Source organism: Phoenix dactylifera, chromosome 9 (genome assembly GCF_051530095.1).
Source record: "Phoenix dactylifera cultivar Ajwa chromosome 9, Ajwa_hap1_PhDact_Kaust_v1.1, whole genome shotgun sequence".
In the NCBI taxonomy this organism is placed as follows: Eukaryota; Viridiplantae; Streptophyta; class Magnoliopsida; order Arecales; family Arecaceae; genus Phoenix; species Phoenix dactylifera.
This window is the reverse complement of record NC_143198.1, coordinates 32,519,416-32,644,349: the sequence shown is the minus strand read 5'-3', so window position 1 is coordinate 32,644,349 and position 124,934 is coordinate 32,519,416. Positions and strand designations below refer to the sequence as shown.

At 38.9% G+C, this 124,934-nt stretch overlaps 10 protein-coding genes and 5 long non-coding RNA genes across 39 annotated transcripts; 10 read left to right on the top strand and 5 right to left on the bottom strand.

Annotated features, from left to right (window-relative positions):
• Positions 1-3,872: 3,872 nt before the first annotated feature.
• On the bottom strand, positions 3,873-6,045 carry LOC103721610 (AP2-like ethylene-responsive transcription factor At1g79700). Its single transcript, XM_088705263.2, has 8 exons — positions 5,822-6,045; positions 5,530-5,612; positions 5,318-5,415; positions 5,047-5,120; positions 4,896-4,946; positions 4,724-4,800; positions 4,517-4,639; positions 3,873-4,447 (listed from the first exon to the last, which is right to left on the bottom strand). Exons 1-8 carry the CDS (start codon positions 6,043-6,045, stop codon positions 4,026-4,028), a joined length of 1,152 nt encoding a protein of 383 aa, XP_088561389.1. The 3' UTR covers positions 3,873-4,025.
• Positions 6,046-10,199: 4,154 nt separating this feature from the next.
• LOC148699538 (uncharacterized) lies at positions 10,200-12,742 on the top strand. The gene is made up of 2 exons (XR_016396573.1): positions 10,200-11,421; positions 12,346-12,742. It is a non-coding gene; the product is annotated as an uncharacterized LOC148699538 (long non-coding RNA).
• A 2,752-nt stretch (positions 12,743-15,494) lies between these two features.
• Positions 15,495-21,620, top strand: LOC103720442 (V-type proton ATPase subunit d2-like). Its single transcript, XM_008810138.5, has 10 exons — positions 15,495-15,856; positions 16,626-16,746; positions 16,879-16,986; positions 17,072-17,174; positions 17,342-17,422; positions 17,516-17,601; positions 17,828-17,887; positions 17,981-18,029; positions 19,044-19,178; positions 21,251-21,620. The coding sequence occupies exons 1-10, from the start codon at positions 15,676-15,678 to the stop codon at positions 21,380-21,382; spliced, it is 1,056 nt and encodes a 351-aa protein (XP_008808360.1). The 5' UTR covers positions 15,495-15,675; the 3' UTR covers positions 21,383-21,620.
• A 217-nt stretch (positions 21,621-21,837) lies between these two features.
• LOC148702583 (uncharacterized) lies at positions 21,838-22,445 on the top strand. Its single transcript, XR_015969136.2, has 2 exons — positions 21,838-22,038; positions 22,189-22,445. It is a non-coding gene; the product is annotated as an uncharacterized LOC148702583 (long non-coding RNA).
• Positions 22,446-30,648: 8,203 nt separating this feature from the next.
• Positions 30,649-34,435, top strand: LOC103720411 (plant cysteine oxidase 2-like). The gene is made up of 5 exons (XM_008810103.6): positions 30,649-31,419; positions 32,659-32,777; positions 32,861-33,020; positions 33,118-33,324; positions 33,994-34,435. Exons 1-5 carry the CDS (start codon positions 31,164-31,166, stop codon positions 34,116-34,118), a joined length of 867 nt encoding a protein of 288 aa, XP_008808325.3. The 5' UTR covers positions 30,649-31,163; the 3' UTR covers positions 34,119-34,435.
• A 1,311-nt stretch (positions 34,436-35,746) lies between these two features.
• Positions 35,747-39,136, bottom strand: LOC103720422 (uncharacterized). Of its 2 annotated transcripts, none has more exons than XR_606166.6 (2): positions 39,005-39,136; positions 35,747-36,649 (listed from the first exon to the last, which is right to left on the bottom strand). It is a non-coding gene; the product is annotated as an uncharacterized LOC103720422 (long non-coding RNA). The 2 variants fall into 2 exon arrangements; XR_015969135.2 differs by having other exon boundaries at positions 39,024-39,129.
• A 2,849-nt stretch (positions 39,137-41,985) lies between these two features.
• Positions 41,986-46,705, top strand: LOC103720433 (WRKY transcription factor 72A). 3 transcript variants are annotated; one of them, XM_088705099.2, is made up of 6 exons: positions 41,986-42,155; positions 42,690-42,773; positions 43,515-43,607; positions 43,852-44,352; positions 44,918-45,031; positions 45,747-46,703. In XM_088705099.2, exons 1-6 carry the CDS (start codon positions 42,066-42,068, stop codon positions 46,392-46,394), a joined length of 1,530 nt encoding a protein of 509 aa, XP_088561225.2. In that variant the 5' UTR covers positions 41,986-42,065; the 3' UTR covers positions 46,395-46,703. The 3 variants fall into 3 exon arrangements, with proteins under 3 accessions (XP_088561225.2, XP_088561226.2, XP_088561227.2); XM_088705100.2 differs by lacking the exon at positions 43,515-43,607 and having other exon boundaries at positions 45,747-46,704; XM_088705101.2 differs by lacking the exons at positions 42,690-42,773; positions 43,515-43,607 and having other exon boundaries at positions 45,747-46,705.
• A 1,320-nt stretch (positions 46,706-48,025) lies between these two features.
• LOC103721589 (histone deacetylase 1-like) lies at positions 48,026-60,292 on the top strand. Of its 8 annotated transcripts, none has more exons than XM_088705098.2 (12): positions 48,027-48,259; positions 49,387-49,447; positions 49,816-49,855; positions 49,986-50,277; positions 52,068-52,269; positions 52,340-54,307; positions 55,901-56,341; positions 56,958-57,188; positions 57,710-57,801; positions 57,881-57,950; positions 59,762-59,836; positions 59,921-60,292. In XM_088705098.2, exons 6-12 carry the CDS (start codon positions 53,774-53,776, stop codon positions 59,996-59,998), a joined length of 1,521 nt encoding a protein of 506 aa, XP_088561224.1. In that variant the 5' UTR covers positions 48,027-48,259; positions 49,387-49,447; positions 49,816-49,855; positions 49,986-50,277; positions 52,068-52,269; positions 52,340-53,773; the 3' UTR covers positions 59,999-60,292. The 8 variants fall into 8 exon arrangements, 5 of the variants coding, with proteins under 5 accessions (XP_088561224.1, XP_088561223.1, XP_088561221.1 ...); XM_088705097.2 differs by having other exon boundaries at positions 49,307-49,447; XR_015969133.2 differs by having other exon boundaries at positions 48,026-48,259; positions 49,307-49,447; positions 49,816-50,277; positions 57,884-57,950.
• Positions 60,293-70,905: 10,613 nt separating this feature from the next.
• LOC103721580 (uncharacterized) lies at positions 70,906-79,512 on the top strand. 5 transcript variants are annotated; one of them, XM_088705092.2, is made up of 5 exons: positions 70,906-71,205; positions 71,351-71,488; positions 71,783-74,382; positions 78,808-78,894; positions 78,976-79,512. In XM_088705092.2, exons 1-3 carry the CDS (start codon positions 70,913-70,915, stop codon positions 71,979-71,981), a joined length of 630 nt encoding a protein of 209 aa, XP_088561218.2. In that variant the 5' UTR covers positions 70,906-70,912; the 3' UTR covers positions 71,982-74,382; positions 78,808-78,894; positions 78,976-79,512. The 5 variants fall into 5 exon arrangements, with proteins under 5 accessions (XP_088561218.2, XP_088561219.2, XP_088561220.2 ...); XM_088705093.2 differs by having other exon boundaries at positions 78,803-78,894; XM_088705094.2 differs by lacking the exon at positions 78,808-78,894.
• A 190-nt stretch (positions 79,513-79,702) lies between these two features.
• On the bottom strand, positions 79,703-84,849 carry LOC103720387 (uncharacterized). 2 transcript variants are annotated; one of them, XM_008810070.6, is made up of 2 exons: positions 84,485-84,849; positions 79,703-80,680 (listed from the first exon to the last, which is right to left on the bottom strand). In XM_008810070.6, exons 1-2 carry the CDS (start codon positions 84,666-84,668, stop codon positions 79,965-79,967), a joined length of 900 nt encoding a protein of 299 aa, XP_008808292.4. In that variant the 5' UTR covers positions 84,669-84,849; the 3' UTR covers positions 79,703-79,964. The 2 variants fall into 2 exon arrangements, with proteins under 2 accessions (XP_008808292.4, XP_008808295.4); XM_008810073.6 differs by having other exon boundaries at positions 79,703-80,656; positions 84,485-84,846.
• An 878-nt stretch (positions 84,850-85,727) lies between these two features.
• LOC149752939 (uncharacterized) lies at positions 85,728-91,421 on the top strand. Of its 3 annotated transcripts, none has more exons than XR_016396572.1 (4): positions 85,728-86,321; positions 86,526-86,657; positions 86,900-90,842; positions 90,925-91,421. It is a non-coding gene; the product is annotated as an uncharacterized LOC149752939 (long non-coding RNA). The 3 variants fall into 3 exon arrangements; XR_016396571.1 differs by having other exon boundaries at positions 85,749-86,321; positions 86,900-86,957; positions 87,067-91,421; XR_016396570.1 differs by having other exon boundaries at positions 86,043-86,321; positions 86,900-91,421.
• Positions 90,169-91,137, bottom strand: LOC120112317 (putative WRKY transcription factor 51). The gene is made up of 3 exons (XM_039131268.3): positions 90,872-91,137; positions 90,618-90,761; positions 90,169-90,343 (listed from the first exon to the last, which is right to left on the bottom strand). The coding sequence occupies exons 1-3, from the start codon at positions 91,135-91,137 to the stop codon at positions 90,169-90,171; spliced, it is 585 nt and encodes a 194-aa protein (XP_038987196.1).
• A 6,089-nt stretch (positions 91,422-97,510) lies between the features above and the next one.
• LOC103720375 (myosin-17-like) lies at positions 97,511-115,578 on the top strand. 7 transcript variants are annotated; one of them, XM_088705090.2, is made up of 40 exons: positions 97,511-97,652; positions 97,775-98,001; positions 100,451-100,579; positions 103,457-103,600; positions 103,693-103,838; positions 103,919-104,075; positions 104,206-104,264; positions 104,455-104,614; positions 104,712-104,861; positions 104,954-105,090; positions 105,205-105,351; positions 105,475-105,576; positions 105,684-105,741; positions 105,825-105,926; positions 107,504-107,541; positions 108,127-108,253; positions 108,342-108,512; positions 108,848-108,979; positions 109,092-109,201; positions 109,319-109,379; positions 109,840-110,017; positions 110,232-110,437; positions 110,730-110,849; positions 110,946-111,044; positions 111,202-111,423; positions 111,768-111,907; positions 112,104-112,221; positions 112,313-112,363; positions 112,462-112,542; positions 112,678-112,812; positions 113,039-113,191; positions 113,319-113,525; positions 113,666-113,806; positions 113,883-113,953; positions 114,069-114,168; positions 114,283-114,339; positions 114,433-114,489; positions 114,578-114,658; positions 114,795-114,877; positions 114,973-115,578. In XM_088705090.2, exons 2-40 carry the CDS (start codon positions 97,999-98,001, stop codon positions 115,094-115,096), a joined length of 4,557 nt encoding a protein of 1,518 aa, XP_088561216.2. In that variant the 5' UTR covers positions 97,511-97,652; positions 97,775-97,998; the 3' UTR covers positions 115,097-115,578. The 7 variants fall into 7 exon arrangements, with proteins under 7 accessions (XP_088561216.2, XP_008808271.3, XP_089781751.1 ...); XM_008810049.6 differs by having other exon boundaries at positions 112,642-112,812; XM_089925625.1 differs by having other exon boundaries at positions 97,514-97,652; positions 97,766-98,001; positions 112,642-112,812.
• A 1,034-nt stretch (positions 115,579-116,612) lies between these two features.
• Positions 116,613-121,097, top strand: LOC148702582 (uncharacterized). Its single transcript, XR_015969131.2, has 5 exons — positions 116,613-117,003; positions 117,092-117,237; positions 117,341-117,463; positions 119,597-120,240; positions 120,314-121,097. It is a non-coding gene; the product is annotated as an uncharacterized LOC148702582 (long non-coding RNA).
• A 1,151-nt stretch (positions 121,098-122,248) lies between these two features.
• Positions 122,249-124,686, bottom strand: LOC103721559 (uncharacterized). Of its 2 annotated transcripts, none has more exons than XM_088705087.2 (2): positions 122,833-124,686; positions 122,249-122,391 (listed from the first exon to the last, which is right to left on the bottom strand). In XM_088705087.2, the coding sequence occupies exons 1-2, from the start codon at positions 124,554-124,556 to the stop codon at positions 122,382-122,384; spliced, it is 1,734 nt and encodes a 577-aa protein (XP_088561213.2). In that variant the 5' UTR covers positions 124,557-124,686; the 3' UTR covers positions 122,249-122,381. The 2 variants fall into 2 exon arrangements, with proteins under 2 accessions (XP_088561213.2, XP_088561212.2); XM_088705086.2 differs by lacking the exon at positions 122,249-122,391 and adding an exon at positions 122,574-122,712.
• Positions 124,687-124,934: the final 248 nt, after the last annotated feature.

Here is a 124,934-nt window from a genome sequence, read left to right as displayed (position 1 = left end):
CGCCAGAATCCAAATTAAAGCCTAAACCACCTCCATGCCACGGTCAGCAACTTGTCCCATGCCATCCATATCTAAAGATCCCATCATTGGAAGAACATAATTGATCATTGCACCGTTGATAAGCATTTGTAAAAAAATATAAAAATATATAAATAAATCTATCTCATCCTACCATCTTAAGTTTTTAGGATAAATGATGATTTCAATATAATATCAGAGCAGAAGTCCTAAGTTTAAACTATGTCTCTGCACTTTTTAATCCTATTATTAAAAATTTCACATGTTGGGCTCACCCATTAAAGAAAAGTCTAGTCCACATCTAAAGAGAAGTGTAAGAAAATATAAAAATATATAAATAAATCTAGCTCATCCTATCAGCTTAAATTTTTAGGATAAATAGTGATTTCAACAGCATTGGATTGTTGTTTTGAACCCTGGTTGCTGGAGAGGGAGGGGAACCAACTGAGAGTGAGAGGAAGGTTGGAGGTCGGCAAGGAGGGGACAGTGGAAGGAGACGTGCGAGAGGTTGTGCCCGGCGGCACGGCAGTCCTCAGGTGGACAATTGGATAAGATCAATTTTTTTTCTATGTTTTATATTCTGAAGTCTGATCGCACACTGGCGTTTAAGCACTGAAGCAAAATTAAGTATTTTGTTGTGTTTTTAATGTTTTAATGGTCCCACATATTGGTCCTCATGCTTGGTGCCCTTTCAAGTGCTTGATTGCATATGTTATTGCAATGGACAGCACGCTATTTAGCATCTTTATCCGCCTATGAAGAAGAGTCATATGGAACAAGTCTTTGATGCTTGACATTATGCTTTGAGGGCATCATATTTGAAGTCTATTGTCTCTACAGCGTCCAATCTACTGTCTATTAAAAGCATTCAGAGTTTTCTTTTATTCTATGATTACAACTTCTTATATGATAACGATGGTGTTCACATCGTTTCCATACTGCAAGTTAGATAGCATGATTAGTTTGACTATCTACAAGTTCATTGTAGCTACGCCATCAAATCCACTGTGTATGTTTGGATACAAGAAAAATTAATTGAAAAATTTGCTTTTCTTGACAAAACTAATTTTTATTTATTTGGTTTATTAAAAAACTTATAAATTTGAAAAATCTATAATTTGTTTTCTGTATGTTTTTTATTTTCATGGAAGTCATAGTTTTTATTTTATTTTTTAATGATTTTCCTTGCAACTCAACATACTCGAGGAGAATGACTTATTCTTGCAATTTTGTATTATGACTCTTTATTGAGTTTGATATTCATGTCATCTCTTAACAATTATTGTGTTTTAGCAAGCCAGATATTTTGATTAACTTGACTCACCAAATTTGCAGAATACACCTTCGCATATGATAAAATAATTTATCTTTGTCCGGCAGAGGAAACCTAGAAAAAATTGCGTTCCAGTAACTTTACCAATTACACGATTTAGCATCCCCGTGAATGATTATTTTCCTAAACAAAATTTAAAAATATAAATTATTATCAAAATTCATTAAATTATTAATATTTTAGGAGTCTTTGTTTTTTATTGTTAAAAAGCAGCAAATGGCTCTTTGATGTCAATTATGTAATACTGAAGAGCTAGAGTTTTTGAATCGCGCAGGGGCTCGAGCGATGCAAGCAATTTCGCATTCCTTTAAATAGGATGCGTTAACGTAGAAATTCGCAACAGGAGAACAATGAGGGTGAAGACTGAAGGGAAAGAAGCGAAATAAAGATTGTTATATTTACTGCTTTGGTAAACATCCACAATTTGACATAATGGTGAATGAAATTTCTCATAAAACTATTTAAATGTCCCATTGCAAATGATCCACTTGCTTGTTGTGTGATAGGGCCATGGTGTATCCAACAAGATTGGTATTTTCTCTAACTATTATAAGAGTGCTGTTTATTTCAGAAAGATCTTGGACAAATAGATATACTGCTCTACTTGTGTAAAGCCGGTCCTAGCTTTTTCTAGTACCTTGCACCAAAGTGAGATTCTATAAATTACCAGTTCAAACTTCCTTTTATTCTCTCTTTTTGCTTGACAAAAAAGGATACATGATTTAGTTTCCCTGCACCGAGACCATGATTCGGTTGGACCACCATTAGGAAGCTGGTTTAGCTTCGGCTCCCAAAATTAGGGTTTCATTGTTTATCTTAAAGGAGGGGGTCAAACACCTAAGCGGCAGGATCCAATGTAGAAAAAAAACACTGGAGAAAATGCCCATGGCCAGAGAGATTAATAAGTTAGCTTTCAATAACTTTAACCAAAAGAAAAATATCTCCTACCCTGGAAGATATTGCAGAGAGAACCAATGCATACGATCAGACATATCAAAGCAACCAGAACAGGTCCTCTGCCAAGCTAGAATCCATTTAACGGTAGATTAGTTTTTGACATTGGAGGATAATCAGAGCCTATCATGCCTAAGAGATGTTCGCAAACTTGGGGCAGTTTAGTTTTGTTTTGTGAATGGAAAACTGCATATAGTTGTAATTTGAAAGGACTGCAGACTGATAAAAGGAAGCTCTCTCCTTGGTTCCCCACATTATCCTTTAGCAGAGAACTCAGTTCTTCCTGTCGGTGGCGAGATCAATATACATGTATTGGCATGGAGGAGCATTGTTATAAAAGAGATAAAGAAAATTCTTTCAATCAACACAAAAGTTTTACCATACATTTTTTCTTTTTAGTTGCTCAATGTTTGCAAGCTCCGGTTCACTAAATTAGTAAATCAGATTGGAAATATATTTTGAACCATGCAAGCAAAAGAAACCATGTAAGAAGATTAAGAGACACAAGCCACAAGATAAACAAATATGTGCACTAGCTACAAGAGAACATCCCTTGATAACGTACATTTGCTTGCTTGAGAAATTGTCTCGAACCATACATTTAATGTACTATTAAGCTTCATCATCATCATTGTCATAGTTCCAATAGCCACAAACCTATGATCATCGGTTACCCTACCGCAGCCTGGGCACTACAAAGCTGCAAGTGTGTCACAACTAACCTGCATTCTTCTTGAGAAAGAGAACATATGATAAAGAAATAGTTGCATTTCCTAGGCTGGATCTACACCTTTTTGCTTCATAATTTTTTAGTTTAATATGTAGTCAGTCCTGAAAGGCAGCATATCACTTTCTATATAAACAATGGACGTAGTATCTTCCCCTGTTCTTGCACAGATTTTGCCATCATCAAGTAAGACAGTTTACAAGAATTTAAAAGAAAAACACCATTCTCACTCTATCCAAGCTCTTTTGCCCTCTCTGCCAGCATTGACCTTCATTCAATCCATTTTTTCTTTTGTCCTCTCTGTCACTTTACTTACCACCATTTCCATAGTAAAAAATAATTAGTGCCTAATTTTCAAAGAAACAGTGCCCAACAACACCAGTTGAAACCAAGATCATCCATCATATTAGAATTGGCAGATATGCCAGACAGTCTATTCAATTTTCTTCAGATTGGATACTAAATTAAGAAGGTCCCCAGTTGCCCAACATGGTACTTATATATGTTTGGGAAATAGTCTTCTATATAATGGAAAAGATCAACTTATAGGTGCAGAAGAAATGATCAACGGTCTCATTTGTATTATGGAACAAAACACAACCGCCAAGATTCTTGCCCAATTTTTTTCCGAGGTTGTCTCTAATATTAAGTTTCTTTTTCCAACACAACCAAAGAAAGCATTTGATTTCAATCATTCAAATGACACATTATTGTTGATTTTCACCTCAGATTCATTGGCACTGTGACACCGATCATTAGATATCATGCGAGCATAGAATTTGGATGCAGGAGACATTCTTAAAGTATTCCAGTATTTTTATTCGTATCATTTATTAGCACAAAGAAAGGAACTTCGGGCCCAGAAACTGGAAATCGAGAGACAACTATACATCACACAAGAGAGAATCACCTCATATGATTTTGAGATCTCTCTCGCTGTCGTTTCCACTGTCGCCCTCTCGCCCTTCTCTCCCTCAAGGTCTTCCCTTCGGGCTACTGCAACGAGGCCATGTTCGCAACCCCATCCCATATTGCTTGCTCACTCCGCTCATAGTAGGAAATGCTCTCCTGCAGCTCAATTCCTTGCTTGTTGTCGCCGTTTGGAGAGTAACCATATGATGCATCTGCGATTCCTTCGTAAAAAACCCCATGATACTCACTGTCAGCTCCTGGCCGTATTTGTCTCTGATCCTTTATGTCCTCCCCCTCAATCTCCACGTTGGGTGCATTAGAATTCTTCTCCACAAGTTGCCTAAACATTGAGGACTTAAATAGGAGGCTTAATGCAGTTGGGGAGGACTTGCTACTTGAGCTGCTACCAGGAAACTCATGAGGTACGAGCTCTTGCTTACATGGTGAGATCATATCCTCTAAGACGAAGGGGCTGCGGTGCGAGAGTAGTGTTCCAGATTCAGCTGTTGAAAAGAGGTTGGCGAGGGGTTGTTCTGCATAAGCTTCACGCCTGACGTGGTGCACTTGGGTACCATTGGTGGCCCCTGGCCTTAGCCATCGGATGTATGTACTCAAGTCAAAATTGGTTACAGCGTTGATCCCTCTGTACTCAATTGCAGCGATATCATATGCATGAGCTGCCTCCTCTTGAGTACCTGCAACAATTATAGCATGTTTATATGTTTTCATTTGGAGGTAAGAGGTGGCAACTGACAAGTATATGAGAGTTTAGTGCTTACTGTAAGTGCCAAGATAGAGGTATTTGTTTCCAAAAACCCTTCCTATCCTTGCTTCCCACCTTCCATTGTGATGGTGCCTGCGGTTTATGCAATTCATATGATCTTTAATATTCCTTATTAATGAGTTTCAGCGTGCAAAAGAGTTAAATATATTCTGTTTAAGAATTTATACTTTGCAACTCCACGGTACTTGGATACGCCTCTTGAGAAACCACTACTCTTCCTGTTATCAAACCAAATTACACAAGATTAAGGAGCCAAGTTCCGACCATTGAAGGGCTTTGAAGTTTTTAGAGCGCACAAAGAGAGCAGGATCTTAGTACCTCCTTAATGAGGCTAGATACTCTTCTTTAGTTGCGTTCTGCATTATTTGTATCTCTTTTTCGTAGTCAGAAACCTGAAATTATTGTCCCATTGATTGCAAGTTAAAATCGGAAGTATCCACAAATGTACAATTAATAGATGAGGATGCATTAATTCAGTCATTCATCACGAAACAAGAATATTTCTACTTTTTTATAAGCATAAAAAACTACGCAAGCAAAAGACAAGTAGGAAAATAACAACTGGATTAGATTTTCTTTTGAATTATACCGGGAAGTTTGTAAAGGTGGTAGGTCCCCAATACTTGAGTGCAGCAAGATCGTAAGCTCTTGCCGCTGCTTCTTCCTCGTCATAAGCTCCAAGGTAAACTGTTTGAATTGAAACAAACAAAAAAAAAATCAAATCAATGATTTTAGTGCAAACAAGGCTTGCTAAACAAACAAGGTAGAAGATGCAAGAAGTGAAATACAAAATAATCTGACCTTGCTTTCCCTTCTTCCTCTGTGTGACATTCCAAGACGCTTTGTCCCACAAATGAGCTTCAAAACGGCCTGTCCATCGATGCCTGCATGATCCATTGCTATTAATTAACTGCCAAGAATGTTGTGGAATGAAAATATGCAAATGAATTATTAAACACGAATTTATTTTGCTATAAACCTTGAAATTGGTGTCACAATGTTAGCTCTGGATATATGTCATTACTCTGATGCCTCTCAGCTATAGTCTTTAATTTTAATTGCTGAAAGCTTATTATTTGACTATCACCCATACCTGCTCACTCCACGAAACCTGGAACTTCTTTTGGTAGTGTTGCTGGTAGCAGACTGATCAATGATCTCCCCATTGCTATAGGTTGCAGTCGCCAGAAACGCAGGCTCTCGTCTCCTTCTCTTGACGAACTTGACCGTCTCGCTGCCGTCCTGTGGACCGGTTGCCATGCCTAGTAGTCGCCTTCCATTGCTATTGACCTCACTCTTCACCAACTTCGCATCCATGCCTTCCTTCCTTCCTACCTCCTTGAGGTGGTGCAAGATGAATGAGGAGAAGGCAAGGTCTCAAGCTTTGGAATCTTTACCAGGACTAATCACAAATGCATGTGTTATATATTGGGTCCTACGCCTCATGATTTCGTTCCATTGTGTGACTAATAAGACGAAGGCAGACGGTGATTTCAGGACCATTTCATGCCAAACCCCTTTGTCCTAACTTTGCCTGCCAGACCAAGCCCATCCCAATGATATCATTTTATCCTCGAGTAAGGTCGAAACTGAATGAAACCTCTTCGATCTGTACATTTTGGTTGGCCATAAATCTCCACGTCCATTTGTCCGTGAGCGGTTGGCCATCCACAAGAAGAGAAACTAGTGGCATAACTCGCGAGACCCTGTGGACTTCTGACATCAAATTACTAGGGTCTAATTCCTAATTTGTATCTAATGCCAAAGTCTGATAACAGTTTCATGTGCCTAAGTTTAGAAGATAGGGTGGAGAAGGGCAAGCAGAGACAAGACAAATCTACTGGCCTATAGGAGAAGACGACAGCCAGCTGAGTCCAAGCCAAACCTGGCCATCACGGCAGCAAAAGACAGAAGGTAGAAAGAGCTGAGAAACCCGAGCTATGGGCTATATAAATCTTGTCTTGTGGGATAGAGATGGAGTTGCGCTTGGTCAAGCCCAGGTATATGCAATGACGAGAGCGTTTCCTTGGCCAACTCGCCCATCTAACTCTTGCCGGAGATTTGCCTTGTAGTTGGTTTAGGATTCGTTGTGCGGTTTAGAAATGGCCCTCTCACTCTCTCAGGGGTGGGTCATTTCTTCACGCAAGTAGCGTTATGTAAAGATCTGAATTTGGGCCTGTTACTGGGCCCAAAGAACTGAAGTCGGCAATGGATGCCGACTTCAGTTAGCTCTTCGTGGTCTCCCCACGAAGACCACGCCGGCCGAACGGCCAGCGGGATCTCCGCCCCACCCCCCTCTTCCCTCTTCCCTCTCCCTCTCCCTCTCTCTCTCCCTCTTTCTCTCCTCTGAGAGCCTCATCCGAGCCCCATCCCTTTCCCATCCCTTCCTCTTCGTTTTCCCTCTTTGTCAAAGGATCGCCGGAGCCGTAGGCGTCGCCGGAGCCGCCATCGCCGCCGGAGAACCCACTCGTCGACGGCCGGAGGTGAGAAAGACTACCCATTTACTGTTTTATGGATTTAAGAGGGGAAAGAATAAGGTTATGTTAATCAATTTCATGCCCTGTTTCGGAAAGACATTTTTTTTAGATCGGCCGGCCGACGGTGGCCGGCCGGGGTCAATCCGGCCGAAATGGGTTCGGCCGGAGGTGGGCGAACAGGGGGCCGGGCTTCCAGCCCCGGTTTCCCTCTCTTTCCTCCCTTTTCTTCCTCTCTCTCTCTCCTTCTTCTCTTTTTCTTCCCGTTCGGTGCCGCCTGTGAAGGTGGGGTAGCCGACGGCGGCTGGCTGAGCGCCGCCGTCGAGGGCCACAGTCGGCCGCCGAGGGCCGACCGGAACCACCAGCCACTTCCTTCTTCTTCTTCTTCTTCTTCTTCTTCTTCTTCTTCTTCTCTTTCTTCTTCTTCCGCCTGGGTGTTTCTCCTTGCATCGAATTCCGTGCCTAAATTGTGAACCGGACTTGGACCGGGTTCAAACTGTGAACCGGTTTCATCTATGCCGTAAATAGGGTTTGATCCGAGTTTGAGTGAATAGGTTTTGGTTAGGGTCTGAACCTGAGTCAGGAATTTGGGTTAGCCTGATGTGAGTATAATCTGGTTCGCCAAGATTTGATCTAATCTGGTCTGGTCAGACCTAGTTTGGGTTGGGCTAGGGACCTGTTTTTGGGCTGAGTTGGGTCTGATTGGATTTGTGGGCTGGTTTGGTTTAGGCCCGAGATCTGATTTGGACCTGTAATCTGGTTTGGTTCATTTGGGCCTAATCTGTGTTGGGCCACAATTGGTTTGGGTCTAAAGAATTCTGATTTTTGGGATCTAGTTTACTTATTCTTGGATCTATGAACTTAGGAGTTTAGGGGATTGGAATTAGTTTAAATTATGTTTCTTAATTAATTAAATAATTAATATTTATGTTTAATCAGGGGTTCGTGATATCTGTGGCAGGGATTTTTAAGCGAGCCCAGGTAGGTAACCTTACTCAAAGTATGATTTACATGTATTATGCATATGTATATGATTATTTCCAGCATATTGATATGTTTTATATTCTTGGCATCATTATTATTTAGAAGCATGTTTTTGACTGGAAATCGATCATCTGAAAATCTATTATGTAGATATTGGTTTTGAAAACTTATGTTTATATTAAGTTTGATTGTTGGAAATTGTGGATGTGATTTTGGAGACCGCGTGACTATTGTCTAGGATTCCCGCCAATGGGGTGGAAACGTTGGCCCTGTCGACTTGTATGAGGAGCTAGTTCCGGCACTATGGGGTGTTTTGGCTCTGCGGAGAATGCTCTGAGGAGCAGAGATTGGGGCACCCTGGGGTGCAGCACTGCGGTGCAGGGCTCCATTTGGAGCAGAGTGTTGACACTTCGGTGTGACCATGCCACTGGGTGATGTGGCCGTAGTCATGCGGTAGATATGTGGATTATGTTATGCGTGATATGATAGACTAAGATGGTATATATATATATATATATATTACTTGAGTATCGGATTGGTTTGCGGATCATCATATTTATTTGTGCACATGACCTGTAGTTATATTGCATATGCTTTAATACATGTTATCGTGACTTTATGCATGTTGTTACCTACTGAGCTGTTGTAGCTCATACCTGTTTTTTTACATAATTGCAGGAGATGATTGATAGGGGATTCGGGAGGAGAGGACTTATGACATTGGACATAGATAGATTTAGATTCATTTTGTCATAAGTAATTGATCTTGTAAATAAATGTTACCAACTTTATTTGAGACATTTGAAATTGAATTATTGATTTGATTATCATAAATGATAGATTTTTAGTATTGATATTGTGATCTGATGTTGTGACTTGAGTGTCTGATTATTCAGCCTTGCACGCCCGTGCGGTCCGCCGTGCGGGTGTGCGGCGTCTGGCGCGTCCCGGGCCTAGGTTCGGGTTCGGGGCGTGACAGATTTATTGGTATCAGAGCTTAAGGTTAAGGTATCCTAGGGTTTATGTTCAGGTGAGTATCAGTGGAGAATTATGATAGAAAAACTATCAGAGATTTGGTTTATAATCACTTGAGATTGTAACAAGAATGATATTATAATCTAAGGTTTAAGACCACTAGGGACTGTGGCCTTAGTGGCATTAAAGTTTGAGGTTTAAGCTTATTGGAAAATGTGACCAGTTGGAATCTGAGCATATGTTTAAGATCACTAGGGATCGTGACAGAAATATATCATAGCTTAAGGTTATGATCATTTGGGACATGATAATTAAATTCAGTGCTTAAGGTGTGAGATCACTGGGCATTGTGATAAAATGTATGCATCGGATTTGGTTTTCGATGAGTGTGGAAGGAAAGTATAAATTGTCTTTGATCATGATAAGAGAGGGTAGACCTAAGGCATGTATAGGAAGGTTAGCCTTGGCATATTAGTTATATCATGTTTAGATGTTGTGTAAGTGATCTGAAAGTTCAAACATGATTTGGGTGCAGATGTAATACTTTTGGTTTTGTTGGTAATTATTAGAGTGGAGTTTGTGCATGGATCTATTATAGCATTGGAGTGAGCTAAGAACGATTTTTCATAATATTAAAGCAAATTGTTCTTCGAGGTTAAATCTGTATATGAAATTATATTTGGTATTGACATGTTTGGATATTTTAAATAGATGTATTTCTATTGGTGGGTTAAATTTTTAGGGCTAGTAAGCAAATTGGTGGAGAATTCTAATTACTTGAATTTGTATATTCGGATTGGGCTCCTGAATTTTCTTATAATTGTTGGAGACTATTGGATGTGTTAATTTGAACTCAAGTCTCGGTTTATGATCTAACTAGAAATTTTTGTCATTGTAAAATACAAAATTGAGTAGAAATTTCGATTTTGAGATGCTTATGTGAGTTATTATGTGTAGCATTGATCATAGACATTAAGAATTTTGGTGAAAAAGAATTTGGAGGTTGATAGGGTTAATTCCTACTCATAGTGATATTGGCTCAATGACCTCTAATCCATTGAATTTGAAGAAAATCTTTTTCGAAAAAAAAGGATCAACGTAGATTGTCTAATCGAATTGCGGAGGAAATCCAAGGTTAATTTATTTTAAATTAAACCTAGATATTTTGGATTCTAAAATGGTTGTGAAGATCATGTAGTGACCTTAAACATGATTAATGGCTTGAGTGCTAGTTATGGTTAGTATACTCTACATAAATTGTGGACAGAGAGATCTGGAGGTTCTACTCAACTAAAGTTTTGAAATTTGGATTTTCTTACTCCTAGTGCAAAGCGGTATATCGGTCATAAATCATTTAAAGGCTTTAGAGTATTTAATGAATTAAATCAGAGTGTGCAGCGGAAGTGTGGTGGTTTGATTTATTTTGAAATTGGTTAAGGACATTAATATTTGATGTAAAAGGCATTATGATGAAATACTTGAGTTAGTTTCAGGAGAATGTTGTTGATTCGATGGATCTCTTATTTGTTGGAATGATGTAGGAGAAAGAAAAGAAAAAAAAAATGATTATAGAATATTAAGAGGATTTGATACTAAAGATTTCTCCTATTTCTATTAAGCCAATTATGATCTCTATGTAGAATCAAGAGAAATTAATTTCTTTGGGATATAATTATGGCATTTTAATCCAAGGTTGGGAGTTTGGAATTCTTTTGAAGGAGATCAAAAGAACTTACTACGTGTGGTAAATAGGAAGGATCAAGTTTTGAGGAGGCGCACGATTCCTTATGTAAAGGTGCAGTGGAGCAATCACAGTAAGAGAGAAGCTACTTGGGAGCTGGAGGAGGAGATGAGAGAGAAGTTTCCTGCTTTGTTCTCGGATTGAGGTATGTTTTAATTTCGAGGACGAAATTTTTTTTTAGTTGGTTAGAGTGTAAAGATCTGAATTTGGGCCTGTTACTGGGCCCAAAGAACTGAAGTCGGCAATGGATGCCGACTTCAGTTAGCTCTTCGTGGTCTCCCCACGAAGACCACGCCGGCCGAACGGCCAGCGGGATCTCCGCCCCACCCCCCTCTTCCCTCTTCCCTCTCCCTCTCCCTCTCTCTCTCCCTCTTTCTCTCCTCTGAGAGCCTCATCCGAGCCCCATCCCTTTCCCATCCCTTCCTCTTCGTTTTCCCTCTTTGTCAAAGGATCGCCGGAGCCGTAGGCGTCGCCGGAGCCGCCATCGCCGCCGGAGAACCCACTCGTCGACGGCCGGAGGTGAGAAAGACTACCCATTTACTGTTTTATGGATTTAAGAGGGGAAAGAATAAGGTTATGTTAATCAATTTCATGCCCTGTTTCGGAAAGACATTTTTTTTAGATCGGCCGGCCGACGGTGGCCGGCCGGGGTCAATCCGGCCGAAATGGGTTCGGCCGGAGGTGGGCGAACAGGGGGCCGGGCTTCCAGCCCCGGTTTCCCTCTCTTTCCTCCCTTTTCTTCCTCTCTCTCTCTCCTTCTTCTCTTTTTCTTCCCGTTCGGTGCCGCCTGTGAAGGTGGGGTAGCCGACGGCGGCTGGCCGAGCGCCGCCGTCGAGGGCCACAGTCGGCCGCCGAGGGCCGACCGGAACCACCAGCCACTTCCTTCTTCTTCTTCTTCTTCTTCTTCTTCTTCTTCTCTTTCTTCTTCTTCCGCCTGGGTGTTTCTCCTTGCATCGAATTCCGTGCCTAAATTGTGAACCGGACTTGGACCGGGTTCAAACTGTGAACCGGTTTCATCTATGCCGTAAATAGGGTTTGATCCGAGTTTGAGTGAATAGGTTTTGGTTAGGGTCTGAACCTGAGTCAGGAATTTGGGTTAGCCTGATGTGAGTATAATCTGGTTCGCCAAGATTTGATCTAATCTGGTCTGGTCAGACCTGGTTTGGGTTGGGCTAGGGACCTGTTTTTGGGCTGAGTTGGGTCTGATTGGATTTGTGGGCTGGTTTGGTTTAGGCCCGAGATCTGATTTGGACCTGTAATCTGGTTTGGTTCATTTGGGCCTAATCTGTGTTGGGCCACAATTGGTTTGGGTCTAAAGAATTCTGATTTTTGGGATCTAGTTTACTTATTCTTGGATCTATGAACTTAGGAGTTTAGGGGATTGGAATTAGTTTAAATTATGTTTCTTAATTAATTAAATAATTAATATTTATGTTTAATCAGGGGTTCGTGATATCTGTGGCAGGGATTTTTAAGCGAGCCCAGGTAGGTAACCTTACTCAAAGTATGATTTACATGTATTATGCATATGTGTATGATTATTTCCAGCATATTGATATGTTTTATATTCTTGGCATCATTATTATTTAGAAGCATGTTTTTGACTGGAAATCGATCATCTGAAAATCTATTATGTAGATATTGGTTTTGAAAACTTATGTTTATATTAAGTTTGATTGTTGGAAATTGTGGATGTGATTTTGGAGACCGCGTGACTATTGTCTAGGATTCCCGCCAATGGGGTGGAAACGTTGGCCCTGTCGACTTGTATGAGGAGCTAGTTCCGGCACTATGGGGTGTTTTGGCTCTGCGGAGCATGCTCTGAGGAGCAGAGATTGGGGCACCCTGGGGTGCAGCACTGCGGTGCAGGGCTCCATTTGAAGCAGAGTGTTGACACTTCGGTGTGACCATGCCACTGGGTGATGTGGCCGTAGTCATGCGGTAGATATGTGGATTATGTTATGCGTGATATGATAGACTAAGATGGTATATATATATATATTACTTGAGTATCGGATTGGTTTGCGGATCATCATATTTATTTGTGCACATGACCTGTAGTTATATTGCATATGCTTTAATACATGTTATCGTGACTTTATGCATGTTGTTACCTACTGAGCTGTTGTAGCTCATACCTGTTTTTTTACATAATTGCAGGAGATGATTGATAGGGGATTCGGGAGGAGAGGACTTATGACATTGGACATAGATAGATTTAGATTCATTTTGTCATAAGTAATTGATCTTGTAAATAAATGTTACCAACTTTATTTGAGACATTTGAAATTGAATTATTGATTTGATTATCATAAATGATAGATTTTTAGTATTGATATTGTGATCTGATGTTGTGACTTGAGTGTCTGATTATTCAGCCTTGCACGCCCGTGCGGTCCGCCGTGCGGGTGTGCGGCGTCTGGCGCGTCCCGGGCCTAGGTTCGGGTTCGGGGCGTGACACGTTATTTCCGTAGGTCGTTGTTTCCAATGGATTTCATCCAGGGTGACATGCTTGGAACTTGGAAGAGAAACGCACTGCCCCTTTTCCTCTAAGATATTCACATACATCTCCCTTAAAAAATGTCTTCAGACTTCTTTTACCAAATCACTGTTTTGATCCCAGTCAATGTACTGCTCCAGCTTTGATCCATCTGCACCGCTTTGTCATATGGCCAAAAGGCTAAATGTGAACGCCTTCCTACTGTTATGAGCCACCCACTCCACCATCTTGTGATGATGTCCAATTGACATTGCTGTGGACATGTTGTTTGTCTACTTTCACATTTTTCTTCTCGTTTTATTTCCTTGGTCTTTGCAAAATGTGTGTCTGTGCGTGTGTTGATGATCCATAGGAAGTTGAATACAGTAACAGTAAAAGATTCTTGAGTTATTCCCAATTTTTCTGTTGGGTAAGTAATTATCTGTACTGTTCTCTAGATGTGAATTAATCCACAAACTTCCAATTATTCTTAGTTATCCATGGATTGCAATTTATTCATGAATTATCCCTCGGGTAATTATATAATATGGATACTGTTGATGTGTTGCAAACTAATGTTATTGTATTTCTAACAACATATCAAATAGCAGAAAAGAATACTTGCGCATGCAATCATATAATGGAAATGAGCATTAATGCGTCAAAAGGATTAGAGTAAAATATCTAAATTAGTTGTCCTGGGATATCTCGAATTCATCTTCAGCAACCTTCTTGCTGTGTACTCACCCAACCCACAATTTCTATGAATTTCGGTAGCTGAGAGCAGTGATTGTGATGACCTGTGCATGCGTGTGCTTAGTTCCACACCAATTATGTACTAGACAGATTTTAGGCACTTATATAAGATCAAAAAATCTAAATAATACTTTCAACTAGTTTTTTTTAGATAAGATTCCGGCAACCATTCTCACATACAGATTTATAACCTTTTGGCTCTTGCCACACCGAAGAAAAACCTGTGAAGTGCATCATCCAAATAGTGGTGCTCGGAGTACATTCCAATCAAAGGGCCAAACATGGGTAAATTATCATTGCTATCACAATATCCAAACTTAATAACTAAAGCATGCTGCTTCCCTTCATCCAATCCTTTTGTCATCAAAAGTGAAGTCATGGCAACCTCACTCAAACTCTATTCCCATTTCCAAAGCCTCAAGAAACAAACCCACGGCCTTATCTTCATGCCCATTCCTGAGGTACCAACGAATGACCAAGTTAAAAGCCATATATACAAAATTTTGAATAGATTTAACCAGTGTCAGAGACAAGAATTATTCTACTATAAATCCTGATGGTAGGGCTGTCATCATATTTCTCAAAAAATATCTATATGACATACTCTTTAATTTTTTTTGAGAATTGTGATAATATTTTTTTAAAAATAAAAGTAGCTAAAATATAGCAATATATATATTTTTTGTTAATGACAACATTCATATATATAAAGTCATTATAAAATTGGTTTGCTACAAAGGCAAAGTTATTATATACGTTTTGTTTTCGTTTTTAACAAGCATGACATAAACATTTTCATTGGCCGGTTCGCCATCACATACTAAATTGCAAAATATATGACTTTAAAATAAGATAAACCCTAAAAACCTGACCATCCTAAAAGAGTTCTCCCACACTATTGATATGCCACACGTCATAAGAGGATTGATATATTTATAGAACATACATTTTTAATACATGATGAACAATTGTGAATGCCCGATGTATATTTTTTTGAATATTTGATATATATTTGTTTATACTATCATCCAAATTTTTTTAGAAAACTCATATATATATATATATATATATATATATCATTTTGGAAGAAAATAATTTTTTTTTTTTTGGCAAAATCAATAATTAATGGATGTTTTATGGAAAATCCGCGACGCATTATTCAAATATCGGGCTGGGTTGATGTGGGCTGGCGGGCTCCCAACGCCAACCCCAAGCCCAAACTAATATATGTTCGCAGCCGAAAGTAGGATCGGAGCTCACCCAAAAAACCTATGAATTGAGCCCAACTGGCTTAAAATATTTGCCCAACCCAATGAGGACACCTGCTAATATATGAACCATTTCTTAATTTTTAGCTGCGGATTTCCGTTCCGTCTATCGAATACGCCCTCTGGATTTCTAGGGTCCGCGTTCCTTATCTTCGCTTTCTTCTTCAGCTCTCTCTCGATCTTTCGAATTCTTCGATCTCGCGCCAGATCCGAGAGCTTGGTGCTTGAATCTAGTCTCCTCCCTTTCCCTGGGACGATATCAACGCGAAGATGTATGGATTCGAAGCCCTAACGTTCAACATCCATGGGGGGTACCTGGAGGCGATCGTCCGGGGCCACAGGTCTGGCCTGCTCACCGCCGCCGACTACAACAATCTCTGCCAGTGCGAAACCCTAGACGACATCAAGATGCACCTCTCCGCCACCGAGTATGGCCCCTACCTCCAGAACGGTTAGCCAGATCCCTCTCCCTGTCCTCCGGTTCAAATTGGCTTCCATTTATCCCCGCAAGAAATTTTGTTTTTTTATTTTTGCCTGCCTGTATTGCAATGATCATTTTTATTTTTAAAACAGTAGTCATTGAGGAAAGATTTCCTGAAAGCATGATGTGATGTCCATATTGGAATATTACAGTTGAAGAAGAATACGAAGGTTTATATTTCATTGAGATCAACAAGACTGATGTTCTCATGTGGAAAATTGAGAACAGAATTCTAAATATCCACGAAGTTGACCTTTTTATCGATGAATTGTTGGGGACTGGCCAGGAGAATTTAATAGCTTCAGCCAAATGGGTTTTATAGGTGTTTCAATTTGGGTTCTTTTGTTTGCAATTTGTTTTGCAGTTCCACATGGAACCACTGCGCACGTTACCGAGCAACATGCCTACATAGTGGCCGTGCATTGCCATCGTGTTAGTTCAAAAAGGATTTTTAGCAATTATAGACATAAGACATTATTTTTTTTGCTGCTGTAAAAGGCGCGAGCTCTCATCTGAAAAACAAAATAATGGAACAGCATAGTGATTCAGTCAGATTGCAGTAAAAATGGTCTTCTTGATGGTTCTAGTTCATCAATTGCCTTAATAATGGTAGCTATATAAAGCGTTGTGCATCTTAAGTATGTGCCTATTGATTTTTTTTGTGCAATTTACACATTCTTGTTTTTATTTTGGTATTGTAACTTGATTGTTTGAGACGAAGCCTTTTCGCTTCTTGCAGAGCCTTCTCCTTTACATACGACTACAATTGTGGAGAAATGCACTCTGAAACTGGTTGATGAATACAAACATATGTTATGCCAAGCCACGGAGCCGTTGTCAACTTTTTTGGAGTATATAACGTAGGTACTATGTTCTGCAATTTTTTCTTGATATTTTTTTTAAAAAAAAATTCTCAATCCTCAGAATTCCACCTTGCAAGGTAGAATTTTTGGCTTGTAATGAAAATCGCATTCTTCTATTGTTGCTTGCAGGTATGGTCACATGATTGATAATGTTGTCCTTATTGTCACTGGTACATTGCATGAGAGAGATGTTCAGGAATTATTAGAAAAATGCCATCCTTTGGGTATGTTTGACAGGTATTTATTTGCAGTACTGCTGAGTCTTGCTTTCATTGGTTCTACCATCTATGATGGTATCTCAGCTCTTGCTTTTCTTCGACAGCATTGCAACCCTTGCTGTTGCACAAAACATGCGTGAGCTATACAGATTAGTTCTTGTTGATACACCATTGGCTCCATACTTCTCAGAGTGCATCACATCTGAGGTACCAATTTGGTGGCCAAATTCTAAGTTATGTTATGCACGAGATAATCAATGGATTTCTTGAAAAAAAGTTTTAGTTAATGTAATACAGAAGTTGCAAAAATTGATGGTTTCACTAATACACCAACTTCAGTATTATAATTATATCTGATTTGCAACTTCTGGCAGGACTTGGATGACATGAATATTGAAATTATGAGGAACACGCTCTACAAAGCTTACCTCGAGGATTTTTATAAATTCTGTCAGGTAAATAATTATCAGCTCCCTATTTCATAATCTGTTTGTCTCAAGCTTTTATACATGTCGATTGCTTTTTTGTCTGATAATGCTATAAAATAGAAACTGGGTGGAGCAACTGCTGAGATAATGTCTGATCTCCTTGCTTTTGAAGCTGATAGAAGGGCTATCAATATCACCATAAACAGGTGGGTCTTGCAAAACAATGCATCTATTTCAAGGAGTTGTATACCTTTTTTGGCATGCTGTATTATTAATGTATATTCTTTCCTTGTACATTACCAACTTGGCAGTCCGTAATTTTCTGCATATGTTATTCCAAATGTTTTTCGCATTACTCTTAATCTGGTTTAAAAGTATCTCATAATTTCGTCATACTATTTATATTGCTAATGTACTTTTCCTGCTGCACAGTATTGGCACCGAGTTGACTAGAGATGATCGACGGAAGCTTTATTCCAATTTTGGCTTGTTGTGAGTTTTTATCGACTTTATTTTATCACTGGGCTAGGTCTAGATGATGCTTAACCACTTTTGCTTGATAGATAACTACTTTGTGCTTTGTAGGTATCCCTATGGTCATGAAGAACTTGCTGCATGTGAGGACATTGACCAGGTAAGATTCTGTGATAGACTTCCGATTAGAATCTGTAAGGTGGTCGCTTCAATTTTATGCGTATTGCATCCTTCATATTCTGAAGAAATTGTTCTTTTTTTACCTATTTAGTATTCTTGATGAGTTTGCTTATCTCCAAAATGCTGCTGCTCGTAACTGGTTACCTTAAAAACTTTTCTTAGAACCGTGTATTTACTTTATACTCTACATTGCATTACAAATTAGTTAAAGATGAATAATGGTGAGAATGCAGTTGGCATTCCCTCCATGTGTGCATCTTCTGCAGTGTGTGCATCACCAAATTGGAAATCACAGCAGTTTCATAATGTTGTTGAAACCAAGAAACAGGCAGACGCTTTCCAACTTTTACGTTGACAATTGGATGTTTGTATGTATCTTCTGCAGTGTGTATGCCACCACTTTTTCCAAGTAAAAGAAGTTTTCTCTAGGCCAAGCGCTTCCCCCTTCAGTGATAGGATTGTATGGTATTCCACGGGAGATGATGTCCTGGTGCACATGATGTGTGATGGGCACATATTAAGATCTGGCTTCCTTTGTCCCCTCTGCTATCTTGAGCAGCAGTCAGAGCAATGGAATTGGCCAATACCTGGCCTTTTTTTGTTATCCTTTTCTCTTTTCAAGTTTGCTATCTGTTTTCGGTATCATGGTTTGTTTTTGCATGCCCCGACCCATTTTAACAAAAGACATTTTGGATTAGCATTCGATGATACAGGGACTTACAAGTAGTATGCTATTAAGTATTAACTTTTGTGCTATTCAGTTTCGACTAACAAGATTGTTAATATGCAACCACCATGTTTTAACCAACAGTAATGACCTTATCAACTCTATTTTTTATCTTTAAATTCTTCACTATGCTTTCTTTCCGGCATACAGTAATTTGGATTATTCCTTTTGTTCTGCAAGGTCTATAAAAGGGTGATATGTAAGGTCTATAAAAGGGCGATATGTATGCCATGGCCATGTCCCATCTTATGTGCGTAATTTTTGCAGGTTCGTGCTGTTATGGAGAAATATCCTCCATATCAAACAATTTTTGTAAGGCTGTCTTATGGCGAAAGCCAGATGCTCGACAAGGCATTCTATGAAGAGGAGGTAAAAAGGCTCTGCCTGGCTTTTGAGCAGCAGGTATTCTCTTCAGAGAATGCAATGATAATTTTGTGTCTTCATATGTTGAAGCTCTTAGAAATACTTGGGCTATTGCATATTTCGGATTTCCTGTAATAGACTTACTCATGTCAGGTTTGCTTCTAGAATTGGCAGGGCTGTACTTTGTGCACGAAGATTACTTTGCAGTTTTGAGCTGCCTTTGTTCGGCATTTTTATGGAATCATAGCTGCATTGTTGTGCTGTTCTCCTAAATTACATAACTTACCTTGATGTATATCTGCTTTATGATCATAGTTGTAGTCATTTTCAACTAGGGTTGTAGATGGATCAGATTTGGGTTGGATCCATGCAGTATCTGCATCTAACTCTGTAAGAAAAATCGAGTTCAGATTTGGGCTTGGATCCATCAAAATAAGTAAGCTCCGAACATATGTCCAAACTCGATTAATAATTAGATTCAATTTTTTTAAAGGTTCAATTTAGTACATGATTTTAATGGGCAAACTAGCCAAGGATTAACAATTTTCAAAATTAAAAGGACTCTTATCGCAATAGTATGTGGCAGGTTGCAATGTAAAAGGAGCATGGTATGGAAAATGAATGGTTGATTTTGAAAAAATGTAATGAATTTTGAGGCAGATTTAAATTTCTATTTATATTTGGTTTGATTGTAACATTATCAAAATCTAAATATTGGTTAGGATTTTGGAACTAAAATAGCATTGTGGCAGGTTGCAATGTAAAAGGAGCATGGTATGGAAAATGAATGGTTGATTTTGAAAAAATGTAATGAATTTTGAGGCAGATTTAAATTTCTATTTATATTTGGTTTGATTGTAACATTATCAAAATCTAAATATTGGTTAGGATTTTGGAACTAAAATAGCATCGGGTGAGAGTAGCGGAGAGTATGCATGAGGAAAAGGTGTAAATCCAAGTACGAAGAAAAGGAATTAACATGTAGCTAGTTTTCTTTATATTCCTATATTTACATATACTATATATATTGTTTGTTTTCCAGTATTTGGGTTACAGGTTTTTGGATTCAAATATAGCTAAATCTGTGTTCAATCCAATAAGAAATCAGATCCTATATATGGAATCCGAATTCAATTTGATAAGGCTATCTTAGGATCCATACCTGATTATTATAACCTAGGGTTAAGCACTAACCTTTTATATGGCAACTTGTTAAGACTTCATGGTGATTTATGTTGCCTTATCTGCATTCCATGCTCTTCTGCACAAATCTAGTTCTCTAACATTATTAAGGCTATTATTGGTGGTGCATAACCATGCCATGGCAATGTATTCCACTTTTTATACGATTGGCAAATTTCTAAGATGTTTGGATTCTTCCAAGGGTTGAGATGAAAACTGACCCCAGAACAAATATTTGAATGTTTTAGAGTCAGTTTGGTCTTTTGGGCCAGTGCCCTTTTAGTTATCATATTTTTTAAGATATGTTTTTGGGCTGCCACTAGTAGTTCCAAAGGGGTTTGAGAGTCTGCTTTCAGGATGTGTGCATACGTTAATTTGAGTTTGTATAGAAAGTACCTCATAGTATCTTAGTAGATTATAATAAGAGAATGGAGCTTAGTACCCAGACTCGTCTACTTAGGATAAAACATCCACTTCGCAATTTTCCTGGAATTTCAAACCTGCAACCGCTTCCTAAGCACTTCCTTGCAAAGAGTATCTGTAAATATCTACTTTCCTGTACCTGCACCCTCTCCCAATTTTGGCAACTAAAGTGGTAGAACAATCTTACGGATGGCAGTGGGCTACTTAGCATCTTGGGAAACTGTTGCTATTAACTTGGGTAGTCCTGTCAGATCAGTTCCTTTTGAAAGCAACCATTTCGAGGATTTATCCTCCATGTCCCCTGTCGGTAGTCTATTGATCTGATTTTAGTGGCTTGCATGTAATCTATACAAACTCTACTAAATTCTTATGATTGCAGGGACTCTGCCCATGCTATTATGTAAAAAATTCTCATGGTCAATATATGTTTCTAAACTTTAAGCCGTACTTCTTAAGCTACTCCAGCAGGGCCATACACTTTTTAACTTTTTTTGATGGTGGTGCAGTTCCATTATGCTGTGTTCTTCGCATACATGAGACTGAGGGAGCAGGAGATAAGGAACCTGATGTGGATCTCTGAATGTGTGGCACAGAATCAGAAGTCCCGGATTCATGACAGTGTGGTCTTCACTTTCTGAGTACTCCTAGTTCAGATCGAACTTTCAAGATAAATCAGAAGACACAACCCTTCATTTTATATTTTGGCTGTAAATATTTTCTCTTAGACTGTTGATTGTTGCAAAGAAGGGATCATATATCATTTATCATGGCATGGCCAAAATAATATGTAAACCATTTTGTTTAGGGGGAAAATGCCATACTTGTAAGCAGCTTTGTAATGGCTCAGGGATTATTTAATATGTGGGTTTTGTTTAATCATCGTGTTGCTAATATTGATCCAATATCAGGGTTCTCGGAGTGGATTTGCAAATGGTTCTTTATTTGAAAAATAATATTGATTACTGCTTCTGTGTACCTTATGTTGTAATGTATTCGTCATTGATGGCTAACAAGCAAACTTGGAGATGAACATGGAAATGCCTCTTTGGTCAAGAAGGTACTGATTGTCCACATTGTAAATTGTTTTTAGCAGGCTTCTTCATCCTTCCTACAGCGGAGTTTTCATTCAGCCATTTCTGAGATAACATGCTATGACAAGATGACCTCAGGATTATCATGGCCCTGTGCTTTTTCAGATCCATTCGAGAAAGAACTCTTGAAAATGAACTCAGCCAAAAAAAGACTCAGATCATTCAATACGACAGTACGAACATGATATCAGGACAAACTCATGGTAATATCTCTTGTATCAAAGATAAATAGATGCTGTCACTTTTTTTTATCGCATTGGAAAGGACTATATTGTATATCAAAGTATCTAACCTTATCAATGGGAGAAAGAGTTAATATTTATTCTTTTTTCTTTTGATATCCAATTTTTTAGGGGCCATGAAGACACTTGGACAAGCATCTTCCGTCATCCTTATGTAAGAATGGTTGCACCAAGTCCAAATGATATCGCTTAGTTCTTTTTTTTTGTCTGCCTTATCCTTAAGAGAGACCGCAAATGTTCTAGGAGCTTGGCTTAAGTTTATCATTTTCTTCTTGTGTTATTTCTGATCATAATGCCTTGTCTATAAATTGCCAAACTCTCCTTTTCAACAGTGTCAGAACAAAATATCTTACTTCCAGACCCCTTTGCTAAACTAAATGTAGCAGTTTGTCACATGAGCATGATGATTTGGATGTTAAAAGCTATGCAAGTTTAAATTGATGCTGCGTCATATTTAGCGTTTATTAGTTGCCAGTTTTCCCAATCATGAGTTTCCTTAACCCATACTTAATTGATTTTTTTAAGAAAAAAATATGTTTTTTGACCTCCTCAACTTTGCTTGCCTTTAAAAGTTTTTAGTTGGATCATTCAGATTATTTAAGTGACTCAGCGTCATCCTTCTTGACCCGATCAATAAAAAATTAAAAATCGTGGTATACGATCATCAGTCGATAATTTAAAAATATTTTAGGATTAATGTATTTTTGGTATCATTTAACTAAAATGAAACCAAAAATATGGGGACGTGGAGACAGTCACAGCATGAGCTAATGCATGATGCATGCATTCTTTTTCTTTTCTTCTAGAAATACTAACAAGTTAGTTTGTTACGGCATTATCTATCTCTATCAAATTGCTATTCAAATTGAGGTAACAACCACATCATAGACTCAATACAGCTGTTTGCTGAAGGTGTGAGGACCTGTGCGAGCATGTGTTTAGTCCTATATTGATTATTCGCTAGATAGATCTTGGGTACTTATATAAAATTAAGTGATCCAAATAATATCTTTCGGCTAGCTTTTTTAGGTGAGATAGTCACTTGTGATAAATGGTATCAGAGCGGATCCGGACCATAACTTATATAGATTAGGAGACACTGCAGCACGGATTTATTGAGGCTGATCACAGACCAATCATGGTGCTTGCAATTAGATTTGAATTCTTAGATTGACGAGGACGTCAAGACTTAAATGGGGCTGGATAGATCTTAGGTACTATCAAAAAAATCTAAATAATACCTTCCGGCTAGTTTTTTTGGATGAGATACTGGATCGTGATAGGGCCAGATCGCAAGCAGAATATTGTATATGATGCCCTGGTATTGATTTTTTTTTTTTTTCTGTAGTTCCCTGGCATCTTTGTCATTTGACAGAATGCTATAATGGTGTTGGATACTGGATGGGCGAAGGGTCATCCTGGATTAGTTAAAATAATTTAAAGTACTAGGCTAAAATTTTGAAAGACAGAATGTTTTCGAGTGCAACTCCAACAAAATTGAGAGGTCAAAAGATAAATTTCCCTCCCTGAAATTAAAATAAAGATGGAGCCAAGTTAAAATTTCTTTCCAATTCTTAGCAGACATGGCTCCGCCTCATGGCAATTTTAAGACAACACCGGAAAATATTCAGAAATCCCAATTACTAGCCTGCTAAAGAAACGTCTGACTTGCACTTAAATTCTACTCCAATCAAAGGCAGAGGGGGTTTAAGAGAATTTTGTGGAGGGCTACCGCCCATAATCTGCATGCTTCGTTGCTGCATCTTACAAAAGAACGATTAATCTTTTTTTACGATATCAACCATTGAATTGTACTCTGCACAGATATCAAAACACTTTGAACTTGCTCATCTAGATCTTGAAGTAGTCGTTGCATGATCCAACGGTGGATTTACAGGAAAGTGGGTGAATCCTTGTTTCGCACGAAAGACACAATCCTTGCCCTCATCTACAGGGCCCCCTCTTACCTTTAAAGTGATAATAAAAGAACGAACGAAGGAGAGAACCCGTCTATTCGTCAGAAACCCATGTTCCTTCGTCTTTCCAATCCAATGGTGTTCTTCTTCTTCTGATTCGGGGGGCATTCTAGGCTGGCGACCACAGAAACAGAAAGAAAGAAAACCTAACAGTTGATCTGCTCCTGGACCTGGTAAGTGGGGCTGATGCAAGCAGCTGCAGCTTTGTTTACCGTACGTCAATCTAAAGAAAAGAAACAAAACAAAACAAAGAGTCGAAATTAACTCCTTTTTTATCTTGTTACAAACCACTAGCCCGATTGCCCGAAGAATATTCTATCATATTTAACAATATTAAACATTTCAGAGTAGCCACTTGATAGTTATAAATTCAGATACACCCGTTTAGCCAACCAATATAAATTGACGTGCGCGCCTTTTGGAATGGTGCACGCCATAATATGGGCCAAGAAGTACTTCTTGCATGTGAAACTTAAGACCATCTTGTTCTCTTTGATTACTCACCCACCATCAATTGTCGCACGAAACTGTGTCCATGGATGATAAGGACTTTGAATATAATTTTCTCTTTGATTACTTTCCACCATATAACTTAACAATACATGCCACTGGCGCCAAAGCATTTATAAATAGGCCAACCAACAGGCCAGGGCCATTGGGTCTTACTTCTGTCCGAACTTGAAATATATATATTATCTGAAACATCCTTACGTGTAAATGGTAACGCTGGCTGTGGCCTCTCTCTCATGCCAATTGCGACTTGCTAAAAAGCAGGAGCAATTGAAGTGCAAACCAAGTGGAGACAGAATCACCTTGTACATCTCTGCATCAGATCGTTTTAGGAATATTTACTACTTTTCTAAGCTCTTCCACATCATCTTCACTTGACAATGAAGCCATATGAGGGCTTCACAACGCCTTGTGCTTGTGACTTCGAAGTCTTGACCTCTTAAAATAAAAAAAAACAGCTAGCATTCCAGTGTCCATTTTTCGTAGTGCAAGGCGTTTCAAGTGCATATGCAGCGTGACTCTCACAGATACGGCAACAAGAAGGGAACAAATCACGCTCCATGCTCTCTTTTGCTGATACGTAGCCGACGTTTAGGACAAGTTGTCATCTTTTTATCACTTAGCCTACCTATATAGCAACTAGTATTCAACTTTGTGTCGTTTAATTAATCAAGAATACGATAGCCACCCCCTGTTTGTGATGCCTCACCCCTAGTTTGGTGGTTTGGTATCACATCCCTCGAATGGTAGGAACAGCATGCATCTAGGCCAGGCCGAAAGTGATTTCTCTTGGTTAATGCTAAATTAATCAGCCAACGGGATTTCTAAGTATAAATATGATATAACCAAATCCAAGAAAACTTTATCATTATATAGACTGCCATTTCCATCTCTACGTACCTACCTTTCTTCGTTCATACATCTTTTAATTGTGGGCAGGAACTAGGTTACGTCTCCTCTTGGTTTTTTTGGAGAAACCAGCTTATCTTTACCTACTTTCTCGAATAAAACCAACGTAGTTTTGGTGGGCTTCGTCTCACGAACCTCGGAAATTCCTAGATTACTCTCCTGGCTCTGCTCAGACCCGGATGAATTAATTTAAAGATGTCTGTCTGATGGTTTCTCAGCTGTCATTCAAAGTTTTTGCAAAACAATGTGCTGCTTTCTGTGGTCTTGACGGACTCTTTAGCTTGGAAACCTATATATATATTTATATATATACACATATTGCATCTTGTTATGTGCCAGACAGGCCTATAAAAAGGACTGTGACAGAGAGAGCCAACCAAGATCTGGACGAAAATAAAAAATTCAAGAAAAAAAAATACTAGAGATCGCCCATCATAGCCTTACGTGAATGATTGGTGATTGACACGAAGAGAAAGGCAAACCACCGGTCTTTATTAAAAAAAAAAAAACAATTTTTTATAAAAATATGTAAAAAAATAAAAAATAATAATATGTAAATAAAAATTATCCAACAAACTGAGTAATTTTAATATGCAGCAACATAAGCTTTGTATCTTGATATTTGTAGGAATCCGCTCATACATCTCTCAAATCATAATATTACATGTTAGTATTAGGGAGAACGAGGGTTCATTAGATATATTGGGAGGCTGCTTAGCAAATTTTTTTTTTTTTTTGCTTATGGAAAAATTTACTGGCCATTGGAAACGAGAAGACACAAGTATAAAAGAATCGAGTTAGGACGAGTTGCTGGCCACGAGCCGAGCATAACAAAACTTGCTCAACCTTAGTTTGACTAAGCTTTGAATCAAGTTCTCTCATTATTATCTGAACAGAAGGTGGTCAGGCTTGAGCCAAGCTCATAAATTTTTGCAATGAGCTCGAACTTGCTTGTCTGTGGGCAGCTCGGTTTGTTAGCGCATCCAAAGGAAGTTCATTTGCTCCCACAAGGCCAAAGCACATTACTGATTTTTTTTTTCTCTCTCTCTCTCTTCAAGAGTCGGAAGATGGAACTTGGTCTTAATCTACAATCCCAAGAGATGGCAACAATATTGCAGACGTTAAAATAACAGATATAACCGAGGGAAAGCTTGAATAAAGAATATTGCTGCAGATTATTCTTTCCATCACTCTCAATTTACCAATCTTATATGCTAATCAAGGGTTGATGCAATAAACCGAGAAGGTGGGTGTTAGCTGACCACGCATCATATAGTCAATGCCCCAATTCCATGTAGGACCAGTAAACTGAATGGTGACTGAATGAGTGACCTTCACCATTTTTCTTATAATTTTAGACTTGAGATGCATCTAAATTTGAACATTAAGGACTGGAATATTGTTGAATTGAGCTCATGAATATGGGTTAGGTTTGGAAGCCGAGCATGGAGCGGTGACTTGGGGCATATCTTTGTTGGGACTGGGTTGCATCTTATATGCAAAAAAAGAATTCACCCTCTTCCGCACAAATCCACCATTGAATCGTAGAATTATTGCTTCGAGATCTATGTAGACGGATGAATGAAAAAGTTTGGAGTACTTTGAGATCTGTACGAAGCGTAATTTGATGGTCGACGTTGCGAAAGAAGACCAATTATTCTTTTGTGCAAAAGATACAATCCGAACCTATAAATCTTTGTTTTTCAAAGGTATAAGTTTCAACAACTACGTACAGCCAGCAGGCAGCCTTTTCTTTTATCTTTTTTTTTTTTGTGGAGCTAGCCACTTCCCATGGAATGGTCGTTGGTCACGGTTTCTAGGATACTATTCAAATATTTCAACCAAACAATCCGGATGACAATGAGTATAAATTCGATCGAGTTAGACTCAATGAAGAGGATCTCATTTAATTAGTCTGACGAACTGGTGGAAAGTTTTCTTCCTACTTAATTTGAACCCACCTTGAAGTCTATACGTTGGGTCAAACCTTATCACCTCAGTTGATTTGGCGGAATTCTGCACAAGGTAGAATTGAATTTGAACAAGTCATGCAAGGTTTCCTTTCGAACAAATCAAGGCACGGTCCTTCCTTCCCGACTTCAGAACTCACGAGCAACCTTATGCTTCTCTAACATCGCCTTGACGTGCTCTAGCCTGGCATGAGAACCCTATGGTGAAGACAGCGAACAACCCTATGCACTCATCCACGTAAGCCCACAGGTGGGCGATATTTTTATTTGGACCAAATCCATCATCGAGCCGTGGATCAATCCGACCATGAGCCAACGCATGCAGATGGGATGAATCTGATGTATCTAACGATGAATCTGACGTAACCAATATTTTTTCTATAAATAGACTCTTCAGAGTCTTTGTAAGCAGATGGGATCCTCGTGATTGGCGTTGCAAGGCATAAAACGGATCTTGCAAGGCCGCCAACCTGCCTCGGTTTGTAAATAAGGTTGGGGCTAAGAGGGCCTTATGTGGATCTAACGTCACTCTTCTGTTTAATTTCCTTTGTTTTATGAGATAGCGTTAGACTTGGAACCTGCAATTCTGGCACCTAGCAAAAAGTCTTCATGCGGATGTGAAATCTCGCGTCTCGGAGACGCCATGAACTTTCGTTGTTACGCTGGTCGATCAAATCAAATGATTCACCGGCATCTTAGCTTGGTTTCATCGTCGTTTGTTTTTCCTCTACGCTATTCTAGTTTCATGCCCCCAAAGACGGGAGTCAAGGCAAAAAGGTGGAACACGTGCCCTCTTTTTTTCAACATATCCGGCATGGACAAGAAGTGCATCCAGAATATTTTAGTCCTAGTGGTGCCTAAAAAGATACCGATCCATGCAAGAAGTATGTTGAGAGCTAACGACATCCAACTTAGATGGGACTCAACAATGGTGGTTGGTTAGATTCAGATCCCAACAAACATCTACAGATAGGTGATGGAGTGTGTCGCCTTCTAAGTCGACTAAAACGGCTAATTAGATCACTTTTCTACTTGGCTCAGATTGTTGTTAATAGAATATACTTAGACTATTTTTTTTTTCGTGTTATTATATTTTTTGATTTATATGGATATATTCGTATATGAGGCATATATATTATAAAAGAGAGAGAGTGAGATAGAAAAAGTGGTGATTTTCACATGGTATCGTAGCAGAGGTCCTGAATTCGAATTCTGTCTCCGCATTTTTTAACCCTATTATTAAAAAAAATTCGCATGTTGGACTCGTCCATTGAAAGAAAAATCCGGCCCACATGTGAGGAAGATGGTAAGAAAATATAAAATATATAAATATATATATATATTATTCTATTAGCTTAAGTTTTTTTTAAAAAAAATAGTAATTTCTTCATGTGACACGGGGGACGATCTTTCTAGAAAAAGATAACAGAGTTATGTACAATATGGGAGCCCTCCATCTAACCTCTATCTTTCTCTCCCTCTCTGTGGTGTCCACGGCCCACAGCCGCCACCTCGCGTTACAAACGAGAGGTTGTCAACCCGAGGGAGAGAGCGTACGGGGCTCTGCAAACGCCCTTTTGCATGCATGCACTGGAAAATTCTTACTTTGACCTCGTCTTTGCTGCTGTCATCCGTATATGGATACACCACTTCTGAATCCGTAGATGTACTTGGATACTGATGATTTAGTAGCTTTTAAGTGATTACACCTTTAAATAGGATTTCTGCATTGCTTATATACCAAGAAAGAAAAAAAATCTGCATTAACCTAGCAGCATTGCTCAAATTTGTTTGCTTAGGACATATTTCCCTCTCTCATCTCATTAAATGGTATATAATCAACCATTGTTAAATTCAGTTATAGATTATGTATTATAAGTTTTTATTATATTGAATTGAATATTGCAACATTTTTGTAGTTGTGTGATATTCTTGTATTAAATTTGGATAATGGGATGTTTATTTAAAAGTGTGCACAATGCATTGCTGGCTGGTGCAATGGAATAGTTTATTTAAGATTTATTATTATAAATGCTATCAAGTTTTTATAATATGGCTTTGATATTTCCGATCTAATTCATATTGGGATAATACATTGTTAGCAACATAGATCGATTAGTATGACATTACAAACTCAACAACCATGACTATGATCTAGTCTTGTCCCCATGTGTATTGGCAAGAGCTAGTATGAATCTTAATTATATATGATGCTATTCCACATAAATTTAAAGCACTAATTAGAAATTCATTCAAAGAAAAAAAAAGTAATATGGGAAGAAATAAAATTAAAGGGTCTAATAAAAACTAGAGGAAGAATTTTCCTTTTTTTAGAAATACAATAATCTCTCTCTTTTTTCTCAAATGACAAACCATTAACCAAGTCCAATCCATGTTCAAAAGTCTCTATTAAAATGCTCCTTATTTGAATATATATATCTATATACATTCTCTTTCTATTACGGGAAGCAATAAATAGAAGATATATGTGAACTAAAGTGGGATTTTATGGATTTATCTAAATAAAAATATCTCAATATATTACTTAAGTGTGGAATCACAATCATTCAAAAAATAATTATTTTTTGTGGACAGTTATATACAAAAAAAATTGTCCAGATTCGCATCCGACAAACTTTTTTATGGTCAGACATCTAGAAAATCTTTATCTTAATAGCATTGACAATAAAAATATATGGAAGAATGAATATACTTTTACAAGACGGATCATCTCTTTATATGGAGAAACATAAATAAAATATGTAGCATGAAAGAAAGCAGCATCATAAATTCAAAAAGTTGAAATAATAAAAGTAGATGGAAGAATTAATATACTTTGACAAGACAGATCATCACTTCATATGAAAAAACATAAATAAGATACTTAGCATGAAAGGAAGCAGCATCTATAAATTAAAAAAATTGAAATAGTTTGTACATCCACAAAAGAGCCCTCCAAAAAAAAACCTTCCTTTGAAAACTAAGAATAAAACCTCTGGAGCGACATTTCATTCAACCCAGTTACCACAGGGTGTGGTCTCCAATTTGGGTATCTAAGCATATGCTTAAAACACCTCAGCAAGTCATAAATTAAATAGAATCCTAATTTATTAGAAATATCTAAATTACATCATTTAATTGTACCATTTATATACCGGTATAATTTTGGTATGTGGAGAGTTGTCTTGGTCCATAAACAAATGAGAGAGAGAGAAAGAGAGAGAGAGAGAGAGAGAGAGAGAGATCAAAGGCTGTTTGGGAGTAGCCCACAGGAAAGTGGAGAGTCTCCCTTTGGCATGGCCCCTGGTTTTGCACCAAGACTAATGGTATCTCAGCCAAACCCCCCAAACCCCTTCGCCTCTTATACTCCCAAATCTCCATCACTCCGCAATTGGGGTTTCCCCACCTCGCGCTCCAATCCCCGACCCCTTTCCCTCTCCGCCAGGAGGAATCCCCAGAAGAAAGATCTTTTGGGATTTTTCTTCAAATCTTATGGGCAGAATTCTACACGTATAGAGCCATCAAATCCCATCCCTTCTTCTCTTCCCCTTCCCCCCACTACAAAGCAATAGAACTCCGCCCCCCTCTTCTTCTCCAAAGTCCCATCTTTCTCCCCATTTCTCAACCATCAGGAATCTAGCAATTCTAGGTTCCTCCTGATTCGCGGTACACGATTGGTCCTGAGGGCTTTGGGGGGGTGGGGAGAGTGGGGCCGATCTTGATGAGGGTTGACGGCAGCTTGGCGGACCGGAAGGGGAAGGAGGAGTCGGCGGCCGCGGCTGAGGGGGCCGCGGCTGCGGCGGCGGGGGCGGGGGCGAAGTGCAAGTCGTCGAAGAAGGGCAAGCGGCGGAATAAGAAGGGCAAGTCGGCGACGGTCGTCCAGAGGCTGTTCGATACCTGCAAGTCCGTCTTCGCCAATTGCGGACCCGACATCGTCCCGTCCCCGGAGGACATCGAGCGCCTTCGAGCCATTCTTGGTACGACCTATTCCTTTCTCCTGATGAGTTTTGATTTTTATGTCCGAGGTTTGTGTTTTATTGGGTTTCGGAGAATTTACTATGGGAGTTTTTTTTTTTTTATATACATTGGGTAGTTCGTGGAATGCGATAGGATGGTAGGTTGCTTTATTGCCCTTCTCAGTTAATACCTAATATGTAGAGAACTTATGAAATCTTGCTTTCTTATTTGGACTACTGGTAAAATTTGTTCTTTTTATGAGATTGGCTAACGCGTGCTATTGATACGGCAGCGTTGCCGGAACGAAAAATACTATTTTTAAGGCTATGTTTTCCTGGATTCTAATCTTGTTTGGATCATTGAGTATCTGAGAATTGCAACTGCTGTTGCATTTCATGATATAGATGTCAGATTGTAGGATGGTTGCAAGCGACTGCATTTCTTGTTTCTATTATCCAGTTGAAGTCATAGTTCAGGTGTGTTGGTTGTGGCTTGTACCCAAGGTAATCAAATAAAATCGAAGGGGGGCTCGAGCTAGTGAAGGTGATATCCGACATAGTTATCGTTAGAAGATACTTTCTTGATTCTCTGTGACAAAGCTTTATGGATGAGGAAGTATGCTTGGGAGTACTGTTTCATGGTGAAGATGTCTGGATTGAACAATCTTTACTAATGCTGATCTTTTTATGGCGTCAGGGATTTGTGAGTTTTCAATGCATAAACTATAATAAAAGAATTCTTTCATCTAATGCTTATGATAATGGCTCTTCCTATTGTTATTGTTTTGAGTGCACTGACCTCCAAAGACAAATATTTATATAATGTGAACATGTATGCAAAGTTATGTGAAATTCATGCTTTATTGTATATATGGTCTGTTTATGCCCTCAGCTATCGATTTTCAGTTGTTCCATTGTTGATCAAGCAAGACTCCAACTTGATGATTCTCTCATGTTTTCACACCTCAAATGTTGAGTAGGTGACAGGATATCATGCGGACAACCACAGAATAGTTAAAATAATCAGATGAGTCTAGCATATATACTTGATTATACGAGATTGAGTGAGTCATACATGAAGCACAAGACATTTCATATATGGATACTGTGGCCAGGCATAAGTCTTGTAAATAATTTATCAAGTGCTTGGTGTCCTTGTATATGAAACATGAAAATTATAAGTAGCTAGTTGTATTGAGCTATTTTATGTATGTGTGCGACTTAGTTTGACTATTGTGCTCACATTTTTTTCTCATGCAGATACTATGAAACCAGAAGATGTTGGTTTAACTCCAAACCTGCAGTATTTTCGCAATGCTGTGTCTGAAGGACCTCCTCTGATAACATACTTACGCGTTCATGAATGTCCCAAGTTTTCGGTAATGTACAGTTCTGTTGCATCTGTTTTTAAATGTCACTTGATAATCCATGTTTCCCTCAAACTGCCTATTGCATCCTGCAGATATGTATCTTTTGTTTGCCTAAATCCGCCGTCATACCACTTCATAATCACCCAGGAATGACCGTCTTTGGCAAGATTCTTTTCGGCTCAATGCACGTCAAGTCGTACGATTGGGTCGATAATCCTCAGAACTCCAGGGAGACAATTAGAAATGCAGATGGTAAGCTCTGCTGGATTTGTTTAGCTTTTGCGATGTACTGGGGCGGTATGACCTTTTTCTTAACCTTCTTTAATTTGGTTTTTGGGCCAAACACCAGGTGCACGGTTGGCGAAGGTTAAAACTGATGATGTTTTCAAAGCACCATGCGAGACATCCATACTTTATCCGGCGGCTGGAGGCAACATGCATCGTTTTACTGCGGTGACCTCTTGCGCGGTGCTTGATGTGCTTGGCCCACCTTACTCTAAATCCGAAGGAAGGGATTGCGCATATTATAATGATCTCCCATATTCAAGCTCCTCTGGTACGGTTTTCATTTGGAACTCATTAGCAGATGTTTCATTCAGCTATACTTACATTAGGACATCAATGATAGAAAATATTTATGCTGGCATGACGAAGTGATTATGAAAAAATTGTTAAATGCATTTCTTTTGATAAAAAGTGCTTGTATAATTACATGTGACATTGTGCCATTAATGTTGTGTCATGCGTCGTTATATTTATATTCTATTATGGTTATCATCATGTAACGTGCATTCCCAGCCTCAGCGGACGCTGTTGAATACTGTGATTAGACCAAGGAAATCATGATTACTATTACTCACATGTAGATGATGCTATGAGGTCTTGGCTTCCCACCTAGCACCACCTGTAAACTTGCACAAGCTGGACGCTCAATTCCACCTCTTATTCCCATTAAAAGTCCCAAAGCTATACAGAGTCATGTAAAGTTATGCATACATACTTTTTGCCTCCCATGAAAAGTTATGTAAAATAAACACCAATTTTAACCATTAGACCAACATGATAATCACATGCTGCATGATCTGGGGGACAAACCATTGGTGCTTATTTTACATAGCTTTGGGACTTTTAATTGGAATAAGAGGTGGAATTGAGCGTCCAACTTCCTCAATTTTACAGGTAGAATTCAAATGTATGCATGCATCCTTATGTCATTCTATTGCAGGCGATGCTGTTTTGGTTCCTGGCGAGCATGAGGGGTATGCTTGGCTGAAAGAGATGGAGGGACAACCTGATGACTGCATTGTAGTGTCTGGTGAATACAAGGGCCCAAAAATTGTGGACCACTGAATATATAAGTTGTGGCGATGATGCTGCAGTTCTTGCAGCAAAGCACAGCGATTCTGCAGTTTGGGTCCGGTGTAGATACACGAAAGAAGAATGGGAAAGGGGAAAAGTTAAAGAGAGGAAGGCCAACAATTCTGTTTTATAGGTTATAAATCTTTAGTGCAAGAAGTTCCTGGCATTGCCCTGAAGGCATGTTTTCAAAGTTTTATTAAATTTAACCTTGCACCATTGGAGTTTTTAGCTTTTATTTATGGCTTCGTTGGCAAGTGGTCATGGAAGAAATATAATTTCGAATGGTTTGAGACCAAATTATTATCTGAGATCGGTACCCTCTTTTTTATTTTCAGCTGTACTCCCTGCCCTGAGCCCGAACGCTATATATCTAATATATTTGATCGATTTCATGATTAACAAGCCAGAAGAAAGCTCCTTCGGAAAGATAAATAAATAAATGTTAAGGTAAAGAGGTAGGGACAAAAGGCAAGGCTGCGAACGTGCAGGATTATGCACATCTTGAAGCTTCATGAACCGTTACTTTTACTCCTAACTATCCTTCCGCAATTTTCCAGGTTATTCAGTAAGTCTGAAGTTTTATTTGATGGGAACTCTGGAATAAACTGGAATTTAAATGTTGTTGGATAGAGGCTTGAAAGAATCGGAAGTCTGAAGAAATGGGTGAGGTCTTCTTTTTGGAAAACCAGAATCCCTCCAACTGCAGTCGCCCTCCATCCAAATGGTTTGAATGGGTTAGATTCTTATGATCAAATTAGGCCTCCACGCTATCAGATTCAGAGAATAAAACACAAAAGGAAAATGTGCAAAAAGAATAAGTTTTGATGCATGATACCTGATAACTTTGAGCCGGCACTACTTGGATTTATGGAATGCAAAATCCCAAATGCTTTTAGGCGGTGGCTGCGCCTTCTAACTTGATAGAATTGATGATATAATAGGCACCGATCTGAAGGAACTCGAGAGAAAAAATGTTTTGTTATAGAACCAAGGTTTATAGAATATTGATAAACCATGCACAGCTTATGTATCTAATGAACTATCTGGCCTAGAGATTCTATGTGGTAATAAGGATCTCGGGCATAGTCATGCAAGAAGTTTTCTAATTTTCTTTTTTAAATGGGACAAAAAAAGCATGCAACTTGTTCTAAGCTTCTTGTTTTGCTTGCATCATGTTCAGATGGGAAGCCTTATGTAAAAGTCTGGGTTCTTGTTTTCCATTCTGGTGCATTACCAACTTTTTAAATTAATTAGATGAATGCAAGATCTAAAGAAAAATATACTCGCACGTATGCAATGCAGATTACATCTTGTTTTGTGGATATTCATCCAGGCTCTTTTTCAATAGTTTTTCTATACTCAGCTTTGTGCTCTGGTGTTTCATGTATAACCTTAATGGGCTGGGTGTGGGGTCTTTGGGCCTCCCTCTGTCTGGAGCTCGGCCAATGGGTCTGAGGTGATGAGGGTCGCCTGTGACGTATGTATCTCATGACCCAACCACAAAAAAAAAGGTACAGAATATGGCATGGCGTCTTTCACCTGCATGCGCGCAAAGATCATGCATTCATAAATCAATCAAGTATTTGGCCTACTTGTTCCAAAATAGAACAACAATGAAGTAGATAAAAATGAAGGCATATCTTCAAACAGCCAATACAAATATCAGTGGATATAAATGATTGGACAAAGACCCAAATGGTTTACACATGTGCACAAGCGTCCTTTCCTTCTTACACTTCGAATAGATCTATCAGAAAACACATTTCTAGGTCATGAACTCAAAATCCTATACATACAGCACGCTATCCTTGTCTGCAACCGCTATCGATATTCTTTAGTTTACACAATGATAGGCAGTATTTAGCTTTCTGTCTGCGAAGCATCTGATTGTCATTTCCTGATAAACAACTGGCAAAATTTCCATGGATGAAATCGATACATTCCAATAAAATAAATTCTACTTGCATACCTTTGCTATCAAATTTCAGAGTCAGTTTATTGCCCATACATAGTGCACCCATCAGTTGCAATAGGGGACCCTGCAATGGAAAATTGAATGGTGTGATCGCTGGCCCCTGTTCAGATTCACCATAATGAATTCTAGAATGTTTTGGTTTTTGAAAGTACAATGCAATTCAATGAACAGAAAGTTATTTATCATGTATAAAGAAACATAATCGGTAACAGGTGTATCAGCATGTGCACAGAAGCAGGTATTTTGTCAAGTTATAAGCTTTGCTATGTCAGTGTATACATATAGGGCCCCTAAAAGGAGTCCAGTGTAAATATAGATGATAACATAAATTCAAGCATCACAGTGCAAAAATACAAGTTTTCCAAAAGCAGGAAGCAGTAATAGCTTCACCCCCTTATCTGAAAACGAATTTTCTCCTGTTCTGCACACTGCTCTGAACTTTTTTAACTTGAGCGAAAATATACCCAAATTCTGTACTTCTGCAGGATGAGAGCCTGAAATATTTTCCACAGCCATCATAGCAAAAGGTGGTGAGTGTAAGGATCTCCTGATTATTGATATTAAAATGGAGTTAGAAACAAGGCACAAATAGGATAACACCTAGATTCATTAAATTAAGAACTACCTAATTTTACATGACACAATCGTTTAGATCATGAAATCTTTAGTAGTTTATATGTGCACACATTACAGCAGATAGACTTGTGCATAAGCAGAAGAGACAATCATCAATTATGCGAACTATAAATAATATGGTGAGTTAATGGAAGTTGCAAAATAATCGCCATATGTTAAGAGGATTGTATCATTAGGTTCAAAAAATGATATTCTGGTATCCATATCATGTATCAATAAACTACATGGAACATTATCAGTGGCATGAACCACTTTCTGAAGGTCAATCTTTGATTATAGTCAATTAAATTTTCTAAAAAGACTTGAGGTTTTGCAGAACAAATCAGTTATCCATGCTCTTCCCAAATACCTCACCATCATGTAAATGTAAGAGACAAGAAAATAAGTATCATTATCTATTTGGTTCAAAACAATCCTCGCAGCGATGTAAATACAGAGTAAACAAAAGCAAGTGCTAATGTTGTAACCTTTTTTAACTAATTAATTTGCATGTGTGGCACCATCAACTAAATCAAAACATATAGGATAGCATCAAACCTTAAAAACTCAAGTCAATAATATATAATGATAATTACAGGGAAAATGATTGTCTGATATTTTTTCACCATATAATAACAGCAAGCCAGTAAAATTCTTGCATAATCACAACAAATGCTGAAAAGGAAAGAAAACAGAATATATTACAATGCCATAAATTCTAGAAATATATAAAAATCAAGAAAATGGGGATATTTAGCTCAACTCAACTAAGCCTTAATCTCAAACTAGTTGAGGGTCAGCTACATGAATTCTTTTCCTCCATTTTGCTCGATTTTAAGCCATACTTTCTGAGAGATGTAGAGATATCAAGTCCTTTTCTACTACTTCATCCTATATGATTTTTGGTCTACTTCTATACCCTTTCATTACTTTTATATATATCAAATCACTTTTTTATACTAGTGCATCTCTTTGCCTACGTTATACATGTCCAAACCATCTACATCATCATTCTCTCAAGATGTCCTCAATTGGTGCTACTTCCACCTTTTTACAAATGACTTCATTTCTTATTCTACACTTCCATCTCAGCATTCTTATTTTGGTGACACTCATCTCATGCACATGTTGTTTTCTTGTCCAATATTCTGTATGATAAAATATAGATGGTCGTATGGCTATCCTATAAATTTTTTTCTAAAACTTGGTAGATAGCCTACAATCACATAATATTCCAATTGCACTTTTTTATTTCTATCAACCTGCTTTAATCCTATGAATAATATCCTCTTCAATTTTTTTCTCTTATGAATAATCGATCCTAAATACCAAAATATTCAATATATCGTAAAACCAAATATCAATCATTTTTAAACCAAAAACCCATCCGATTTTGACCAACTCCCAAAAAAATTAGGAGGTTCATGGAGAGAATTGATTTGAACAACAACCTCCGAACAAACTAAACCTGACCATTGTAGTACACAGCATAAAGGCATCAATCTGAATCAAAGCAAAAATTTGACAATCAGTAACCCAGAAAGTTCTGCAGGAACATCCAGAACCCAGTAATGCTTTAACTGATCCAAAAATTACCCATAAAAGGAGTTACGCCAATAACTGACTGATCCAATTAGCACGAAAAGAGAGATCCATTACAAACACATCTAACTCTGAGCAATATCTAAGGAAAGCAAAGGATTAAAGAAAAGAATCGATTCAAAGCCACTCTACAAGCTTCTATGCCCAAAACTATGGCAAGTTCAAACTAAACCTAGGCATGTTGGGAGTTCAAGAAGTTACAACATAAAGGCATAAATCTGAATCAAATCAATTGCATTTACATCAAAAACTTAAATATCATAAAACCTCTTAGTTTTCACTAACATCAACACCCGAAGTATTGTTTCAGCAATTGTAACGATTGAGAAAACCAACAATAATACCTAGAAGCGAGAATTAAAAAAAAAGGAAAAAACCGGTTTACCTAATTCTCACAACCATTTAATGTAACTATATCAAGAAAATAAAAGGAAAATATTAACGACAATCGATTCAAAGCTGCTCTTCAAGCTTCTGTTCCGAAATTATCTGAACGTTCCAACCTAAACCTAGGCAAGCTAGGGTTAGGGTTCCAAGAAATTGCAGCATGAATGCATAAATCTGAATCGAAATCAATTCCATATACAGCAAAAACTTGACGATTATGAACCCTAATTTTTCAAGAACATCCTAGACACAAGTATTGTTTCGAGATTCGAAGCGATCCAGAAAAACGAAACATAACTAGAAGTGGAGGAGGGAACCAATTCGAAGCCGGTCGCCGAGCTGTAGCCCTCATTTCTCTGCAGGAAATGAATCAATGCATAGGTAAAGTAATGGGACTTCAACTTTCCGAGAGAGAGAGGGAGGGGGGGGGGGGGGGGGGAGAAGGGGGGATCATATAAGATGGAAAACTAGCTTTTTTTTAAAAAAAGAAATTTCTTATATTTCATAAAAAAATCAATATAAGATTTTAAAAAATAATTTCTTTCAGATGAAAATTAAAATTTCTTAAAAAAACTCCTAAATTTTTACATAGGATGGAATTTAATTTTTTTTAACTAACAGCATATTTTATATAACATTTTATAAAAATAAATATTCAATCAAATATAAATAATTTAATAATGCATCATTTTTTTATGGTCAAATAAATATGCAAAAATTACTTTTCAATTATTATATTTAGACGTCAAATTTTTTAAAAAAATATTTTAATAAAAAATTTTTTTCTACCAACCAAACAAAGATGACAGTTTCTCGGTCCGAATTTGTAAAATGTAAATTTTAATCAAATCACACATTCGAGTGTACCAGTAGATTTGGCCTAAACAAAAAGAAAATCAAAAAAATAAAATGATATTTCTACTCTTTTGGTAAAAGATTTCCACCAAATCTTACTTGAAGACCATATTAAGATGCTTGAAAAAAAAAAAAAAGCTCTATCAAAATAGTTGCATGAACAAAACATTTTTTTTAAGCAAAAAAACTTGGCTAAAATTTTGAGCCACATAAACGTATAGGATAACATGCAACTTTTTGGAGCTCATAATAGAATATGTACAACTTGGTTTTACCAAGTATATAACACAAGTTTCAGGCCATCTGGGAAAAAATAATTGTAAAATCCAATAAGTGCATGTGGGTCATCGCTTATGTCACTTCGTTTGCGTTCTTAGTCCAAAAGTAAGAAATCAAAGAATTTTTCTATTAAAAAAAATGTTGAAGAAGTGGTCATTGATCCGTAAACAATTGCTCAAAGAAAAAGACTACTACGTAGGGAAATATTTATCAAGACAAAACTCGTAGTTATGGTTGCCCTGACAATACTAGAAAATATTGTAACTCTCCATCGGTTCAGATGTACATTCATTCAAATCACATATAACTATTATCTGACATCAAATCAAGTAATAAACTGATCTTAGTTTATCATTTAATGATATACATAATTAGTGAGTTTTTAAAACCTTTTAGTTGGAGCTCTCAATCTAGATTAGTGGTTGTTTTCATTTGAAATTAGTCATGACTTCTCCACATACACAAATCAGTTAAAATTCTGTTGTAGCCTGCCATTAAGATGTGTAAGTACATGTCCTAAGTCAAGATTCTTCATTTGTGTCGCCAACCAGAAATTCATGTCATGCCTAAAAGTCAATTGGATCACTAACATGAAAAGTTATGTTACATAACAATAAATGCAACCAAGTAAACGCTTTCTGATTATATATGTTAAATTTGTTTCTTTTTGGACCTACCAGACCAGTTTTGTGTAAATTAACCTCAATTATTCTATAACACCAGAGCTGATTGCAATTTGCCAGACTACCAGTCCAGATCATTTGTTTGTTGGCCCATCATTCAAATTGGCATGTCTTTATACTTCATTCCAAAGTCATATGAAGAACAGAACAAATAAAAGGGACAGTCCATATCATTCTATCAACATAATTTGTGGGTCCATGCAATTAAAAGACTCAAATGCATGTCATGTACCCAATACTTCCAAAGCAAACCTCTGATAAGAGAAGGAAAAGATAAGGAGAATAAAAAGAACGAGGGCAAGACCCTTTAGAGGCTTGAAGCATTTGATATGCAGATTTTTTTTTTTTTAGCAATAGATATGCAAATTTATATAATTTCTACAGTTCTGCAATTAAGCCGATTTCCCTCGCCCCCCGAGAAAAATGTCCAAATCCCTTGGTGTCACACATGATGCAAAAGAAAATATAAAGGAATTTTGAAGAGAGGAAGTCAATGTGGATTTACTCATGACTCTTTCTTTCCCTTTGAAACTTCTTGGTCATAAATTTATTTTTCCAATTTAATTAGTGATCAGTAGTTAGGTAAGAGCTTCTTTCTTACATGTATTGACTAACTCCTCAACACGAATCGGAAAGCAATAACAACATGTTGTTTTTCGACAAAAATAACTCCTCAATATGATAATAGCTCTCTAAAATTGTAAAAAACGATAACAGAAATTACTTTATTCTATAATCTGTTGAAAGTCAAATATGAGGCACTATTACACGTATGATAGCCATTATAATGAAATTTTAGCTAACTGGCTGTATGATGGTGATTTTTTAACTATATAAATATACAATGTAAGGCCTGCAACTACAATATTATTATGACTATTGTTCAGACCATCAAACAATTTTTTTCGTAATTAAGGAAACTATGAAGTAGCTTAAGAGAGTTTTTTTTTTTTCCCATCCTAAGCGGGGAGGGGCTCTAAACCTATAAGAAATCATAGAGATTATGCACAAATATTGGACATATATAATTTATGAATTATATATCCGAAATGAATTGGTGACGAATTCACCATCTCTGACCTTTTTTTACTTTCACAAAAGAAAACTCTTATGAATGATCCTATTGGGGAAAACGGCGCCTATTTGCGGGAACCTGAGGACATGGTTGGGTTAGCGTTGACCGGAAACCAACGCACGTGACATAAAATAATTAGGAGGCCGCGGAGACAGGTCAGAGGAGGGGAGCGGGGAGTACGGCGACCCGCGCTCCCACGGCGCAAACCAACGACATGTCTCACTGGTTGACATGTCTCACTCGTTGAAAAACCCCGTTTTCTTTTGCTTCTTGCATTGCACCTGGGATGTTGACCTTTTCATGTTTCCGACCTAAAAGAGATAAGCACTTGGATTTCAATTCTTAATGCCGGTCAAAGTCAGGAGGCTTCTCTATATAAGGGGGTGGATTGCAAGGACAAAAGGTAGAGAAGGAGAAGTTTCATCAAGGAGGAGGGAATTAGGAAGGGCGACCTTGGTTTGCCTTCAATGGAAGTGATGCTTGAGAGAAATTTTGTTGCCGAAGAGGACACGAAGGTCAAGTGTGTTGGGGATGAAGAGAGTGGAGAGATTGGAAAGGTGCTGCTTCTTCTTCTAATCTCTTGGCCTTTGTATTATGGTTTAATTCTCCATCTGAATTTTCCTTCTTTTTTGTTTTTAAATAAAAGATTGGTGAACTCCTTTTGAATTTTCGAAGGAATTAATGGTTAGATGCATGCTAGGAGTTAGAAGTTTTCTCTTCAATTGCTGCAGCTATAGTTCTCATTTGATGAAAAGGTCCATGTATTTGATATTTTCATGTTTCGGTGAAGTGAAATTGATCATTCCATGGTGAAAATCATGGCACCCATGAGCAGTTATATTACCAAAGACTATGAGCGTGCAGTCAGTAATCTTGACAAAAAGGGGATTTTTTTTTCATGTTTCAATAAAAGCAGCCTTGAAAGAAATTGAGAATTGGCCTACTGTGGAAGAATTATCATGCTATATATCTAGAATAATTCTGAAAAATCAATCAAGATCTCTAATTACTTGCTCAAAAGAAGAAGAAGAAGAAGAAATCCTAATATTCTTTTGATAATATTCCTTGCTTACAAATTTGTGATTTTGCAGTTTGGAAGTGAAATGCCAGTCTTTGATAGGGATTCTTCAAGGTCATCATCTCCAAGCCAAAGAGACTTAAGCAATAACAAACAGGTACGAAGTTATAAATTTTAACATAAAATAAATATACCATACATAGCATTCACCTATCTTCCAATTTCCAATATTCAAATAATGTACAACCAAATATCAAAGTGCAATCGAACTGAGCCGAGTCAAGCAGCCAGACGTTCGAGCTTGACTCGATTCAAAATACGCGAGCTCAAAATTCAATTTGAGTTTGATCGAGCCTTAATATCTAAGTTTGAACACGACTCAATAAAAAAAGAAACACTTAAGATCGACTCGACTCGAATATCAACAGAGCCATACTCGAAAAATATGATCAAAATAAAATATAACATAATATTATATTTTAAAATACTAATATATATATATATATATATATATAGTTACATACGTTATTTGATGTTTAAGAGCATGCTCATGTAAATATAATAGCTATCTTCTTCTAGGAAAAAAGTATCTTCTTGTATGCTCGATAATTATTAAATATATGGGTTCTTAGCTAAACAAATAGATCAAACCTAGCTAATTATTCATGCTTGAATTGCTTATAGCGTAATACATAAGAAACTGCGTTATGTACATATTAAGCTTAAATTGAGAAACTCAAATTGTGTATTCATATTGGTTTAGTTCACATTTACAATTAACACGGATCCCTCTAGCATAGTTAGCGTTAATTTATGGTGCACATGTTACATGGAAAACAAGAATTATTTCTTGAATTATGAAAAAGAAAAGAGTCAAGACAGTCTCAACTGAATTCAGGTCTCCACCGTGATTAGAAGTAAAAGATCATTCATGGACATGAGCCCGAGACCATCTTCTTGCAAGCACGACAACTCAAATACAAACAGTCAGGTGAGCATACATTTCCAGATACCTCAACAGGAAAGGCCAATAGAAATAGAAAAAAATGTTGCAGAATAAACCTTCTTCAAGTTTTATTCCCATATTCTTGACCAGGCTTAATATATAATTTTTCTGCTTAACTTTATTCCTCTGTACTAGTGTCATCCAATTGTAGTGTATGGGCTCGCAAACGAGGTATATATATATATGGATGGAAAATTGCTCATTCTCATCTCCCATTGTGGCTTTATAGGACAACCAGCTCGAATCCATTAATGCAGAAATGGGCGAGGCAAGAGAAGAGAATGAAAGGCTGAAGGCATTCTTAGCGCAAATGGCGAAGGATTACCAATCCCTCCAAATGCACTTCCTTGACATTGTTCAAAAAGAACATCCAAAGAAACCAGCCGAGACTTCTAGCACACTTGAAGATGTTGAAGAACCTGAACTTGTCTCACTCAGCCTTGGAGCAAGCGCAGGTAGAAGCAGAAAAGAAGAAAAAAGAAAAACAAATGAAGGCCTCACCCTTGGATTACACTATAAAATTGACGGTTCTAGCAGCAGCCGAAGTGAGCCTCCGTCCAATTTGAACCCGGACGGCAGCTTCGAGGAGCCCCAGGAAGAAGATACTGGGGAGCCATGGCCACCGAATAAGACGATAGAGAGTTCAAGAAATGGTGAAGATGTAGTGTTACCACAACCCCCTGTTAAGAGAGCGAGGGTTTCTGTGCGTGCAAGATGCCATGCCCCTACAGTACGTATAACTCCCTTATGTTCCCAGCGTTGCACTTGATCTGCATGCATGCGTATTGTAATGACCCGTGCAGGCGTATATTTAGTCCCACATCAGTTATTCACCTTAGGTACTTATACAAGATCAAGAAACCCAAATAATGTTTTTCGACTAGCCTTTTTTGGTGAGTTTCTGAGTTGTTACAAATGGTATTAGAGCGAACTCGGCTCGTAGCCTATGTGGACTAATGAACACTGGCTAAAGAAGGATGTCAGGGCTTGAACGGAAGGAGTCTGTGAGGATCCGTGCAGACGTGTGTTTAATCCCATACCGGTTATTCGCCGAAAAGATTTTGGGTACTTGTACGGGATCAAAGAACCCAAAAAATACCTTTCGGCTAGCTTTTTTAGATGAGGTCCTGAATTGTTACACATATTTTGTATATATGCATGCATAGATGTAGTGTTTGCATCATATCATTTTCATCGATGGGAAATGCTCATGCTTTTTCTATAAATTAAATCCTCTTTATCATCGAATTCTTATTAATTTTGGATTACTGATTGATATATACATCTATCTCCAGATGAATGATGGATGTCAATGGAGGAAATATGGGCAGAAGACCGCAAAAGGCAACCCATGCCCACGAGCATACTACCGTTGCACTGTTGCACCAGCATGCCCGGTAAAGAAGCAGGTATCATCTCTTCCTTTATAGTTTGGTCGGTTTCTTGGGTTGGATTCAGCCAATTTTTTTCTCTAAAGTAGTCTTCGGACGAAACTTTGATTTGATTGTGGCTAGATATATATAACTGCTTGATGATTACTAATAACAATCATTTTGCAAATGTCAGATGATTATTACGTTTCCTGCAGAAGTCTCATTACCTTTTAAATTGTTATTTTCGATCTTAATTATAAAGATATTTGTATTGATGGAATGAAAGCTTTAATCAACAAACCTAGACTCAGTCAAGCATCTTGCATCAGTTATGATTCAACAATGCACTTAAACAATGCACAGTTTCATTTAATATTGAAGTTGAAAGGATTGAACCAAACAAAAAACAAGCATCTGATTTTGACTGTTAACCGAGGAAATAGTAAACAGCAAACTGCTATCCCGATCTTGACATCATCGTCCGCCTTGGGACACTGCTGGTTTCGTGCACGCCTTCAACAAACAATATATTCAACATTCCGTGATCCAGATTCTTACCTAAATCATCATAATGATGTGATTTAGTGTTATGCTTTGCTTACTACGTACGTAATTATAAAAGAGATCATTCAGCGTCGTCTTCTCATCTGTTTTGCAGAAGAAATATATATGGTGGCAAAAATAAAATAACAAATTAGTCTTCTAATAAGAAAAATTTTGTCATGTTTTTTTCGGCATTGTTTCATTTCAGGTGCAGAGGTGTGCTGAAGACACGTCCATATTGATTACCACCTACGAAGGAGAACACAACCATCCTCTTCCGATGTCAGCCGCTGCCATGGCTTCTACTACCTTGGCCGCTGCATCCATGGCGATCTCTGGTTCATCCACTTCTCGTCCAGCCTTCGGATCCCCAGTCTCCTCTACCACCACCAGTACTGCCAACCTCCACGGCTTTAGCTTGCACCCACCAAACCCATCAATCCATTATTCCTCCCCTTACCACCCCACCATCACAATAGACCTCACTGCACCATCATCGACTCCCCATGTCAACTTCTCTTCAAACATCATCGACAGCTCAAGTTATTCCTCGACGAGTCTGAACTCCTCGTCCTCAGCTTCCAACACTGTGCCAGCATCTTGGGGTGATGGGTACTCAAGCTATGGAGCTCAGCCATGCAACAAGAGCCACACTGGATCTCTAAACCTTGGGAGGCAAACTCCAGACTCTTTCTTCCAATCCTATTTGCGCAGGGCTACCAGCCCAACTCCTGGTGGCCAGCATTTCCTGACGGACACGATCGCTAAAGCGATCGTATCGGACCCGAGGTTTCGATCGGCATTGGCAGCTGCCATTTCATCGCATGTCGGATCCCAGGGAGCCCAAGAGTCTTGAGTTTACTCAAGAGTGCTTCTGCATCGCCAGGGGAGATATACTAGGGATCGCATTAGCTGAAGATTTTTTTTTTTTTTTTTTTTTTAATTTGGAGTATTTTAGTCTATGATTTTCTTCCAAGGAAAATCTGAAACTTTTGCAAGGCATATTGGTTGTTCGGTAATACATAGTGTTTTTTTGGGTACAGTGTTGTATATAGTTTCCAAAACATCAAGTTTGAACCGGAAAGGATCCAGACTCTTGAATTTATGAGTTAAAATATGATGGAGAAAGAGAAGAGTTAAACCGAAGAACGGATAACATTTAATAATCATGTATACATGTTACTGGAGTGCTTGAACCTTATATCCTTGGGACCAGCTGAAGCTGGGGACTCAATGCTTTCACTAGTTTTGTTCTTTTTTTTTTTTTGGATGGAAAGGAGTCTAAGGAGATATTACGAGCTCCATAGGACACCCAATTTATTAACAGAAAGTATTTACATCAGTGTAAAAAAAAGGATAAAAAAGAAAAGGAGTAAAGGAGTCTATAAAACAGGATTTGTGTATGAAAAAGACAGTAACCATAGAAGTGAAAATAGAAACCTCTAAATTAAGGGAGAGAAAATATCAGTGTATGTAACATCCCATGCATGATAGGGCTGCATTAAGCTCATCAGCCAGGATTAAAGGATCATCATGGCACAATATTGGCACAGGGTAAGAATTTCTAAATCCATCATTGCCAAATGCAGCCAAAAAGAGCAACGGAGTCCAAGTAGAGATACAGCAGAAATTCCATCCTTGTTACCAACAATTCCTTCGCGCTCAGAAATGAACGGCAAAACAGAATCCACGAAGGATTAAATAAAAGAGAGCGGATATCCCATCATTGCAAAGAGCACAAGGGAATTGAATCCATCACCCAAAATCTTTGTTGATAATTTGTAAACTACTTTACACAAGGAGATTGACCTATAGTCATAAACAGTATGACGGTTAGATTTCTTATGGATTAAATCAAGATAAGTGTGCCCCCACTGTGTGGAGAAAGTTGCCCATGCCACCAAAATAAAGTGAGAATTTTTTTGCATGAATACCCTCCTAAATATTAAATTTTGTATAAATACTCTTCCAAAATTAATATTTGCGTGTATATCGTCGTAAAACACTTATTTTGTTATTCTACTTTTTTTTTATTCTTATTTTTACATATGTACCCATGCTTTCTAACGCCGTTCAAAATTTAACGGTTTCAAATTAAAATGACTAACATACTCTTAATGAGTGTGTAAAAAGAAAGTAGTTTCAAAATTTTATTTTACTAAATATAGTTTTTATTAACGGTGTTAGAAGAACCATTGTATTAAGGACATTTGTGCAAATATAGTATTTTATAAGGATATAAAAATAAAATTATAAATTTGTGGAGGATATTTATATAATTTTAAATTTAAAAAACAAATCCTCATAGAGCCCAACCAACAGCCCATGTAAGCCCATCTGGACCTGAGGTCCAACAATGTCCCAGTAGTGCTTGTAAAACTCCACGTGGAGACCATCAGGACCAGGAGCGGGCCAGCTCCCCTCATAATGGCCGTTGAGATCAGAATTCCAAAGAGAGTAGTCTCATGTCAACTTTATAAGGACTATCACGTGCATGGCACGTGACGAGTACACGGTCGCTCCTCCCATCCTCTACCCTCAGCGCGGACGCCAGGGATTGAGAGCAGTACCGTGGCGGCATGGAAGGGGAAAAGAAAAGCCCTGCCAAGCTCGACCTCCTCCTCCTCCTCGAATCCATGGCAGAGCTGTCAAACCATAAATCCGAGAAGAAGAGCGAAAAAAAAAGTAAACAAAGGTTGGAGAAATTCTCTGCTTAAATAGGTAAGATTGTGATTTGTCTTTTTGTTGTCTTAAATGTGGTTCGAGGTTGCGTTCCAAGAAGTTTTGTTGGCCTATTCCTTTAATTTTTCTCTAATTTCGTGGTTCTGGTCGTATAATTTCGATCGTTTGGTACCCTTGAATGAAACTCCTAGAGACGAAATATCTGAATTATTGTATTCGCCAGCGGCGGCGAACTCAATTATCGGAGGCGTTTCTGGAGTCTATCTGAATTATGAGAGTCATATGTTTGATGTAATGCCTTCTTACTAGTTTCTTGAATTCCTGCTTTCTAGGGTTTGCCGATGCTTCAGGAGGTCGGTACAAAATGGAATTCAGATTTTTCTTTATTGATCGTTTAGTTTCTTTTCTTTCTTTTTTTTCCGAAATGGCAAAACAAGAGTTGATTATTCCATAACATAATAATCTATTATGTTGTTATGGGCAATGAGATATTGCTACAAGACAGGTCTAAGTGAATTTTTTATGCTCGGTCCAGAGTTGAAGGACAGATTTGTTTTGTTGATTATAGCGACGGTCAAGTCTATTGGAGCGTTTGACTACTTCAGCCTGGATTATACAATTTATCATGAATCGGGCATTTTTATCTTAGATCTATCTCGGTGGCATCTGCTGAATTAGATCTTACCATTCTAGTTAATTAAAATGGTCGCACTTTTATCTTATGATATCTGTTTTGATGGTTCTCTCAGATAAAGAATGTTTACATTGGGATAATGTGGTTGGTGTAGCACAAAGCACAGAATTTTAGGAACTTGGAACTATAGTATCACCGTAAATTATGCACTGGTATTGGTGATCCTTCACAGTTTGTCTTATTTATCTGCTTGAATGCATACCTAGTTAGAAAAAAAGTAAAACAAAATTCATGTACATCTAGAAACTTATTATATCTTCCAGAGCATGAGATCCGAATTCATATGTTTGGTCATAGTGATGCATTGTGCGATATTTTCTCATGAATAATGGAAATGTGCCCGTTTGCAGCTATATCTCTCTTTATCTTACCATTTTTTGAAATGCCGCAAGCTGAAATGAGATCAGGAATTCCACACTGTGATGCTTCTTTGGAGACTGTCCAGTCAAAGAAGTTGCCATCTTCTTTGCAGGAATCATTGACATCTGCTTTTACACAAATTCCGGTTTCGTCATTCCCTGAAGTTCTAGGAGGCAAGGGTTATTACTCACCATGCATTACTATACGTGTTTTCTAGACTCTCACATATTAGCCATCAAGATTCATGCTTTTCTCATTAGCCTTCGGAATTGATGCTTTTCCCATTAGTCTTGTTCGTCACTGACACATTCATTATGTTTCATGTTGCCTATAGGAGTTTTTATCATTGAGCAGGTGAGTGTGTGTGCCCACTTGGGCATATTCGAGAACGTGCATGCATATTTATGTGTGCCTTCATGCATGCATTAGTGCATTTGCTTGTGCGCATGTTTTTGTGTGTGTGTGTTCATATTGCTATCATTTGCCTTATAGAATGAAGATTGTGGCATTTGACCTTTGGAATTTCAATTTTGCCTTGCAGTTATCTTTCTCCCCCTCTTATACAGTAATTGAGATTCAAGGTGACATGTTATTGATGCTGTGGAATATCTATCAGAACACAATTTATTGACTGCTTCTGTAAGAAACCCAGAGGCAGGGGATCGTATAGATTGGAAGAGTGATATCTGGGAGTTATTGGTTATGCTGCAGTCATTCTCTGGGTGTTAGAAAATGCGGAACTTGCTGTCATCACTGTTTCAGAAGGATCAACAACAGCTGCAGGAGTGGGAGCAGGGGCTGTTGGTGCTCAGGAAGCAACGGTCCCAATGCAACTGGTCCAGTTGTGGTTGCTGGGCTGATTATTGCTGCTGTTGGTGCACCAGTAGCTGGTGGAATGGCTGCAGAGAAAGGTATCTGGAAGGATGCTCCTACGGCAGTTGATTAATTGGGAGAAGATTTCTACAAAATCCTCCTTCAAGAAGAACCTTTCAAATCAACAACAGTAAGCACTTCAGATGTTATGTATTTTTTCCGTGCTATATGATTCAATATCTCCTAAGAGTTGCCAAACAAGAACCTTGAACTTTTTCCGGTGTCATTAAAATCTCATTTCTTTTTATTCATCAGCAAGGAGTTCCCTTTTCTTATACCAAAGTTAGCCTCTTTTTCTTGTTCTCAGCAATAACAGGGACAGTTTCTCTTTGGTAATCTTGAACAGTCATTCCTTTGCTGATTGTATGTTAGCAAATGAAAACTGGCATAATCAAAACCGGCAAATGAAAAAAGGATCTTAGGTTTCTTGAAAGCCCTGATGTCAGACTTCTGCATCTCTCTTGGCTATTATTTGCCTGAATTTGTATTCAGAAGCATAACAAGATTGAAAACCAGATTCTACAAAGATACCTGAGAAAATCCTAGATGTGGTTGATAGTGGATTTTTTTTCTATCAGCATGTAAGTAACAAATCAGACCTCTTGGAACAATGAAAAAAAGTTCTATATTGACCTTATTCGCGAGAAAGTTTTAAGGTCAAAACCATGATTTGATCCTATTCTAAAGAAGTCCAGGGAAAGAAGATTAAATTAACTTTTGGTACATATTCAGGGCTGGTCATTGCCTATTCTAATGCCTCAGTTTAGTTTTGGGAATTTCAGTGAAGTCACTCAAACTAGAGGGCTACCTAAGAACAAATCAAGATTCATTATGATTTTCTGCCTTGTCATATCACTTATTTATAATTGTGCTAATTTTAATTCAAGTCTTAGTGGTTATGGTTACTTCATGTTCCTCGAATATCTGAAAACTTATAATCCATTGCTCATTATTTTGCACCTTTAAGTGGAAGCTTCATCGAGGGTTTGAATTGTGTATTAGAGATGCACCCAAGCAAGCACAAACTTAACAAATCTAATGAAATTTGTATCTGATTCATATTAATGCATGAGATACCGGTCAATTTATGCAGCTGAAATTGCATACCGGTCAATTTATGCAGCTGCAATTGCACAGTAATGAACTAACATTATTTCCATAATTGACTGTTGCATTTTGTAATATAATACTGTGTAGAAGAAATCCTCTGCTTTTTCATATCATAGAAAATCATCTCTTTTCCCACACAAAGTGGCGAAAGTACTTGAAAAAAGGTGCAGGGTATGTAGTTGTCCATGTTTATCCTGTCAATGCACTTTCCAAGAAGATGATGAATTTTTACACTGATATTGGTTGTCAAGCTATTAGCATCAGTAGTGATGGATTGATTCTAGAAGCCTTCAAGCTTAGGAAGGGCAATAATATAGGTGGCCTTCCTGCTGGAGAGGGACCCAGACAGCAATTGTTGGTAGCTTGAGCGCGCGCGACATCAGTACTTGTTGCTCAAGCCTGACATATTTTCCAATTTCAGGCATCAAAATTTGCAACTGATCTAATGTTGAATGATAGATGTCTATACTTCTGGAAAGACAAACAAGCATTTCAAGATCAAAATCACTATAAACTCCAAGGAAGAAACATTCCAAATGCTTGCATGTCGGCGCCGGCGTGAAATCAAAACATTTGGCCAAGCTTATCATTAATGAAATTTATGGTTATTTCTATCATAATCAGTGAAAAGTTTTTTTTTTTAATGATAGTGGCGGGCTGCCTTGTTCTTATTTATTTAAGCAGGAGTTTAGTTGTGCAGTGGGATTTTTTCATAATATATGGACACCATATAGTTTTGCACTTATTATTCCACTTGTGGAATTATGTTTAATTTTTTTTATTGTCTTATGATTTTGTTATTGCATGTAGGCAGCTAACTGTTATAGATTTCATGAAGGCCCTAGGCTACACAATAGCATCATCAGCAACATGTGCACCTGATGCCTGCCATTGGAACGGTGATTGATAGCATGGCATCAATATCTGTTCATCGGATTTATGTAGTAGAGGGCGATGACCATGAAATTGCTGGTGTTGCGACGCTCAGGGATGTCAAGCTCTTTCTGTATTTGTGAGTTTCCTGATCATTTCGATGACTATTTTGGATTTGCAGTGGAGATGCTGAACCGATGAAATTGTAGGACCCTTCATCTTCAGATCGCATCTGCAGACGCCATCAGCCAGAAATTTCTGGTACACATTCTGCATTTCCCTGCTAATTTCCTACTTTTTTGTGCTGATAATTTTATGAATTAATAGATACCTAACCTTGTATGGCGTCAACTAAGTTGTGCTGCCAGTATTAAAATGTCATGCAGAGACTGGTTACATGTCCTGTCAAAGTTTGCAGGTTTTTTTAGTTGAGGTGGCATATAGAAGGTTATGATAATTGTTTAATTTATACTTGTTTTCTCTTTTTGGTACATAATTTGATCCTCCTTTGTCCTAGCCATACGTGCATGCAAATGGTTTCTCAATAAAACCGGTAACATGGAAAAAGTTTTGTTGCGGATTTTCAATACTTTGAGTCTTGTTCTTTTAAAGTTTTTTTTTTTTTTTTTGACAATAGAAGGTTCATCCCTCTTTAGCAGTAAAAGCACAGTTTGGTGACCAATTAAATATCCTTGGACTCCACACGCTGCCGAAGGCTGCAAGCCGCTTGATTCATTACTTGAGCCCACAGTATGACCTTTCTGGACTCCTGTTTTCCGTCGTCTCAATCATCATTTCGCGTTATCACGCCGTCAATTTTCCAGATTCAAAATTCCAAGGTCCGTAGCGTCTCTCCATCTTTCCGACAGAACCAAAATCCAAACATAAATGAAAAATTTCGTAGTTGGAAAAAAAAAAATCATCAGCCACATCAGTGCTCGGAAGTCCGGTTGATTGAACGGTAGATGAAATCCGACTGATACTACCAACCCCTATATCATATACCTAAAATGATATTATATAAAATACACGGCGTTCTCATCCGTAAGAAGCCGTTCTCATCCGGAAGAAGGAGCGCCGCCTCCGAGGCCATCCTCCTTCCTCCCCTTTCATGTCTCAACCTTTGTCTCCGGCCGCCGCCCTTCGTTCCAACATCTAACGGGGGCCGCTAATGGGGAATTCCCCCTCCCCCCCTCCCCCAGCCAAAAAGAAAAAGAATAAGAAAAGCCTTTGCCACGTGCCATTCTGGCATTGGTGCTTCTCACCGCTTGCGCTCCCGGTTCCCTGCCTTGGTACCGTAATTGGGCTCCGTAGATTCATTCGCTCGATATGGGTGGCGATTTCGGTAAATGCTCGTCCATCCCATCCCTTTTCTGTAATTTCATGTTCGCGGTGGTACTATAAATATACGAAATCCCTCTTCTCCTCCTCGTGAGAGGATCCCCGCCCCGCCTCGTTTGGTTCCAACTTTCCACGGGCTTTCTTTCCCGTCTTCGTTTCCTCCGACCTCCGTATCCTCGTAATAAAAGAAAAGAAAGAGAGAGAGAGGGGGGGGTTTTCCTCGGACGTCCGTGTCCTCGTAATAAAGAGAAGAAAGAGAGAGAGAGAGAGAGAGAGAGAGGGATAATATATAAAGATATATTATGGAAAGTGGGGGTAACTCCCTGGCGACGGTGGCCGGGACGGATGGGACGAAGCGGCGGGTGTGCTACTTCTACGAGCCGGAGGTGGGGAACTACTACTACGGGCAGGGGCACCCGATGAAGCCCCACCGGATCCGGATGGCCCACGCCCTCATCGCCAACTACGGCCTCCTCAACCGCATGCAGGTCCTCCGCCCCGTCCCCGCCCGCGACCGCGACCTCTGCCGCTTCCACGCCGACGACTACGTCTCCTTCCTCCGCTCCGTCACCCCCGAGACCCAGCACGACCAGATCCGCGCCCTCCGCCGCTTCAACGTCTGCGACGACTGCCCCGTCTTCGACGGACTCTACGCCTTCTGCCAGACCTACGCCGGCGCCTCCGTCGGCGCCGCCGTCAAGCTTAACCACCAGCACCACGACATCGCCATCAACTGGGCCGGCGGCCTCCACCACGCCAAGCGCTGCGAGGCCTCCGGCTTCTGCTACGTCAACGACATCGTCCTCGCCATCCTCGAGCTTCTCAAGTTGCACGAGGTGCGCTTTCTTGATCCGATATAATCGTTCTTTTCTTCTCTGATTTCGCCTATTTCGGTTGAACAATCGATCGTATGGCCTATTTTTATTTTTCTTTCTCTTTTCTTTCTCTTTTCTTTTATTATTTTCTTATAAATTTAAAAGTATTCATTAGCCAAAGGAGGGGTAAATATGTCTACTTCAATGAATTGGGAAACCGTCGAATAAAGTTCTTAAGTTTTTTTTTTTCTTACTTTCATCTCGTGTTAGATCGTATAAATTTAGCATTTTCTTTTTTTTACTATGTGACCGAAGGGTGTATTATTTGTCACAGTCTTTTCCCCTTTGCTTTTCTTGCGGTCTATGGCAGCGGTTTCTTTTCCCCTTTTCCTTTCTTTTTGTTCAATAAATAGATTTTAAAGGAAATACTTATCTTCTCATAGCGTGGGAAAAATTGTGTATCTCCGCAAAAATAATCCAGTTCCCGAGGAAGGAAGTTCCTTGCCTCTCATTTAGATCCAGTAATCTTTTTTCCCTTATGAGACATGTCACTAGGGAAACCCTAGAATAAAAGAAAAACGAAGAAAAAGGAAACTTCGGCCAAAGTTCTCGAAAGCGATTCATCATCTTATGTTATGTCAGCTAACGCAGTATTTATTTCCTTACTTTGCTATTGTTTCATGATTTAAGTTTTGCAATTGATTTTCTGCCTACAAACCCAGAGTGCCACAAGAATGTAACACTGTTGGCTGGTCTGTTTACCTTTCCTTTAGTTTCACTCTGTTTTATTCTGATGTAGATTGATCATAGCGTTCCTGATTCAGGAAGTGATCAAGTGAAGTTCTTGAAAGGTTCCTTGGCAGGTTTATACATGTAAATTGAGCATTATTTTTTTAATTCTAAATTTTATCAGAGCAATGCTACGGTAATTCAGAAAAAAATCACTCAAAAAAGTCGCTCAGGTCTCTCGAACCAATCACTTGACTTCATTAAATGGAACCCTTCAAGATGTCAATTCAAGGGAGCATTGAGAATGCACCACACCAGCTGAGTGACTTTTTGAGCGACATTTTTGAGTTGCCTAAGCATTTTTTATTTTATGATGCTATCGAGGGTGCTATTTTTTATGAACTTGAGAGGGACTGTTGACCTCCCTGCAACTCCCCACGTGCACTATTGGCCAAACTTGCTTTGCATGGGTATTTAATCTTAACAGCAATAATTGATGCCTAGATTCCTAAAGCTGATTGAATACTGAATTTGCAAAATCACATAAGTCGCAAATCAATTATCTCTGAACTTTGAAATAAAATGAATTAGTGCAAAATCCTGAGCAAACATTGTAAAGAAGAATATCCCATTTAACCGACTGAGTTCGTACATGATAATAAGTTGAGAAAACTTTGTTGACGAGTAGTTCTATGCAATACTCTTTCCTAGTGGATTACGTGATTCGATATTTTTTTCTTAATCAAACAGGATACATTTAAATTCACAGCTAATTTCCTACATTAAATATCTATTTATTATCATGTTGTCTTTTCACTTTCTTTGCTTTCGTCTTTTCGCTTTTCCACTTTGTTTGCTTACATAGTTCATCATTACTTCTTGCAGCGTGTTCTGTATGTGGACGTTGATATCCACCATGGAGATGGTGTAGAGGAGGCATTCTACACAACTGATAGAGTAATGACAGTTTCTTTTCATAAATTTGGGGATTATTTTCCTGGAACAGGAGATATACGCGATACGGGATTTGGGAAAGGAAAACATTATGCTGTAAATGTACCTTTAGATGATGGAATTGATGATGACAGCTATCAATCTCTATTCAAACCTATCATATCAAAAGTAATGGAGGTTTTTAGGCCTGGTGCTGTGGTGCTTCAGGGTGGTGCTGATTCCTTATCTGGAGACCGATTGGGTTGTTTCAACCTTTCAGTCAAAGGGCATGCTGAGTGTGCCAGATACATGAGGTCGTTTAATGTGCCACTGTTGATGGTGGGTGGAGGTGGGTACACCATTCGGAATGTTGCTCGCTGTTGGTGCTATGAGGTAATATAAAGGCTACAGTATCTACAAGACCATGCTGCCCTTTGCTGTCTTAAAACTCATTTTGCTATTATTTATTGAACTATTTATGCTACCTGTCTTTGATGCTGTATATATAATTTTCCTATTCCTGCACTTGCCCTGACACCTAGCATTCATGTAGATCTATGCCATGATTCAGCTTGTAATTATAGCATAAGAAGGTGATTAAATATTTGCATCAAATCTGTGAAACTGTATCAGAGTGCTGCACATAAAAAATCTTACAATTTCTGTTTTAATTCATTGTGTTGTAAATTGCATATGTTTTTTTCATTTGTATGGGTTAAATAGTTATTTTTTAGTGCTTTTCACTATCTATTTTCTAGTAGCCATGCAAGTCTTGTTACTTATATGTTGAACCAGGTAATGTGGATGGGAACATTTCCTATATTTTAACACTAATGGAGTTTTTTTTTTTTTTTGATTAACACTCATGATGGCCACTTGCAGGGATTTCTGGCTTTTGTTTTGACTAGATTCCTGTATGATACCTATTCTCCTGCTTAGATGGTGGAATTCTTCTTTGATAATCTCACTCTTATTAAACTAATTTTATGCTTTTAAACCTTCTGAGCAGACAGGAGTTGCTCTTGGTATAGAAGTTGATGACAAGGTGCCTCAACATGAATATTATGGCTATTTTGCTCCAGACTATACCCTTCATGTTGCACCAAGTAATATGGAGAATAAAAATTCACGCCAGTTATTGGACAATATAAGAATGAGGATTCTAGATAATCTTTCAAAACTCCAACATGCTCCAAGTGTCCAATTTCAGGAGCGGCCACCTGATACAGAGCTTCCAGAGGTATTGTTGCCTTTTCAACAAGTCTTAACTTTTTAAAAGCCAGACTGTAAATTCTTCTTTTAATTCCAACATCTTCTTCTATATCAATTTTATTTCGATTAGCCCTTTATTTCATCATTTTTATATACAAGTATGTTTAGGTTATAGTTTATATATAGAATCTTGTTTTTCAGTTAAACCTATTTCTTGTATTTGCTGATAAAGAACAAAGTGCTCAACCATCTTAAATGAAGTGCAGCCATGAAAAGCAAATTTTGGGTGCATGCACTTGTTGCTGCTATAGTCCAGCACATAATATTGTTTGTAGACAAAGCCACAATATGCGTCAACTATGAGTGAACCACACAATTCAATAATTCACAGTCTATATGTCCATCTATATCTATTATGTGGTGCGGACACCAGTGCCAGATCATGGGCTTGGTTGCAATGAAGGGATTGGGTGATAATGGGCTTGGTTACAATCTTGACTTTCATACTTAAAACTAATTTATTAATTAATTCAATTGCTTGATGTGCAGTATGATGAAGATGAAGAGGATGCAGATGGAAGATATGATCCTAATTCTGATAGAGAAATGGATGATGCTTCCCCTGTAGATGAGACATCATGGTATCATTATTCTATAAGTTGTGTTAGTTCGCTGCTTTTCATGTTTTATACTTCTTTCTTAAATACCTTGTGCCTACAGCAGACCTGCAAATGAAATACAGACCATAAGAGCCGAGATGGACATCATTGAAAATGAAATGAAAGATCAGGTATCTGCTTGCTCTGCCTTTTTTTCTCCTATACATCTAAAGTAAATTGTTAATTCAGATAATAAGATTATTTCTATCAGTTCTGTAGTTCCCTGCCTCCTGAAGTCTAAGGACATTTTGATTTGTTATATATTGTTTCAAGTATTAGAAGTAATTCAAAGCTGCTTCTATTCTATCAGCAAACTAGTTTCTCTTGAAAATGCATTGTGACATCAATCCAGTGCTTCCTAGGATACATTTTTGGTACCTTGCTATGTGGATTTTTGCAAAGTTGGATTCTTGGTGACATAACACCCCTTCTTTGAGTTCTTAAAGAAACTGATTACAATGTGTTACATGGGCATCCTTAAATGCAAACTATGCATCTTATATATACTTGACCAGTTTTATTTCTTCAAAATGATCTTGGAGCTGATTAGTCCGAAAGTTTGATGGTGATTTTGTTTTTCAGGGCGTTGAACAGTTCTAGACATTGGCAACTAGATGAAAGCTTGTTGAATTTCAAAATTTGTGAATGCATTTTGAACATGCTTATAGCTTGAAATTCTGTAAAGTACAAGTCCCCTGGGCCAATAGTCAATAGGTGCAACCTCGATGCTATGAAATTTGGAGATATTTGTGTCCTTTATAAAAGTTGGATCCTCTGATTAACTTTGATATCAAAAATGATATTGAAAATGATAATTTAAATTAGTTCTTCTATTGTTTTATGTTCACAAGACTCAAAATTGAGGAAGACCACTTGGTTGGACCTCGTCATATGGTTAGCACTGTTGTGAGCTGGTGGAGGTTTCATTTTTGATATGAATTCTAAAGTTTTACTCAAAACATATCCTTAAGATTTGTAATTTTTTTGGCCAATTGTATAGGTAAGATTGTATTCATTTCCAGCATCGACCTTTCGATGGTTTCACTCTTTCTTTAATCATTTGGGCTTAATCAAACTTATCTTTGGAGTGCCCCATGCAAAGACTGTTGAGCAGCTTTTGGTTTTCCCTCACTCTCAAAAGTTCAACCACTCCAATATCTAGAGATAACTTTCAGAGTAATGCCTCTTTTGTGTTTCTCCTCCACCCTCTTTGCTATGATCATGTAGGATACGAGCGACCATCCTATACTTGTCTTGCCCCATTTGTAGACTCGTATTTTCAGTACATTGGGGTGCACTAGAGTGTCTCACAATTCTGTAATGCCCTTACCAACCAGTGCCTTTTTTATCACTACAAGCAGGTTTAGGTCATAATATGTGCTTTTGAGCTTGTCCTATCTTCACAGGTATATACATCAGATGGGAGTCCATCTCATAGATTAAAATGCTGTATGCTGTTTCTCAGCCTCAGCATCCCACTTATATTTGGTGGTCTGAAGTCTCCTTCAACTTCTTGATGGAATCAATAGAACTTTATTAAAAATGAAGTTGTGTCCACGATAAGCTCTCACTTCTCTCTGAATGATTGTTGTATAATTTCTAGTTGATGGAATGGAAGAAAGAATGTTTCTACAGTGGCACTTTTTCTAGATATCTAATGGAGTCCATTAACATAACTCTGCACTGAAATCAGCTCTGATCGTTTGAATATCAAAAATGAAAAATATACTGTAATAGTTGAGAAGTGGGCAAAGTTAATTTTGAATTAGATGGTTCTCATTGACGGACATACTGGTAGGTAGAAAGGTGGTTCTTAGAATGGTACTGGTTTCTATTGCCTTGTCATTTTACTTAATCTGCCACGGCTTAAGTGTTGTTCCAGATTCTGTAATTCGTAAAATCTGAGTACTTGCTAAGTTGCATTTTTACTGCCATCTCTTAGGAACCACACAAATTAGCTGCAGAACATGCGAAAGATGTAGAGGTCATGGACGAGGTGATGCCACCATGCTCCAAGGTGAAACTATTAAAGGCATATAAGTAGATTTGCATATCAATAGATGCTTTTGTGATTCTGATTTATGATCTGTTTTGTGACCAGGCCTCAGGTATAGAGTCCATATCAGTTGATGAACCAAGTGACACGAAGGTTGAAGAAGATAAGCATGCTGCTCGGTGAACCTGATTTGATGTACTCAGGCGTTCAGTGAGAGTAAATGGGTGATTTTGTCGTTCTTTATTTCTTAGAACATTTCTTTTAAATCTTTTTACTTTTTTTTTTTTCAATAACACAAAGGGGGAGGGTTCCCCTTGCGTTCTTTATCTCTTAGAACATTTCTTTTAAATCTTTTTACCTTTTTTTTTTCAATAACACAAAGGAGGAGGGTTCCCCTTGCATCAAAGTGTCAGGAAACAATTCACAGGTGGATGCATCAATTGTAATCTTGTATATATGTGACTGATTTTGCTCCTCTGTTGTTATTTTTGGAGTTGGCTTTCATGGTGATGCTGCTCTATGAAGATTTAGAGTGCTCAAACAGATTGTTCTTTTTTAGCTAACCCAGCCCCAGTTATCAGGTTATGGTTAAATATGTGTGCCAACTGACTGGGGGTGATGCTATTTACCGACAATCTGCTATATCTTACACTTTTTCTGCCTACTGGCTCATTTGGTTGGGTATGCCATTTATTGAGCAAGCTGAAGCTGTCTTGTTTGATAGCGGGCTGCGGTGACCTCATTATTTCGGTATCACACTAGCAAGTGCTTGTCCCTATCCATGCCTCCCCCTACATGTATTATTGTTGGTGAGTCTTGGATATGATGAACCCTCATGTGCATAATTCGCATGTTGCATGTGATTTTAATTTCTGTTGCCTTTCTTGCCTGTGGGGTTTTTTTTCTCTTTTTAATGCCAAGTCAGAACCGATGCTTCTGCAAGTGTGCAACTTCAAAGTTCAAATCTCCATTTGGTAAGGTTGCAGTCCATGCATCTTCTAGGGTTTCTCGACTATTTTTTATGTAATGTGGATCCCTATTAAACATATAGGGCTCTGTTTGGTTTGTTGAAAAACTAAGATGTTTTTTTTTTTTTTGAAAAGCCAAAAAAATGGTTTTGGCATATTTGGTTAGCCATAAGAAAGTGGCGCATTCTGTAGTAGCTTATGTTTGGTTAGGCATCTATATTTTTTTTCGTAAAAATTGTATAAAATATTTTTTTGCTCTTAATGGATAAGCTTTATCTCATTCTATCTTTTCATTCTATCTAAAAGTGTAAAGGTACTTTTGAAAAAAAAATTATTTTAATTTTTAATTCGTGGGAGTTAGGTTTTTATATCCCATACGAATTTTTTTTTCCCATAAAAATGTAGAATTTTATTTTGATGAAAAAGCTGCTTTTTCATCCTTTTTTGACAGCTTCAACCAAATATGAGCTATTTTTTTTATCTTTTTTTAATTGACCACACTTTTCTTTCTGTGCGAGCCAAAGATGAGATTCAGAACCCAGCTCTGATCTAACTCATGGCTGCATGCTAAAAGGTTTTAACTAAGCCGGCTGGTTGAGTGTCTCGGTGGCGGATTCACCAGAAACCTGAGACTGAATCTTCTTCAAGTTAGGGAGGTTTATGAGAATTAATGAGAGCCGCTTCCGCCGCGTGGAAGAGGAGAAAGAAAAGATCGCCGGTAGGTGTTGTCTGCATGTTTGTATACACTGTACACGAAGAGGGAGAACGGACTCTTAATATAACAGGTCACTTACGTTCTGCCAAATTCCAACTTCAACCGACTAGCTGCGGTGCTTGAACTGGGATTGATGCTTTGACGATGCTCTTACTGCTAGAACTTAGAAATGAATTGTGATGATGAAATGTTTGCCCATGATGGGAGACGATGAGAATGAAATCAACATGAAGTGGCATAGTGGCAGACCATCCATCTTTTTCAGGTTATGTCGGGGATGACCGTGCGTGGAAAATTTCAGCTGCCAAACTACCTCTGAAATGCTTCTCGCACTACAAACTGCTCCAAGTATGTAATAACAGTGCGTGGCCCCAGGTTTAGCCAGGTCTCACGATCGAGTTGAGAAGTGAAATCGCTCCTTAGGATAAGAAATGCCGAAATTGTCATACTTCTAGGTAGGCTCAGTTGGCCCGAGACAGCCCAGTTATCCGCAATCCATTGAAATACACGGCATGGGGAGGTGGTAGCTATCTAATTGGTAGATTATGTAATTTTAGTGCACGACAAATTCATGGGGATGTTTTTGCTATCTAATTGGTAGATTATGTGGCATCTGCTTGATCTTAATCGTGGCATGAAGCGAATTTAGCTTGTGGTAGCTCCAGTTCTCATTCAGTATGAAGAATTAGCAGCCTGTGCCTGCCCTCCACGTATTGGGAACCACGAAAGGTAGCTGGCCACAAGCAGAACGAGAGATGCACTTGCAGCGACTGTGAGTTACGGCACCTGGTCCAATGTGGTTCTCATATGCTGTAATTACATAGTTTGCATCTTTAGGGGTCTCTTTCCCCTCTTCTTAGAGGGAAAGAGAAGGATCTAGTGGATTGTTCTCCCGCACCTTGGATTTGGCCCGTTCTTCACCGACTCCTTCCGCCACTTGAAACCATCATCATCCAGTATCTCCTCCTCAGAAACTATTCTGAACCCATTTCTACACTCATCAGCATCCAGTTTCATCCTTCCCATCCCATCTCGCTCTCTCATTGCCTAAACCACAAAATTAAATGAATGAATTCAGTAAGATGGGAGCTTCATCTACTAACATTTAAAAAGAAAAAAAAAATCGCGATTGATTCATTTAATCAACAAACAAATCTGAATGCATACATTACTCTAGTCGTCGTTCCTGGATTCACTGGTGATTTCCACCGGAGCAACGACATGCTCCCATTCCTCAGCCGCCATCACTAATGGTAGTTTCAACTTTTCAAGTCACAGTTTTCGAGCACCAGTTGGTCGGTGCCGAGGAAAAGTCGCCGAAGAGTTGAGTGCTTGAGTTATTTTCAATAGTGGAGAAGAGTGGCGCATGGTGGCCGGTATCTGAAAGCTCTAATCGAGCTGCCATGACTTGGGAAGCGACTAAAAAAATATTTGTGGCCTTTGTTCATCTTATATATATAGGGGCCTTTTGCGAACCACCATGTACATTTGTACACATATAGCACCAGGGACTTTCCTGCCGTGGTGGTGGGAAGGTTCTTTGCTATTGCTATGTCACGTCTGATGTAATGTTCCATACGAGGCGAAGACTTTGATAACCAAGTCAAAAAGGTATAAGAGTCATCCAGAACGTTATGTGCAACCATCGTAGCTATTTGATTAAAATTAGAGGTCTAAATCAATTGCTTTTTTAAGTGTGTGCATCTGAAACTCTAATATTCTCCTCCTTGGTGAAGTCTGTTAGGCTGCGAAACTACGATGCTTCCACTCCCCTTCTTTAATTCAGCATATGTCGAGAGATCGATAATATATCGTATCTTTGTCTGCTTTGTCTCGTAATCCATATATAATTATCGCAAACAAAGACTTGTAATTGTTTTTACAATGATATTCCTAGAAGGCAAAATAAAATAACAATCTGAAATTGCAAGGTCAATTTTATGCAATCCCTTATTTTTCAAAAAATATAATTTGAAAATATTTTTCATTATCCAAGTTGATTTATCTGCTTCTTTGCAATCTTTTTTTTTATAAAAAAATAACAATATACTAAAATAATCAAAACTAATGAAATTATGGTGGAGAACTAAAGACATTTCTTATATATGGAACAACAGGATTCTGTTGACCAAGGTAATGACTTCTACCAAGCAATCTAATTCCCAGCAGTTTCCTTGTTGGATAGGCACTTTAAAACGATGCCCGTCCGGATCAGTGATCTCAACTCTATCTGTGCCTATAAATCTTGTTTTGTTTTATTGGTGTCAAAGGACCCACCAACAGTCACCATGGATCCTTCAGAAAAACCTACGCTATACCTACTAGAAAGGAAGACAGCAGAAGTCAGCCCTTTCACCATTTAGGCTCTCCTTTCTGACCTTCCAAGAAGAAGGGGTTAGGCATGACTGTCTCATGAGACATGGATTAGAAGTTTCCTCGAAGAGGGAACCAATGTTTTTTGTGGTGAAGGTGGGTTCGTAAACAATATCTTCTTCTTCTTCTTTCCCTTTTCCTTTTTCAATTGGAAGGATCTAATCCTCACCTGCTACCTAAACTAAAATTCGGTAGTATCCGTAAATAATATGTTATATACGTTCCATCAAGTATTAGGATGCCCATTCTAGATGGCATGTGAGCTCCTTGGGCACCACCTTAATAATAGCTTACCCAAATTCATGATTGTTAGATGCAATATCCTGCTTCAAATAGCTAGAAAGCTTAGTTTCTCTTTTCAGATAAAATATAATTTTATGAGCTGATGTGTCGAACATCTATTGGCAACTATCATGGAGCTCCCAATGCATAAGGATGGCTCTACAATAGCTAACAAGTTGCAAATGTCCTCCATTTGAGAGAAGATTCTGTTTTTAAGCCTTAGAAGGTCATTCCCAACTTTTTGCAGTATAAAATTCCAATTAGTAGTGCTCCTGCGGTTATTCTTAAATTTAAATGAAAAAAAAAAAGGAGAGGAACTGCTCTTAGTTCATAGGTTTGAGAAATATTTTACATGCATGAAAAAGTAATAAATAATATTTTATGTGTTGCATGCAAGCAAAAATGCATCTCTTTACCGCGGATGGTGTAAATCTTACTTGAAAAGGCATGCAATATACTTGTAAATTTTGTGGGCTCCAAGCAAAATTAGAGGACATGTCAAGCCTACCATTTATTCGTAAAAAATTTTCAACAACACATGTGCCTAACATTATTCGGCTGCAAATTCTTGATGATGACATACATAAGAAAGATTACTCCAATAAGCTATAAAAAATTACACTCTTGATGCAACCCTCTTACATGGGTAATGTATGGGATTGTGATAGCTTGTCCTTTTTTTTGCAGCCAGCAATAGACTTGATGCCAAACAGTCACTTCTGTTTGGTGATTTAAAAATCCCTTTGAGAAGGCAAAGACTCCAAGAATAAGGAACTATCTGACCAAGGAATCTGCCCGGAAAAACACCAATTTGTTGATACTTAGAGGATTGCTTTCTTTCCTACTTTTGAGAAGGCCTCCTCCTCAATGTCACCGTTAGTCCCTATCACCTCTGAAAGGCCCTCAATGTCATTCATTGCACCACCCTCCTAATTCTCCATTATCGATCCTCTCCGCCCCAATGTTTTACCTTCTTCGCCATCCTTAATTATGACTTGCACCTCCACATGCGACCAAGTCCATGCTTGCGCTCTCTTTGTCCATGGCTTCAATACCGACTCTCTTATCCAACATATCTTTATCTCTATATACATCGAGTACTTAATTTGATGACGAAATATTTGCCATGCAGAGACATCCCTCATCCTCCAAATTCTTCTCTAAATACGAAATATGTCTTGCATTGCCAGTAAGTGAATTGCTCCAACTTTGATTATTGAATCCAAACAGACAAGTTATTAGGAAGTAATTTGCAATCAATGCACATGACTCTTCGGTGTTGATACAACTTAGCATTCCAAAGAGTTATTTTGTAATCCAAAGAGTCATTTTGTAATCCAAAGAGTCATTTTGTAATCCAAAGTGTCACCTTGGAAATCTCAGAAGTACTTGTATTTCAAAGAGTCATTTTAGTACTCCAAGGGCATTAAATGTTACTTAAATTGTCATTCTATATAAGAATGGCTTTAGCAAGATTGTAAGATGCAGAAAAAAACTATGAATGAAAAATATCTCTTGCTTCATTCCTAATCCTATCCCATCAACTTCACACCTTGTTCCAACAAATTTGGTATCAGAGCCTGGAAAAAAATACTTGTCAAGATGGCATCTTCATCAACTACCATGTTCTCCTACACTTCAAACCAAGTTCCCATCTTTGATGGTGAGCATTATGACTATTGGAGTAGTCAAATGCAAACCATATTCATATCCCAAGACCTTTGGGACATAGTCGAAGGTTCATATGCAGAGCCACCTCAACCACAAGAAGTTACAAAAAATTGGACAGCAGAACAACAAGGAGAGTACAAGGAGAATGTGAAGAAAGATGCATGTGCTCTTCGATACATTCAACAAGGAATAAGCAAAACCATCTATCCCAGAATTTTTGGAGCAAGAAAAGCAAAGCAAGCATGGGAAATACTCAAAGAAGGTTTCCAAGGTAATGAGAAAGTTATCTCATTAAAGTTACAATCACTGTGGAGAGATTTTGACAACATGCAAATGAAAGAAGGCCAAGGTATGCAAAGTTTTCTGACCAAAGTTACTGAAGTTGTTAATCAAATTAGAAGTCTTGGAGATACTATTGAAGATAGAAAAGTTGTTCAAAAGGTTCTTAGAAGTCTTCCTACAAATTATGATCATGTTGTCACTGCAATAGAAGAATCAAAAGATCTCTTTACCTACAGTTTTAATGAACTAATGAGTTCTTTACAAGTTCATGAGGAAAGAATGAATAGGTTTTCTACTCAACCTCTTGAGCAAGCTTTTCAAACTAAGCTCAACACCTCAGAGAAAAAGAATTTTAAACAGAAATACAAAGGAGGACTATTCCAAAAGAAGGAAAGAGGCAACTATCAAGGAGGAGCAAACCAACAACAATCAGGTGGTTTCAATCCTCGATGCCGAGTTTGCAAGAGGAACAACCATGACTCAAAAGATTGTCGATACAGATGCAATAAGTGCAAGATTCCCAACCATTCACAAAGGGACTGTTGGTACCAAAAGAAGAATGGAAATGAAGAAGCCAACTTCACTAAAAATGAAGCAGAAACTCAACAACTCTTCTCTTGCATGAATGTTCAAGAAGATTCTCAAAATGTATGGTATTTGGATAGTGGGTGTAGCAACCACATGACGGGGAACCAAAAGATCTTCATCCAACTTGACAAAAATTATTCTTCTCAAGTCATGCTCGGAGACGGCAAACTCCAAACTATTGAAGGCAAAGGATCTATTGAAGTTCTCACCAAAGGAGGTAACAAAAGGCTTATTAATGATGTTCTTTATGTGCCAAATTTATCTCATAACCTCCTAAGCGTTGGGCAACTTACTCAAAAAGGATATGCTATCAACTTCAATAACAGTAGCTGCAAAATTTTTGATAAAAAGAATAACTGTCTAGTTGCTATTGTTCCTATGAGCACAAACAAGGTGTTTCCTCTAACCATGTTATCACAAGATGTCGTATTCAAAAGTGAAGCTATTAATATGTCAACTTTATGGCATCTTCGATATGGACATTTAAATATGAAGGGGTTGCATCTACTCAAGCAAAAAAATATGGTGATTGGTCTCCCTCTCATCGAAGGAAGAAGTCAAGTATGTGAAGGCTGCATATATGGAAAAATGCACAAGCTACCATTTCCAAAGTCTTCATGGAGATCCAAAGCACCTCTTGAACTTGTTCATGCTGATATATGTGGACCCACAGCAACTCCATCACACAACAACCGAAGGTACTTCATTCTATTTGTTGATGATTATACTAGAATGATGTGGGTTTACTTCTTGCATGCCAAGTCCGAAGCCTTCTCTATGTTTCTACAATTCAAAGCACTAGTTGAGAAACAAAGTGGATTCCAAATCAAGACTCTTCGAACTGATCGAGGAGGAGAGTTTATCTACAAACCATTTATGGAGTACTGCAAACATAATGGTATCCAAAGACAACTCACAGTTCGTATGAGTCCTCAACAAAACGGAGTTGCTGAAAGAAGGAATCGCACCATTGTTGAAATGGCCCGAAGCATGTTGAAAGGAAAAGGCTTACCAAATAATTTTTGGGCTGAAGGTGTGCATACTGCTATTTACATTCTTAATATATCTCCTACAAAAGCAGTGTTTAACAAAACTCCATTTGAAGCATGGCACAAAAGAAAACCAACAGTACATCATCTTAAAGTATTTGGTTGTATTGCCTATTCTCACATTCCATCACAATACCGGGAGAAATTTGATGAAAAAGGAGAAAAACTAATATTTATTGGTTACAGTGATGAATCCAAAGGTTACAGGTTGTTCAATCCAAAAACCAAGAAGCTTGTCGTCTCAAGAGATGTAATTTTTGATGAAGCATCTAACTGGAATTGGACACAGAACTCATCTCAAATGTCAAACGCATATGAATTCATGGAGCCACAAGCTAGACAAGAAGAGCATCAACAAACTCCTTCTACACCAACATCAATTTCTTCACCAAGTTCAATTCATTCTTCTCCTTCATCACCAATACAAACTTCACCATCTATGTCACAAACTCCCTCTTCTTCATCAAGTTCAATCCATTCTCCCTCTTTTTTAGAAACCATGGATACAGATTCTTTACCAAAGAAAGTTCGATCTATGCAAGATATTTATAACACTTCTCACCTTGCTTTCTTTGGTTATGAACCTCAGAATTTTGAGGAAGCTGTTGTAAAGGAAGAATGGAAAAAGGCAATGGATGATGAGATTGCAACAATTCAAAGGAATAAAACTTGGGAGCTAGTCAACCTGCCAAAAGAGAAGGATGTGATCGGGCTAAAATGGATCTACAAAATCAAGTATAAAGAAGATGGATCTATTCAAAAGCATAAAGCTCGACTTGTCGCCAAGGGATACTCACAGCAGCCTGGCATTGATTTTACCGAAACATTTGCACCAGTTGCAAGAATGGAGACAATCCGTATTGTTCTTGCTCTTGCTGCACAACTTGAGCTTCAAGTCCTCCAACTTGACGTCAAATCTGCTTTCCTCAATGGCGAACTGAAGGAGGAGGTATACGTCAAACAACCTCAAGGCTATGAAGTGGCAGGTATGGAACACAAAGTCTATAAACTTCATAAAGCTCTATATGGCTTGAAGCAAGCTCCACGAGCTTGGAACAGCAGGATTGATAAATATTTTTGTTCAAATGGATTCCAAAGAAGCCCAAGTGAACCATCTCTTTATGTAAAGATATGTGATGCTACTAACTTTCTTGTTGCATGTATCTATGTTGATGATCTTATCTACATGGGTACTAACATGCAAGTTGTAGAAGAATTCAAGCAAAGCATGATGAAGGAATTCGAGATGACGGATCTCGGATTAATGAAGTATTTTCTTGGAATCCAAGTAAAGCAAGCCAAAGGAGAAATTTTTATCTCACAGGAGAAATACATTAAAGACATGTTACGGAAATTTCAAATGGACAAGAGCAAACCAGTTTCAACTCCAATGGCATTGAATGAAAAGTTAAAACAAGATGATGATGCTGAAAAAGCTGATGCACAGCTCTATCGAAGTCTAGTTGGTTCATTAATATACCTAGCCAACACACGGCCTGACATTATTTATGCCGTGAATGTTGTTTCAAGATTTATGCAAGAACCAAGCAAACTGCATTATGCTGCTGCAAAACGCATTCTGAGATATCTTCAAGGAAGTCAAAGGCAAGGCATAAAATATATTAAAGAAGAAAATAACAATCTTGTTGGTTATTCCGATAGTGACTGGGCTGGTTCAATTGATGATAGAAAAAGCACGTCTGGCTATATTTTTTGTCTTGGTTCAAAGATGATTTCATGGAGTTCAAAGAAACAAAAATCAATTGCTTTATCTTCAGCAGAAGCAGAGTACATCGCAGCTACAGATGCTGCATGTGAAGCAGTTTGGTTAAGAAGAGTTCTCTTGGATCTACAACAAACTCAAGTTCAACCAACTATCATTTATTGTGACAGCATGTCAGCAATTGCTTTGTCTAAAAATCCAGTCTTCCATGCAAGGTCCAAGCATATTGAACTTCGACATCATTTCATTCGGGATTTGGTAAACAAAGAAGAAATCATTTTGAAGTATGTTGGCACAAATGAGCAAGCTGCAGATTTTCTTACCAAAGCTGTCACCATAGAACAATTCAGAAAGGTTAAGAATCAATTGCAAATTAAGGAGGAGTATTAGGAAGTAATTTGCAATCAATGCACATGACTCTTCGGTGTTGATACAACTTAGCATTCCAAAGAGTTATTTTGTAATCCAAAGAGTCATTTTGTAATCCAAAGAGTCATTTTGTAATCCAAAGTGTCACCTTGGAAATCTCAGAAGTACTTGTATTTCAAAGAGTCATTTTAGTACTCCAAGGGCATTAAATGTTACTTAAATTGTCATTCTATATAAGAATGGCTTTAGCAAGATTGTAAGATGCAGAAAAAAACTATGAATGAAAAATATCTCTTGCTTCATTCCTAATCCTATCCCATCAACTTCACACCTTGTTCCAACACAAGTCAACGGAATCCTGGTAATCCTCCCCACATTTAGCCTGAAAACTACTCATGCATCCATTGGAACCTAGATGGATAACTCGTCAGGTCGACACACACAGAGTAAAGCGATCGATTATCATATCCATACGAGTGGGATATGCTCTACGGCAGATGAGTGTTCATATCCAGGAGATGACATTAAGATTGGAACGGGGAGATTATATCAGCAACAGTACACGACTGCTACCGCCATCTCGGTAGATGCCCTGGCGGCTACGGCTAGTTGTTTCGGACGTGCGCCGAGCGCCCCACCACAAGAAGCCGCACCTCCAATCCGGAAGGAATCTCCCAGGCAGCATCTCAGGCAATCCGGAATCACGAGAGGGCCCCACCACCAAGGTCGAGCCCACCTATTTTGGTTGCGACGCGGGTCCCACGGGAGAACGGGACACGCGTCAGGTTTTTGGATGGCTTGCAAGTGGCGGCAGTGTTTTGATTGGTGCATCGCCCCGCCCGGTCCGGTCTCCACGTCATTGGCTCTGACGAATCTGGAGTCCCCAAGTCGAGCACGTCGCGGCGACGAATGGTGGCAGCAGCGGCAGCAGAGAAGCTTCCAATTTAGGCAAAGGAAGCTCGGTGGAAGCGGTGGCCGTTGCATAGAACTGATTCTAGATTTCCATTCCAAAAATAATAAAATTTTAATTTGTGTGTACATGGGTTCATATCCGAGAATGTATATATATAGGAAGCTATGCGTTGGGAGATCATGGCGGCAGTGGGAGCTCCATTGCATGGCTCAGCCACTATGGCTTACCTCCCATCCCAAGCTGGCCGAGAGGGTGGCTCCTATGATGATCTCGAATCCGACCAACCGGCGGCATTCGATATCTCCGATTACATCTTGTCGGATGAGGTGACGGCGCCGGCTTCCTTCGGGCAACCAGAAAGTCCAGTTCCTCCAATGGTTGGTGTCGGCCAGACTGCTACCCAGACTAGTAGTGGAAGCAACTTATCTGCTGCCGGCAGTAGTGGTAGTGCTACAAGGTAAGAACGAGATCTATTTACTTGTACTGTCACTTTTTTATAGCACTAGTGAGCTTTGTGTTGGGCCTCTTTCTTTTAATCATTTATCCTAATGCGTATGTTTTCATGGTTTAGATGTGATCATGTGAATGGTTTGGGAATGCAGGAGTGCAGTAGAAAGACTGAGGACAGACGAAGGGTCTAAGATCGCATTCAGGACGAAGTCGGAGGTGGAAATCCTGGATGACGGATTCAAGTGGCGGAAGTACGGGAAGAAGTCTGTGAAGAATAGCCCCAATCCAAGGTATACAAAGTGGAAAAGCCTAGAGAGATATAGAGGAGTACTTAAAAATGAGAACCAAGTCTTCTAGTGACCACAGGCTCCATTTTCACTTTCACTGGAGGTCTCAGTCTTGCCATGGCTTTATCTTCCAAATAGCATATATAATAACCCTTTTTGCAAAGACAAATAGCCTGCACAAAACATTAGTGATCACTGTAATTTAAATTCATTACCTTCTTCGCTTTGTCTTTGAGAATTAGAGTAGCTTAACTAACTTGCTCCTTCTTTTGTGGGTGGTGGCGGTGGTGGTGGCAGGAACTACTACCGTTGCTCAACCGAGGGTTGCTCAGTGAAGAAGAGAGTAGAAAGAGACAAAGAAGACCCAAGCTATGTGATAACCACCTACGAAGGAACCCATAACCACATGAGCCCCGGCGTTGTTTACTACACGACCCAAGACAGCACCTCAGGTCGGTTTTATGTGGCCGGTTGCGAGCTACCTCCAGGTTCGTGAAGACTGGCCGCAATCGCTCCGCATGACGAAGTGCTCAATCTGGCCACTGGTGAAGTTCAAACTTCAACCCTCCTATGATTTGCCTGGAAAACGAATGATCACTTCTGTAATTACTGAGAATCAGCTTCCAGTATCTTGCATATACTTGCCGCTTCTTGTGAGTGTTTAGCTCCTTTTCTTGGCGAATGAATCCTTTTCTTGCGTCAATTTATCTGCAAGCTTTGCCATGATGAAATGGGTACGTCTTCATATTGGGATTTTTGTGAACACCTAGAACAGTTCCTTTGTCTCTTCTCAGTGCTTAGTTGCTCGATAAGGCTCTTTCCGGTGCTCGAACTGCAATAATTGTTGCTTCACTGAGGAGTAGAACGTTATAGAAATAACTAGAGCAAGAAGACCGTTATGCTGAAAAGATGCTTCTCTATTATGTGCTTGCTGGCTTCCAACTCCTTGGCCATACAGCTTTAATTTTTTTTTATTGTAGATTAAAAACGGTATCATTTTCTTATGATGGTTCCACCATTTCCTGGTTTGGAGATGTGAGAGATTGTAGTTGAGATAGAAGCATTTTAAGCTCCAGATGGTATTTAATTACTCTGCCAAAACATGGATTAATGCGATCCTCTGAAAGGGAAAAAAATATTCCCTTTGATGGTGAGTTGGAAGGCAAGAGGAAGGTTATAGTGATGATTTTGACACTTGCTGTTGTTATTAAAGGAACTAACACATATTATAATTATGTAAGCACAAGAAGGAATTAGACATATATTAGAGTATGTAATGTCCACCACCTCCGGGAGGTTCTTTAATTTCTTCTTTTTTTTAAAAAAATAAAAAACCAAAACCTAAAGTTGATTAAGTGATAGTATTTGGTAACTCAAATAACAAAAAAAGTCATAAAGACTCTAACAGAATGAAAAAAACATGCCATCAATTCTATTTTTATACATCAAGCCATGCAGGTGTTTTTTTTTTTTTGAGAGAGAGAGAGGAACCATGAAGGTGTTTGTGTCATCCTTTTTTCCCCCCCTTTTGGTCCAATACGCATGTTTTAGTCTACTTTATTCATTCAATGAAAATTACAAAGACTCTTTGAAAGTTTGAAAGAGTCATCCTCCAAGAATCATCCTGAATAATTATTTGCACTCTTATGGTTCTAAAAGTATCAGATGAATTAGAAAAAAAAGTCTACCAAGAGACTTTTCCAAAGCATCTCAATAAGCATTTGAAATAAGAGCCGTCTTGAGAAGCTTACGTTGAAAAGAGAAAAAATAAAAAATCTTCAAAAGTGACCATGGATCCCAGCCCCCACCTGTAGATTTAAAGAACATCATTTAACACAGTTTCTTCTATGCTATTATGATCTAAAATCATTTTTTTTTAATTTTATGATCGACAAAACAAAATATTATAAGCACCTTTTAAAGTTAATATTTTAATTTAATTTAATTTGTACTCAAGGAGAGAGATAAGAAAACAATATCAACCAAAAGTATAAACACATATCAGTTTAATATAAGTAAATTCTAAAATATTTAACTAGATTTAGTAGAAAAAATAATTTATCTTTTTTTCATATGTATTTTTTAAAATATTAAAAATTATATGAATACTTTTCCAAAAGTGAACGGGCCAACAATATGGGCCCATAGGATAAGCCTCTTCCACTTCTATTGGCTCCAATTAGATCTGCCCATGGAAGAAGGTACCCAATACCACTGAGAAGTGAGAGGTCTTCTCCAAGTCTTTTGTCGCTGAAATCCCACTAAGAAAATGGCGGCGTCAACGATCTCCTCCTCCTCCTCTGCCGCCGCCTGCTCTTCTTCCCTCTCTCCTCGCTCCTCCAAGAGAAACCCCTCAAGATCCTCGCCATGACCCCCCCCCTTCAAAAAAAAAAAAAAAAAGAAAGAAGCTACAGTTCCTTCCCCAATGGCCGATTTTTTTGATCGCCTATACCATCTACTGACCCTGATCCCGATTCGGGTTCAAGGTGAATCGGTACGACGAGAACTGGGAGAAGCGGTGGTACAGGGAGAGGAGCTGAGCGTGGACGCGGTGCTCAGGAAGCGCAAGGTCCTCAACGGCGTGGAGAAGGCCGGCCTCCTCTCCAAAGCCGAGCAGCTCGGCTTCACTTTCTCCTCCATCGAGAAGCTCGGGTTCCTCTCCAAGACCGAGGAGCTCAGCCTCCTCGAGCGGGCCGCCTACGCCTCACTCTCCGCTCTCGCCTCGACGTCGCCGCCGTTCCTGCTCTCTGTAGTTGCCGCCGTCGCCTCCCCGTTCGGGGCTGGCGCCGCCCGGCACTTCGGTGGGGTCGGTCGTGCTGGGCGGCCTGCCAGACTCCGACCGAAGGGGGACGAAGCTAAGGGTCCGGTATGGTGCTCCGCGGTGCACGTCTTGAGAGGTATTCTTCCATCATTGGATGTGCTCATTTGGGGTTCTGCTTTGTTTATATTTTCTGAAAAAATATAAATAATATCATAGTTGTGCTGGTACGAGATTATTTGCAAAATGGTTATGCATTTACACGGTAATTCTTTATGCTCGTAATAGTTATGCTAATTTCAAAAAAATTATTTCATTATACTCTCAAATATTAATAATCATAAGACAAGATTTGGAGTTGAAATCCCAAATTCAAATACAAAAAATATATTTTTTAAACTACTTGATGCATAAATTAGAGTTCTTCATATTACAAGATTTTTACTATATAAACAGTTTAAAGATAATAGATCATATTTAGCCGCTTGATTCATTGTTATGGAACTTTATCATCCAATTCAGTAAAAAAAAGATACAACTCATACAAAGTCACACTAGGTGTAACTTTATGTATCTATATTTGTATATATGTATGTATGTATTAGTTATGTATGTATTGTTGTTTTTCTTCAGACATGTTAGCCAATATTAGCTACGAAATAAATATGGTAGCTGATCCTCGCCAAAGAGACCATTCATGGAAGTTTTTTTGCTCTCTCAGCTATTACCTTCACTTAGGCAGTGAGCGTGGTGAGTGGTAGCCACTGTTGTAGTATTGGAAGAGTCGTTATAATAGATTTAGGTCACCTCCCTAAGGTTATAGTGTATGTAATGGTCAAATAACATGACAGCCATAATAGGTCCATTAGAACCATTCTAACATCACTGGATAATGGTCATATGGCTGACATTTGATCTTTTTTCTGTTTTACACATCTAGCAGAGGCAAGCTGCCTCAACTAATTTGGCTAAAGGAGTGGTTGGAAATGACATTCTCACTTTACCTTGCTGAAAATGCTGACATCAAATGGTTGGCTAAGTTGGGAGTTGGAGGAGGGCTGGGTCGCTGTGGTTTGCCATTATGGTACTTGACATTATGAGAAAACTGTTAACACCTCCAACCAGAAACTCATGAATAGAGCTAAGCCCACACCACTCAGTAGGGAACTCATCCATAACACTGTGAGCAAGCACACTAAAATAGGATCTGAGCAAGCAGTGGTCGCCTAAGATTTGAGCAGAGGGGTAATAAATGGGAGGTAAAGATTTTTAAGTTAATTGACATGAAAACTGTGAGAGGACTGTAGGAAACCAAGTGGGATGGGAGCCATAATACAAATTGGGGTTAAAGGGTTCTTATGATTATGAATTATGTAAACATTCAAAATCCTAGTCATCTTGCACTCAAGTATTACTATGAGATGATTGCTTACATGGGACAGTTCTTGAAAGTGGATGGATTATCATGTAGAAGTCATAGCAATGCATGTTTAGAAATAAAAAATGGAGCCTGGCTTTCAATTTTCTACAGAGGCCATTCATTCATGTAGAACATATTAAAAACAGGAAAAAGGAGGGCAGGCACATCTTAAGTAATCCCAAGATACCTTGGAAACCATTGGAAACCATTTTTAATATCTATAAATAATCTGTGTCGCATCAATTAAAAAAAAAACACATTGATGTTCAATTACATGGAAGAGTATGTATATCTTCTGCACTATGCATGGTATATGTTGATGCTGGGAATCGATTCGACCAAAGCATCGAGCTAGCTGAGTTGCTGGAGGATTCAGACGATTGGTTGTTCAGACTGTAGAGGTTAATCGAAGGTCATGATGTGCCTCTGAGGTGGAGAGGTGGTGGTCGATGTGCTCGGATGATGATGGCTCCAGCGCTGGTCGCTTCCAAGATGGAGCTGGAAGGTGGAGACTATGCTCAGACCTTCACTCCGACACCAGACCCAACCTAAAACAGTAAAAATGAAGAAGTCCTTTTGCTGAAGAGTGTCAGGCGGAGGATCCTTCGATGCCTAAGTCAGACAGACTCTCAGAAAATAGTGGAGGTGCTATGAGAGCGGCAAAGTAACAGCACAAGGACATAAGAAGGCTTGAGAGCACTTACCTAGAGTTTCTGGAATTGGTTTGTATAAGCGAGGGTTGGTGCCCGTCACTGAGAGATCGGGCGTATGGAGCGACTGTCTTTGGTAGCCTATTGCACGCCCCGAGGGTCACGTGCGGGCATTTTATTCATGCATTATGCACCGCACATCTCACCCATGCGGTTAAGAAAATCGCTTGCTATTATGGCTGAGGTGTCGCCAGTTAAAGAGAATTTGAAATTCGAAGGACTCTCCATGCGCCTTTGAGCTAGCTATGTGGCGGGCTTTAATTGGTTGATTGGGAGCTTCGGGCAAGCTCTGATTGGTCGATCTGCTATGTTGGCTCTAATCGGCTTCGAGACGTATCAATATGCATATATGTAAGAATTGTTGCTTATAGAACGAGAAATTATAAGGTAGAACATGTCCTTTTGTTTTGGCCTGCATTAGACATACACGAGCTAAACCGCATGCAATGTTCGCCGTACCGGTACCAGACCCCGTACCGGTGCCACACAGCATAGTGTCGATATGGAGGTTTTTTGACGTATCGAGAATTGGTATGCCACTCGTACCGGTACCAGTATCGAACCGGTACGGTATGGTACGTTCGATACCGTCCGATACGGTACACTCGGTATCGTCCGGTACAGTATGACATACCATGACTGCATGCTTTGCATGTGGAAGCATGGAAGGGTTACAAGGCTTTGCGAGATATAATTATTTGTATTAAAGAGAAAAAAAATCCAAGATGGATCCTTCCACTCCATTGGGATCAACATGGCTTGGTGAAGCTTCTCCGACATTGAATTCTTGTCGATTCACATGTCATCCATGCAACTCTGCCCTACTAGTCAAGGAGCAAGCATCAGATTTAAAGCTTCGCAAAACAAAGTAATCCACAACATATCAAAACTTGTCATGATCATGATCTAAAAGAGCGGCCGCAATAATGTGGCTCGTTTGTATCCATTTAGGTACCGTTTCGCATTACTTTTATTTTTGATTTTCAGAAATAAAAAATAAATAATTTATTTTATTTTGTTTTAAATTTTAAAAATATGAATATGTTTAATATAATTAATTATTTTTAAAAAATATAAATATGATGATAGCTGAGATGGTGGTAATGATGGCAAAGATAATGAAGGCAGTAGCAATGGCGGTGGTGATGATAGTATCACTAGGGTGCTAGTTATGTTGCAATAGTGGTGGTTAGCTTGCCAATAATGTGGTGAAGGCAATGATGATAGTAATAATGATGTGATAGCGGTGTGGTGAAGAGGGTAAGAGTTGTGGTGGCAGTAGTTGTGCCAGTGGTGGTGGTGGAAATGACGACAACAGTGGTGGCGAGAGGATCGACTCAACTCTGCACTTCGGACATTTTTAGTGTGCAACCTCCTTGCTCTAGCTAATATGTCTTCCATGATAATCCCTAATAATGAATCTGGCAGCAGCCTTGCTATCACATATTCGCCTTTAAAACACTCAGGGGAGGGGCCTGCCAGAAGTCCATTAAAGGAGTTTGTTGTGGTCCAGGGGACCAAGAGCAACTCCAATGCCCAGGTGAAGTGTTGGCATGAGAATACTCAGCTGCCATTGGAATCACATTGTGAATAATAGATTCGGAAGCTTCAGCATTTTAGACTGTATAATTCCTGGCTCCGCATTGCAGCCATCCTGTGTGGCAGATGATCCCCTGGGTTCCCTTAATCAACCCTGGCTGAGATAGATATTGGAGGATCTCGAGTATCAGAGAACTGAAATGTGATGATCTGGAATATCGTCCACATCTGCCTTGTAGTAAGTGTGCAATTCACCATGATATGATCAATATCCTCCACCCAATATGAACAGAGATCGCAGCAAACAGTGGTGTTTCTAAGAACTTGTCTCTGGGCAGGAAGCAATTTACATGGAATTTATGCCAGGCCACCTTCCACCAGGAGAATCTAACTCTATTGGCAATTGGAGCTTTCCAAATCCAAGCAAAATTCCTTTCCTTTCCTGCTTCATATGGTGTTATAAACGTTTCTCTCTTGTTTAACTGTGGGCCTCAGATTATTCCCCCAGCAAAGCCTATTTGACAGCAGAATTCATGGCATGGCAGTTGTAGATATTAATTGTACCCATTCCATAGGAAAGAGAGCAGCTTGCTGAAAGTCAGCTAATATTTTGACCATCTCCTACCATCCACTACCCTGCCCCATGGGCAGGAACTATGCTCAAAGTCTGAACCTAAAAAATGAAGGAAAGAAAATTTGGCTACCTCTTTCTCACATTTTGCCCACGTATTGTTTGGCTGCAATGGTAAAAACTGTGTACTGCATTGTCACCTGACCATCTGCTATCATTTGTTTAATCTAAATATCATAAACCTTTAAGATGAACATTTTGACATATTTCCTTTTATCTTGAACATGTCTAATTGCAACTATATTTGATGCTTTTGTAGTGCAGTAGTATATCCTAGATAGATTTGCTGACTCCACCCTGGATGCAACTTCATCTGTAAGGTCTAACGCATGATTAGAGGATTGCCACAAGGTTGAATGCCTACCACTTGCTTCCCACGATATGCATTGATATGCTTGTTTACTGATCTCACCATTTCTTTGGATGTGGAAGCTCATCTGCTTACATGCCGATAAATGTGCTTCACAAACTCAAGCAACCAGAGGTGGATGTACATACTGCGAGGACAGAAAAAATGTTATACTCCTGTCTTATTAGCGGATGCAGTCTCACAAGCTTCGAGTATCTTTTGGGCAGATGGCACGGACAATCAATTGCTACCATGTTCCCCGGTGCTTCGCATTGAAACAAATTTATCTTGATTCATTTTTCTTGACGGGTTTCAGAAATCACTCTCATGGAGCTTATTCTGTAAAACATATCTTTTCAGAAGAAGCTTAAACGTTAACTGCTTTGAAGAACATAAATTGAGTTCAATCATTCTACCTGTACAGTTTGATCATGAAGTACTGGTGGTTGAAGAACAACAGAGGTCATCAATGACTTCTAACCTGTTTTGAGTTTTGATGCTTTGGTCGACTTTCTTATTTGTAGCTTACCTTGATAATTTCTTGACTGGAAGTACATATTTTGTGCCGGCATGACATGTATACGTAAATTATTCATTTACCATTAACCTTGTTTTGTAGATGACTCGAATCTGATTAGTTTAGCAGAAGATCTGGATGCTATCTACCACCTGTACCACCTGCTAATATATATATATTTATATATATATACAAGCAGGTATTCAGTACTACGCCATATTTCATTGCACCCAAACGCCTTAGTTGAAAACCTTCTCATAACATCTCACTGTTGAATCATAGGAACCATTCAATAGCGAATCTGAAATGTAAGATACATTAGTGTGTCAAGTCATACATGTCTCTCCTGCCTACAAGTTTCAAATTATCATTACAATTCATGTGATGCTTCAATGCAAGCCTTGTTGAGTCAGAGACATTACAAGCTTCTACCAAATTCAATTTTAAACCAATGCCCGTCCCTTGAAAACAGCAAATACAGTACATCGATTCAATACAGTAGGACTGTCTTTTGCCCATTCAACTTGGCCAGAGAAATATGTCAATAGGAGAGGCTTAAAGTAAAAGGCCAGAGATCATGATAACTGCACAAATGCTGCAGTCCATGAAGGCAGCATTCAAAGCTTTCTGGAAAACCAGGCCAATCTCCAATGCGCTACCTATGTTATTAGCCAAACCAAATTCCTCTTGCCTTGTCCTCCTTGCTTCTTCCCCATCTTTACTGCAACTTTTACGGCTTACAAATAGGTGCCCGATGATGACTGTTGTATCAGTTAGCAACACTAGACAAAGTGGCCTAAAGTTTGGTATTGTTCCCAAGACGGTTGCACCCAGGGAATAGCCACGGGATGACATGACTACCAAAAGGGCTATACCAACAGCACATAGCAAACGGATATTCTCAGACGCTGAGATGGCACGACTGATTTGCTTGGATGTCAAGACTTGGTGAATCATTGGTGAGTTTGCATAGGGAGCTCTATCAACCACTTGATCTGACGATATGTGAGCTATTGGACCGGTTGACGGTTCTGCAATCTTACCATCTTGCTCCGCATTAGCTGCAGGTTCCTTTCTTATCCCACCTTGAAATCTTTTGCCCATCTTGCATTTTGCAAATTCGCTGCTTGTCTCATGCCCAGAGAGTTCTCTATCTGCATCATGTTCAGGGAGCAGTTCTTTATCATCCTCCACTTCCGTATTGAAATCTTGATCAATTGGTTGATGTTTGTGTGCCTCCACGCCAGCTGCATCAACATGATGGAGATCGTCTAACACATCAAAATGTTCAACGTATACAAGTTAGGCACACTTGAAAATTGGTGTTCTAAAACTAAGCAGCAAATTAAGTTAAATACAACTAGCAGTATTAAAGAAATAAAGAAAAGGTTTTGGGAAGACACATCCACAAAGAGAAGATCCCCCCTTTGAGGGGCATGGGCTGCTGATGGTCTTCCCCTAAGATACAATGATCTATATCCCTCAAACAGTGCAGTCAGGTAAGGAAGTCGAACCAAAAGGTGTGCGTAGCAATCACCCAAAGAAACAGATTGTTGATGGTATATAATAGAATGGAAAGCCTTTACAGTTAGGAAGCTTGTTTCTTTGACACTCCCTTGAGGAGAGTGGATATCAATATAAAGCCCCAACCATAACATTCCAATACTCACTCCCCATCGGATGAGAAGGTTGGTTAGGGCATGTTTGGCTCATGGTAAAAATCTCTCAATGAAATAAAAGACGGAGTCAAAATAAGTAAATGTGATAAAAATAAAGAATAAAAATAAAAGAAAGAAACAACTAAAACTCGTCTAATAAGAAACATATAAAATAGTAAAACAAGTTTTAACAATCTCCCTACTGATTTAAAATTTTGGTAAAAGAAAATAATAGGACCACCTTATATACCATATTTTTGTTAACACGTGTTGTTTGAACTTGTACTTGCATCTAGCACTGAAAAGATTCCACCCACATACGTCCTAGGTGAACTTTGTTTTGAACTTGGAGCCTTGACGTGCAGGCTTCATCAAATCAAGCGCATAGTACAAGGCTACAAGGCCTAGATTATTTTAGTTGTCTTTAACAGTCACACATAAGTATCTTAGCTTTCATGAGCACCCTAGGGAATTGCCCTGACTCTCATAGGCTCTGACCTTACAGCCATATCATATAGATGAGCTCTCCAAGATGTGTCCTGCAACATACATCCTGCCTTAAGGCCCTGAACTTGTTCAGAGCTTATGTTCTTCCTTTAGACAATCGAATACTGACATCATAAGGATGGCATATGGAGTTAGACACCGACTAGGTGCCCCTACCAGTCAAGCATACAGCTTGTTTTTACCCATCAAACCTATTTCTTAGGATCTCCAGTGAAAAGGTTGGTTTTGCTACTGCTGGTGACTAAATGTGCACTTTAATCCCATCCCCCTTGATGAATCTTGGATTAACCTCCACACCAACCCTTTAAGAAGAGGATCTGCAAGGTTCTTAATAGATTTCATATTGCTTCAATGTAACAACACCATTTTCCTTGAGTCCTTAACATCATACCTCAATTCAACAAGCCTGTTACTCTTTTTATTATGTTTTTCATTGTTAATCTTAGCTGTAGTTGCTTGGTTATCAAGTCCACTGATATAGCCAGAATTGACTTCCCAGGTAAGGGAAGATTTGTTAACAGATCCTTAAGCCATTCTGCCACACTACAGGCTGTGTCAAGAGCTACTAACTCTGCTTCCATAGTGGACTGAGTAATAATATTTTGCTTAGCTGATCTCCAAGAGGCGAAAACACCACCCAAACTGAATACACATCCATTCCTAGATTTACTACTATCTAAGTCTGAGACCTTGGTAGTATCGCTATACCCTTTCAAAAACTGTAGGCTAACTAGTAAAGTGGAGACCATACACTATGCTTCTCCTAAAGTTCTGTTAAGTTCACTCCAATGATGATGACCAGGCATGGAAGTGTATTTACTTATTCTACAAACTATATGAGCAATATCCAGGAGTTAGCAAGATAATTTATTGACCCAACAATCTGAACATATTTTGATTGATTTATACCTTCACTGTTATTTTTCTTCAATTTACTCTAGGGACAATATGGAACAGAAACAGGTTTACATTCATAATGAATAGATTTCTTAAGCATATTTTCAACATAGTGAGATTGACTTAGTATTATACCATTTTCATTTCTTAATAATTTCATGTTAAGAATCATATCAGCCTCATCCAAATCTTTCATATCAAACTTAGTAGATATAAAAGCTTTGGCTTCATTTACTACATTCAGGTTGATGCCAAAAATTAGTATATCATCTACATTAAGACAAATGATCACTCCCTCCTCACCATTATATCTAGCATATACACATTTGTCGGACTTATTAATAGCAATTCCTACAGACAAGATCAACGGTCAAGCTTCTGATGTCATTGCTCTGGAGCTTGTTTTAGTCTATATAAGGACACTTGGCATGACGTTGTCCTCTTGTCCAGGAACCACATATCCCTCTGGCTGCTCAATATAAATCTCCTCATCCATCTGACTGTTAAGGAAAGTTGTCTTAATATCCATTTGTTGACTAGAGCTTATAAATGGTGGCCAATCTATCAGCACTCTAATGGTGGTAGTCCTAGCCACACTTATTTGATTGATTAATTGGAGACCCAGGAATCAAATGCAAATTTATCATGTGTTCCACAGTATTCAGATTTACATGCCATAGTCTATCATACCACAAAATCTGTGATAGTTGAGCTTCCTTACAGATTTTCCATCTACCATTTTAAAGTCATGACATTTATGTTATTAAATATCAGTATTTTCCAGCACCTGCCATGCTGTAAACCTGTCATGTTTGTTATTAAAATCTTTCTGGTTGAGAAGCCTTTTTCCTCTGGTACTCGCTCGAAGAGTTCAGACAAATATAAAGGCCCCAAATCCAATGTTGCAATACCCACTCCCCAACAAATGAGGAGATCAGCACGAGCATGTTAGGATCACGGAAATCTTTCAACGAGATAAAAAGCCAAGCCAAAATAAGTAAATGTGATAAAAATAAAGAATAAAAATAAAAAAATAAACAACTAAAACTTGTTTAGCAAGAAGCATATTAAAAAAAAAAACAAATTTTAACACTTGGAGGGATAACACTTCTCGATAACTTCAAAATCTTGAAAGGTGAATGTCAGCATTGATTTCTCAGTAGTGTTATACAAGTCTAGTGGGGATAATTAGGTCGTTTTTTCCCTAAACAAGAGCAAATTAATAGATAGTTCCTTCCGATTATAGTTTTATCCCCAGAAAACGGCATACTCCGAAAACGAAAGAGAGGAATGGATCTTGCACGCCTTTTGTGCAGCTATGATGCATAAAGAGAAGGGAAAAGGTTTTTCTTTCTGGGTAACCAAATCGTAAAGAGAGCACCAGGGGTGCCAACTGGTGCAACAAGGGCTCGGGTTCGAATTCCTCACCCTGAATTTGGCTGGGATTTCTCCCATTCTACTTCTTTACAAAAGTGGCAAAGAGATGACAGAACAGACAGACATACCAGGACTTCCCGTGGATGGAAAGAAGGATCAACCAATCGACATGAAAGCGATGATGCACTCATCTAACATCATAACCAGTTCTTTTCATTTCTTCAAACAGATAAGCACTTAATATTCAATTAATTTTCATTTATAAACGCGACAGAAATTAAAAGCCAATCGATTTACATATCATGATACACGCATGCTTTCTATAACCAATCATCATATAACAATCTTGCACCATCAGAGAGAATTCTTGAAAGAAATTAAACCCTGAGATCCTACATGAATCTTAGAGCATCTACGGAAGAGGATGGGGAAAAATAGATTTTCCCGTTTGGTCATAGAATCCTACAGCCACGATATGCTTCAGGATCGAAATATAGGTAAATAAGATTACTGTTAATAATTATTATTGATAGAAGAAGTGAAGTGACGATGATTTGGAGAAGCTAGAGCGGAGAGGGGAAAGGGAGGGAAGATGAATATGATTAGAGATAGGAGGAAGGGATGAAGAAGAATTACCGGTGGTGGTGGTGGATCGTGGATTCTCTTGCTCTGGATGTTGTTGTGGTTGAAGCGTGGGAGGACGAGGTGAGCTGAAGGAGGAGGAAGGGGTAAGGGATTGGGACTGGCCGGCGATGAAGGCGAGGCGCTCCGATCCTCGCTCCAATATCTTCCTTCGACGAGCCTCCCTCGCGCTCTCCATTGGCCCCGCAAGCCCCTTCTCTCACCCTTGTTCTTCTTCGCCTTCCTCCGATTCCCCTACTCCCTCTCCCTCGCTCGCTCGATGAACGTGGCTTTGGTTTTGCCCTAGTTTGCTTCCTTGCTTCGCGTCGCCTTTTCTCGCACGGACGGTTCGTATGCAGGCTATTAGGGTTCGCAAGGTGGACGTAATCTAAAATTCGGATCGGGCCCGGGTCTTGTATTTTCCAAGCCAATCTGATCCGGTCTGTACACCATCTAAATCTGATTTGAAAAAACCCACCCAACGTGAACCTGATTTAGCCCAAATCAAAATGGAGGTAGAAAGTTGTTTAATACCAACAATCGGAAACCACGAGATTAAATAAGATTATATATAGAACCAAAAATTGAGTTGTCTATTGATATCCATATATAGGAAAAATTGACAGACTTATACTGGTTTCAAACTTTCAGATATTAGCTTCCACTGTAATAAAATATAATGAGGACATAGTATAGAATTCCCTTGATGCAACAAAAATCAGAGAAACAGTGACTCTAAATTGAAATCCTAGTGAAAAATTGGCGAAGGCAGAGGGAGAGACATCGTAATATCTCTTGGAGTATGGTAATCTATTTCATTCGGCCTTTGAGAGATTAGCATGAAATTTGTGACTGTATCAATGAGTTCGGATTCTCTATATGCGTGTTTTCAATTATGGAGTGTCATATCATTCATCTTAGAAATGATAGCTGCAACTTATTTTGGAGAAATTATTTGGTGGATCAGATCTACCATGGAATCTAGAGTGAAATCATCTTAGCTGGATTCATTTTACCCTATGATAAAATTATTAAGTGGATTCCTTTCATTCTAGATCCATGGTGAATTTAGTCCATCTAATAATTTTTTCTGATTTTCAGAGCAGTGATAGTCATGATGGCTACCAAATAAGATGTATCTTAGAGATGCATCCTGGTCATCCATCTTTGAGATGAATCATACCCATCATTTAATATCAACCTTGATTGCTCCATTCAAACATTCCAATAGTTGATGCAGGTACAAGAGAATATATCATGATTTACATGTACCCGGGACTGGACATCTATATTGTTGGTCTATTTATCAGACCATGACATGGAATTGCTTTCCATCTTTGTCAAGTTATTTTAGATTTGTTTGGGATTGAAAAATGCTAAATCCAAACCCAACCTTTTTATAGCGAGATACGGGAGAATTTTATCCAATTCATAGCCGGAATCGCGGTAAGTCACCGCCTCGCATACGCTATGCCTCCTACCGCCTTCCCAGCCAAATACGGCATTCCTTTCATCCTTTAATCGAAACCTGCGAATGCATAGACACATTGCCCTCATCCAACGGCGACCGCGCGTGATCACATCACTCGTGTCATCAAAATATTCAAAATTGCGGCGATCGCGTCAAGACGGAACAAAAAAGCGTCTACTTCGTCCTGAGGCATTTCCTGCAAGCGTACGCTGCTCCCCCTTCCCCACCCTCTCTCTAAATCTCTCCCTCCTCCCAAAGAAGAGGGGGCGAAGGCGAAGGGCAAACAAAGGAATCCGTTCTCCAATGTCGGAAGGGGAGGCGGGCCTCGACGATGGCGACGCCTTTAGAAGGGTCCGGCGAAGGATCGCCGGCCAGACTAAGGTGCCAATCCTTAATCTTTTTCCTTCTTGCTATTCTATTTGTTTTGAGCCCTCTTTTGCATCTTGCTTGGAATTTCTTGCTCGCGATTTGATTTCCAATCCTTAATCTTCTTTCCTTCTTAGTCTTCTGTTCTTTTTGAGTTCTCCTATCTATCTTGCATGAGCTTTCTTGCTTGTGGTTTGATTTATCGATTCAATTGGTCAGAGGGTCGTCCGGACGAAGGGGATTTTGTCGAAGCAAGCGGTTTAGACGAAAGAAAAGGCGAAGGGGATTTTGTCTAAGCAAGCTGTCAAGATCGCCAAACAAGCCAAGGAGCATGAGTGGATTTTGTTTAAGGTTGTTTTCCCCCTTTGGTCGATTTTAATCCGCTGGGTTTCTTATCTCGGTTAGGTCTGTTGATGTTTGATATGGTGCTGTGGATATAGAGCGATTGGACGATGGGTTATTGACCTGGGGATTGGATTGTGTTTTTACTGACGGTTTTCTAGTTCTATGCTGGGATATAACCTATTCGAGTTGTTAAATCGCTTGGTTTTGGAGTATTTTTTTTTTTTTAACAACTTTGTTGCTGATATCAGGTGACCCATTTGATGGGTGTTCTTGGATGTGGTGCATTTTGCTGCATTTTTGGGGCACGTAAGTAATACTTGATTCTTGGTTTTTATTTTCCTGCATGTCTAGCATTGGTAATTTTGTTTTATTTCAATTATTATTATTATAATTATTTTTAAATTTGACTGACCAGGGCCAAATATGTTCCTTATGTGTATTCTATGTTACATTTGTACCCCTTTGGTGGATTTATTATCGTTACAAGAAATGACGTTATGACCTTCTGGTGAACTTTGCATGAAAATGAACTTTTTTGTTTTCCCTTTCTAGAGCTTTTTTGATGCTCATAGGAAATATCACGCTAGGTTTATCATCTTTATTATGCTCTCCAATGACTTAAATGAATATTGTCTGAGGTTCATTGTTTTCTTAGATAAGAATCTATGCTCTTTGTTTCTTCAGCAACGGACTATATGATTGTTAAAGTATGCAAAAGCTTTTTATTTGATTAGAAGTATTATGCTGGATATCCAGACTGCTATGCAGTCTTGAAGGTCTAAATTGGCATAAATCTGTGATGATGTGGGATTTACTAATAATTAGCGTGGCCACTTTATCCAATTGGTTAGCTATATAAGATCCATTGTGTAGTCTAAACTTGAAGTCAGCGAGTGCAAGGTAAATTCTGTTGTGTCCAAGTCATCATGCATATGGTGCAGCAGTGCAAAAATAACCAATGGAACCTATTCTAAGTTATATAACGGTTCAAAAAGAAGGATCTATTTACTTGCTTGAGCTATGCTGGTCATTGGTCTATTTACAGTGTGCAAACCCGTTGCTTGAGCTAGAGCGTGACATAAAGATTTGCTCGGGATGAAAGTTTATTGCTTCTAAACCCTCTTGGGATGCTATTATCTTGCTTTGCAGGGTTTGGGATGTTTCTGCTCATTTGGTGGGATTTTAGATTTCAAGTATTTGGAGGTAGGGCAATAGGGGTTTGGATCCTTCCAAAGCTATTCCTCCTAGTCCATCAACTCACCCCACCACCAACACACACACACACACACACACACAACCTCTGAATCCGTGACATCTATGCTGATTGACAGTTTATTCTTTATAATGATATGCAAATAAGCGAAGGGGAGTGTGCTCAAGTTGAAGATGTAATTTCTTCTTTGAATGAATGATATTTGTTTAGATTTTCTACACATGCATGTGTGCACAAAAAATGTGTAAAACAAAAGGAGGGCACTTTTCTGTTTTCTGGGAAGGTGGTCTGATGTTGCTCCTGCTTATGTACATGAATGGATTCTCATGGAAGATATGAAGTTTAAATATTCATGTCTTTGAAAAAAAATCAATTGTTATGAGTTTGAAGTTGGTTGAGAGCTGGAATAATGCTGAAGTTTATAAATAGAAGAACTTATAATTTGTGGTGAAATCCTTGTCATACAGTTTTTGTGCTTACATAAGGAAGCAATAGTAGAATGATTGAAGAATGGAATGACATCTTGGAAAAGTTCTACAATTTTTGCTGATTCTATTTTGCTTCCCTTCAAGTGAGATGGAACCTGTCTTTGAAAAAAGAAAAGAAAATATCGGCATGGGCACATAAAATAAATAGAAAATAATATCTTTTTTTGAATAAAAGAAATAAAAAAAATGTCTATCAAAAAAAAAAGAAAAGAAAAAAGGAAAACAGGTAATAGAAAAGAAAAGAATATCCTGCTTTTTTTGATCTTTTTCATTGGAGTTCGTTGTGGTTCTGTTATTGCAAAGATTCATCTTTAACATAAGAATTATCCTCTTAAAGTTTATATGTGATCCATTCCCAAGTTCTTACCCTTTATTCAGTACTAATACATACAGAAAACTGTGTTTGCATGCTTTGATACTCTGTTCAATCATAAGGAAACTGCACCTAGGTTTCAAATGGTAAACAACAAAGCTGCATGTGGACCTGAAACAAGGAAGCCCTACCGTGGGCCAGACAATAGATATCATTTAGTTCAGCTCAAACCTGCTTCTGGTGATTGCTATTAATTTATAACTCTCGTTAAGGAGGAAACAAAAGGGAATCCTTTACTCTTTCCATTTATGTTGACAAAGAGATGATGAGACACAAAGCGAGATTCTATCAGCAGCTAGATATGTGGAAGGGAAAGCTCCTGTAACAGCCTATTGATGGTGGCACCTCCCACTATACGATAGTTCTATATATGAACTCGTTGATCTATCAGAATATTGAATAATTATTTGGCAGAGCTTGTTCAAGAGGAAATCAGAGCATGCCAGCTTATAAATATATTAGTTTATTGTTTATGAGTAAGCATTAAAAGCTTTTGCATGATTACAGTTTTGGTTTGAGGACACCATGTGGACTCTGAAATTAAGAAGCGGCTTTCCACATCCTTGACCATGCATCACTTGTCACAATTATCTTTTGTTTTCTACTCCCTCTCTCTCTCTCTGTGTGTGTGTGCATTCATGATACATTTATATATGAATGTTGAATTTGGTCTGCTTCAAAGCAGTATGCATCCATCAGGTTTTCTTCAACAGACTAGGGTTGCAGTAATGTGCACGGTTTCAACATACTCCTTTTGAGTCATGTCTAGGTGCAGTAATGGGTTTGCTAGTCTGCAAATGCGTGCAACATTTGGCTGGTTCCTTTTGAGTCGCTTCTAGATGCAAGAATGGGTGTAGTTGTCTTCATGTGCATGCAATATTTGGCTAGTTGCGTACCATGTATGTCACTCTGTTTTGTCTAAAATGACTCAATACCATCTCCAGTAGCAATATATAATCAACAGTGTGTCAATTCACCCAAAAAATCACACCCTTGTGCCCCCTTGTTTTCAATATGCAATCCCCAAATTCCCTGATACTTTCTTGATCTTGAAGATATGCACGCTAGGATTCGAAAAGTTGTCAGAGCACCAACACTTGATGCAAGCATGACTGTCAAATAGTTTAAATGTTTGAGTTGAATATCATTAGTTCTTCTGATTGGGGAAGTACATGGATGGTACACTTTCGTAGGAGGCTGTGAACCCCTAGCATATGTCACTATTTGATATCTAAAAGCACATTGTCTCCCTTAGTTCATGACCTGTACATTGTTCTTTCTATTATTTCGATAGCTGAAGTTAAACATATCTTGCAGTAGTTTTGCTCTAGAAGGGATAATGATCAAATGCGTGATTGCATCAGTTATGTTGTAAACATATAATTCTTCTTACCCTGACAAACCTCTGTCGGTGTCATTACAAATATTTGTCATGAAGAGAGGTCATGGAATTAGGTGCGTCCAGTGCTTGAAGTCGAGATGGCAAGATATTGCAGGGGAGGGAGCATCATGATTATGGAGCCCCTCATAGGTGGTTAACACGTAGCTCGAGTCTTCACGCTCTCTCTCGACTTTCTTCTTGACCATGCATCCTTTACTTGAGCAGCGATAGTAATTCCTGTCAAGTGCCAACCATTTTATTAGTTTTTAAATTATAAATTCCAACTTATCTATCAAAGCAAGGTATCGATAATATATTTTGGCTGTACAGATCCGAAAACACAGAAAGAATATATAGATGATATGAAAGCTTCTCTGAACGACTGACATGCATTGTATTATCAATTGATTTCAGGCAGTTTATCTATATGTCCATCTTTCACCTTTTGCTTTTTCTCTTTCTTAGTTACCTTTTTCTAAAGTATGTGCTCTACTCTAAGGCAGGTTTTTACCTTGGATTTGGGTTGTTCTTCACCGTCTTCTTTCCATACTTCCTCCACTTGTATCCATCATCCAACATCTCAACCTCCGATTTTGTTTTGAATGCAATTTTGGTGCTACTTTCCCTCAAAGCAGTCTTCAAAGCATTCTTATTTCTGCACACAGGCGCACAAAAAAATTCCAAAAACAAAGGATTATGACCTGATGATATTTTGAAGAATCAGAGCTCAAATGAGGTTGAGAAAGATTGGAAGTGAAAACTTACTTGGTGCAATCGCCGGCATCGGTTTGTTTAACGTGAGTGCCATTTGCCTGCAGGAGGAAAGGATTCTGCTGGCAAGCGGGAGGTGGCATCGAGTACGCTCCCTGGAGCTCTTCGTTGAAGGCCGGGTGGTCGGAGATCTCAAATAGCATGTCATGGGGCCAATCATTCTCCGATGAATTCGATGATAACAAAGAGCTGTAGGAGGACATGGTTACAGATCCCATTTTGGAGTGAGCCTCGGCTGGAGGATTTTGCGAAGTCTGCATGATCTTTCCAACGGGGCACCGTGCTTTCGTGGAGGCCTTCCTAGTGGGATGGAAGGAAAAACTTCAGTCGACGCCCCGTGCTGCTCTTCTGGGTAGCCTATGGACCTGTCCCCACAGCCTGAAGTTAAAGAATACAAGGACCCATGAGCGACGACTTGGTAGACCTGTGACTTGAGAGACTTGTGCCACCTCCAATATTAATCTTCGTGTGAAAGATGGAACTGGCGGTCAGCCAGCATGTTCAAGAGAATATTAAGTCATCCTTGTAGGGTTTCACTTTGGCACCGCCCGTTCTTTTAGAGATTTGGAGCATGAATGAAACTCGTAGAGTGTTAGCATAATAATCTTCATTAGTCTATATTATTTTTCTTGGTTAACACGATTCTGAATCGGTCAGTATTATTTTGTTTTATTAGTATAATCTTGTATCATCCTATATTATTTTTTTGTATGGAGTTTATATATGAGTATATATAACCTCTGAGATGTACCGAATATTATAAAATATATAATAAAATCATTGTTTTCTCTTTTTTTTTCTTTCTTGTTTTTCTCTGCTTTTGCCGCTATCTCTTTCGTCTTTACTGTGGCCGTTGTCACCATGTTTAGAAGCTTTGAAGACCCTCATTGCCGATTTATTGATCTCTATGATCGAGTGAATCAACATCTGGAAATTCTTTATTTTTTAGTGAATCCATCGATCTTCTGTTTTTTCGCAGATTCTCTATTTCCTAATGAATCAATATTGATCTTATTATTAAATTTGCATATTTTCTATTTCTAGTAGGTTAATATCCGAAGGTTCTTTGTTTTCTATGGATCCGCAACTCCTCTCCACCGCTTTTTTCTTTAGCTTCAGATCTTCGGTTGTCTCTATTCATCATCGCTCAGCCTCATTCTCTCCGTTTCTAGTTTTATTCGTTGCAACTGTTATCTTTTATGTATCTTCTTGTTGCTACATCATCAGACAACTCAATTAACCAAATTACTTCTCTTCTATGGTGCTTCCATCTAAAAGGATTGCCGATTTTTGGTTGTCTTCTTTTTGAGCTCCGTCCTCGTTGCAATTATTATCTTTTATGTGTCTTCTCATTGCTATATCATCAGACAAGTCAATTAGCCACTTCGACGGATATGTCAATCTATTACGTCAGTCAGACACATTAGTCTGTCATATTGGCTTTTAAGTTGTCATGTCAACTCTTAATCTGCCACATCAGTTTTTGATCTGCTACCACGTCAGCCTCTAAACTACTATGTTAGTTCCTAATCTATCACGTAAGTTTCTGAGCTATTATTTCAGCTCTTGATCTAGTATGTTAGTTTATAGATACATTCGTGATCTACTTTCCAAACTCAAGTTGGTATTTATAGTACCATCTTGAATTTGATGGAGATGTTAGCATAATTTTAAGAAACACATAACAATTTGTATCAATGCATATTATTTCTCTTGATTAATGTGATTATGTATCAATTAGTATTATTTTTCTTTGTTAGCGTGATCCTGTATCGGCCAATATTATTTTTCTTTATTAGCATGATATTATTAGAGTGAGTTTATATATGAGTATATATAACCTCTGAGATGTACCGAATATTATAAAATATATAATAAAATCATTGTTTTCTCTTTTTTTTTCTTTCTTGTTTTTCTCTGCTTTTGCCGCTATCTCTTTCGTCTTTACTGTGGCCGTTGTCACCATGTTTAGAAGCTTTGAAGACCCTCATTGCCGATTTATTGATCTCTATGATCGAGTGAATCAACATCTGGAAATTCTTTATTTTTTAGTGAATCCATCGATCTTCTGTTTTTTCGCAGATTCTCTATTTCCTAATGAATCAATATTGATCTTATTATTAAATTTGCATATTTTCTATTTCTAGTAGGTTAATACCCGAAGGTTCTTTGTTTTCTATGGATCCGCAACTCCTCTCCACCGCTTTTTTCTTTAGCTTCAGATCTTCGGTTGTCTCTATTCATCATCGCTCAGCCTCATTCTCTCCGTTTCTAGTTTTATTCGTTGCAACTGTTATCTTTTATGTATCTTCTTGTTGCTACATCATCAGACAACTCAATTAACCAAATTACTTCTCTTCTATGGTGCTTCCATCTAAAAGGATTGCCGATTTTTGGTTGTCTTCTTTTTGAGCTCCGTCCTCGTTGCAATTATTATCTTTTATGTGTCTTCTCATTGCTATATCATCAGACAAGTCAATTAGCCACTTCGACGGATATGTCAATCTATTACGTCAGTCAGACACATTAGTCTGTCATATTGGCTTTTAAGTTGTCATGTCAACTCTTAATCTGCCACATCAGTTTTTGATCTGCTACCACGTCAGCCTCTAAACTACTATGTTAGTTCCTAATCTATCACGTAAGTTTCTGAGCTATTATTTCAGCTCTTGATCTAGTATGTTAGTTTATAGATATATTCGTGGTCTACTTTCCAAACTCAAGTTGGTATTTATAGTACCATCTTGAATTTGATGGAGATGTTAGCATAATTTTAAGAAACACATAACAATTTGTATCAATGCATATTATTTCTCTTGATTAATGTGATTATGTATCAATTAGTATTATTTTTCTTTGTTAGCGTGATCCTGTATCGGCCAATATTATTTTTCTTTATTAGCATGATATTATTAGAGTGATTTTAGAGATCACATAACAATTTGTATCAGCGAGTATTATTTTTCTTTATTAATATTAATTTATATCGGCCTATATTTTTTTTATATATATTATGTATATAAGTATATATAGCTTCCGAGATGTATTAAATATGATGAAAATTAGAAATAAAATCATTTTTTTTCTCTTTCTTTTTTTTGTTTCTTCTCTTCTGCGAATATTTTATCTAGAAGGGAGATAGTTTATCGTACTTTTGGTGAGCTGCTCCTCGTATGGTGCCTCGTATGGTGCCTCCTCTTCATCTTTGTGATGGGCGAGCACTCAGATTCGCATGCGGGCGACAATAACAGATGTTACTGTCTTGCAATACTTTTCTTTGGTCTTCTTCTCGCCGTGACTTTGGATGCCATTTTGTGATGGAAAGATGAACTCGTCTTCTTCCAAGCCAGCCCGAATCCACGAGGCGAGATGCGCGATGGCTTTAGTGGGGTTCAACGAACTTGGCAGCAAAGACAATGTGATTAGCTAATCAAGTTTGAGGCCACGTCATGGAGGGGAAGGCGTGCGGATGGGGTTCGATCTTAGTCTTCATATAATCAAACAGGCCACTAGACTTTCTGCCCACCATGAGACTTTAACCCTTCTCTTGGGGTGTGACGACTGAGATTCCGGTTCTTATACTCACAAATGTCAAAGCTCTCTGAAGTCTTCATCAAACTTCTCTTTTTCCTTAAGGTGGTGTCGACGAACTTTACAATCTCTTTGGATGTGCCATACGGCAAAGAGAGAACTTGGCCAGAACGGAAAGGGCGAGTATGGCTTCTATAAGGTTATGACTACGTCTCCATATAGCTGAAACTGACTGTTTTGAACCAAGGTGCATGGCTGAAATTGACGGGAAGACAATTTTAAGGTCAGCATGCATGCAAAATATAGCTCTTTCTGAGTGGGGAAACTCTCATGGTGATGGTTGGTGGAGAGATTTTTTGTTAGATATTTGTCCGCCGGCCTCACAAAAATTCACTCTAAGCACAAAAGAGGGATGAAGTATTTAAAAGAACGGTAAGTAGGATGCGTGCATGGGACTACATAGTGATCGATATACTATGATATTCGTAAGGTTGGTTCGAGAAAGTGATATATATATATATATTCTTACAAACATGGTTTATTATCCATTTATCCACCCATTCATTTCATCTTGTTTTTTGCAGTGCTACCTTCTGTTATATTTATGACTGATGGTGTCATTAAACAGCCATTTAAAGTTAAAAATGACTCTAATTTCCCTTTACACTAAACCCCCTGGAAAGTCCTCTAATTTATGCTGGAGAAAGCTATATTTTTTTATATGGAATCTTTAAGTGTATTACGGCAAAAAGGCAATAAACACATCTTGCACTTAAATGGCAGTTCATCCAAAACACTGGACAAGAACCTGATGTAGACTCTATCCGGTAATTAATACAGCAGCATTTCTGAAGATGGCATCTCTATAAAATATGAACCAACGTTTTCTCAAAAGGATATCTGTTTTTCTGAAAAAAGCGTCCGAAACTCCAACATTTATGCAGTCGAAGCTCCGTCAATGGTCTCCTCTTGGATTCACTCCTTTGCAGTTTGCACCCTAAAACCAAGGCCGAAGCGAAGGAAACACCGCCGTTTATTTCTGTATACAGTAACAATTCACAACGGCTAATGGTCATAAATAGCTAACTTTTGGGATAACGGCGTTATAAAAATCTTGACAGTGAAACAGAAGAGGGGTAAGAAGGTCAATTTAGTGGGACGCAGCAGCAGCGGTTTCGCTATTCCGACCGGGAGTCCGCACGCCTCACCGAGGATGGTCATGGGGCATATCCAAATTAAATATCCGGGACTCCGCCGGTGATTTCATCCCGTTCATGCGAGCCAACCGTTGCCAGGATATCGGCCTTTGTCGTATAAGAGACTCGTGGAACCCCATGTTTGACGGACTACCCCTGGTTCTGCTTCCGCATTTACGTATATGCCACTCCGTTCTCTAGGGCGTACCTGTCGGGGTGAACAGACGGCTCCCTCCCTCCCTCCCCCAAAACACACACACACACACACACCCCTCTCAGCACATGACGTGTGGCTTTCTGCTTGTATGCAACGTCAGGTGGTTGGAGGTCAGCTTATTGCTTATCTTTGTCCCATCCCATTGCAAATTATTTTTTTTTGGGTAAATTAGCCGCTCATGCTAATTGCCTATCGAGTCCAAAAGATCTCTCCAAAATGATGAGCAGTAAAGAAAACGACCCAGTCAGCAGCTCTATTCCATCCAATTGCAAATTATTCAATGTTTGACAATTAATCCCATCATTTTTTGGCTTATATGTATATATTTCTTTGGTTGTCTTGGTTTTTACAAGTCAATTTGAAGATATGTGGTGGATTTGAAGCTGAGAAGGATAACTGTTGAATGGTTGGATTTCTCTTGTGCTCTGGATAGGAAATTTGTTTTTCCAATGTTGGGAAATGCAATAGGAGATTGAATATGTTTGGTATGGGGACCTACACCAAACCGGCGTCTCTAGATATTAATGATTTTGAGCTGACCCGATTCGAGGTGTTTTAGTTTGACCTAACTGGTTTACCAACATGTTTGCTTTTCCCTGCATATCGAGAGTGCATTATCTGAAAAATGTTGATGATAAACAAAAGTATGAGAAGGTAATAAAGAAAGAGCCTTGTGGCCATGGATGGAATAGTATAACATCTTAACCCTACTTTGCTATGGATGAGTAATTTGATCAATGATGATGTGAACTAAAAGAATGCAATGAAAACAGATGAAAATTCTGGAAAGGAAAAGGTCCTGAATTTACGTCAAAAAGTCAAAAAGATGACACGTTTAAGAAACAAGTGGGAACATCCAAGTATTTTTGCCCTCCTTTTTTGTCAAGGAGGTTCTAGTTTTCATATCTCTGTTTCATGTCTTTCGAACCAGTGTGCTAGGTTTTTTAGGAACAATGTGCACGATGCAAAAGATTCATTGAGCTTTTGCTTTTTGGTGTTGAATTCATCATAGAGAAATTGAAGGTTTTATTCATTCTCTAGAGCTTACAACCAGCAAGAAAAAGTTGGTGATAATTTGAATAAAGTTAATTTACACTGAACAAGACCGAAAGAGACAACCCACAAGTAAGTATACCATTCCGTGTTATGTTACAAAAAATGAACACCAATTAGTTACTTGTTGCCATGCCCATCATAATCATTAGAAGCAAAATGGAGAAGAATTTTTTTGCATGAATATTTTCCTAAATATCGAATTTTATATGAATACCTTTCTAAAAGTGATATTTATATATATACCCTCGTAAAACACTTGTTTTGCTATTTTTTTTAATCCTTGTGACCAAAAAAGTAATTTCAAAATTTTATTTTATTTTTAATTAAAATAAATATAGTTTTTATTAACGGTGTTAGAAAAATTGTTCTGTTAATGACATTTATGCAAAAATAGTATTTTATGAGGGTACAAAAATAAATATAAATTTTAAAAAAATATTTACATAAATTTAAATTTTTAGAAAAGTATCCCTGCAAAAAAATCCAACGAAGAATTACTCGCCCCATCTGGAGAAGGCATTGCTCGGGTCACGACGACCCAACCCGGAGATTCATTATCTGGGCCAGGGCCCATTTATTTGTTGCTCAACAAACGGCCCATTGATTTAAAGCGATGACAGAAACCCAAGAAACGGTGCACCGACGCGTTGATGCGGCAAAACAACAAATGGCGCCTAGGGGTATTCTCGTCATTCGGGGACTCCAAGAACCGACCGTAACGAGAAGCGCGAAGGCGGAAGGGGCGGCAGCCTCGAACTCGGCGTCTATCTCTCAGGTGGTAGTATTACATTTATAACATTATCATTGAAATTAAATTAATGTACCGACTCAAAGCATGTATGTTCGTCAATTACTTCAAAACAAAATTGTTATTGGAATTACGATTAGCACCAGCAGCCCACCGGGATCGTCTCCGGCTGACCCCCTCCGCGAAACCTAGAGGCGGAAAGACCCGCAGACAAAGAGAGAGAGAGAGAGAGAGAGAGAGAAGAAGAAAAGGAGAGGAGAGGCTCAGGGGAAAAGCCTCGGAATCCTCCAAGACTCCGATCTCCTCCTCCGTAGACCGTCGCGGCGTAAGAGAGCGTCTCCGATCTGAATGCGCGATATCGGGCGGATGATCTATGGTACGGAACCTCAATTCCTTCTCGGATTGTGCCTGAAATCTTGTATGTTTTGTTCTTGGATGTTCTTGTTTCTTTTTTAGGTCTTAATTTCAGATAGCGCGGTCTGTTTCTTGATTTCCTATACTGCTCGTGAAAGTAGAAGGTCTTCATGATTTTAGGGATTCGGGGTTGCTATTTATATGGTATGAGCGCTAAGTGATAGGTAGGGGGCGGCGGCGGTTTATATGGGATCGGATGATTGGACCATGAGCTAGTGCTGGGGATTTTGGGTTGTGTTCGTGGCGAAGCATTTACTTTTCTGTTGTGCAAGGTGGGGAATGGAAGGTAATCGTCATTGTGGTTCTTTTTAAGTGGTGGGGAAGGGTCATCTTCTAGAGGAACAGTGCCTGCACGCTTGAAAGTCCATGTCTTTCAAAGTTCTTGCTTTTGGTTTTTGACATTAGTTTACGGAAAAGATTTAGAGATTGACGGTCGAGAGGATCACTTGTTAATTCTCGAATTGCCTCGGAATAGATTCGCTTCCTGCAAATGAAAAGAAAACAGCAATTTTGTTCATATTTTCTTTTACTTTTCTGAAAAATTTAAAAGCAACCTGACAAATAAAGCTAGGGCGAGGTTTGTTTTGCGAGCTAAGACATGCGCTCGAGTAGGGTTGGATTTTTCTAATGAATTTCACCTTTTTATGGGCTTCCATATCCCTTGATACGTCATACCATAAGTTTTAATTGAGGGGGTAGCAGACAACATAATGAGATGAGATGATATCGCCCTCAGTTTCTTAGGTTTTCATCCATGTATAACACTTGCCAAGTCTTTCACCAAATCATAGAGGAAGCTTAAATCCTACTGCTTATTCATTTTACCCAATGAGGCATGACTCTAGACTCTGAGAAGCTCATCCATTAGTGCTGCGAACATACCATGAAGCTCTACATGTCTTCTTCTTTCTATCTCAAAGTTCAAGGGAAATGTCGGAGTCCACAAGCAAATGTTGCTAATAGAGCCCAATTATCTTTTTTGTGGAAATATTTCTACTTGGTCTTATAAGATCAAGTATCTTATATGACATTGAGGAACAAAACAGATTACTTGGTCTTCTCTTCGTAAGATTTCTTCACAAGCAAGACTGCCAAACCACACAATTCCTATGTAGTTTTGGAAAACTGCTGAAGCCAAAGCCTTTCGACTTTCGTCTAAGCAAAAACATAGTGATGGAGGAAAATCGCAACACAACTCTCTTCATGTTCTGAAACTCTTTTCTATCCCATCTTAAATGGTGCTCACCTTTGCAAAATCCTTTTCCTAACAGCTCAAGCATTTCAACCATCCTTGATATCCCGCTTAATGAACTTTCTCCAAAGATACCCACAGTCCATAGCCATTCATAAATCATAGCACAATAAGTAAATAACTTGCGTGTACAGTGATCATGGGTGAACATAAGTTTTGAAATTTTTTGTGCCTTACAGGAATATGATACCCTCTATAGTAGGAGATAAGGGATGGAGGATGACACTTGCTTTATCTGTCATTGCAAAATGCAATCCTAGTAAAGTGCTTCCATAATTTGGTTGAACAGCATATTAAGACAGAAAAGTAAGCAAAACAAATTCACATAAGTTATAGCCTTTACTGCCACTGATTATATGTCAAATTCTGAGGAGGGCTTGTGGTTATCATGATTGTTAAATATTGTATTTTTTGGAGTAGGTAATCACTATTTAAAGCCTGACTCATGCAGTGCTGAATAACTGGTAATACCTGATGTACACTATGTATAACAAGTGTACAAAATGTTATTCACGTAGACTAAAATTCATGCGTGACATGCATATCGAGTTCAAAAATGCCAGAAAAGTGTGCCAGAATTTCAAAATGTTTCTTAATCAGCATGACATCTTCTCATTCAAACTAATACCTAACAATATGTGAAGATATTGTCAATGTTCTATTGTTGATATTTGTATTATTGTCTGACATGCTTCTTTGGTCGTGAAAACTAACATGATTCAAGGTACGGTACACCCAATCAATCGGTGTATCACATTTCAGAAACTTATATTGGAGAAGTAATTTTTTTTTCAATTATGTGATTTAAAATTTTAGAATAACTGCTTATGCCATTTAGACAATGACAAGTTAAGTTTGAATACGTAGTGTCTAAATGTACCATTATCTGCTATAGACTGTGTTTGTACACTAAACTACCTAGTAAAAGTACCAGCTGATATGCAATTGATTAGCAACATTTTCACAGGATACAGTAGATTTGCATTGCATCCAAGTCCAAAATTTGACAAAATATCATACAATGAAAACACCTGCAATCTGAATCCTTTTCTTTATTATTAAAATCAAGTGTTATGTCATGCTTAGGTGCTGTATATTAGAGGAGTTCTAACATTTTGTATATTTTATACTTATTCCAATTTGGTACATGCTTTTGCAGGCAGTCCCAGTTAACATTATTGTTGGGTCCCATGTATGGGTTGAAGATCCAGTTTTAGCTTGGATAGATGGGGAGGTTTTCCAGATCAATGGCAACAAGGTCCACGTGCATACAACTAATGGAAAAACGGTATGTATGCAAACCATAAACTTGTTAATTTTGTTTCTACTCTATGAACAACCTTCTCAAAATCCTTGTAGATTACTAAGTTCCAATGTACGCACTTTTTAATAGTGCTTTCTTATGTTAGTGACAGAAGTACTTTTGTCTTAATTAAATGTAATTTAGTTGATATTTTACTAAGGGCAAAGCAGTAGGGTTTTTTATTCTTTAAAAACATACCTTGCTGCTGTATAGCTTTACTCTTTCGACAATCTTTGCCTTTTACAAGTTGTATAAAATATTTTCTTTTTCCTTTTTCTGCTATTGTATGTTGCTGTCATAATTATGGCATGAAGATTTACATGATGCACATTTGTTAGAGGGAACATTATACCTTTTGCCTCCTACTTCTTTTCCATTGGATGTTTCAGAGGAATTCATGCATATTTCATTGTCACATTTTGATATGGTTGGAATTGGGCCGGGCATGGTTGGGTTTCTATGCAGCCTGAGCCTGGTTTGGAAAAAAATTTGGGCTTGGGACCAGGTTGAGGCCTGAAATTTCTTTCAAAATTCCGACATGAGCCTGACATGACTTCATGAGCTTGTACCCGAGCTTGGTTTGAAGCTCGAATTGGTTGGCTCGGATCTAGGCATAAGCTTCTCTTTCGAGCTTTGACATAAAATGAGAGAGGGGAAGAGAGCATGGGGGGAGGAGAGAGAGAGAGAGAGGAAAGATAGATTGGGAAGGAGAGAGAGAGAGATTGGGAGGGAGAGGGAGGAGATTGAAAGAGTTTGGGAGGAAGAGAAAGCGAGAGAGATCGAGAGGGACTGAAGAGAGAGAGAGAGGAGAGGGGGTGGAGAGAGAGATCAAAATGGGAGAGAGATTTGGAAGGGGAGAGAGGAGAGAGAACAGAAATCGGGTGGAAGAGAGGAGAGAGGGAAGAGAGAGATCAGGTGGGGGAGAGGGAAGAGAGGAGAGAGGGGAGAGAGATCGGGCGAGGGAGAGGAGAGGAGAGAGATATCAAGTGGGAGAGAAAAGAAAGAGGATATAGAAGAGAGCGGAGAGCGGAGAGGGAGAGAGCGGAGTGTGGAGAGGGAGAGAGCAGAGAGTGGAGTGGGGAGAGAATGGAGAGGTGGGCCTATTTTTGGGCTCATATCAGGCTCATTGTCAAGCTCAGGCTTTAGGCTAGGCCAAACATCTATCCGAGAATGGCCCGAAATCTATTGGGGCCCTATTTTTAGTCCTGAGTTCTATCCAAACAATCCGGTGCCTAGCCAAGGCCTGTCTTGAACCGGTCCGACCAGACAATCCTCGAGTTGGACTGTATCCTTTTCCAGCTCTATCTGTTGATTTTATGCTTGTGCTGCAAACTAGCTCCAGGTGTGTTAGATGTTTCAAGTGGGCCTCACCTGAATTTCAAGTAAATGAATGGCTGCAATCTACAAAACATACAATTTTTGCTAGAGGTTGAGTCATGAGTGGGTGTATGGACGGATTGGGTGAACATGTATGATCTCAAGTGTGAATGGAGGGGATAAAGAGCATTCTTGTGACCACTATGTTAGAGAGAGAGAGAGATGTAAGGAACATAGGTCTATGATTTATTTTCTTCCCCACCTCCTCCTCCTCCTCCTCCTCCTCCTCCGTCTAGGGGGCAGGTGATCTCTTGTGATAGAGATATAAAAGATTGCATTATGAGTTAAAACTTCCCATCATCGCAAGATAGAGAGCATGCATAAAATAATCCATCATTGATAAAACATTGTAGATATGGTTCATCTATCATGCTTTCCCTTTCTTCATAGGGTTGAATGAGTTTTGGTGGGTATTTCGAGTATTGGAGCAGGGAATCTGCCAAGATAACAGATACAACCTATTCAAAGCCAACCACTATCTCCTCCATTTTTAGATAAATTTTAAACTATCCAGTCGCATGAACATATATTACTGTCAACAAGATATTTTTAGGGGAAGATATGATGAACCATTTAGTCACACAAAGTTTGCGATTGAGCTTAGTTATTCTGGTGCATTATCAAATCCCTTTCACTTCAAAATAAAGTTTCGATTATAAAGTTAGAAAGTAAAAGGGGAGGTTTATTGAGAAGATAACATATCCTTAGAGAGGTAAGAGAGTGAGTATTGGTCAATCCCTGTTTTATTTAATTTCATTTATGATACAGCATTACATGGCAATCTCATCATTTTATTCCAAATGAAAATTATGATAGAATACCATTTTTTTTTCTCCTAATTTGTTATGCGTGTTAGTTTAAAATTTACTTGGCAAATTCTTTTTTGTTTCTTTATATGTATTTATTGTATCATTGCAAAATGTGGTGCATATTAAAAAGATATCCTGACTCCACGAGGACTCCCCAAATCATTTGTATCATTATTTCCTCATTTATTTGGTTCAGTATAGAAAATATCCTTGTGTTCTCGTTTAGTTATAATCTTTTGAACTGTGCTCAACTTCTGCTGGGTTAAACCATTGTAATTTTTTTGTTTCATCCTCAATTCTCTCTTATAATGTTTTAGTCTCACAAAATATTCTTACTCTACAATCTTTTCCTGTGATGAATTTTTGAAAATTTGTCAAATCAAACATAAGTTATGACTTTTTGGAGGTTTGATGTTACTGAAGTTTAGAAGGTAGAATAATGTTCAACAGCCTGCAATTCGACAATTAGATGGATCATTGTGAATATATGAGTAAAATATGAAAGGCTTGTATTTGGAGGAAAAAATGAAAAGAGATATATAATGAGACCACAACCTATAGCTGATCAATGCTTAAACTTACTTTCATTAATTGGTATAATCAGTACTCATTTTATTGAAAGCTTTGCAAAATTTTATGGTTATTGAGGTTGGTCCTGGTCAATGTTGGCATGAAGGTTGTTGCAAATTTATCAAAGGTGTTTCCCGAGGATACAGAAGCTCCACCTGGAGGTGTGGATGACATGACAAAATTATCATATTTGCATGAACCTGGTGTTTTGCAGAATCTGACCACCCGTTATGAACTCAATGAAATATATGTAAGCTGTTTAGTTTGCCTTCTGTTGACAATGTTGGAGCTGCTGACTGGAAAAAAGATTGTTCGTGACACTAGGTTCTCTTGCATTTTCAGACATATACTGGCAATATATTGATTGCAATAAACCCATTTCAAAGTCTGCCACATCTTTATGACACACACATGATGGAACAGTATAAAGGAGCAGCATTTGGGGAACTAAGCCCTCATGTTTTTGCAGTTGCGGATGTTGCTTACAGGTAATCTTCAGTATCTTTTTCACAAGATATTATATCTAAATTTGTTCTGATCTGGATTTTTGAATTTAAAAAAAAAACAGGGCAATGAGAAATGAAGGAAAAAGCAACTCCATTTTGGTCAGTGGAGAAAGTGGTGCTGGTAAAACTGAAACAACAAAGATGCTCATGAGATATCTGGCATACTTGTGTGGACGATCTGGAGTAGAAGGGAGGACTGTTGAACAGCAAGTACTGGAAGTAAGTTGGAAAAACATGTCTCACTTTTAAATTCATTTTTTTCCGGCAACATTTAGTTGTCTTCTTATTACTCCTGACGAATGGCATTAGAAGATCAGGCTGGATTAATTCCTTCTCATTCTAAATTCAGTCTAATCCAGTTCTTGAAGCTTTTGGAAATGCCAAAACTGTTAGAAACAACAACTCAAGGCAAGTTTTTCTTAAATTTGTTTTTATCAACGGAGGCATGCTCTTAAATATGTCTATTCAGAGTTTAAAACAGATGTTTTATAAGTGAAAAATTGGAGCAAATTATGTCTCCTGTCTGTTATTAAATAATTGTTAATTCTGATCAGCTAATTGTGCTCTTCTCATTTCTGTGCATTAAATTGTGGTTAAGTCGGTTTGGTAAGTTCGTCGAGATTCAATTTGACAAAAGTGGAAGGATATCTGGTGCTGCTATCAGAACCTACTTGCTTGAAAGGTCTCGTGTCTGCCAAATCAATGATCCTGAGAGAAATTACCATTGCTTTTACCTTCTTTGTGCTGCCCCACCTGAGGTGTTTACTCTGTTATGCTATGCCTATTTTATGTTTTACTTGTACTTGTCGAATAAACAAAGGAAAGCCACAAATGACAATATCATCAAACTGGCAGGATATTGCAAAGTATAAGCTGACAAATCCTAGATCATTCCATTATCTTAATCAGTCCAATTGCTTCGAATTGAATGGAGTTAATGATTCTCACGAATATCTAGCAACTAGAAGGGCCATGGATATAGTTGGAATCAGTGAGCAAGAACAGGTATGCAATATGTGTTGTTTTTAAGGCACAAAGCTATGCAAACTTTGAATTCACTTTGTTCTATTGCTTAATAATAATATAATGGCATTCAGGAGGCAATATTTAGGGTTGTAGCTGCTGTACTACATCTTGGAAATGTAGAATTTGCAAAGGGGCCAGAGATAGATTCATCTGTAATTAAGGATGAGAAGTCAAGGTTTCATCTCAACATGACGGCTGAACTTCTGATGTATGTCCAAGTTCTTGGTTCTGTTGGTTGAAATAGTTAAAATTACTTTTACCAAATTTAATGTTAATAAACTATCAATTTCATAAACTTCCATAAGTAAATGCTCGATGGCAGGTGTGATGCCAAGGGTTTGGAAGATGCTCTAATTAAACGTGTGATGGTAACACCAGAAGAAGTTATTACAAGAACTCTTGATCCTGCTTCAGCAATTGTCAGCAGGGATGGTCTGGCAAAAACGTTATACTCCCGCCTATTTGATTGGTATTGACCAAGAATCTTATCTGTTATCTGAGAAGCTTTTAGCTAGGTTGCATATTAGTTGAAAGGTTCTTGTTACTGTTTATGCAAGGCAAGTCATTTTAGGACTGGTTATAACGTCTGCAGGCTGGTAGAAAAAATCAATGTATCTATTGGGCAGGACCCGAACTCAAAGTCACTGATTGGAGTTCTTGATATCTATGGCTTTGAAAGTTTCAAATGTAATAGGTAAGCCATCAACAGAATAAAGCAAATGCACTATCTGTTCTGAGAAACTATTAATCATTAACATTGATGTTTTTTGAATCTAAATTTATGCATTTTATGAGGAACAGTTTTGAACAATTCTGCATCAATTTTACAAACGAAAAGTTGCAACAACATTTCAACCAGGTTTTCCTGAAACCCTAACTGTAAATTGGAGACTGCTTTTTTTCCCACAATTTTATTTTTAACACATGATGTTGTCTTTGCAGCATGTCTTTAAAATGGAGCAGGAGGACTATACCAAGGAGGAGATTAACTGGAGTTACATTGAGTTTGTTGATAACCAAGATGTGCTGGACCTAATCGAGAAGGTATGGCCTTTTCCTTCTCTTGATGTATGGCATTCAGACTAATCGAGAAGGTATGACCTAATCGAGAAGGTATGGGAGATTGGTGAAGCATTGATGTGATAACTTATCTAGAGAGCAAATATGATAAAATTTCTGTTTTGGCCAATGTTTGGAATAGCTGTGGACGAGAACGTAGCAGTCTTAGTCTTGGACAATGCTTTAAACAGCAGTTAATGAAATTGTGCTGGCTAATTTCAACAAAATCATTAAGAGAAATATATTGTTTATTAATGCACAAGAGGCAATAAAATGTAATAAATTATTTATGAATAGTTTCACCTGGGAAGTCTCTTTGAGATACTGCAAATAAAATTTAGGCTCCAATGCTCCATGTTATCTCATTGACCACCTATATTTCTTTGAAAAATGAGTAAGAACCGCCAATCATTTATTCTGTTGATAGGAAAGATGGATATCATGCCAATCATCAATATGACATTCTTATTTTGTGTTCATTAAGTATTAGTTACAAATAAATTGAAAGGATCAATAGTGAATGCGTATTTAGAGGTTTGTAAAATCAATTGCTTCTACCAAACAATAAAGGCAATCATCAATCCATCATGTAACACTTTGATGAGGTGGACATGCATCATCATTTTCTTGATCAACATGATAATGTCGACATGTATAAAGGCAGACAGAACAACACATTAAGTGTCCGGGGCCAAGAATGCATATGGTAATTCATCTCCAGTGCATGGCAGGGCATCTGTCGGCATTTAGTGTAACTCACTCATTGTTATTAAGCTCGAGCCTCGGTTATCACCACCATGAGAATAGGTTCTGTCATAATTGTGCAGCTCCTCATCAATTGAGGTGACACTGAATTTGTGGGTGTTCGTTTTTCGAGCAATGATGTGGTAACTCAGAAAAATCACTCAAACAAGTCATTCAACTGTCTTCTACAATTCACGTTGGTTCACATGTGGCATAATTCACAAAGATGATACAAAGGGTGCAATGAGAATACAACACACCAGCTGAGTGATTTTTCGATTTACATTTTGAGTTATTAAATCATTTTTGTTTCTGTTCTTGGCATAACTACAACTGGAGTTCGCCTAGATGAGCTAGAAAGATGACTATCTAGTACAGCCACCATAAATGCACTGCCTTTAGGTGTCCTTCATATATCCCGACCATCCCCAAGGCCACAAGCATCACCATTTCCAAAAGTACCTTTGCCATCATTGTTGTCATCATCTTTTTATCACCATGTGGTCTAAAGTGTAGTTCATATCTGACAATTATGCTACTGGATCCACTGGATATGGTAGTCTCGAGTATGTCAGATGCGATATAGGAATCACATTTTACCATATTTCACAAACATAAATATCCTGAAACTTTTCTAAGATGTTTCTACAACACTCCTGTTCCATGAACGTGCTTTGTTTTATTTTCTGGCACTATCCAAGCCCCTGGATTAGCTTCAATTTTATTATGAGATATATTTTAAAGGCATGCATGTTTTATGGATCCGACGTATGATGCAGTGATCATGACAAAGCTACTTCTTTTCTCTTTTTGTGCAGAAACCTGGTGGAATCGTAGCACTTCTTGATGAAGCATGGTATGTGGCTGGTGTTTCATCTCTGCTAGTCTCTATTGTCATTATTCTTCTTGTTAGGGCCTGACATACATAGTTCACCCTTTCCTTGATAGCTTAAGCTTTTGGAGTCTAGTGGTAAGTGAACATGGTTCAAAGCCAAAGGTTATGGATTCAAATCCCATTCAGGCCAATTTTACCTGTTTACCTGTTTATTTTCTTGTCTTGACTCATTCCTGGTTATTACTTGAGTTGTTTTTCACGTGTAATCTGGAGCCGTTCTTGACTCATTCATGCCTTCATGTGCATGGTCCGGGCTGCATGTGAAAGGGAGTCTTTTTTTTTTTTTTTTTTTTTTTGGGGGGGGGGGGGGGGGGGGAGGCCTGATATATGCTGTATATGCTGTCGACTTCTTTCCTAACAGTTTAAGCTTTTGGGGTCTGGCAGTTAGTTAACACTTTTTAGCTTTGCAGAATGCTAATCATTAAATTGCAAAGCAGTCCTTGTATTCTCACTCCGGATGTACATGCTCTCTGTTGTGGGCAGATGTTATTCTTTGCAGTATGTAACCAAGCTTATCTTTTGTTTTGTTTTTTTTAATGTGGTCAGCATGTTTCCCAAGTCAACACACGAGACATTTGCTCAGAAATTGTATCAAACATTTAAAAACAACAAGCGGTTTAGCAAACCAAAGCTTTCTCGTACTGATTTTACCATTTCCCATTATGCAGGGGAGGTAAGCATGTGTGTGCCCTCAAAAAACCTTGTTCTTTCACATGAACTGTTTCTGTCTTTCCTTCATAATCTCTTTGTGCTCTGCACAGGTAATATATCAAGCTGATCAGTTTCTAGATAAAAATAAAGACTATGTGGTGGCAGAACATCAGGATTTACTGAATGCTTCTAGGTGCCCTTTTGTAGCGGGTTTGTTTCCACCACTTCCTGAGGAGACATCAAAATCTTCCAAATTTTCCTCCATTGGATCACGTTTTAAAGTAAGATAGACTTCATATTTTCTTTATTTTTCTTTACGGTCTCCTTGGAAATAAATTCTGTGATACTATTTATCTTGAAAATGAAAAATACTTGAAGTATTATTATTGTTATTATTATTATTATTATTTGTGTTTCAATTCCATGTGCATCTTTCTTATTTTTTTATTGTTCCATATTTTTTTTATAAATTAAGTACCTGTGCTGAATATAAAGGTATTTATGTATGTTATAAATGAAATATTTTTGCTTCACTATTGAAAGTGACAATATTTGATCTGATTAGCTACTAATTATTTTACTCAATTTTGGACTGATGGTTGTAAACAAATTTCAGCTGCAACTTCAATCTCTCATGGAGACCTTAAGCTCTACAGAACCTCATTACATCAGATGTGTGAAGCCAAATAATCTCCTTAAACCTGCTGTTTTTGAGAACTTCAACATTATCCATCAGTTACGCTGTGGAGTAAGCAGCCAACTTGAGACTCATTATGCCTTATACACTGTACATCTTTTTCAACAAGCTTTTAATTATCTAAAATCATTTTCTTTTTTTATATATGTTTTCATACTTGTAGGGTGTTCTCGAAGCAATTAGGATCAGCTGTGCTGGATATCCAACTAGAAGAACTTTTTATGAATTTCTTCATCGTTTTGGTGTTCTTGCCCCAGAAATTTTGGAAGGAAAGTAGGTCCTTTATGATTTGAAACATGCATTGTTGGTGGATCTTCCAGTAGTTAATTATGCTTAAATTGCAGCGGTGTAATGATGCACCTTCAACTGGATGTTTTTGTTACTGTTCAGCTATGATGACAAAGTTGCATGCCAAAAGATTTTGGATAAAATGGGACTCAAAGGTTATCAAGTAAGTTACTTGCTACCAAATGGGTTGACTGGTACTGATATCCATTATATCTTTACTATAAGTGGCCTGTGATTTATTTTGAGGAACTCAAGTACGTTGAAGAAAGTAGGACATAAAACTTGTCACTTTATCAAATGGATGAAGGGTGTAGAGACGGTCAAAGGTGAATGAAAAATATATGATGGCTTTGCTCCGTGCTTCTCACTTTATGCTTTGAAAGCTTTGAAATGGCATCTACAATTAAGTAACCCGATGAAACACACCTAGGGGAACCCACATGACTTGGTTCTTCCTTTTCTTTTGTTCTTCTAATAAGTGTATTTTTACTCCATTAGATTTTGTGAGTTTATATTAATATCTTATGGCCCTTGTTTTTTGTATTCATATTTTTTTTTGCAAGTCACATTGCTATTTTGAAATGTTGTTCTCTTACATTGCACAATATGATTGGCTTTGGCAGATTGGCAAGAACAAGGTGTTTCTGAGAGGTGGCCAGATGGCTGAACTGGATGCTAGAAGAGCTGAAGTACTAGGAAGAGCAGCCAGAACTATTCAAAGACAGATTCGTACACATATTGCTCGCAAGCAATTCCTTATGCTGCGGAAAGCTGCTATTCATTTGCAAGCTCATTGGAGAGGTATACTCCTAATTGAAATTTTAAAATGTGAATATGTAGAGTGATGATTGTTTTTAAATGAGCCTAAACTGTATGCCTATTTATGCTGCATGGCTGTTTTCCTATTCAAAGTCCCATAATGCAATTAATTATTTATGGCCTACATGGTGTATGTAATTAGATTGGTCAATATGTTAAATTACCGTTATTTTCTTCTCTTTTTGGTTAATTGCAGGACGATTGGCTTGTAAGTTGTATGAACACATGAGACGGGAAGCAGCTGCACTGAAAATTCAGAAAAATTTGCATCGGTATTTTGCTAGGAAATCTTATACAACACTTCGATCATCTGCAATTACATTACAGACAGGCTTCAGGGCAATGGCTGCTCGCAATGAATTTAGATACAAAAGGCAAACCAGAGTAGCAATTCTTATCCAGGTGACCTTTTCTTTCAGCACCAAGATGTTGCTATTTTTCACTGTTAATTAATGATTTGTTCTTTTTCCTGAAATAAGTAGATCCTTACACTTTCATGAAAATTGACTCTAAACCCATCTTTCTGGCTGGTCGTCCGACATGTTCCACAGTTGCTTCAGCAGCATACTGAGAAAGACAAGACTACCCTTTTCTATTGTTTTTTTAATCTATCTAAGAATGGTTTGCATTTTGAATTCACTTGGCATTGGCAGCACTAAACATCTGATGCTGAACTTTTCCTTTTTGGCTGCAGGCTCAATGGCGCTGTCACAGAGATTATTCATATTACAAAAATCTGCAGAAAGCAATACTCACTTATCAGTGTGCTTGGAGACAAAGGCTTGCTAGGAGAGAGCTCAGAAAGCTCCGAATGGTTTTGTCTAATTCCTGTCTCTTTTCACTTTTGGGAAGCATTATGTGTTTTGTAGCGAGGCTTCTAACTTTGAGCTACCTATCTGAATGTATCCAGGCTGCAAGAGAAACAGGGGCCCTCAAAGAGGCAAAAGACAAACTTGAAAAGCGTGTGGAGGAATTGACATGGCGTTTGCAGTTGGAGAAACGATTGAGAGTAACTATCGTACCTTATGTCAAATTCCTGTTGTCCAATCTAATGCTCTAAAGTATAAACAGATGTTGCCTTCTGCATTGCTTTCTCAAACATGTCTATTTTCTGCCTATGCAGAATATGATCTTGAAACTTAATCATGTTTGGTTCCAATATGCAGACTGATCTGGAGGAGACAAAAGCACAAGAAATTGCTAAGCTGCAGGATATGTTGCATGAGATGCAGCTGCAGGTACAAGAAGCAAATTTCCTGCTCATCGGGGAACGAGAGGCTGCTCGAAAGGCTATTGAAGAAGCTCCACCAGTAATCAAGGAAACTCCTGTCTTAGTTCAGGACACAGAAAAAATTGATTCATTGACTGCTGAAGTTGAACACTTGAAGGTAGGATCACTAAACTTAAGCTTGTGCTAATGATTCATAGTGTTATACATGAGAGTGCATGAGCAAATCAGAAATTTATTATAAAAGTAATCAACTAAATCATATAAATGTAGGCCAAGGTAGCCTTGAAAACACAGAATCACTGTCTTGGCTGACAAGCACATTCATATGTGGTTTGAAATGAATTTAACTAACTCATAGAGAGCCATTTTAGCTGACTCACATGCGCCTTATTAGTAACTAGTTGGATGCTCATTTAATGAGTTACTTGATGTATCAGATTCGTAGCTAATGACTAGAAAGGAATCATGGTGACCTTGGTTCTTCCTTTGCTATTGCTGCAGGCTTTGTTGCTATCGGAAAGGCAGGCAACTGATGCAGCCAAAAAAGCATATGCTGAAGCTCAAGAAAGAAATAATGAACTAGCTAAGAAAGGTGAAGATGCTGAGACAAAAGCTGATCAGCTTCAAGAAACTGTTCAAAGGTTCTAATTGTGATAAGAAATGAGTTGTTTGTCAGTTTATCTCAATTACACAATTAATATGTTGAAAACTTGACAGTTGAATGCTTTTTAATTTTAGTTTTCTATTCAATATTAAGAGTCAGCCAGCTAAAGTTACGAACTTATAAGCTAAACCTTCCTATCAACTCTATGAGTTAAGTTCCTTCCATACATGCAGGCTTGAAGAGAAAGTATCCAATCTGGAGTCAGAGAATCAAGTACTTCGTCAACAGGCACTTTCCATCTCACCAACTGGCAGGGCATTGGCTGCACATCCCAAAACAACTATTATCCAGGTACTTGTCCCATCTTTTGTGTTCTCCTTTTTGATATCCTTCTTTTTAGTTCTTGCCAGTATATGCATGTTTCCATGTTATGTCTTAGCAGAGAACTCCAGAGAATGGGAATATCCCAAATGGTGAAACTAAACATGCATTGGTAAGTGCAATATTGTCCTTTGAATGCAAATTTGGTTTATTTATCAAGTTAATTGTGAAACATTTGATTTCTTTCCCATCCATAAAAAATAATTGTAGGATTTAAGTGCTACCTTAACTAATCCCAAGGATCTTGAAAGTGAGGAAAAACCACAGAAATCGCTGAATGAAAAGCAGCAGGTATGTTTGTAGATATAATTTGCCATGTCACTCAGAGATAGGGTCGTACATGTTCCACATGTTTACCCAGAAAATGTACTTCATGGTAACCTTTTACAGGAAAACCAGGACTTGCTGATTAAGTGCATCTCTCAGGATCTAGGGTTCTCTGGGGGCAGACCTATTGCTGCTTGCCTCATATACAAATGTCTTCTTCACTGGAGATCATTTGAAGTTGAAAGGACTAGCGTTTTTGACCGTATCATTCAAACAATAGGCTTGGCCATAGAGGTATACTACAGTCTTTGCTTTTAGCTGAGGTTTGTAACCCTTCCTGTGCCATATTTTGAATAAGAAAGGAGAAACTTCACCCTTTGGGGTAAAACATGAGACAGCTATGTATATGTAGTAACACTAGTCACTTTCTTGCACCGAAGTCATATCGATCAGGATTTATCTCAGTATTTTGTACTAATTTTGCATATTAATGAATTTCCCTTTTCCTGTTTATCTCAAGGCCCAGGATAACAATGATATATTAGCCTATTGGTTATCCAATTCGTCTCCTTTTTTGTTGCTCCTGCAACGAACACTGAAAGCAAGTGGAGCAGCCAGCTTGACTCCACAGAGGCGGAGAATGTCAGCTTCTTTATTTGGGAGGATATCTCATGTAAAAAAAAAAAAACCTTTGTTTTCCGCATATAAATTATCATTTAAAAGGTTTTAAGTATAGTTCCATTTGAGTTTCCTTTCATAACGATTCTCATTATTCGTTTAAAATTTTCCACTACTTTTAGGGTATCCGTGCCTCTCCTCAAAGTGCTGGGATTCCGTTTCTTAGTAGTCGTCTGATTGGTGGATTAAATGACTTGCGCCAAGTTGAAGCCAAATATCCAGCCCTGCTTTTTAAGCAACATCTTACAGCTTTCCTTGAAAAGATTTATGGAATTATGAGAGACAATTTGAAGAAAGAGATATCCCCACTGCTTGTTTTGTGTATCCAGGTATTATTAACAGTTCCTTAATTGTTTGAAAAATGAACCAATGAAAACTGCTGCACGTCATAATTCCCAGCAACTATTTTCTTGCCAGTCTTTCTCAATAGTATTGCTTGGCAAGTTTGTTAAGTTCTGGAAAATTTCAGGCACCTAGAACATCTCGTGCAAGCTTGGTGAAAGGATCACGTTCTCAAGCAAATGCCATGGCTCAGCAAGCTTTGATTGCACACTGGCAAAGCATCGTGAAAAGCTTAACCAACTGCTTGAAAATACTGAGAGCCAATTATGTATGTTTTTGCGGTAGTAAATGCTTTTTTTTTCTCTGCGAACATTTTCACCTTCTTATATCTTCCAACTTTACAGGTTCCCCCATTCTTAGTCCACAAGGTCTTTACGCAAACATTTTCATTTATCAATGTTCAATTATTTAACAGGTATATCTTAAGTTCTACTCAGCATTGGTTGCTTCTCTTCTGTTAATGTCATGTGATAGTTTCTAGATATAAAGGAGTAATTTCTCGTTTTTTTAACTTTTTTTACTCTCTGCAGTCTACTCCTTCGGCGTGAGTGCTGTTCATTTAGCAACGGGGAATATGTGAAAGCAGGATTGGCTGAGCTAGAACGCTGGTGCTATGATGCAACTGAAGAGGTGACCATCTGTCCTGTAGTTTTTCCCCCTTTTTTGAAGTAAAACATCTGGACTGTATTTTTGTCGAGATAGAACATTAATGAAGAGTTTATGCTAAAATTTATTTGCATACAGTATGCTGGTTCAGCTTGGGATGAGTTGAAGCATATTAGGCAGGCTGTGGGATTCTTGGTACATTTACATGTCCTTTACATGTTGCAACAAGGTCTGTTGGTCATGATAATGTTTAGTTTTTTTGATCTTATCCAACTTTTCCTACTTCAGGTCATGCATCAAAAGCCCAAGAAGACATTGAAGGAGATAACCAATGACCTATGCCCCGTGAGGACCATCCCTTTTGTTGTATCATTCATTTGTTCAGTCCTCATCCGTATAATTAACTACAATCTGGATCTTGCTGTCTTTTCAGGTGCTTAGCATACAACAGTTATACAGAATCAGTACAATGTATTGGGATGACAAATATGGTACACGCAGTGTTTCATCAGATGTAAGTGCGGTTGCTTGATGTATTCTTTGATCCATAATCTGTTTATACTTAAGTAGCAATCCTGAGTGGAAGGGAGTTTTGAATTCTTAAGCCAAGCATTTCTGTCTGATGATCTAAGTTCACTAAATTTCTGTAGGTTGTTTCAAGTATGAGAGTCATGATGACCGAGGACTCAAATAATGGAGTGAGCAGCTCCTTCTTGTTGGATGATGATTCCAGGTGAACTCTTTCACTAGATCTGTGCACAAAATATTCCTAGTAGCTCCAGGAATTTCTTCATGAGACATGCTTCCTCTTTATATTTCTTGATGCAGCATACCATTTACAGTGGACGACATCTCCAAGTCAATGACAGAGATAGAGATAGCAGATGTTGATCCACCACATTTGATTCACGAGAACTCAGGCTTTGCATTTTTGCAACAGAGAAGAGAATAGCAATGTTCCTTTTCGTGGGTCCTTGTCTCTCTCTTCCCTGGCGTTTGCTAGGCTTTCGCCACCATTCACCTGCAACCTGTGCATAAATCTCAACCTCTTTCCCATCATGTAAATACGAGATCATTCTATTCCTACCAAATCAGCTGGTCAGCCCAGAGTAACTGGTAGATTTTTTCTTTTTGTTTATTTTTTGCTAGTATTGGGTTTTGTTTGATTTTTTTCCATGATTTTTTTCTTATTTCATGTGTGAGGTGTATGTAGAGGCAGCAAGCCACTATTCCAACTCCGGGCTGGGATTGAAAATGCCCGGGGTTTAATAGTCACTCCAGAGGGTTCTACAGTTACAAGTTGTGCTTAGACTAGTGTCTGTACTTTGTAATGTAAGCTATATATCAAAGCAGCAACAACGTCAACCTGTTGGGGCTAATCTTTGTTGTACGCTACAACTATTATCATGTAATATATCATTCTTTATTTTGTAAGTCTTGTGAACCTAAGATTTTTTCCATGATCAGACAACATCTGCGGCTGGACCTCTAGAGCCGTAAGACGATGTAAATACAACCATTTCTTCTGGTTTGTGGCGGCACAAAGGTAAAATATCTCCTTGGTGTGGTTGCAAGACTTATTCGTGATGATATTTTTGTATGGCCAAATTGTAAGATCGAAGTCTTTGGATGTATTCTCAATTTTTTTTTGTAGAACTTCAGAAAGAAAGCTTGAAATTCGAAGTTCAATCCGGTCGAGAAACAGAGAAGGAATTATTACGTAATTTGGCACCTCGCTTCTTTCTAGAATAATAGTTACCTAGCATGTATGCTTCATATGGTGAACTTAGATATGTCAATGTAAAATTTGAGCATATAATTAATTTTTTGAAAATTCAGCATCCTAAATTCCAAAAAATTATTACGTACAACCAGATTTGGGATCACATCCGTTACTTAAATGATAGTTTCTGGGGAGAACATTCGTCGCAGGTGCTGAAAACTCGAATCATTGTTGTCCATGAAAACTTCCTCTTAGAGTTGTCACATGCCAATCAATTCATATCTCAAAAGAGAGTCTACAGCCAAGGTGGTGGTGTTGAAAAGTTTATGCATTGATGCATCAGCGTTTATCAAATGCTCGCGTAATAAATCGTGGCCACATTATGAGATTGCAATCACCTATCATTCTTGACGTCTGTTCTATAAAAAAGGGAACATATTGCAGTCACCTATCAAAAAACCGTCTCCTGGGATTGCCGTTGAACGCCCTAGCCAAGAGAAAAAAGAAAAAAAGAAAAAAAAATTTTGTAGCAAGCTTCCTCAAACACAGCAAACGACCATCCATACTTGGTGATGGTCCGAAACGAAGTGGCATTTGCATATTTTTAGGAAAGCTAATGATAGTTGAGTTGCTTTGGATATTTTGTGATGTGCTGTTTTTTGATCTTATTAGATGCATCCGTTGTTTTTTAATTTCATTAGGTGTATCCGTATGATTTAACTCACCCACCCGCCTTAAGGCAAACGAGCGAGTCAAAAAAGAAGAAGAAGAAGAGAGGGGGAGAGAGAGAGAGAGACGGGGGATGGCGGGGGAGCAGAGTGCGGAGCAGTTAAAGGGCCAGCCGCGGCTCCCCAAATTCCCCGCCCCCCGGCGATTCGATCTCTTTTCTCAAGACCGACCTCTCCGTCTGCACCTTCTCAGGCTCCGCCGAGATTGCCGTCGACGTCGTCTCCGCCACGAGGTTCCTCGTCCTCAACGCCGCTGACCTCGCCGTCGTCCACGCCTCTTATCTCTTTCGGGTTCTATCCTGACCCTAGTTTCCTACATCTTGAAGGGTGTTCTTGTTCTTCCTTTTTCTTGTCTATAATGAGAGCCGTGGGCTCTTGATATCTCGTTCAAGAATTAAGAATCGTCAGGTTACCCTATCACTAGTTTTCTACATATTTGATCATGCTCTTGTTTTTCGTTTTTGTTTGCTAAGTAATGCATGTCGGTTTTATTTAGGAGTTCCGCCTTTTGGAGATTGTTGAGTTCCAACAAGACGAGATATCGGTGCTGGGGTTTGAAGGAGTTCTTCCATTAGGGAAGGGAATTATTGGAATCCATTTCATCGGAATCCTAAACGACCGGATGAAAGGGTTCTGTAGAAGGTATTTGACTGTCTTTGCTCTTCTGTACTTTACCTTCTATAAAAAGTTTGTTCATTTCTTTTCTTTTACTTTTCCTGGTATCATGCTGCTGTTTGTTCTGCAGTGTACACGAGTACAGTGGGGAGAAGAGAAACATGGCGGCTACTCAGTTGGAGGCTGCTGATGCCAGGCGATGTTTTCCCTGCTGGGATGGATGAACCTCATTAATTGTATCAGGGAAACTGATGTATTCATTTTCACTGTCTTTGAATCATCTTTCTTCATTCATATTGTTAATTATTACATGATCTTGTTCGTATTCTTTGAATGAACTTATGTCCACTTTCTTGGGGGGGGAAAAAGAATTGGTTTTTGTTACTTGATGTTTCATTTTTGCTGTAATTTTTAGATCTTCTTGATTAGACAATGGTGCATGCTTATTCAATGTTCTAATTAAACTGAATAGTAGATTTTGTTTAAATCTTATTCTTCTCTAGTTTAAAAGTAATTGATGCAGTTCTTAATATCCAAGATGCTTCACCATGCACGCTGTCTAGTTTTGTGCTGGATGAAGTTTGATGACTGTAACACATGAATTGGCTCACCAGTGGTTTGAAAATATTGTGACGATGGAATGGTGGGCACATTTATGGCTCAACAAGAGATTTGCATCATGAGTAATCAAGCTGCTCTACTGGGTGTTAGTTATAAGATATTATCATTATTTATACTGGCAAGCTGTTATCATCACTGGTACTAGAAAGCTCATGCATCATTCACTTTTAACTGCTCTTAAACAGATGAACTATTCAGCAGCAGAATCCTTATTTCTTGAATGGAACAATTGGACTCGATTTCTTGATGACACTGCATCAGGCCTTGTGCTGGATGCACTCTCTTATTCACACCCAATAGAGATAATATTTCTTTGTGATGCATGCTGGCAAAGTTGTTGAAATTAAAAATCTCTAGGCACACATTACCTCTATGCTCGTGAACAATTTTTAGTTGCTCACATGCCTTAGACTTGAGGTGGTCCATTGGATTGGTATCGGGAACTGGTTTTGTGTACCCATAATATGCAGGGTATCTGCAGCCGACACACAAACACGTGCATGTACATACACATGAAGAAGAAGATCTCACATGTATTTCTTCAGGATATTAAGAGTTAGGACATTCAATTATGAAAAAACCCATGCTTAAGCATGGCCAGGCTCGCTTAAGTATACACCCCTAACCCAGCTTGAAGTGTCAAGAGTGCATCTGAACTCTTCACTTTGAAATCTCCACAAAATCCCTCATCCACTTAAAAGAGAAACAAGGAAATTCTAGCAGAACAATACTTAATTGCTTAATATCACCCTCAGTTGTTTGTAGCCAAATTACATTATATCAAAAGGTGTCATCATTGAGTTACTAATAGCTTAACTTTGCTCTGTAGATTGGTTGTAGCTTTGCCTATTAAGTATATTGCTTTTCATCCAGGTTGAAATAAATCATGGAAATGAGATTGATGAAAAATTTTCATTCGATAAGCTATGACAAGCGGGCCTCTATTATTTGAATGCTGCAAAGTTACCTTGATGCCGAATGTTTTCAGTTGGAAATTTGTTTCTTATGACCATCTCCTATATTATTCTTTTTCTGAACAAACTGTTACTTCTTAAATCTGTATAGGTGTCTATGATTTGGGATTTCCTGACTTCTATATAGTCAGTATTTAGAAGAATTTTTCAGATCTAAATTATAATATTTCATTTGTTTGACATATTATTGAATATTACAATGACGAGGAATATGAATTGCCAACCTTTTAGCCGATAAAGAAAGAAGTATTGTTATTCTTGTTGAAGGGTAAGTTAGGTCCAATTGCACGAATGAGGTATTGTCAGCATGATTGTCAATCACTCAACGTGCCACATGCACTTTTATCTTTTTATTCTTTCAGCTAAAGAAGCCTAATGATCTTTTGGAGAAATTTGCTTTTATTTTATTTTTTTCTGTTCATTCAGCTTATTATGAATAAGCATTTACTTGTCCATATGAGAAAAATTGTGTGGCCTTGTATATTATTACATGTGGTTTGCATTTAAATCTTCAAGCTGTGCAACTCTTGGGGAGGGCTGCAAATTGTAATTTCTTTATTATATTCTCTCGCTTTCTTTATTACAGATTTCACCAATGACATTATGTCACCTGGGCTAGAATAATGATGTCATGGAAATATAGAGACGATATTTGCTAATATAAAGATAAAAGAGAAAATGATAGGAATTCAGTAGCATTAATCAACAGATACTCTGTCTGACCATGTCAATGTCTTGGAAGCTTACAAGATTAACCCGAAGGTTGATTATGTTTCGTTGTTGGAATGCAGGAAAACTGGGAGTATATATCAAAGACATGGGAATCCACCTCCTTAATTACAGATTTCATCAATGACGTTGTGTCAGCAAATATCTAACAAAACTCATATTTTGGTTCTTGTTGGACACTTCGACTTAATGGGAAGTGCACACCTCATAATTTCACTTTTCCTCGGAGGAGAAAGCTGAGGAGAGCAGCATTCTTTGCAAGCCGAACCATTCACTCGTGAGAACATTGAATCAGAGACTTGATCGGGTAAGAATCAATGCAAGGTGGGTTCAGACTATTAGGAATGGTTACTTCCTTGAAGAGGTGTTGGAATTAGCACAGAAGAAAGGAAGTGACGCAAAGCTGGAGGTTGACCTATTGATCATTGGGTTGCATGTTCTTGCCCACTGCACCCCAAAGAACGGAGATGCTGTTGCTTCTGCACTCAAATTATTGGGAATTCTGCATCCTTAGGTCAACCTGCATGATGATTTGGACAAAATGCTATGCATGTTATAATACGGGTTCTTCCATATTCTAATAAACACCAGTTATGAACTTTGTGATATTTCCAAATTTAAATTTGAGTGCATGGCTTCGGTTTGTTTCTGCCGTGGAATTTCTCAAGGCGTGTCCAAGATATGAACCCGCATTTTGTCAAATGTTGTTTGGACGAAAATAACCTTGCATGTTGTGCTGCAAGTAAACTTGTTGCTAGTGAACTACGTAGGCCTGGTAGTTGTTTGATATATCGGTGCCTGGGGCAGAGTTGAGAGTGGCCTGATCTAGTTTGTGTTATGTGCGGCATGCTTTACAGGCGAGAAGGGTCTTCTTGGAGGGCACCTCCGCGATGGTCATTGAGTGGATTCTGCAGGCTTCAGAAGGGGTCGGTGATTACCATCTGCTTTTGAGAGATATTTGGACTATGGTTCGTGATGGGATGGTCATTCAGACAAAAAATGTATTTCGAGAGGCTAATGAGGCTGCTGCTTCTGAGCCTGTATGGAAGCCAAGGCGTACTTAGCTTATAAACTCTCTTGCATCAACGGATGACAAGCGCAAGCTGTGTATGTATGCGCATCAGCTCAAGCGGTCAAGCCCAACACTCTCGTGGCGTTGTCATGCCTGGCTTGGCCTGTTTGTAGTTGTGAAAGGAGCTAGCGAATTATGTAGCTGTGTTTCGAAAATTAATCATGGAGGGAAGAGAAATCGGTGTGGCGATCGGTGGCTGTACAGCGACAAACAATGGTGGTGGAACAGGTATGGCTGGTAGAGGCTGGCATGATGGTCGAAGTGGGTGAAACGCTGAAAGGATTCAAAGAGAAGATGATTAGAAGAAAGACTACTCGGTTCAGGTGCAAAAGAAACGAAAGAAAATGGGAACAGCCCCAGCAAAAAAATAAGGATCTTGAATGCCCCAATGTTGAAAGTCCTCTACGTTAATATTTATGGCCAAATATGATGCATGTACGTACACAAAGTAAATCGATAACAGCCCGAGCGATGCCCTTTTTTTAACTTAACTGAGGACATGTTTCTTATTCGACTCCTGCGATTTTTTTAACCAATTTTCTCATCAAAATAATCTCATTCACCAACAGCTCGCGGCAGGATTTGCGGAAACTTCGCCAGCGGTCAGAGTTTTGATGGCGACCGGTAACAAAACCCTATTTTGGTCCGCGTTGGCGCCAAACCCAAGCAACCGATCAACCAAAACGCACGTCAGCTGCTCGCAACTGCAGCGGGGTGACATCACATCGGTCTCTGTTCGGAAGGAAGATCTCCGTTCGAGTCAAGGATATTGCGATGATGCAACCAATCCGACCCTTGTTTTTTTTCTATGCTATTTATTTTTTGTTGTTTGATATATCTTTTCTAGGCAGGCAAGAGCACAAAATATTTAGATTTTGGTTAGAATATGCCACACATGTATATAGAAAGACAAACGGTAGACTGCGTTCCCTCTTTTGCAGCTCATCATTATGTAAGTTTTATTTGGATGAACCACGTGTCATTATCTGAGTTCTCATGTACTCTTTTACTTTCTGATTTTGTTAGCCATATTCACATCCATTGCGTGTGAGCCGCTGTTGTAATAAAAAAAATAAAAAATAAAATGTAAGAAAACTTGAGATCATTTGGAGCGATTAATAGCAATCAAGGTGCAAGTTCTCTAGCCTCAAAGCACCTATGAAGAATTCCACATTTCATTTCTTCCGAATGCATCTAAAGTGGAACTGCGCAATGGAGGTGAGTGCTTTCAAATTGTGCTGAAACTCTCTTTATATCAACCAATGTGGCCTCAGCTAACATACTTCAATGAATCCAGCGGATGGCTGTAAGATAGCTCTGATCACATATCAATAAAGAAATGGGGATAATGGTGGTACAGTTGAGACCATGATATAATTTATTCAATAAGATGCAGTATTTGAATCATTGGATAGCCTGATGCATCCGTGAGAATCGCATATTGACAGCTTTGAGATGCCTTGATGTGTGCACTCACCAGAAGCAAACACTATGATATTTTACTGACCTCTAGTTTAGGAGATCATTGATTGGCTATTTTGGGCAGGTAAGCCCTGCATTCTCCCTACTAGAGCTGTAGGTCAGGCGCCGGAAGCTTCCAAGAAGAATAACTATTCCCATAGCATCATCCTAAGATAAGTCATCACATCTGTAGCATAAACCATCCTTGATATCCTCTTGTTTCGTAATTATATCGATGGGATATTCTGTAAGGTCTGGTGCAGCGAACCCCAGTAGCGCGCATACTATTCCCCCTCCGAGAAGAGTATATTTTATCAAGAAAACCTGCAACAACTCAGCATCCGAAGTCTTTTAACATCAACTTTTTCTTTCCCAGAAAAAAAATAATCGAATACCAACTCAAGAATAATTCAAAGAACCATCATGATGAAACAATCCCCTTGTTCCCTTTTTTTTCTTTTTTCTTTTTTGTTATTTAAATGCATCATTATATATTTCTAAATAAATTTACGGAACCATCAACCATCCATCACCATGACGCAGGAAACAAATACACACTCAAATCATAAAACAAGTGCAAACATCACACACCAAATGTCCACCATTCCGTGCTGTCGCCTCCGTCTCAATCCGGTATATAAAAATCTAAGAATTTGAATAGTAAAAAATTGTTAAAGGGATTTTTCAAGAAAAAAATCAATTTCGCTGCATGGAGCGGCGGCGGCGGCGGCGCCACCGGCGATGGCGGTGGAAGGTGATGCTCACCTTGGAATGATGCCATCGTGAAAAATTCCTCCCACCATCATGACTTCCTCGGCCTGCTGCTGTTCTTCTTGTTGTCTTCGTTGCTTTTCTCGGAGGGAGTTGAGCTTCTCGAGCTTGAGGCCAGCTCGGAATCGGGCGATGAAGAGGTCTGCTTTATTGTTCACGTCGGGGCTCGGGCAGAACACCGGCGCCACCCCCTCCTTTCCTTCTCTCTTCTCCCCCTCCATTCCTCCTCCTCCAAGGATTCCATCTACCACGATCTCTTCCTCGGAGAACAACCGCTGTAGATCTGCCGGCGGCGGCGAAGGCGGCGGCGGAGGTGGCGGCGGCAGGGAAGATGAAGGTGGGAGAGAAAACCCTGAAAGATTGGATTTTTCTCTCTTCTTGTAGGGATTTACCTGTGGTGGGGCTGGCGGTGGCGGCGGTGATGGAGGAGAGGAAGAGACCTGGTTCCTAGATTTCTGGATCTGCGGCGGAGGTGGAGGCGGAGGAGGGGGGGAGACGTGCTTCTTTGATCGTCGTTTAAGAGGTGCAGGTAGTGGTGGCGGCGGCGGCGGCGGAGGAGGAGTTGGCGTCGAGTGGATCCTTCGGCTCTTGCTCCCCCCTTTTTTGTGCGAGAATAACTGGTGGAAGAGCGACGAAGGAGGGGGCGGGGGAGGCGGCGGCGGCGGAAGCGCAGCTTGAGGAGCAGCAGAGGCATTAGCGAGAGGCGAGGTATCGTCGGGGAACTTGTTCGTCTTGCTCCCTTTCTTCCTCTTCTTGTGGTAGAACAAGGCGATAGCAGTGGCGATGTCCTTCGGTCCTCCACCACTCTTTTTCTTGGGACTCCTCTTCTCAGCCCGCGTCGCCGGCGGAGGCGGAGGCGGCGGCGGGGGTGGAGGAGGCGGCGGAGGTTGCTGGGGCTTCTCCTCTTCCATTTTCGTTTCTTGCTCCACTTCCTTCTCCGGAAGCTTATTATGGACGCTCCACTTCCTCGAATGCCCGTGTGGCGGCGGCGGCGGCGGAGGAGGAGGAGGAGGAGTTGGCGGCGGAGATCGGGATCTCGGCGGGCTTTTCCGAAGAATAAACGTATCCACCGAAATCGTCTTCGACTCCGCCTCCGGCGTGCTCTCCCACGCCCGGTGGTTGTTCTCCGATCTCCAGCCACGATGGTACATCTGGACGTCGTCGGAGAACCGCCATCCCTCGCCGGAGCCCATCGGGATCGTCTTGGTCTCCCCCTCCGATCTCCGGCCGCGGTGATAAAGCTGGATGTCGTCGGAGAACCGCGACCCCTCGGCGGTGCCGCCCCACGCAGCCACCGCCTCCTGCCTGAGATCCGGGTACGAGCTACTGCTCCTCATCCGCCGAATCCCCGCCACCGGGTTCGCCGCGGGTTCCCCGTAGCTACTCGGCACCAGCGGCGGAGCGGAGCAGCCGACCGCGGGCCACTCGCTGGAGCTGGGCGATTTCTCGGCCTCGTCGCCGTCGTTGCGGCCGAGGAGTCCGCATAGAATGGCGAAGAGGACGAGGCAGAGATTTAGGGCGTCCCATCCGTTCCTTATGAGGCCCCCAGGGCGGAGGCCACGGAAGGAGGAGGAGAGCAAAGAAGGGAAGAAAAGAATAATAAAAACAGAAGACAAGAGGACTAGAACCCAGGGCCTGAGACCAGAAGAGGACGAGGGAGAGGGCCTTCTTTGGGCTTGAGGCCAAAAGGGAGGGGAGTACTCCCTTTCTCCTTCCATTCCTCCGGATCTTTTTGCGGAAACTGAGGGAGGGAGAAATAAGAGAGAGGGAAAGAGAGAGAGAGAGAGAGAGAGAGAGAGAGAGAGAGGTGGAGGACAAGCTCGAGCTTTCCTCTTAGCTTTTGTGTTCTGCCTTTCTTCTGCCCTACCACCATTGATATTGATGCCCTGTTAGCTGTTACTCGAGAAAAGGTTGGATTAGTTTAATGAGGGTGAGGGGGTGGCACTTTGATGGACATGATTAGCTATGCTTAAGTTTTTGAACAATGCTATGAACGGGATCCATTTGTGGGTTCCTTTGGAGGCAAGTCTCACCTCATTTGACTATTGGTTTCTGGTCTAGAACTGGGATGATGAGATCTCATCAAGGGGGTCATG

What these genes read in the sequence shown, in the direction of transcription:
- LOC103721610 (XM_088705263.2), bottom strand. Translation starts at nt 6,045, where the DNA reads ATGGATGCGAAGTTGGTGAAGAGTGAGGTCAATAGCAATGGAAGGCGA. An exon ending in AGGTTTCGTGGAGTGAGCAG is followed by an intron (nt 5,613 to 5,821) that starts GTATGGGTGATA and finishes TGGATCATGCAG; the next exon opens with GCATCGATGGACAGGCCGTT. An exon ending in CCTCTATCTTGGCACTTACA is followed by an intron (nt 4,640 to 4,723) that starts GTAAGCACTAAA and finishes TAATTGTTGCAG; the next exon opens with GTACTCAAGAGGAGGCAGCT.
- LOC103720442 (XM_008810138.5), top strand. Translation starts at nt 15,676, where the DNA reads ATGTATGGATTCGAAGCCCTAACGTTCAACATCCATGGGGGGTACCTG. An exon ending in CCTTTGGGTATGTTTGACAG is followed by an intron (nt 16,987 to 17,071) that starts GTATTTATTTGC and finishes TTTCTTCGACAG; the next exon opens with CATTGCAACCCTTGCTGTTG. An exon ending in ATCAATATCACCATAAACAG is followed by an intron (nt 17,602 to 17,827) that starts GTGGGTCTTGCA and finishes CCTGCTGCACAG; the next exon opens with TATTGGCACCGAGTTGACTA.
- LOC103720411 (XM_008810103.6), top strand. Translation starts at nt 31,164, where the DNA reads ATGAGGGTTGACGGCAGCTTGGCGGACCGGAAGGGGAAGGAGGAGTCG. An exon ending in ATGAATGTCCCAAGTTTTCG is followed by an intron (nt 32,778 to 32,860) that starts GTAATGTACAGT and finishes TGCATCCTGCAG; the next exon opens with ATATGTATCTTTTGTTTGCC. An exon ending in GACAATTAGAAATGCAGATG is followed by an intron (nt 33,021 to 33,117) that starts GTAAGCTCTGCT and finishes GCCAAACACCAG; the next exon opens with GTGCACGGTTGGCGAAGGTT.
- LOC103720433 (XM_088705099.2), top strand. Translation starts at nt 42,066, where the DNA reads ATGGAAGTGATGCTTGAGAGAAATTTTGTTGCCGAAGAGGACACGAAG. An exon ending in AGAGTGGAGAGATTGGAAAG is followed by an intron (nt 42,156 to 42,689) that starts GTGCTGCTTCTT and finishes GTGATTTTGCAG; the next exon opens with TTTGGAAGTGAAATGCCAGT. An exon ending in ACTTAAGCAATAACAAACAG is followed by an intron (nt 42,774 to 43,514) that starts GTACGAAGTTAT and finishes AACTGAATTCAG; the next exon opens with GTCTCCACCGTGATTAGAAG.
- LOC103721589 (XM_039131270.3), top strand. Translation starts at nt 53,774, where the DNA reads ATGGAAAGTGGGGGTAACTCCCTGGCGACGGTGGCCGGGACGGATGGG. An exon ending in CTCGCTGTTGGTGCTATGAG is followed by an intron (nt 56,342 to 56,957) that starts GTAATATAAAGG and finishes CCTTCTGAGCAG; the next exon opens with ACAGGAGTTGCTCTTGGTAT. An exon ending in AAAATGAAATGAAAGATCAG is followed by an intron (nt 57,951 to 59,761) that starts GTATCTGCTTGC and finishes GCCATCTCTTAG; the next exon opens with GAACCACACAAATTAGCTGC.
- LOC103721580 (XM_088705094.2), top strand. Translation starts at nt 70,913, where the DNA reads ATGCGTTGGGAGATCATGGCGGCAGTGGGAGCTCCATTGCATGGCTCA. An exon ending in AGTAGTGGTAGTGCTACAAG is followed by an intron (nt 71,206 to 71,350) that starts GTAAGAACGAGA and finishes TTGGGAATGCAG; the next exon opens with GAGTGCAGTAGAAAGACTGA. An exon ending in AAGAATAGCCCCAATCCAAG is followed by an intron (nt 71,489 to 71,782) that starts GTATACAAAGTG and finishes TGGTGGTGGCAG; the next exon opens with GAACTACTACCGTTGCTCAA.
- LOC103720387 (XM_008810070.6), bottom strand. Translation starts at nt 84,668, where the DNA reads ATGGAGAGCGCGAGGGAGGCTCGTCGAAGGAAGATATTGGAGCGAGGA. An exon ending in ACGATCCACCACCACCACCG is followed by an intron (nt 80,681 to 84,484) that starts GTAATTCTTCTT and finishes TTGATGTGTTAG; the next exon opens with ACGATCTCCATCATGTTGAT.
- LOC120112317 (XM_039131268.3), bottom strand. Translation starts at nt 91,137, where the DNA reads ATGCAGACTTCGCAAAATCCTCCAGCCGAGGCTCACTCCAAAATGGGA. An exon ending in GATGCCGGCGATTGCACCAA is followed by an intron (nt 90,762 to 90,871) that starts GTAAGTTTTCAC and finishes GCCTGTGTGCAG; the next exon opens with AAATAAGAATGCTTTGAAGA. An exon ending in AAGAACAACCCAAATCCAAG is followed by an intron (nt 90,344 to 90,617) that starts GTAAAAACCTGC and finishes GGCACTTGACAG; the next exon opens with GAATTACTATCGCTGCTCAA.
- LOC103720375 (XM_088705088.2), top strand. Translation starts at nt 97,545, where the DNA reads ATGGCGCCTAGGGGTATTCTCGTCATTCGGGGACTCCAAGAACCGACC. An exon ending in CCAAAACAACTATTATCCAG is followed by an intron (nt 112,222 to 112,309) that starts GTACTTGTCCCA and finishes GTTATGTCTTAG; the next exon opens with CAGAGAACTCCAGAGAATGG. An exon ending in CACGCAGTGTTTCATCAGAT is followed by an intron (nt 114,659 to 114,794) that starts GTAAGTGCGGTT and finishes AAATTTCTGTAG; the next exon opens with GTTGTTTCAAGTATGAGAGT.
- LOC103721559 (XM_088705086.2), bottom strand. Translation starts at nt 124,556, where the DNA reads ATGGAAGGAGAAAGGGAGTACTCCCCTCCCTTTTGGCCTCAAGCCCAA. An exon ending in CACGATGGCATCATTCCAAG is followed by an intron (nt 122,713 to 122,832) that starts GTGAGCATCACC and finishes TCAAATTCTTAG; the next exon opens with ATTTTTATATACCGGATTGA.